The sequence below is a fragment of the Cricetulus griseus genome, chromosome 3 (assembly GCF_003668045.3).
Source record: "Cricetulus griseus strain 17A/GY chromosome 3, alternate assembly CriGri-PICRH-1.0, whole genome shotgun sequence".
Classification (NCBI taxonomy): Eukaryota; Metazoa; Chordata; class Mammalia; order Rodentia; family Cricetidae; genus Cricetulus; species Cricetulus griseus.
In genome coordinates this window covers 59,782,387-59,904,433 of record NC_048596.1, presented here as the reverse complement: position 1 = coordinate 59,904,433, position 122,047 = coordinate 59,782,387, and the positions used below count along the sequence as shown (strand labels likewise).

At 47.6% G+C, this 122,047-nt stretch overlaps 5 protein-coding genes, 1 long non-coding RNA gene and 1 pseudogene across 25 annotated transcripts in view; 5 read left to right on the top strand and 2 right to left on the bottom strand.

Annotated features, from left to right (window-relative positions):
- Positions 1 to 6,853: 6,853 nt before the first annotated feature.
- Drd4 (dopamine receptor D4) lies at positions 6,854 to 10,619 on the top strand. Its single transcript, XM_027408971.2, has 4 exons — positions 6,854 to 7,252; positions 8,729 to 8,841; positions 8,928 to 9,499; positions 9,642 to 10,619. The coding sequence occupies exons 1-4, from the start codon at positions 6,977 to 6,979 to the stop codon at positions 9,842 to 9,844; spliced, it is 1,164 nt and encodes a 387-aa protein (XP_027264772.1). The 5' UTR covers positions 6,854 to 6,976; the 3' UTR covers positions 9,845 to 10,619.
- A 1,923-nt stretch (positions 10,620 to 12,542) lies between these two features.
- Positions 12,543 to 43,122, bottom strand: Deaf1 (DEAF1 transcription factor). Of its 9 annotated transcripts, XM_035442109.1 has the most exons (14): positions 41,019 to 41,199; positions 40,775 to 40,976; positions 37,620 to 37,717; positions 36,965 to 37,114; positions 36,603 to 36,732; positions 36,225 to 36,371; positions 35,587 to 35,726; positions 34,781 to 34,846; positions 30,462 to 30,606; positions 29,915 to 30,043; positions 29,375 to 29,503; positions 24,817 to 25,064; positions 18,166 to 18,255; positions 12,545 to 13,005 (listed from the first exon to the last, which is right to left on the bottom strand). In XM_035442109.1, the coding sequence occupies exons 1-14, from the start codon at positions 41,061 to 41,063 to the stop codon at positions 12,901 to 12,903; spliced, it is 1,824 nt and encodes a 607-aa protein (XP_035298000.1). In that variant the 5' UTR covers positions 41,064 to 41,199; the 3' UTR covers positions 12,545 to 12,900. The 9 variants fall into 9 exon arrangements, with proteins under 9 accessions (XP_035298001.1, XP_027264762.1, XP_027264760.1 ...); XM_035442110.1 differs by lacking the exons at positions 40,775 to 40,976; positions 41,019 to 41,199 and adding an exon at positions 43,104 to 43,122 and having other exon boundaries at positions 12,543 to 13,005; XM_027408961.2 differs by lacking the exons at positions 40,775 to 40,976; positions 41,019 to 41,199 and adding an exon at positions 40,081 to 40,747 and having other exon boundaries at positions 12,543 to 13,005.
- On the top strand, positions 41,557 to 49,295 carry Tmem80 (transmembrane protein 80). Of its 12 annotated transcripts, XR_003484007.2 has the most exons (6): positions 41,633 to 41,758; positions 45,884 to 46,405; positions 46,592 to 46,675; positions 46,759 to 46,851; positions 48,496 to 48,772; positions 49,124 to 49,295. XR_003484007.2 is itself a non-coding variant. In XM_035442112.1 (5 exons), exons 1-5 carry the CDS (start codon positions 41,740 to 41,742, stop codon positions 48,699 to 48,701), a joined length of 408 nt encoding a protein of 135 aa, XP_035298003.1. In that variant the 5' UTR covers positions 41,602 to 41,739; the 3' UTR covers positions 48,702 to 49,295. The 12 variants fall into 12 exon arrangements, 11 of the variants coding, with proteins under 11 accessions (XP_035298002.1, XP_035298003.1, XP_027264767.1 ...); XM_035442112.1 differs by having other exon boundaries at positions 41,602 to 41,758; positions 45,884 to 45,900; positions 46,603 to 46,675; positions 48,496 to 49,295; XM_027408966.2 differs by having other exon boundaries at positions 41,602 to 41,758; positions 45,884 to 45,900; positions 46,582 to 46,675; positions 48,496 to 49,295.
- Positions 49,296 to 51,958: 2,663 nt separating this feature from the next.
- On the top strand, positions 51,959 to 77,787 carry Eps8l2 (EPS8 like 2). Its single transcript, XM_027408953.2, has 21 exons — positions 51,959 to 52,180; positions 55,002 to 55,125; positions 55,214 to 55,269; positions 56,093 to 56,157; positions 69,818 to 69,979; positions 70,525 to 70,674; positions 70,755 to 70,834; positions 70,982 to 71,130; positions 71,207 to 71,277; positions 71,411 to 71,537; positions 71,681 to 71,769; positions 71,870 to 71,944; positions 72,176 to 72,324; positions 72,421 to 72,553; positions 72,852 to 72,964; positions 75,203 to 75,308; positions 75,880 to 75,999; positions 76,250 to 76,322; positions 76,405 to 76,585; positions 76,667 to 76,799; positions 76,929 to 77,787. Exons 2-21 carry the CDS (start codon positions 55,082 to 55,084, stop codon positions 77,001 to 77,003), a joined length of 2,151 nt encoding a protein of 716 aa, XP_027264754.1. The 5' UTR covers positions 51,959 to 52,180; positions 55,002 to 55,081; the 3' UTR covers positions 77,004 to 77,787.
- Positions 77,788 to 81,045: 3,258 nt separating this feature from the next.
- Positions 81,046 to 85,892, top strand: LOC100756766 (annotated as a pseudogene).
- Positions 85,893 to 112,030: 26,138 nt separating this feature from the next.
- Positions 112,031 to 115,925, bottom strand: LOC113834947. The gene is made up of 2 exons (XR_003484006.2): positions 115,788 to 115,925; positions 112,031 to 112,404 (listed from the first exon to the last, which is right to left on the bottom strand). It is a non-coding gene; the product is annotated as an uncharacterized LOC113834947 (long non-coding RNA).
- Positions 115,821 to 122,047, top strand: part of Taldo1 (transaldolase 1) — a 9,392-nt gene continuing 3,165 nt past the window's right edge. The window contains exons 1-3 of the mRNA NM_001246775.1: positions 115,821 to 115,969; positions 119,219 to 119,342; positions 120,606 to 120,713. Coding sequence (NP_001233704.1) covers positions 115,873 to 115,969; positions 119,219 to 119,342; positions 120,606 to 120,713 — 329 coding nt within the window. The 5' untranslated portion in view covers positions 115,821 to 115,872. The remainder of the gene's footprint in view (positions 115,970 to 119,218; positions 119,343 to 120,605; positions 120,714 to 122,047) is intronic.

Genomic DNA, 122,047 nt, shown 5'->3' with positions numbered 1-122,047 from the left:
GAAAGACCCTGACAACCGGGCATGGTGGAATATGCTTCTAATCCCAGCACATAGGAGGCAGAGGCAGGAGGATCTCTGTGAGTTTGAGGCCAGCCTGGTCTATATAGAGAGTTCCAGGACAGCCAGGGCTACAGAAAGAGACCCTGTCTTGAAAATCCAACCAATCAACAAACAAAAACGATGGTGCCGGAGAGATTGCGTTGTCAATGCACATTCGAGACCAGGAGCAAAGCAAAAACTTGTGTGCTTCAGTTGCATGAGAGCCACTAGTGATGGGTCACAATGACTTGGCTTTTATAAAGTTCCTGCCTCCAGGTTCCTGCCTGGGCTTCTTTCAATGATGTACACTGAATAAGCCATTTCTGTCCCAAGCTGGTTTTGGTCAACCATGACCAAATGCTGTAAACACCATTTACAGCAACAAAGAGAAATAAACTAAGGCAGGCCGTCTAGTGAGACCATGTTTCAAAAACAAGCAAACAAACAAACCAAAACAAAAAGGAATCTACCATGGCCTGGCATGGTGGTAAATGCTTTTAATCCCAGCACTCAGGAGACAGGCATGTGAGTCTCTGAGATTAAGGCCAGCCTGCTCTCTATAGGGAGTTCTAGGCCAGCGAGGGCTACATAGAAAGATTGTTTTAAAACGAACAAACAACAAAAACAAAAAAAGGGGAGGGGATGCCCTGGATATTTTCTTCTATGTTCCTGACATAGGAAATAATTACTTTCCCCAAACATTTCTATTTCCAGTGTGCGTTTGGCAGCAGCTGATGACAGAGCAGTCCTCCAAAGGCACTGGAATCTGAGGCCTGCAAGGATGGCGAGTAGAGGTGAGGTCTATGTTCCCAGAAGACCCTTGCCTCAGAAGGCACACAGATGCTCCTAGCAATTAGCCTCCTGGGACAGAATGATGCACCCAAAGCAATGCTCTGTCATCTCAATGCACCCCTCAAGAAGGGCTAGGTGACCAGGTATGGTGACATAATACCTGTAAACTCAGAACCTGAGAGACAGAGGAAAAATATCTCTGCAAGCCCAAGACCAGCTTGGGCTACATATCTGACCTCATCTGAAAAAGTAAAGGACAGGCTAAGTGGTGGGTACCTTGTGGGAGTCTTCCTATGAATGAGCCGCCAAGGCTTTGTGCAGCCAAGGAAGGGAGCCCTTGGCCCTAGCGCTGGTCTTGAATTGGCCCACAGCCTCCTGCAGGTCCTGCTTGAGAATGTCAGTTTCAGGCCACATTGAGCCAGAGTACACTCTGGGCCATGTTGTCGGAGTTATAACAGTTCAGCAGCACTGGGGATGGTCAGTGTCCATAGTCTGAATGGTACAAAACTCTCACACTTGCCAGCAGTCTAGCAATATGCAAGGGCCACACAGCCTTGAAGCAGAAGTCCATAGGTGGCAGTTACAGGAGTTAGGAACTTGCTCATCACCTGAAAACTAGTCATTCAAATGGATTCTCTTACAAAATTAGCTTCCAATCTCTCCTACAAATGAAGATGGCATCTCTCATGTGGGCTTATGAAGCCTCACAGCTCCTACTCACCAGCTCAGTGTCCTCCTGAAGCCAGCAGTCCCAGGGATGACATGCCTTTTGTCTGCAGTTTTGACTCTTGTCCACTTCAAAATAGCTTGGGGCTGGGTGTTGGTGGCACACACCTTTAATCCCAGCACACAAGAGGCAGAGTCAGGCAGATTTCTGTGAATTCTAGGCCAGTCTGGTCTACAGAGCAAGCTCCAGGACAGTCAGGGCTGTTACACACAGAAACCTTGCCTCGGAAAACCAAATAAATAAATAAACCAGCTTGGAGCACAGGGGGAACCAAGCCCTGGTAGATAAAGTCCACTAGTCCTGGGACCACAGAACTAATTCTCCCAGTTGTCAGGAAGGTCACACCTATGTTTTCAACATCCATGCCGTTCCCCAATGCTTACACAGTGTTCATATGCACAAGGATACAAGACGAGGCTAAGTCAGGTGGTGGTGGCACAAAAATACAAAGCCACCAGAGAAAACCTGTTTCGAATAAACAAAACAACAACAAAACAAAGGCAAGGCTGACCAGAACCTGTTTTCCTCCGGTTACCGGTTGTAATGGGTATATTGCTCTTTAGGGACAAGCATGATAACACTGGTATCATCCTTTTTTCTTTTCCTTTTTTTTTGACACAAGTTTTTGTGTAGCCTTGGCTGTCCTGGAACTAGCTCTGTAGATCAGTCTGTCCTCAAACTCAGAGATCTGCCTGTCTCTTCCTCCCGATGTGCTGGGATTAAAAGAATGTTCCACCACTGCTGGGCTGACACTGGTGTCATTCTCAGTCACCATGATGGTGACCAAATAGGGTAGACAGGCAGCTGCATGGCTTTTGTCTTCCTCTACTTCTTACCTTGGACACTGGGACAAAGGTGATGACTGTCGTTTGTTCTCCCTGGTGCTCCAGAGGCAGACAAGTTGAGTCATGTGCCCTGTCCTGTGTGTGTAATGGAGTGGGGCTTGGGTCCCTGTAACAGGGCAGTTTGCTCAGCTGTGTCCTCTTGGGGGTTTCGTTTTTCTGGAAACATTTCACTAAATTGTTGGTTTCAGGCCTGATATGTGAAGGTGACTTCTATGGCTTCCCGTCTGTCACTTTACAAGGTATCTTCTGAATTGTATGTATAATGTCCTTGGTCTTCTGACATGAAATAATGATGGCTGGGACTCACCAGCTTGCTGGCATGGCCTGTGCCAGTCTGGATAAACTACAATTCCAAGAGGTGGTTGCATAATAGACCATATATATGTGCATGTGTATGTGGTGTGCAAATATGTATGCATGTTTTACATGTGTCTGAACACCTGTGTGAGTGTGTATGCATGTGGGTGCCTGTACATATGGAGGCCCGAAGTTGGTGTTAGGAATTAACCTTTATCACGCTTCTGCCTCAGTCACTGAGGCAGGGTCTCTTGGTCAACCCCAGAACTTGCCAATATGACTTTTCTCATGAGCCAGCTTGCTCTGTCTTAGCTTCCCATGACTGGAATTACAGCCACTCACTGTATATTAATGCCATTTCTGGGACTCTGAAGTTAAGTTCTGGTCCTCACGTTTGTGCAGTGGGACTTTCACCACTCTGCCATATCCCAAGCCACCTCCATCCCAGGCCTCTTCCCAGCCCCCACCCATCCCACACCTCCCCACTTATTTCCATCATTTATCTTGTCCTAATGAGTAAGAAAGTGTTTCACATTGTCCTCTCCATCTCCCATGGAGGACGGGGATGGAACCCAGGGCCAGGACACTGGATATGCTAGACAAGAACTCTATCAGTGAGTTACATCTAGTTCTTAGTATTTTGAGACAGGGTCTTCCTGTGCAGCCCAGGCTGCCCTCAAACTTATAATCCCCTTGCCATAGCCTCCTGAATGCTGTACTCACAGGTGTGTGCCATCACACCTGGTTTAGGGTGGTAGATTTTTGCAAAATGCTTTTTCTGATTCAGTTGAGATGATCAAGGGTCAAATCATGTCCATGTTTAATTAATAAAATGGGACATGAGCACCTGTTGGGCTGTTCTTTGTTCTATTAATATTGTGTATTATACTGGTTGTGTTTCATCTCTAGAATTTTTTTTTTTTTTTTTTGAGACTGGCTGTCCTGGAACTCCATTTGTAGACCATACTGGCCTCACAGAGATCCGCCTGCCTCTATCTCCTGAGTGCTGGGATTAAAGGCGTGCACAACTACAATTGCTATCTATACAAGATATGTGGTGAATATATAGCTTGATAGTATTGCCTTCCATCCTGTGGCTAGGAGTTTTTAATTTTGACCAAATTCACCTCACTTTCTTCCTCTTTTGCCTAATATCAGGTCACAAAGATTTTTCTCCCATCTTTTCTTTAAAAGTTTTTAGCTTTAAGTTTTACATTTAAATCTGATTTAGGTCTGAGAATGCAGCTGAGTTAGTAGAATGCTTGCCTAGCGTATGCAAAACCCCAAGTTCAATCTCTAGCACCAGAGACTGATGGTACAGGCATCTCTAATCCGGGACTCTGGAAGTAGTGACAGGAGGATCATCAATTCAAGTCATCCTCAGCTATGGAACAACTTTGAGGTCAGCCTGGTCTGGCAAGATGGCTCAATCAGTAAAGTGCTTGTCACACTGGTACATGAATCTGAGTTCGATCCTAAGAATCCACAGAAAAAAACAAGGATGCTGCAGCTCATATTTGTAATTCCAGGTGGGATGGGGAAATAGGAGGATCCCGGAGCTTGCTGGCCAGCCAGTTTCTCCTATTCAGGAAGCTCCAGGTTCAGTAGAAGACCCTTCCTCAAAAATTACAGTGAAAAGCAATTAGGGAAACATCTGATGCTGACCTCTAGCCTCCACATGCGCGCGCTCACACACACACACACACACACACACACACACACACACACGCACATACATTCACATGTACACACACACAGGCACACACATTCACATGTACACACACACAGGCACACACATTCACATGTATACACACACAGGCACACACATTCACATGTACACACACATAGACACACACAATTCATTTGAATTTTTTTATTTTTGTTTTTGTTTGGATAGGGTCTTCTGGAGCCCAAGTTAGCTTCAAACTAGCTATGTATCCAAGAATGACTTTGAATTCCTAATCCTGCTCTACACCTTCCCCAATTACAAGTATGTGTAGTCAGGAGTTTCTGTCCCGCTTGGTCCTGAAGTCCTTTAGTCCCATATAAACACAAAGAGGCTTATATTAATTATAAACTGTTTGGCCAATGGCTTGGGTTTCTTATTCACTAGCTCTTTCTCTCTCTCTCCTCTTTCCCCCCCTCTCTCTCCCTCTCTCTCTCACCCTCTTTCTCTCTGTCTTCCTCTCGCTCCCTCTCTCTCTCTCTCTCTCTCACCCCCCCTCTTTCCCTCTCGCTCTCCCCCCTCTCTCCCTCTCTCTCACCCCCCTCTTTCCCTCTCTCTCGCTCTCCCTCTCTCTCTTTGGTTTTTTGAGACAGGATTGGTCTGTATTGTTTTGGAGCCTGTCCTGGAACTTGCTCTGTAGACCAGGCTGGCCTCGAACTCACAAAGATCCGCCTGCCTCTGCCTCCCTTGTGCTGGGATTAAAGGCGTGCGCCACCAACGCCTGGCCTCACTATCTCTCTCTTAATAATTAATCTATTTCTATTATTCTATGTATCTCCACATGTTCTTGGGTTACTGATGATGTCCGGACCTCTTGCTCATTCAGCAACTACATGGTGTCTCCCTTGTGACTCACTGTCTAACTTCTTCTTCCCAGAATTCTCCTACTCTGGTAGCCCTGCCTATACTTCCTGCCTGGCTACATCCTGCCTGGCCATTGACCAAAACAGCTTTATTCAGGGTCAGGGAGGAAAGTCTACCTGCTCCTGTGATCAACCTGCCAAGGATGGTTAGGGGGATTTAGGTGCTTTAGGCAGGGGATACTCAAATGTCCAGCTGTATGAGCAATCTGTACGTGTTCTTAGAGGGCTGGCTCAATTCCCCTAAAATAGTTTGAATTCAGTTCCTTTTGTCTTGAGAGAAGCCCCTGCAGCATGCCATGCACCTGGGAACTCTCTGTCTTCCTGACAGAGGGCTGTATATTGGTCAGGAAGAGTTCACATCACATCCACTTGAAGGACAACCCTTGTCACAGGATTCCAGGAAATATCTGTCAGTCTTATTGGGCCCATATACAAAAATTCTTTCATCAGCACAGTCCCCATATACTTTCACTGCATGAACACAGAGTCTTCCAGGGACTGACCTTGCTCCTCTCTCTTCACCTGCCATGATCCTACAGTGTCATCTCTACCTGTGCTGTCCTGTTCCAGCCTAGGTTCCTGAAGTCCAGTGTTGGCACAGGGTGAAGAGTGTGACCTCCAGATGTGGCCTGGGGAAGGAGGGAGACTTAGTGAGAGCCCCAGTGTGACAGCTCTTACAGGTAGCCAGTTGTCCACACAATCTCAAAGGCAAGAAAGCTGAGGACCAAGTGGGTCCTAAAAGGTGGCCAATGGGGCAACCACTCAGCTGCCCACCGAGGATGGCTAAGGATTAAGGTTGAGCTAGGTATGGTGGTCCACCTAATTCTAGCACTCTGGAGGCCGAAGCAGAGACTAGAGGATCTCTGAGTTTGGTGGTAGCCTGGTCTACAAAGCAAGTGCTAGGACAGCCAGGGCTACACAGAGAAACACTGCCTCAAAAATGCGCCCCCACACACACTCACGCAAGAAAAGAAAGAAAAAAGAAAAGGAAAACTTAAGGCTGAGCCTGGGAGGTGGCCACCTGTCATTTTCATCATGGTCCAGTTCAGCAGTGACTGATGGAGATGGCAACACCAGAGACCTGGGAAGAGAGATGGTAAGAAATGTAGGGTTAGCCACGGCCTGGGTGGGAAGCATTGCTGCACGTCTGCCCATGTGTGGGTGTCTGATGGAGAGTGAACTCCACGTGCCAGATTGTTCAGTATTGCTAAGCCTAATGGTTCCGGGCAGTACCAGAACCATGGAGAAAGAGGTGAGGCACCCATAGCCTGTTGCAGAACCCAGAGCTGGTGTCTTCCTACGTGGGGAGGACACTGTCCCAATGCAGGAGTATAGGTTCTGCCAAGTCCTCCAAGACAGGTAGTTTGGTGGCCTGAAAGGTCCTAAATGTCTCCTGGAAGGGTTGGCTGGCTCTGACAAGTCTGGCCCCAACAACCCGCGCCCCCTCTCCCCCTGCGTACGCCCAGATCACGCAAAATCACTAGCTGCTGCTGGGCCTGTTTATGCCAGTCACTTCACTCCTTTCTCATGTTGAAATGTAGCTTTCCTCCCTTTGCCAGTTTCCTAGAGTGCAGAAATCCAAACCGGGGCGGGGCGGGGCTGGGCGTGCTTGGGCGGGACTCCGGGCAGCCCCTGCCTGCAAATCCGGGGCTCAGAGCCTAGCAGGAGGGCGTTCAGCTGTTGCGCCATGGGGAGCAACAACGCGGCCGATGGCGGTGGACTGTTGGCGGGGCGTGGGCCAGAGACCCTGGGGACTGGCGCCGGGCTTGGAGGCGCGGGTGTGGCGGCGCTGGTGGGGGGCGTGCTGCTCATCGTCATGGTGTTGGCTGGGAACTCACTCGTGTGCCTGAGCGTGGCCTCCGAACGCACCCTGCAGACCCCCACCAACTACTTCATCGTGAGCCTGGCGGCTGCAGACCTCCTTCTCGCAATACTAGTGCTGCCACTCTTTGTCTACTCCGAGGTGAGTCTCAGTGCGCTCTTGCCCCATCTCCGCACCTTTGCTCCACTCACCCCCACCCCACCCCCCGCCCGTGCACAGTGGGGCTTCTTGGACCCTCAGCAACCTTGAGCCAGGGCGCTTGTAGGGGATCCAGCTCTCCTCACTCCTGACTGCCCACCATCTCTGCTCTTCAAAATCCATCGCCAATTTTGTCTGTCAGTCACTCGACCATCCTCTGGATCCCTTCCTATTCTCTGACTGTGATCTGCTGACCCAGAGAGGGTTTGTGGCCCTGGAACCAAGGATCGAAGATAGTGTATTTCCCATTTAAGTCCTGGCTTCCACTTCAGAAATACTGCCCCCCTAACCCCTGCCAAAAGCCAGGCAGAATGACAGGCAAGTGTGACAGACACACATCACTGCCAGTGACCACTGCCTTTTTGGGACCACACACACACACACACACACACACACACACACAGAGAGAGAGAGAGAGAGAGAGAGAGAGAGAGAGAGAGAGAGAGAGAGAGAGAGACTGACTGACTGACTTGTGCCTGTGCCAGCTCACCTTGTGGAAGAAGCCCAAAACCTGCAGCCACTCGACTGCCAGGAGCTTGGAGCAGAAGGCCTGGGCAGGATAGTAACCTGGGGGCGGCTAAGGGGAGTGGGTCAGAACCTTTTGGAGACTCCTGGGACAGAGTCACTCCAGACCAGCTCTGGCTCTTAGGTGTGTTTGCTATGGTGCCAACTCTTCTTTCTGCCCCAGGTTTGGCCAGAGAAAAGCTGCTTAGGACAGGAATAGGGACATGGTGGCCTGGACTATGGGGGAGGGGGGATGGGATGCATGGGATTTCTAAGGAAGACACTGTGAGTCCTGGAGCTAGGGCAGAGGCCAACAGCCGCGCTTGACCCCAGGTCCTCCCCAAGGGACAGACGTCACTATGATGATTCCTAAGCTCCTAATCGTCCCAGATTGGTGTGAAGGGATTTGGTGATGGGTGGGTTGAGATGTTTGTATGTGGCTTTGCCCTTGAGGATGAATACTCCATGCAGATTCACGGAGGGCCCTCTGAAGTCTTTGTACTTTTAGGACACATTTGTCCTCAGGACAATTGTCATGTGTAGACCGTAGCAAGTGAAGAGACCCATCCAAAGTCCCACAGCAGTGACAGTTGAAGTAAGCAGGTAACTCTTAGCTGAGTCTTGGAGGTGGGTAGGATTTGCGTTTTGTGGACAGAGGGTCAGACCTCAGCCCCACCCCACCCCACCCCAGCTTCACCAAGCTTCTCACCTGAGTCAAGAGGCAGGTCTGTCTGTCTCCTCTGTCTGCTCTAACGCAAGTGTCCCCAACTGCCTCAGATTCACCTTGGGCTCATATGCCCCCATCCCTTCTAATTAACACAGTCATTGCTTCCCCCCAACAAGAATGGGGGTCAGAAAGTCAGCGGCTGAAAGGTCAGGTCTTGTGTTTCTTTTCGGCAACCTCTTCGTGTCTAGGTCCAAGGTGGCGTGTGGCTGCTCAGCCTCCGCCTCTGTGACACCCTCATGGCCATGGATGTCATGCTATGTACTGCCTCCATCTTCAACCTGTGCGCCATCAGCGTGGACAGGTGGGTACCCGGACGACCCCTCTCCCACCCCCACCTCCCAGTCACCCGCCCAACTCGGCGCCCTCACCACACCTGTGTCACTCTAGGTTCGTGGCCGTGACGGTGCCGCTGAGCTACAACCAGCAGGGCCAGCGCCAGCTGCTGCTCATCGCCGCCACATGGCTGCTGTCCGCTGCGGTGGCTGCGCCGGTGCTGTGCGGCCTCAACGATGTGCCCGGCCGCGATCCAGCGGTGTGCCGCCTGGAGGACCGCGACTACGTGGTCTACTCGTCCGTTTGCTCCTTCTTCCTGCCCTGTCCGCTCATGCTACTGCTTTACTGGGCCACTTTTCGAAGCCTGCGACGCTGGGAGGCAGCCCGGCACACCAAGCTGCACAGCCGCGCACCGCGTAGACCCAGCGGCCCGGGTCCACCCGTGTCGGACCGTGCTCAGGGTCTCTTCTTCCCAGACTGTCTGCCCCCTTCACCCAGCCTCTTGCAGAGCTCCAGCGGCTCCAGCCAGCCTGAGCCAGATCTCTCTCAGAGACCCTGCGGCCCCGAGCGTCTGCTCCCGGATGCAGCGATCCCGCAAGCGCCCGCACCGCCTTCCCGCGGAAGAAGGGGAGCCAAGATCACGGGAAGGGAGCGCAAGGCAATGAGAGTCCTGCCGGTGGTAGTTGGTGGGTTCCTGCCCCGGGGCAAGAGCTGATAGTGGGGAGGGGTCCCGGGCTCTGAGGCGGGAGGTGTGGATTGGAAGGGTAAAAGGTGGCGGGGTGGGGGACCTCAAGGGCAGGAGTACAGGCTCACGCCACCCACCCCCAGGGGCATTCCTGATGTGTTGGACGCCTTTCTTCGTGGTGCACATCACGCGGGCGCTGTGTTCGGCTTGTTTCGTGCCCTCTCGCTTGGTCAGTGCGGTCACCTGGCTAGGCTATGTCAACAGTGCCCTCAACCCCATCATCTACACCGTCTTCAATGCCGAGTTCCGAAGCGTCTTCCGCAAGTCTCTCCGTCTCTGCTGCTGAAAAGGCCACTGGTGTCCTGAGGTCAAAGAGACCCAGGCCTGTGTGCGGAATGCGCTGGCGCGTCTAATTAAACGAATTATTTCCTAACCCATTTTTACGAAGACTGGGGGTTGGGGAGAAGCAAGGAAAAGAGGAAGGTTTTTTGCCTAGATGGTGGGCTTGGCTAACTCCTGCTTTTGAGGATGTCGCAGGATCAGCTTCAGGAGGTTTAAAAGTCTCTTCTGCCCCAGGAAGAGTAGAACTACTTCAGCTGGCTTAGTTTCCCCTCAACATGTAAAGTGACCAAGTGTCTAGCTGGGAGAGGAGCTAGAGGAATTTCCTGAGGCTCCTGGGTCCCCAGGATCCTGTCCAGGCCAGCTTTAGCTCCTTGGAAAGCTAGGTAGGGAGGGCTCTGCTGTCATTGAAGCGGGCAGGGGCATCATTTTGGAAGCTTTCTTGAGTACAGTACACATAGCTTCCTGCCAGTCTGTCTCCAGAAGATACACCAAATTCTCAAAGTCCCACTAAGGTGCCCTCTGAGAGGGAGCCCTAAACTCAGATCCACCCAGCCCATCTTTACCCTACGGATGTCCAGAGGCTGGATTCAAGGTGGTTGCAAGCAGCTCCTGCGCTAGAGCTCTTTGGTCAAGGCCTAGCCCAGCAAGAAGAGATGACTCCCTCCTGGTAGGGGCAGCACACCCTAACATTTTCCCCTCCCCATCCTGTCACGGGAGAGATGTAAGTCAGGACTGCCAAGGAGGTTTTTAGTGGGGTTCCACATCAAAAGCAACAGGCACAAGGCATCACTCTGTTCTCAGTGTGCAAACCCCTTGCATTAAAGAGGTCCTTGTTGGATAAGGGGCAATTCCCCAGGACTGAGGGTACTATGGCCTCATTGGTTTGGATGTTCAATGCCCCCTGGTGGGGTCTCTGTTGACCTTCCAGGACTAGCATACTCCTAGGGGGTCAATGGAGTCATGGGTTCACATCTGTCCACATACCATCTAATGTTAATGGAATTGGGGATCCCTCAAATTTTACCCCTGGAGACCCTAGGATACCAAATGTGCCTGGCCTGTGCTGACTCCCACTGAAAAGTTCTGCAAATACAAATACACTGCTGAGACTCACAGTGAGTGGAGCAGAAGTCACTGGAAGCTTGATACAGCTTGGGGAACTGAGCCCTAAGTGCCTATTTCCTGAGACTCTTTGGGTTTCTTTCTTAGAGGAAATGGAAAGTATAAATTGAATCAATTCTAGGTGGCATGTGGTAGCCACTGCTCTTGGATGGTCACCACCCCAAAAACGATCTTGGTGTTCTGGGCCTTCACATAGAGCCACTCCTTGGGGGTAGACACCCTGGATGCCCCCTGCAGGCTGTCCTGTGGTTAGCAGTGGCTGGCCATTTTCTTGTTTGAGGAACTGTTGGGTACAGATGACTTACTTGCCAAGCACTTTTGTCTTTTTCTTTTTTTTTTTTTTCTTTTTTTTTTTCCTTTGGTTTTTCAAGACAGGGTTTCTCTGTGTAGCTTTGGAGGCACTTTTGTCTTTTTTCTGCTCTCACTGTGCAAACTGAGCTGTGCTGTGTAACTTCTGCCTACTCTTTATGGACTGGGTAGCTAGCTGGTTAGAGCTGAGAGCTACTCAGCTGCCAGAAAAGCATTTCTGGGAATAATGGGAAGGCCCCTACTCAAAGGGTTAAAGAGTCCCCAGGTTTGATTCCAGCAGAAATAAACAGGGTACTCATGAAGACCTTACTCAGTGGGAAGGGCCTCAGCCTTGGAGCCTCCAGGTGCCTGGCTCACTGATAAGCCTTGGGGAAGAGGCAAGGACCCCACAGAATTGGGATCTCCTTACTTACATATGTGCCCCTTCCTCAACTAATGCTATAGTTCACATTGAGGGACCTCAGGGGTCTGCTGGGTGTAGAAGGACCTTCTGGCAGAAGGAGGGATGTTCTTGGCCCAGTGTAGGGTTTTAGAGATGATTTTCTTACACATATCAAGGTGTGAAGCTGGTGTGTATCTCACAGGAATTGTTTTAGAAGTAGGTGTAAGAATTGGTTAAGTCCATAAGTTCATCTTAAACTTGAAGACACTCCCCTAGACCCTGGCTAAGTCCGAATATCCCCTACATAGTTCAGGGGAGCCTCAGGACCCTGACTGAGGCATTTCTGAAATTTAGAAGCTTCCATAATGTGCTTCTCTGGCAGTGTTCTTTGTCAGTAGGAGCATCAGGTCTCATTCCAAGATCAGCCAAGTCTAGTACCTAAGTATGAGTATCCCTCATAGGTCTCTGCCCCCTTAGCTGCTCCCAGAGACAATGTCTAGAATGGTCCTGGGTTATGAGAAGGGAGAGTGAAGAAAAACAAAGACAACCAGGACTTTGCATGCAGAAGCCCTGGTGTCAGACCAAACAGATATTTCAATGTGCATGAAAAAGGATGCCCTGGGAGATTCCTGAAAGTCCTTCAGCTGCTCATGGCATTGCCTGGACACAGCAGAGAGGATATGGAGCTAAGCTGTCTCAGGTTCTCCTGAAACCTTCCGCTAGAGAAAGATAGGTTGGAAACTCCTTGGCCATGAAGGCAATGAAGGTAGACCAACAAGAGGATCGTGGCAGGCCTACATCCCCACAGCGGGACACATGGAGTGCACAGCTCACACTCACACACAGTCAGGACACAGCAGAAACCCTCTGGCCATCTGAATATAAAGTGGGCTTTGTCAGGGTGCCATCCAGGTAGGGGATGGGGGCTTTATTTACAACCTTATTAACAGATAAAACAGATATGTACACGTGGCATAGGGTACTCCCATGGGTAATGGGACACTCATGGATCCAGGGGTGAAAGAGCACCGTGATAGGTCAAGGGCCCTGGGCTGTGGCAGAGTGCCCCATTCTGAAAGTCACCAGTATTCCTTGATCTCTGACAGGAGTTCATTTCCAAGGGCATAGTCTCTTTGTTAACAACTTGTCCGGCAAGTTTCCCATGGCCCCACTTCTCAGCAGCCCCCATAGTCATCAGAGGGCCTAAGTCTATGACAGCTTCACAGTAGAGCAGGGAGTGGCCTGGCTCAAACAGCAACTTTTTCTATTACACTTTCTTCAACATGAACTTCATCAGCCTGGACAGTGACAGATGTTGACTGGCCACAGACATGCTGATGGTCTTTCCAGTCCTGGAAGGAAAGACAGCCATGTTAGCAGGAAGGACCATAGGGACCCACTGTGGTACAGAGCAACACATCACCTGTGGATGGACCATGGACTTCACTATTAGGCAGCTGTTTGTGAACTGTCAGAGTGAAGGAAGGTTCCTGTCAGGGCCTGTGTGTCACCCTCTGGGGCTGCTGGAGATCAGAGAACAAAAGGCATGTGCACATGTGCAGAAGGAGACTGAATATGGTCATGCATCCATGTATTGTTGTCAGTTTTTATTGTTTTGTTTTATTTTTGAGACAGGATCTCGCTATTATGAGGCTCTGGCTGTCCTGGAACTCACTATGTAGAGCAGGCTGCTCTCAAACTCACAGAGATCCTCCTGCCTCTGTCTCCCGGGTCCTGGGATTAAAGGTGTGCACGACCATCCCCTGCTGCTGTTAGAATTTCAATGAGGTTGGGCGCAGTGGTTTACGCCTGTAACCCCAGCATGTGGGAGGCTGAGACATGAGAATAGCCATGAGTGAGACCAGCCTAGGCTAGCAGCATAAACAAAGAAATAAATACATTTATATGTGGTATTGTCATCCATACTGGTGGTATTCATAACTTCGACAATGTGTGTGCATGCGTACAGACAGACAGACAGACAGACAGACAGACAGACAGACAGACAGACACACACACACACACACACACACACACACACACACACACACACACGCGCGCGCCCAGGAAAGCAGAAATAAGCATATCCTAAAGGTGAGGGGTCACCTCAGGAAAGGCCTGTTTTATGTTCGTAATAAAAAAATTGCCCCAAGTGATAAAAATACACATAGCTGTAGAGTGTGGGCCAGCAAACTGTGTGCATCAGACCCTGGCAGTCACCTACACAACTAGACTCTGTCCCTAATAACTGGTATGAACTGGCATGGTGCCTTGGAGCTGTGGATCCTGGCCAGGTCCCCAAGGAATCCTAGATGCTTTCTTCTGTGAGGTGAACAAATGGGTCCCCCATGGATGAGGAAGCCTAAGGCACTGCCAGTGTCCACCCTAAGCAACAAGCAAGCCTCTACTCAGGTCTCTGAGCAAAAATGCAAATATGCAAGACTGATTCTTTGTTGTTGGTGTTTTGAGACATGGTTTCTCTGTGTAACATCTCTGGTTGTTCTTTAGTGCTTTGTAGACCAGACTGGCCTGGAACTCACAGAGATCTGCTTGCCTCTGCCTCCTGAATGCTGAGAATAAGGCGTGTACCACCACCACCCAGCAAGACCGATTCTTGAAACCTCAAATTCTGAATTAAAAACAAAAATAAAAACAAACAAACAAATATAAACTAACTTCATTGTTTAACTTCATTGTTTGAAAAGCCAGGATTGGCCTGGTGGCAGTGGCACATGCCTTTAATCCCAGCACTCGGGAGGCAGAGGCAGGTGGATCTCTGTGAGTTCGAGGCCAGCCTGGTCTCCAGAGTGAGTGCCAGGATAGGCTCCAAAGCTACACAGAGAAACCCTGTCTCAAAAAACAAAACAAAACAAAACAAAACAAAATTCCATTAAGGACTAGTCCCTATCTGACTAAAAACAATCCACGTTCATAGATGAAACTGTGATGTCTTTGGCTTATTTGAAAAGGCTCAGCCATGACCAAGACAGCAGGTGCTGATGCTCGACAAGACTTCCTCAGAGAAGCATTCCTGTATGGACATTTCAGATTCTCCACAGCGTTGAAGCTACAGGCCTGACACTATGGTGGGAAACAGACACACCTACATTCTGGTCCCTGGAGACAGGCCCTGTTACGTGGCTAATGTGCGGAAGTGTGTGCTGAGGCTTAGGTTATTCCTAATCCTCTCAGCTGACAGCTTCAGGTGCATCCTGTGGCTCCTGTAGGCACCTGTATAGCTTCTGTACACAATATGCAAATTTACACATGTTCTTTCCTGTATATGCCAAGCTCAGTATAACTAAAACTTTAAAATTAACATGCTTTCCAAAAGCTAAGATGTTACACTGGGAATGGTGGTGAAAGCCTATAACCTCAGCACTTGGGATGCTGTGGCAAAAAGGATCACAAGTTAAAGGCCAGCCTGGGATACATAGGAAACCCTGTATCAAAAAAGAAAAAAATACAGCCTGGCATAGCGGCACACACCTTTAATCTCAGCACTCAGTTGGCAGAGGCAGGTGGATCTCTGTGAGTTTGAAGCCAGTCTGGTCTACAGAGAGAGTTCCAGGGCAGCCAAAGCTATACAGAGAGACCCTGTCTCATTATTTTTTATTTTATGTGTACGGGTATTTTCCCTGAACATACGTACTGTTTGTGCCTAGTGTTCATGGAGGGCAGAGGAGGGTGTCAGATCCCCTGGTACTCGACTTATGATGTGATGGTTGTAAGCCATCATGTGGGTGCTTGCCATTGAACCCAGGTCTTCTGCAAGAACAGAAGTGCTCTTACCCGATGAGCCATCTCTCCAGTCCCCTACATTCATTTTATATCAATTCAAATGAAGAAGCTGAACACGCCTTTATCCCAGCTCTTGGGAGGCAGAGGCAGGTGGATTTCTAAGTTTGAGGCCAGCCTGGTAGACAGTGAGTTCCAAGATAGCCAGGGCCACACAGAGAAATGCTGTCCCACCCAAAACAAACAAAACAAAAACTAGAAAGAAAGGAAGGAAGGAAGGAAGGAAGGAAGGAAGGAAGGAAGGAAGGAAGGAAGGAAGGAAGAAGCAAGCTGGAGTGTTTGTCTTTATTGATGAAGGACATCAAAAGAGGGCTGAAATCCCAGCATTCGGAAGCCAGAAGCAAGTAGATCTCTGTGGGTTGGAGGCCAGCCTGCTCTACAAAGTAAGTTCCTGGACAGCCTGAGCTGTTACACAGAGAAAGCCTGTGTGTGTGTGGGTGGTGGTTGTGGTGGTGGTGGTGCTGACTTAGCACCATGGAACAACTTGGCTGAACTTTTCTCAGTGCAAAAGCTTGTTAGTAGAGTTCAGAAGACAAACTTCTAATTTTGCTCCCCAAATCTCTGGTACCCCTGAGACAAGTGCAGCTGCAGAGATGACCAGAGAACATGGGTCATACCTTCTCTTTAAACCCCAGAGGCAATGGCTCCTGTGTACTCACCAGGGCCACACAGGACTGCCAGGAGTCCATGAGGGTAAGAACATCACACCTTCCTTGTGCCATGTGAAGCTCTGAGATACCTATGGACCTCAGGGTGGGGGACAATGTCTACTTCAGAAGCTTCCCTTCATGGCCATCTTCCAATATCCACACTTTTGTTAGCCTGCCAGGTTTTAGCAAGCTGCAAAGCCATGGGCCCCTGTGGGAGGTTTTGTCATCAGACCAGCTAGAACCTGCAGTGGTTACTGAGCACATCTGAGATAGTCTGCTTCCCTCTTCACACATCTAGACCCATCCAAGGGTCCAAGGCTACTACTCAGAACCCGTGCCATGGACTCCAGGTGAATGAAACACCCTTCTCATCCCTGAGAACAAGTTGACTCCTTCTGTTTATGTTCCAGGCTAGGAAACTGAGGGCCTCAGGTTCCTGACACTCTGAGCCCTGGGTCAGAGACTACAGGAGTCCTTTGCCCAGCCTGGATGCCAGCATCTTGTCTTCCTCACAGCAGCCCCAGAGTAAAAATGAAACTGAGTCAAAGAGCACAGGCTGCAGCATGGGCATTCCTTAGAAAAATGCATGAGGAACAAGAGCAGTGCTGCAGCTGTGTAGGCGGGGACAGCGTAGGCTCAGGTCCCCCAGCAGGGCCAGGGCCACTCTAACATGCCCAGCCCTCTACTTGGCTGGCACTCTGGAGTATCACTCTGGAGTATCCGCTCCACAGAGGAACTTAAGGTTCCTATATCTTCATAAAGTGCACTACACAAAAAAGTAAGAGTCTAAGTCAGTAGAACACAAAAGACAGAAATCACTACGTGGAAAGTGGAGAGGCCAGAATGGTGGCCAGGGTGCCGCAATGCTCCATGGCACTTCCTAGAATAACCATGGGCTGATGACTGGAAAAAAATAATGAGGTTACTAACTGTTCCAAAGTGCTCTTCGTAAGAAATGTTAGGCATGCCAAGTGGTGGTGGCGCACGCCTTTAATCCCAGAACTTGGGAGGCAAAGGCAGGCTGATCTCTGTGAGTTTGAGACCAGCCTGGTCTACAAGAGCTAGTTTGAGGACAGCATCCAAAGCCACAGAGAAACCCTGTCTCGAAACTGCACCCCCCACAAAAAATGTTAGGCATATGATATTCTAAGTGTTCAACTGACAGTCCATGGGTCGTTAGTGCCCTATGATAACTATGAATGCAGCCTGACACAAACCATAAATTTACTTAAAACATCATGAAATTTTTTTTGCGTCACTCCCCTTTTGGTAACTTGATTATATAGTTCTTGAGTATATACTTTGTAGTTGAAAATGTCATGTCCCAGTATCAAAAAATTAGGTATACAAATTTAATGCTATAAGTGGTATCATACCTGAAATCCAAGCACTAGAGTAAAGGAGGCAACAGGATCAGGAGTTCAAGGGCACCCTAGGCTACAGGAAACCCTGTCTACAAAAGGAGGGACAGGGGTTGGAGATGTGGTTCAAGTGACAGAGTGCCTGCCTAGTTTAAGGTCATTCTTGACTACATATGGTGTTCTAGGCCATCCTGAATACAGGAGACCCTGTCTCAAAGAAAAAGGGAAAAGCCCTCTTTAATGTTCTCAGAGCCAAAACAATATAAACAAAGACACTGTGGACAATTCTTACAATGCTCTCTGAGGCCTGCTGAACTAGAACATGGTGAGAGGCTCCCAGAACATGGAGTTCCTACCAGTGGAGCAGGTCTTACCATGGGTACACAGATACTCATATGCCTGCTCACCTCACAGATCCAGCTGAGAGCCTACAGAAAGAGGAAGGTATAGTCCCAAACCCAACAAGGTGCATGGATGGGTGAGGGAGGGTATTGGGGATTCTGAAGAGACTTTGGCTTCAGAGAATCCAGCAGGTAGCTCCAGGCAGCCACTGCCCTAGACATTCTAGACAGATGACAACCCTGAAGCCAGCATTCTGGCTCATAGGTACTTGGAGTGAGTCCACCTGCCCAGGTGCTTGTACAGGACATTAGACGGGAGGAAGAGGCTGAGGTGATGCAAGGATGTCTAGTAGGCACAGTACCTTGCGCTGGCAGAATGTGGAGCAGTAGTTAACCTTGTGGCATCCGGTACACTCACTCATGGCCTCCCGGCCACAGTTGACACATGACTGCTGCAAGAAGGACAAACCAATATCAGTGTCACAGCAGGTGCTAGTCTCCATTGCAGCGACCAAGACTAAAAGAAACACTAGGCATACCCTCATGGAACATGTCCATCTCCATGTTGTTCAGTTGTACAGAACTGGCCTCCTCCCTTTGTCTGAGTTTGCCCTGTACCATGTACCAGAACATCAGTGTCCAAGCTCCAAGGAGATTCCCCTGCAGCCATGTGGGTATAGAAAGCCTCATTTGGGGAAGTTCTCAACCCTTAGGCACACTTCCTGAGTGCTTGAGGACCAGCCTGCAAACAGGCAGTGGAGCCAACATTGAGCACATCAGGATCTCCCTGGGCCCTCTCGAGTGTATCAACTAAGGTATGGAGTTTGGGTCCTAGCATCCCCAGTGGTGGCCCAGGCTTTCCCTATACTGACATTCATTGACCGTCATTTCATTGAATCAATACTAATTGCCCATTGTTTCATGTATTTTTTTTTTTAATTACATTAGTGCGGGACAGTTACTAAACTGAGGTACTGAACACAACCTTTCAATGACTGATTCTTGTGGAATGACTGGTTATGTACGGCATTTGGTAACTGCAAGCTTGCTATCAACAACATTTTTCAAACCAGGAAACCTGAGACTGGGCTACAGGGTTGGGAAGGGCGTCCGTGTGGGTTCCTGGGTCACACAGGCTGAAGGGACCCAGGCTGGTAGGGCAATGGGCAGCAGCTTGCTGTGACCAACATAGACAACATACAGATGTGACTGTTGTGCTTACAACGCTACTCAGGCCAGCTCAACCACTCTTTTTGTGGGTTTGCTGGAAACACAATGGTTTCTTGTAGGCTCTTTTTGTGAATTTCAGCTTTGTTCCATGATCCTCACTGTGACCACCATCTTCTGACCTGTGAAATATCAGCTACCTCGTTCCCCTTAGAAAGCATGAACTGAAGATCCTGGGTACCGAGTTAGCTGCCTGGCCTCCAGCACTGACCCAAGCCTCCAGACCCTGCCCCTACCTTGAATGACTAAATACTGCAAAGAAGTCCATACCCATGTAGACAGAGTTGGTAGGCCAGAGTCAGGGAAGGCACCATAGGGAAGGGGAGGGAGTCCAGACACACAGAAGCTAACACAGCATTGGCTATAACCAGGGATCTCAAAACATCAACGAGTTCACCCTGTTAGAAATATGTGACCACAAAAATCAGTAGTGTGGGAGCTAAATCGGTCAGAAGAGTCTATAGTTACTCCTGATTCCTGTCCGGGAGAGCCCCAAGTGAACTTGCTCAGTGACCAGGTCTGCAGAGGGAGAAGAGCAAACAATAGCAGACACCCTAGTCCAGGCTGCAAGGACTGCCACTGAATACAGGGATGTGGTAAGATAGAATGTGTTCTTCCTGCTGCAGCGTCCTGTCGGTTCCACTGTGAGAAGAGGTAGCCTGAGCATGTCCAATAGATGACCTGCCATATTCTCCAGAGCTGCAGAGAACAAGAGAATGGCCAGGCCTACTTAGCTGGGGAAGCCACCACTCCCCTCCTTGTGCTGGGGTAGCATGTGTGCCCCAGACAGCCCTGAGCACAAAAATGAAGAACAGCAGTGACAATGAAACTCACTGTGGAGCTGGCAGTTGCGTTCAGAGGCAGGTCAAAGGGGTTATGATTGACACACTCATGGAGGACAGCCTGTGACAGTCACAGGGACTCTCTGTACTAATTCTGCAGCATTTCTGAAATAATGGAAGATGACCCCCAAGATCAGTTTGCTTTCTCAGAAACAACCTCCCACCATGCCAGCAGAAGTGTACATATACCCCAGTGATGCCCATCTATGTTGCCAGAGTGACCTGAAAAAAGACCCTTCTGAGCTTCCCAGAAAACTATGGAAAACCTCTGAACCAGTGAGTGGCTTTCCATGAATGGCCTCAGCAGAAAAGGATCACCACAGTGATCTTCAGGAGAGGCCACAGCACTGCTTCTGGGGCATGTGGTCCAAAGAACAGGCCCAGATATGAGGCTGTAGTCTCTAGGGCATCATGGCCCCAGCAGCATGGATACCAACTGCCAATAGGCAGAGTCTTTGGCCTCTGCCTCGGAAAGAATGGGTACCTAGGCCCCGTGTCCACTGGCACAGCACCCAGGCCAGCTCCAGCATCAACTTACAATAAGGCAGGAACATGAATATTGGGCAGCAATGCCACCAACTGCTCTAGGCACCACTCATTGCTAAGTTATACAGACTGCACATCATAAGTAACTGAGCAATTTCTCATAAAAGATCCAAAGAAGACGAAAAGACTACCTATAAAATACTCACTAATTCTGAATCGCTCAAGGAAGAAGCTCAATAATGTTATTTGCCATTGGTTCTGCAAATTAAGTCTGACTTGAACTTGGGAGCTGCATATGTATGGGGTGGTTCAATGCCTTGTCCCTAAACATCTAGCTGTAGGTAGCCTGGAACTCACTTCATAAACCAGGCTTGCCTCAAACTCAGAAATCCACCTGTCTCTTTGTTCTCGACTTCTTCTTTGAAGGCTTTCGGTTTTTTGTTACATTTACTTTTGTGTGTCTGGGCATACACACATGGTGCACACGTGGAGGTCAGGGCACAGCTCGCAGGAGTTGGTCCTTTCCTTCCACCATGTATGTCCTAGGCATAAACTCAGGTCATCAGACTTGACAGAAAGCATCTGTGTTAATCTCACTGCCTGCTTCATCTCTTTTAAGAAATAAGTAATTACAGTCCATTTTCAGTGTGAGATGCACTGGGCTCAGCCGAGAATCACAGATAACCAGGAGGCACTAGGACCCTGTCCTCCCTAGCTGGCAGCTGTTGCCTGCATGTCTAGGCTCTCAGTTCATCCTAGGGTTGAAAAGTCACAGGTAGTCTGCTATGGGACTGAGTCTGTGGATCATAAAGGAGAGACTCTGGAACCCCAGGACATATACTAGATAAGGCTTTGTGTCCTGAACCAACAGGGGGAGCAACCTTTTTTTTTTTTTTTTTTTTTTTTTCCCTCTGAGACAGGGTTTCCTGTGTAACAGCTGTGGCTGTCCTGGAACTCATCTTGTAGACCTCACTGAGATGCACCTGCCTCTGCCTCCCAAGTGCTAAGACTAAAGGCGTGTGCCACCACCACCTGGCTGGGGAGCAACACTAGACACTAGAAAGAGTGTACCTCCCTGGAGGGCCCAGCTAATGAGAAGTTCAGGGTGCAGCAGTGACCTGCTGGCCTGGCACTACAGTGATAATACCTAGCCTAATCCATCCTTTGACTGACCAATACCTGCTGCCCCACCCACCATGTGAACTTTGCTTAGGAATTTCTCAAGAAGACAAAGGTCTATGAAAAACTTGATTCAGGAAGCCTGGAAAACTATGGTACCTATGATTTGAGTCTTTGCACATGGCACTGTCTTTTTGGAAGCTTCATTCAAGTTGTTCTGATCATCTGGTAATCAACTGGCTAAAGTGTAAATATAGAGAAAAATAAAAAAATGTCCTGGGCATAGGGAAAGGCACTTCAGTTCCTTGAAGCTGAGGGCCCCGGCAATCACAATGGCTAAATTCATTCTTAAAGTGTTTCTGAGTTTTCTTTCCACACACCTGTGTGAACCCACACCGGCACGGAGATATCCACAACATCAGGAGCACAGAAATGCAACCTGGACTATTTTGCAGCAAATCTGCACACCAGCTATTTTTGTCTTTTGTCTAGGCTAAGGCCTGACTTTGCAATGCAAAAAAAAAAAAAAAAAAAAAAAAAAAAAAAAAAAAAGAAAAAAGAAAAAGAAAAAGAAAAAGAAAAGAAAGTTTCACTCTTGCTACTCTGAGTCTCCTGTACTCTTATTATGAAGTAAGGGTTTTTGTTTCTCACACCTTGACCCCAAGGTCTTACAACTAAGATATAGATGATGGCCCAGAGAGCTACTTTGGATCTCTGACCAGCCCTGTTTCTGCTTAGATCCTCAGATACATCTGCTCATGGCACCCCAGTGCAGGTCCACTCCATCTCGTCTCTCCTGCTTCTGAACGACCCCTCTCCACTGGACAAGCTGCAGGTAACATGGTGACTCAGGAGGAGCGCTTCCAATTGTCCTCAGAGGACACAGAAGGAAGAGATGCTGCACCCCTACCCCCAGCACCTGCTTCAGAAGTGCAGTATGGGCCAGACTAGGGTAAAGGACACTCTTCCTTTCAGACACATGCAGGCAGGATGCCAAAGGCTCCTTTTCCAGCACCAAGGCCTGTTCCTTTAAAGCAGCAGCTCTACTTCTGCAGGCTTGGCCTCCACAGGTTACACAGAGGACAAGAGGGAAGCAGTGGCTGGCACCTGTGCATTGGAAGAACCTGCCAGAGACTGGCTTACATGTATGCCTGAAGCTTGAGAACTAAAAGCAGGACAGCTGTGTGCTGGCTGAAACAAAACCAACCAATTATACCACATGGGCCAGGCTAGAGGCTCTAATGGATGAGTGAATGGGCCAGTGGACATTCATCCTGAATGGACAGAATCCTAGAGGTTGTTCCTACAGTGGTTGGTCACTGCAGGTGCTGGCCATGAAAAAGGAGTCTTGAGCATCCTCCCTCAGCACCACTGACAGAGCATGTTCCAAGGAGCTGGGCTCAACAAGTGAAGCACAGAACAGGCAACTAAGACAAGATGACAGTCTCGAATCCACAAGATTCATAAGAAAGCAGGACTGCCAGCAGAAACAGACCAAGAGGTTGGATTAAGAGCATCTAATTGAAGGCAAGAGCAAATGAAACCACCATGGATTTCTCTTCCCAGCTGCCTACTAGACGCTAAATTGAACCCCCTAGAAAAGGCCATGGCTGGCTGAGCTGGCTGTAAGATGGGAACTTGCTATGTAGCCCTGGCTTGCCTTCAACTCATTCCCTGTTGGGATTAAAGGTGTGCACCACCACTACATCTAGCCTTTTGTCTGTGCCTTTCTATCCCCTGGGCAGGTGTAAGCACTAATTGTCTCACAACCTAGTCCCTATGGATAGCTCTTTCCTGAAGCTGAGGCCATCATTTCCAGGCTGTCCCACTGCTATACAGACAAGTCCCATCAGGAGTTTCTTAGGGACTCAGGGATGAACGGTGGCATCTCTGGTCAGCAGCCAGGAAGACAGTAGTGGAGGGCCATGCTCTTGCTCTGGGACTGTCTTACTCAAGTGAATGTTAAGTTTATTCCGGAGAGGGCCAGAACAGCCCTCCCTCATCAGAGTCTGAGCAGTAGGGCCTTCACCAGGCCACTCCTGCACTTATACCTTCGAATTGCTCAGCAAGTGGGCAAGTTGATATAAGACCCTGAAGCTACTCAGCCAGCTTGGTTTCTGTTGGACACAGTGCCCTTGACAGGCAAGGGCATCTGCTTTTCCACCCTGTTTAGTCTCTGCAGACCTAATTACAGAGACACACATGCAAATTTCTCATTGTTAAAACTGGCATACATACACACAAAATCCTGGAATGACTTGCTTCAGCTAGGTTAAATTTGATCTCTTTTAAAATTCCAAATAAAATGTGAAAGCTGGCAGCCTTATAACCCCTGCAGCTGTGTTAACTCTGCACTTTCTCCTGAGAGCCCCTCAGGGAGGCTTCTCAGCTTGTCCTAGTCCATGTGCCCCAGGTGGAAAGGCTTCCAACATGGTATTTCTACTCAAACACAAGCCTTCTTTGCCTTCTGAACCTCTGTTTCCTACCATGTGATCACAAAGGACTACTTGCAAATAAGACTTTGATGGCATGGGAATGTTTTTCAGAGAGTATGGGCTCAGAGAATGCAAACTTATTTTAATGCCAGTTGGTGGGTTTAGGTGTTAGGGTTTCAGCCAATCTCTCAAGAAAATTCACACTTAGCTGGGGGGTGGTAGCCCAAGCACTCGGGAGGCAGAGGTAGGCAGATCTCTGTGAGTTTGAGGCCAGCCTGGTCTCCAGAGCATGGCACCTCACAACTGTCTGTAACTCCAAGATCTGACACCTTCTCACCGACATACATGCAGGATATAGACATTTGAGTGTGGGTTGAATTTTGCCTTGATTTAAAAAAAAAAAAAGTTCAAAGCACACAGAAAATGTTACTCGTCATTTATCTTTGGGAAACCAATGTGTGGGATGCATTGGGCCCTCATGGTAGAGGAAGCTGCAGGAAAACATGGTGACTACATGGTCACACCACCTTCCCTGGCTTACAGGAGACAGACATTGCCAGCAGCAGATGGAAACTGTGTGTGCTTATGCGTCAGAGCCACACCAAATGACACTTTTCCAAAGTAAAATATGAGACATGTCTTACTACTGAATGTAGAAACATCTATGAATACCATGCATTCAAAAATAATGGTTGGCATATAGAAAAATGTCGTCCCTGCTGAAATATGCCAATCTTACACAAACTGTTTTATCAGTGTCTGCCACCTTCATTTTCTGTTATTTTCCAGATTTCTCTTCTCAGGGACAGTGGGGCAGTGAGCTTCGAGAGCCAGCACAGGAGTCATGCTATCCCAGGGCCTGGGGAGGAGAATGGATACAGCCACAGGTCTGAGCTCACATTACCTCTTTCCGCTCTGCATCAACCTGCATTCTGGCCTGTGTCACAGCAGCCTCCCTGCAAGAGCTTGCCTGCTTGGCTTGTTCAAACAGTGTCTTCAGCTGCTGGGCTGTGCTGAGCAAGGAGTTGACCATCTCTTCCAGGTACAGCCAGCTCCGCTGTTCTGACATCTCCAGCCCACTGACCACGGTAGGAGAAACAGCTTTGGTGGGGGTCGAGGGTGGCACAGCCAAGGCAGGAAGGGATGTCAGAACTGGAATACACAATGTGGAACAAACAAGGGGTCAGTGACTTCCAAGTTTCATTACAGCCTGAGGTGTAAGAATAGACAGGTGGTGAGGGGACACACTGGTGATGAAAAAAGTGAAAGGAAAAAGATGAAAAGGTTCTGTCCCTACTCCTTATTTACATTCCAACATGTCTAATGTTGTCAGCCAAAAGCCCTCCCCAAGGGCCAATCACTTCCAATGTGAGACCTAGAGCAGAAGCTCACAGACAAGAGAGATAAATGGCAAGAGAGACACCCAGAGGAGGGGTAGCCATGAAACATGGAAGGAAACAGCCACGGGACAAGCACATGAAAGGCAGGGAATGGAGACTCAACCAGCACTGCACACAGGAAAACCAAGGGCTACCCGGAAAGTCTCTCTGGAGTCGGCAGTCAATATGGGGGGTATTAAGGATAATAGGAGTCATGATTCTCACAACTGGAGAGAAAGCCACCAAGATAGAGAGAAGGGACCAGAACATAATGTGACTTTATACTCACTAGACACTGTGAACTAACTCCCCCTGAAGGTAGGTCTAGAATATAGACTTGTGTATAGATGCAAAGCGTGTTCTACCTTGGTATACCTAATAGACACACTCTAAGAGCCATGAATACCAACATGGCACAGCTTCTGTGGGATGCTGTTTCTACTGCACAAAGCCTCTTTCCAATTCTCACTGTGAACTGTATAAGGCACACAGTCATCACAAAGCCAGCACTCAACAGTTCCAGGCCACTGTGACTCAGGCCAGATACACCATTGTCTTCTGAAAGGCAAGGGGAATGCAAACTTTGGGATGAAGGCTGGTAAGAGTGCTCAGTGAGGAAAGCACTTGCACACATGCACAAAAACCTGAGTTCATCCCAGCACTCAGGAGGCAGAGACAGGCGGATCTCTGTGAGTTTGAGGCCAGCCTGGTCTCCAGAGTGAGTGCCAGAATAGGCTCCAAAGCTACACAGAGAAACCCTGTCTCGAAAACAAAAACAAAAACAAAACCTGAGTTCAAATCCCAGGAACTCTGTAAAGGCTAGATGTGATAGTGAACACCTACAATCCCAGCATGCTGAAGGTGAGATGTGAGGTTAAGGCAGGAGATTCCATTCTGGAGTGTAAGCTATCCTGGCATAGTCAGAGGAAAAACAAGAGCTCTTGAGTCAAATTAGGTGTAGATGAGGACTGATATCCAAGGCTGGTCTCTGACCTCTACACGCACATGTTATAGTGCACCAAGACATCATGTGTCCACACTCACATACATACAAATGTGTGTAAAAACATACACAATAGGTATGGTGGTACATGCCTTTAACTCCAGCACTCAGGAGAGGCAGGTGGATCTGTGAGCAGACCAGGCCAGCCAGAGCTATCCAGACCCTATCTCAAAGTAACAAGAAGAAGGAACACACACACACACACACACACACACACACACACACAAAAAAAAAAAAACAAAGAGAAATGAAAACTTGGGATGATCCTCAAGTGTCTGGTTAAGGCAGAAAGTAAGAAATTCCCTGCAATGAGGGGCAGGTGAACACAGAGGCCACCTATGGGCTCCTGCTGCCTCCTACAGGGTTCCAAGTATGGGTGTATGAGCAGCTATCAGAAAAGCAGCAGTCATGACCCACACATTAAAACAGGAAGCCCCATGTCCAGGCCTGTGCAAAGTGTGATGAGGTACTGTAGACATTTGTGGACTGAGGAACCTCCCATGAGACTTCCCGACGCTCTCAGGTGTCCTGGTTACCCTCAGTAAGAAGCTGTCCCTATCCCAGGTCTGCACCATCACTGACAAAGACACAAAAACCCATGCCATAACAGCCAACGTCATAGTACCAGAGTAAGGGACATTCTACATGACAGCTATTGGTAACCTCCAACAAAGTAGGTGAAAGGCCAAGTGTCAAGGGGACACAGTTCAGTAAGCAAGTCACTGGGGAGTGGTCCCTGGTTCATGGGTGAATAGTAAATGCTTACCTACTTAATTCTTGAGTTTCATACAATCTTTTTTTTTTTTTTCTTTTTTGGTTTTTTGAGACAGGTGCTGCAATTAAGGCATGGGCCACCACAGGTTGGCCATACCATCTTTTCTGTGTATGTGTGTGTGTGTAAGAAACAAAACAAAACAAAACACTGAAGTGTGCTGGGTGATGTCTGCACTACTATTAAATATTTAGGGGATAAAAAATGCTGGGTGAGCAGAACAGTGGTGGTGCACGCCTTTAGTCCAAGTACTCGGGAGGCAGAGGCAGGCAGATCTCTGTGAGTTCGAGGCCAGCCTGATCTACAGAGCGAATTCCAGGACAGGTTCCAAGGCTGCAGAGAAACTGCCTCAAAAAACCATAAAAAAATATTTAGAGGGTAAAGTTCTTTATGTTGTATTTATAACTTTTTTGAATATTTAAGGTTCTTTCTTTCTTTCTTTCTTTCTTTCTTTCTTTCTTTCTTTCTTTCTTTCTTTCTTTTTTGGAGACAGGGTTTTTCTGTGTAGGCTTGGCTGTCCTAGAACTTACTCAGTGGACCAGGCTGATCTCAAACTCATAGAGATCTGCTTGCCTCTGCCTCCTGAGTACCATGATTAAAGGCGTGTGCCATCACCGCCCAGCCAAAACATTATTTTAATGTTATAAAATATCTGTGGTCTCCTGCAAGCTAAGTGCCAAGATGAGCAGTAAAGGACACAATCCACCCAGGGCGGGACAGAGTCCAGCCTTCAGCAGAGACAAGCGAGGAGGCTGAAACCAGTTGTAAGAAGTGGAATATGCCTGAGTCTTTTTTTTTTTTTTAAGATTTTATTTGTTTATTATGTATACAACATTCTGCTTCCATGTATATCTGCACATCAGAAGAGAGCACCAGATCTCATAACGGATGGTTGTGAGCCACCATGTGGTTGCTGGGAATTGAACTCAGGACCTCTAGAAGAGCAGTCAGTGCTCTTAACCTCTGAGCCATCTCTCCAGCCCGGTGCCTGAATCTTAAGGATGGAAGAGCTCAGATAGACAAAAGGGAAGATAATGTGAGCCAGGCACAAGCCTGGTGGCACACTCCTTTAATTCCAGTACTCAGAAGGCAGAGGCAAGTGTATATCTGTGAGTTCAAGGCCAGCCTGGTCTACAAAGCCTACTAGTGTCAGGACAGCCAGGGCTGTTACACAGAAAAAGTGTCTTGGGGGGTGGGGCTCGGAGAAGGAAGATAATGAAGCAAGCAAGAGAGGGGAAGGAATTTTATTTTAGTTTAGTTTCAGCTCTTAGTGGACAAGTTTCTCATGCTGGAGAACATGACAAATATAAAAAACAAATGTTCATCAGCAGGAGACAGTTCAGGTAATATTTTATCCATCAAACGTACCTTTAAAAAGTACACTGACATAAAATTTGCCCAAAATGTGCTGCTAAGTAGAAAACCAAGGTCAAGCTGCCCACACAGAGAGGGTTATCTCTGCTCTCAACTACAAGGACACAGATACTGGCACAATCCCTGTGGTGGTTTGAAAGAACATGGCTCCCAAAGGGAGTGGCACTTTTAGGTGGTGTAGCTTTATTTGAGTGGGTATGGTCTTATTGGAGGAAGTGTGTCACTGTGGAGGCAGGCTTTGAGGTCTCATATATGCTCAAGGCACACCCAAGAGAGACAGTTCACTTCCTGTTGCCTTTGAATCAAGATGAAGGACTCTCAGTTCCAGCACCATGTCTTCCTGCATGCTGCCTTACTTTCTGCCATGACAATAATGGACTAAACCTCTGAACTGTAAGTGAGCCACCTCAATTACATGCTTCCCTTGTAAGGGCCATGGTGTTTCTTCACAAGAATAGAAACCCTAACTAAGACAGTCCCTCACACCAGTCACAGCTTGATCCAATTCCATGGTTTGTCAAGGCAAGGAGATAGCTTGCTCACACATTTCTGCTGGGGTGGACATGACAATAGCAACACCCGGTCATTTCATACTGTATGGAAGTAGCCTGATACAAAAAAAAGAAGCTTTACACATACGTGAACAGCATGGTTGTGTCCAATAAAACTTTATTTACAAACATAGGCAGAAGCCTGGACCTTGCCAGCCCTAACCCAGCACTTCCAAGAGAAAAAATGAATATATCAGCACAAGCCCTATTTCACTCACAGGAAGCAGTTCTGAGGCTGGGGCATGGGTCAGAGGTAGAGTACTTGCCTAGCATTCATGAAACCCTCCCTGGGTTTCATCTGCAGCACTACAAAGAATAAAAAGCAGACAAACCACAATTCTGAGGACAACAGCTTGCATACACATGAATTCTTTTATACTCACCAATTTTGGGATGTGATGTTGGCAATGCAGCTTCTGGAAACGGGGCAATCTGGCAGCTGTCCTGATAACCAGGGTAGTGGGGTTCAGGGTGGCCAACCCTGCAGGGGGGCTGCACACCTGCCTCTTGCACTGTTAGTGAGAGAGAGGCAGATAGCCTCAGCACCTTGCTATTGGCACAGCAGGTTTAATTCCATGTGTCTATAGCTGCATACTCAATGCAGAGATACTGTCCCTGTGCACTTTGAGCTGATGACACATTGTGACTTGGGTGGATGAAACAAAAGATAACATCATGTACTTTGCTAACATGACTCTTTAGAATATTTAAAACTACAGATGACTGGAATTGTTCCTAGTGGCTAGCGTCAGCCTAAAGCAACATCAACAAATGCTACGCCATCTCCAGCTCTGCGTTGGTCACAGTGCTATTTCTCCATTACCCACCAAGCTTCCACCAAGATCTAGCCCTGCTCAAGGCCCGTGCTGAGGAGCCAGGCAACAGACACTGCCATAGGCATGGGGACATATCAGACAACCTACCTGTGGCTCCTGCAAAGACATCACCTTGAGCTGGGCTCTCAGAGATGACAGCAGTGGCCTCTACAGTGGATGCTCGGTCAAAGGTTAGTGCTCCAGAGGTAGTGATCTGTCCTGAGGGTGTCACAGTGACTGGAAAGGTAAAAGGCATTTTACTCATGGCCAGGCCAGGCACTTGGCCTGAAGTATGCACTGTTCCTTGCCAAGGTGCAAGCTTCAGAGAGATCCCAGGAGCTAGGCCAAAGCAGACAGTGACATACCCCACACATGGTATGACACCAGGAAGTCCGTGACCTTGGCACCTAAGAGAGACAGCCAGACATGGCAGGATTCAGGTTTGTATCTACACTGCCAAGTCTGACTGTGGGGCCATGAATCTGCGCTCCAGACATAAAGTAAAATGTAAATTAACTTTAAAACACTTCGCAGTTCGAATCAAAGAAAAAGACTTTGTCAGACTGTCTCAGAAATGAGAATCCCTCTGATGGGTTAAGGTGGAAAAACAGGACCACATCTCAGCAAAGCATTGCTCTGCAGCACTAACACTCACAGGTGGTGGCCGCTGTGGCAGGAAGCAGCGTGATGTTCTTGGGGGAATCCTTCTTGACTGGAGTTGTGGGTAGTTCATTCTCTTTCTTGCGCCTTTTGTAAGGTACGAAGAGCCTGACTGGGCCACTCTGGGGAGAAAAGTAAAGCTGACCAAGGACAACATTTGAGGGTTTACAGTGCCTGCTTCCCACAGCTTATCAAATTAGTGAGTCTATTGGTATTGTAGAGCGCGGAAGCCCCCTGAAGCCCTCAAACTGGCAGAGAAGACATTTTCAGAAGAAATGTATCAACAGCACTGCGGCCAAGCAAGAACACATCCTCCACATCTGGAGCTTCAGATTCTTAGAAGAAAGGAAGTGGGGCCAAGTAAAGGAGAACAAGGAAAACCACGGCCTGAAATAAAAACCGTCCGCAAAGAGGAGTCACTCAGAGCCATCTATAGACACAAGGAGCACTGGCAAGTTGGCATGGTACAGGCCTGTAGTCTCAGCAACCAAGAGACAGAGGCAAGATGATGCCATGAGTTCAAGTCCAGCCTGGGTTACAGTGTGAGACCCTATGTCAAAAATAAAAGGCTCAGGCCGAGCAGAGGTGGTGCACGTCTTTAATCCCAGCACTGGGAGGCAGAGGCAGGCGAATCTCTATGAGTCTGAGGCCAGCCTGGTCTACTGAGTGAGTTTCAGGACAGCCTGCAAAGCTACAGAGAAACCCTGCCTTGAAACAAACAAACAAACAAACAATTCAGGGTAAGGAGTAGTAGCACATGCCATTAATCCCAGCATTCAAGAGGTAGAGGCAGGTGGATCTCTGTGAGTTCAAGACTAGCCTTAACTATATAGTGAGTTCCACGACCATCCAGAGCTACATAGGGAGACCCTGCCCTGAAAAAATAAATAAATAAATAAATGAAAATAAATGCTGGGCAGTGGTGGAGTACACCTTTAATTCCTGCACTTGGGAGACTGAGGCAGGCAGATCTCTATGAGTCTGAGGCCAGCATGGTCTACAGAGAGAGTTCCAGGACAGCCAATGCTACACAGTGCAACTCTGACTCAAAAATAAATAAATAAATAAATAAAATAGACAAAAAGCTCAGTAGTGGATGACAGCACTTGCAACCAAACCTACCAAGACTGGAAACCTGAGTTTGATCCCTAACACCCTACCACATCAATCATTAACTAAGAAAACTAAGAAAACTTTCTGGGCATACAGACATGCCCAGAAAGCAGTCCAGCTGAGGTAATACTTCAACTGAGATTCACTCTTCTAGGTTTGTTAACAAAAATTACCCAGCATATGTCTCCACCTGGTGGGTGCTGCCGTCACAGGTGTGTATAATTTATGTGGTACCAGGGCTCGAACCCAGAGGCTTTGTGCATGCTGGGAGGACATTCTACCAACTGAGCTAAGGCCCCAGCCCTCCCCTCCTCCTTTGTGCTGCACTTCTCCTAGCTACGGCTGCTATTTGCTGTTGTGCTGTGTGGTCTATGTTTCTTGCTCATCTCCATGTCTTAGTTTAGTTGAGAACCAGACCTTACAGGCGACACACTGTGGCAGCAGTGGGTATTGACAGCCACCATCCCTGGCTTTTTGCCTCCTGTTTGTTGGGAGGCCATGCTGTTTGGCTGAAGTGTCACCAGCAGGGTGTTGTGGTCTCTGAGAGTTCAACCTGGGTGTGCAGTTGTCTCAGATAAAAGTAGGCCTCTGACTGACTTCTCTGCTAAGCTGGTGCCTAGAGTAGGGTTCGGGAGTCCCTGACAGATCCTGGCATGTCAGTTATCTGAGAGGTTAATCTATGGGTCTTCGAAGGCAAACCTCGGGCCTGCTCTCAGTCTGAGAAGGCTTTTCCTGGCTGCTGCTTTTCTTGGTTCTCTCTAACTGATGCAAGGCAGCATCTTGCTCTGATGTGGCTACCAGTTTTCCCACTGTTCCCAGAATAGTCTTGGCTTTGGACATCCTTATAGTCTTCTAAAACAAAGTCAGTTCATTAGAGGAGTCATAGTTCATTATCAGCATGGCAGCCCAGCTGTGTGAACAGGGGTTAAGGCAGGACCCATCACAATTTGGAAACTAGCCCTAGAAACAAGCTCAGCTGAAGACATCAAGCAATAGGCTCAGCCAGCCTGATACAGAGGGCTGAGGTAAGCAGTTTTACCCTAGCACTGGTTGGGAAGTCACTATAACCCACAGCTGTTAGGTGAGCAAGGCTATAGCCTACCACTGTGAGGTAACCTATCCCTGGATAGGGAGCTGAGGGAGAAGGATCAATCTTGAGAGGAGCCTCTCACAACTTGAGCTGGGGAGGGTACCTGGCCTGCCTCTTGCCATTGTTTTTCCCTTTGGACTTGGTGGGTCCCTGGGGACAATCTCCAGAGATGTCACTAGTTATCTTCCAGTTTTCACCACTTACTTCTTGGGGTGTGGGGGGGAGTAGACTAGTGGAGCATGTCACATCCCCTAGTGTAGTAGTGGTTCTCAACCTTCCTAATGCAGTTAGGAACTTTCTTTCTTTTCTTCTTTTCTTTCTTTCTTTCTTTCTTTCTTTCTTTCTTTCTTTCTTTCTTTCTTTTTTTTTGGTTTTTCAAGACAGGGTTTCTCTGTGTAGCTTTGGAGCCTATCCTGGCACTCACTCTGGAGACCAGGCTGGCCTCGAACTCACAGAGATCCGCCTGCCTCTGCCTCCCGAGTGCTGGGATTAAAGGTGTGCGCCACCAATGGCTGGCTATACTTAGAAACTTTCTAACACCTCATGTTGTGGTGACACCCAACCATAAGCTTATTTCATTGCTACTTCATGAGTATAATTTTGCTCATAACAGTATGAGTCATAAAGTAAATATCTGATATGTGACCCCCTGTGAAAGGATCATTCAACACCCCCAAAAGGGGTTGTGACCTACAGGTTAAGAACCACTGCCCTAGTGGAAACTGAAGCTTAAAACCCAACAGAGTCCAGTCTGCTGAGTAGTATTTAAAGACTGCAGTTTTGTTCCATGTCTTAGAAACTCTGGGTCTAACCCTATATCACAGAGATAGCCCCATGCATTTCCTTCTAAGATGTCACAGCTTTTGCTCTCATGTGTAGACCTTTGCTACAATCTGAATTCACTTTTATCCTCGGTGTAGCATGGGTCAAAGCTCATTCCTTGCCCAGGGATATCCAATGGCTCAGCATTACATGTTGGAAACTTGGGTTGGCAGCTGGACTCTGTTCAGTTCCCAAGAGGTCCCAGGTCCTGCTGACACACTGTACCGATTACCACAGCAACACAGAGCTCTTACAAGCTCTGTGCTTGTAAGGCAACTTCAGACTTGTGTCCTGAAGCTCTTGAAAGAGTAATACCCTCACCCTGCTCTGTGACCCCACAGGATCTCTGACAGTCTCATCCATTCGTTTTTGTTTTAATGATGTTTACAGTTATATTATTTTCACTAAACTTCTTTATAGTAGAATCATATTGAAATTAAGTAAATTGGGCATGATGCAAAGTCTTTAATCCCAGCACTCAGGAGGCAGAGACTGGCAGATCTCTGAGTTTGAGGCCAGCCTGGTCTACATAGTGAGTTCCAGGACAGCCAAGGCTACATAGAGTCTGTTTTAAAAACAAACAAAAAGTTTAAATATACTTGGTATTTAAAGGCAAGAATATAGAATCTCTCTGTGTGAGTTCAAGGCCAGTCTGGTCTACAGATCGAGTGCCAGGACAGGCTCCAAAGCTACACAGAGAAACCCTGTCTTGAAAAACCAAAACAACAATAAAACTTAGAATGAGGAGCTATTTCAAGGACATTAAAAGATCTATCCATGAGGTAGGGGTTTTTGTTTCCTGGTGTTAGGGACTGAATCTAGGATCCCTCACATGCCAGGTACGTGTTCTATCACTGAGCTATATCCCTACCCTCTTTTAGTTTTGGGGATTAAAAGTGTATGCCACCATGGCCTTGCTTATCTTTTATTTTTATTTGAAGAGTTTCACTAAGTTGCCCAGATTGCCTTTGAACTCAATTTGTAACCCAGTCAGGTCTTGGACTATCAGTCTTCTTGCTTCAGCCACCCCAGTAGCTGGAATTTAAGTTTATGCTGCCAGGCCTGGCTGGTGACTATTAGGACACAATGTTGAAAGCACAGAACAGGGTGTCGCATGCATATTCACTATGCCCACTTTAAAAGGGGGATGCTTTCCCATTTCAGTGTCCTGGACTTCTTACAGCCACCTTCTACCCAGGGAAGGCAGCAGCCTTCACAGAAGAAAGAACCTGAGGAAAGGAGGGGCAGAGCTTCCACAGGCAGGAGACATATAACACCTAGCAACTTACTAGAGTCATGTCATCACAACAGGCAGCACAGGTACAGGAGGCAGCATGGGGGTTCAAAATACCATCCTGAAATATAGAAGGTGCTAGAGATGTTATACAGGTATAAACATAGGATTATATAGATAGAAATTAGGGAGTCACCATACCACCCCCACTACCAAGACAAAAAAATCTGAGCATAAAATTGTCACTTCTGGAAACACACAATGCCCCATTGCCAGTAAGCTTTATTCTCTCTTCCTTGGAATGAGACTCCATAGACATGGATCAGCCATAGCCAGGAGCTGACTTAGAGCAAGAATCAAAAGTCTTCTTCCTTGGGCTGGAGAGAGGGTGTAGTGGTAAAGAGAACTTCAATGCTCTTGTAGAAGACCAAGGTTCAATTCCAAGCACCCAAGGTTCAATTCCAATGGCAGCTCACAACTGATCCAACATCACAAGTTCCACGCATGTGGGACACATACTTAGATGCGGGCAAAACACTCATACACATAAAATAATAAAACTAAAGGAAAAAAATTTCTTCCTTGTAAGGAAAATGGAGCAAAAGGAAGGCAGGTGTGGTCAGGTGCTATCAGTGTGACTTCCTCTACTTTTATTCTCATGTGTCTGATATTTCCCTTTTCTGTGCCTACTGTGGCCCCATAGCAATTCTCTGAGTCAAGGCTAGCACACACCCAAGAACATCAAGAGGGCAGGTAAACTGCTCTGGTCATACAGTGAGTACACATCATCAGACCCTCTCTGGTGCCATGTTCTGGGCACTTCCTACTGCTTACCCGAAGGCTGCTGGTCCCGGCACATACCTGGATGAGGCACTGCAGGGGTCTGCCTGCATAGCGGATGCTTCTCTTCCAGTCCTTACTGCTGGCTCTTCCTGCCATAGCTTCAAACTCAGTTGGGCTGTACCAATTTTCTCCCTGCTTGATACACCGACCCCGCCCACCTGGAATGAAGGGGGCTGGTCTTTAGAATTCATCAAGGCCTGTTGCTGGCTTGTGTCTTGCTGACATCAGTTCCTTCCACTGCTTGTTTTCTTTCTCTGCACTGCCTGGCTTGATCTCACCTACCCTATGGTCACCCAATAGGCTGCCTGGCAAGTCGTATCAAATCGACGGTCCATGGTCACTGCATCAGCCCACTTCAGGAGTTCTCTGTCACCTGAGCTGTCTGAGATGACTGGGGAATATGGTTAAGCTCTGCCTCGTTCCTACTCCCTTCCCCATTTAGGGACAACTATGACCCTGAACTTGTCCATATGTCTGTCCTTGTCTTGTGCCCTCCTTGGCATAGGCTCCAGTGACCAGGGCTGAAAGTCATTCACAGATTCATTTCTTCTAACATATTTACAGATGACAGGCTTCCTTGGCCCCAGTTTACTAAAAGGGTCACACAAAAGAACAAAATCTTAACATGGAATGCTGGTAGCCAAGTGCCGCCTCACCTGAGCCAAGCCTGCTCTTGTAGAGCGTGCCACTGATGTTCCGACAGCGCACTGGCAACTCACTGTCATACACTGAAGGGTCCCAGTTGTACTTGGTGCCACCTTTCTCCTGGCCAGGTGCCAGTGGGGTAGGAGGAGACTGAGGACCTGGGCAAAGAGAGGCACAGAGTGACCAGAACAATCCAGGATGGCCCATCCCCAGCCACAAAGCCCCTCACAGGTATAAAGGAGAGCCCTGAAGGGTAGTGCCACCCCTTATGCTGTGGGCAGCGTTCTGTCTCTGCCTGGAAATTTTTGCCTTTTCTATAAACATCTATTTTGTTTTCAAATTTACCACTAAGGGGGAAAAAAAAGTCTGGGGTCAAGTGCTGCGGGTACCTGGGGTGAGAGGTGCTGTTGGGCCCTTCAGCCCAGTGGTCTCCACAATGCTCCCATCTGTGTGTACAACTATTAGCGTGGCTTTCTCAGTGTTCAGGCTGTCCCCGATCTGCAGGGCTGTCCTACCAGACTAGAAGGAAAGACTTGTGTCAGCTCTAGGATAGCCAGAGGCACATTACTTGACCCAGTGGAATGTGGCCCTACTGCAAGTCTCTCACCACTTATCAGCAAGATAGGATGTTTACCCAAGTCCACACATCCACTCCAGAGACATCCCCAAGGCACACAAGTACAGAACCAGGAAAAGCACAAAGGCTACTAAGTGTCTGCACACCTATCAGAGCTGAAGTATTCATACATACAGTTCCTTTCTGGACTCTGAGGAAGTCTGCTTTGTCTAAGAACATGCCCAGTTTCTGAAGACTTCGCATAGAAAGCAGGGTGGTGTAACAGACCACAAAAAGTCTGGTTAAGGACACAGGTGCTACTGAAAGCATCTTGGATGCTAATGCCTAAAGGAGTAGACACGAAGAAAGGACTAATGGACTGTAAGCCTCAGAGAAAGGGGCAGGGAGGTCCAATATAGTGACTCTTCCTGTGTCTACAGATCTCAACAGAATGCGAGCAAAGCCAGGCACCGAGAAGCTCCATTAGGGCTGAGAGCAGCCTGAGCCCGGTGGAACACAAGCTGCAAGACCAGTTGGCATGGAGGATGGCTCCTCATAGCCCCTGTCTTTCTAGGTTTATACAGCACCTTTCATGTTGGTGACCTAAAGTGAGGATAGTGCCTTAGCTCAAATTAGGTGTCCTGTTTTGCCTAGCCCAACCCTGAGGCTCCTGAGAGCCCAGGGAGGCATCTTAACCCCCACCCCATGGCTCCCAGAGTATCAGGTGCTCACCCACATCTAAATCCTGAGAGGGTCTTGAGAATAAGGACTACCCTTGTGGACTGTGTAGAAGTCAAAGGCTCTGAGGACAGTCGCCAGGCACCCTGAGCTACACCCAAGAAGAACTTACCAGTACATGTCCTGATAGCGAAGCCGCATTTGCCACTGATGTTGTGAAGACGTTATCTGCAGAGGACCCCACATTCGCCACAGTCACTGTGGTCACTTCTACAGCAGAACGGAACAGAACACAACTTCACACATGAGGACGGAAGAGCACAAAAGGCAAAGATCTTGTGAGCTTTGAAGTACCCACATGGTATAGGCACTCCTCCCAGATGTTAATACTTCTATTGATGTTCAGCTGGCACCTCCTCTAGTCCGGTCTAAAGTACTTGCTTCTCCCAGAAAAGGGGGACATCTACCCTTTCCCACCAAAGCTTTTCCCATGCAACAGAGATCTCCACCATAACTTCCCACTCCCACTTCACCACTGGCCTTTCTCCCTTTGCAAAGAAGCTGCAAGTCTCAAAGGCCTGGGACAACACCTTGACCATCGAGACATGGCAAGCTCCAGTCCTGCCTCATCCCTCTCTATTGCCATAGCTCAGGCCATCCTACAGTCTTATGTCCACTGTCTGAGACTTCCAAGCCATCCTTCCCAGAAACTCTTCCTCCTGAAAAACATGTCACCCTGCCACAGCCACTCCTGCAATGTGAACTTGACTCCTTGGGGCAGACAGCTCTATCAGCAGTAACTTCACAGAGCAGCTCCACAAAAATGTGTCATGTCGCTGAGGCTTCCCACCACACATGCCACTAAATTCTTCTGTATCCTGCTGCCTGCAACTATGTATCCTTTGCAGTTGGCATTCCCAATCTCTACAACAAGTTCTGTCTGGTACCCAGCATTCTAAAATGCCCAATACCCAGGGAAGCCTCTGGCATATGAGAAATACTCTAAAACGCCAATTGGAGTCCTGCCAGCCCCATTAACCCAGCCCTGCCCAACCTGCACCCCTGTACCTGTCTAGTTCATATCCATTACCAGTCCATACATGGGCATACCTAATTCATCCTCAACTCTGGAAGCACTGAGCCCAGCCACCTGTACATTGTCTGACTTCAGAAACTTACAACAAAAAAAGTAGAAATGTTCTGATACATAAGTATACAACTAAAATTCTGATTTGTGCACGCACGCGAGTGCACACGCACACATTCGAGCACCACAGATGCAATTCTCTAAATGTCACCATAGACAATATCCTATTTCTTTCCTGAACTCAGAAAAATATATGCATAAAGGACAAAAACTTTAAGGCTCCAAATCCCACTATCAACCCAAAATTCATGGATGCAAAAGGAGCACTAAAAGCTCTAAGAAAAGCTGGTCAGTGGTAGTACCCGTCTTTAATCCCAACATTTGGGAGACATAGACAGGTGGATCTTTGAATTCAAGCCTACCCTGGTCTACAGAATTTCAGGACAGCTAGGGCTACACAGAGAAACCCTGTCTTGTAACAAAAAAAGCTCTAGGGAAGGGACCAGAGACGGCTCAGCAGTTAACAGTACTAGCTGCTTTCCCAAAGGACCTGTGTTCCATTCCCAGCACCCACATGGTGGCTTACAACTGTCTAACTCCAGGCACAGGTACACAGATATACATACAGTCACATACATTAAATGAATTAACTTAATTTATTTGTTTGCTTTTTGAGACAGGGTTTCTTTGTATAGTCCTGGAACTAGCTCTGTAAGCCAGGCTGGTCTTGAACTCACAGAGATCCACTTGCCTCTGCCTCCTGAATCCTGGGATTAAAGGCGTACACCATCACAACCCAACTGAAATTAACTTTAAAAAAAGCAAAGCAACAACAACAAAAACCAGCTCCAGGAAGGGAACAGAGAGAGAGCTCAGAAGTTGAATGCATAATGTACTTGCAAAGGACCCAAGTTCAATTTGCATCACCCATGCTGGGTGATCACAGCCAAGAGTAACGCCATCTCCAGGAAGAATCTGATACCTCTAACTTCCACAGGCACCTGCAAACACATACGCATATCCACATGCGCTCATAAAAATAAAAATATTATCTTAAAAAAAAGAAAAGCTCCAGGAAGCCTCCCACACTTCCTTGACTGGATCCAGACCAGGTAGGCAAGCGGAACCAAGGCTTCTCCTCCACCCCTGTGCTTCAGTCCTAAAGCTCTGAACAAACACCCAGAGTTGATGTGCATCAGCTCTGATGTACCCTGAACAGAATCCCAAAGCACACCTGCAGAGCTTCATACTGGAAAACACCTAACAATACAAAAAGCACTGCAGGGACTGGAGAGATGGCTCAGCCATTAAGAGCACTGACTGCTCTTCTACACCTGTATAGTGTGATGCACCTCAGCTCAAGGCTCCATTTATCACAAAACATGAGAATTAGGGCACTCTATGTATCAAGAAACCAGAAGAAACAAAACAGAAAACGAAGTAATAAGAAGGAGGGAATATCTGCAGGGGAAAGGGCAGACTTAGAAGACCCAGCACAAGGAGACTCTCATGCCACTGTAAAACAAGGCTTGATCTGCATCATTACCTCTGAAAAGCTGCCTGCCTTGGAGGACTCTCCTGGCTCCCTGTGCTCAGGTCACACTTGAACTGGCCTTGGGGCAGACAGGTCTACCAGCAGTAATGCTGCTGACCAAACCTGGAGCCCTGGAGCAGCTTCACACAGAATTCACATCAGACCCATCTGTGCTATCAGCTCCCAGGAAGCAGCAAGGGAGGACAAGGCAGGTAGTTGGTATTGAGAAAGTTCCAAAAGGGTTAAAAAAAAAAAAAAAAAAGCCGCAGAGAGGCACACAAGGGAGCAAATATATATACAGTGCTGAGCCAGGCTAGTGGAGTGTGCAAGATGGGTATGCAGGGCATTGTGAGATTCAGGGCAGGGACAAAGCAAGTGTCCAAGGCATATGAAGCACATGGGCAGGTGCAGAGTAGGTGTTCAGGGCATGGTGAGGTGCATTGGCAGGTGTGAAGCCCATAGGCAGGTGCAGAGCATGAGTATAGGGCAGGTGTGAGGTGCACGGACAGGAGCAGGGCAGGTGTGCAAGACATTGTAAGGTGCACTGGCAGATGTGCAGGACAGGTGCAAGAGAGCCTTTCCTGTGAAACAGATGTGCATGACAGATGATGCATAAAGCATATGGGAAGGGGCCTGTACTTGGTGCATGTGTTCAGGGCTTGTACGCGGGAACCCGGTGAGGCGCGAGGCCGGCGGGCGCACTTGCCTGCGAAGGCGGCGGCGGCGGCGGCCTCATCGGGGCTGGGCAGAGCCTCGGTACCCATATCCATGTGCCCAGATTCAGCCGCCATCACCGCCACAGCCGTGACCCGCCGCGTCTCGCGCTCCGCCTCGGAGTCCGCGTCCTCCTCCGAGTCCTCGTCTCTGCTTAACACCGGCTCCTCCGCCTCACTTTCCGCTGCGGCCGCGGCCGCCGCCGCCACAGCGGCCGCGGCCGCCACCGCTGCCGCCTCGGCCAGGCCCAGCTGTTTTGCCGCCGAGTCCGAGTCCTCCATACGGACTCCGCCGAGTCCGCCCGAAGGCGCCGTCCGGGACCGCCCGAAGCGCCAAGCGCCGAGCCCGAAGCAGGGCCCGAAGAGGCCGCCCGAGTTGGGCCGAGGCCGCCCGAAGCCACCGCCCGAGCAGCGACCGAAGAGGCAGTCTGACGCCCGCCGAGTCGAGCCGAAGCCTCCGTCCGAACAGAGCCGATGTCCCGAGTGTAGAACCGAGAAGCTCCGAAGTCTCCCGAAGTGAAGAGTCGAGTCGGTACGAATGGTTCCGAAGCTTCACGAAAGCTATGAGCGTCTCTTCCTCGCTGCCTAGGAGACTGGTCTGATTATGGTCACCAGCCGATAGGGCTGGTCGGTTCTGGACAGTTTCTTGCCGGCTTCCAACAAAGTTTGGGTTGGCCGACCTACCCTGGCGCCACTGGATTTTTCCAACCCCCTCTGGCGGCGGCGGAAGCCGAGCCCACACGAGGCGTAGCCGAACTCCGCCGAATGTCTCCGAGCAGGGTTCTCCGGAGCCTCAGTGCCCGCCTCCTCCTGTCCGAAAGCTCCCGAGTGTTGCCGGACGGGAGAATCGGGCCTCGGCCGCGGTCGGACGCCCGCAGCACCGCGCGGCGGGAGGAGCGAAGATGGCGGGAGGGTGCGGCCAAGAGGCTGCTGGGATTGTGGCGGACCCAGCGGCAAAATGGCGGCCGTTCGGCCAGGTGAGGCGGGCGGGGCTGTACGGGCGCTGGAATAGTGGGGTTGTGCTGTCGCGATGAGAGGCCATTTGGGCTGGCTCTGCAACTCCTCTAATTGTCACCTCGCAATTTCGGGCCCTGGTGGCTGAAGCCCACTAGTCCGGATTTCTGCGCCGGAGTTGGGGAGGGGCATGTCTTCCGGTTGGGCGTGGGCGTGGGGCACTTTGGGGATCCGGCGGCTTCTCGGAAGCTCGTCTCTGTGTACCAGAGACGTACCTGAGGTACACGCTGGGGGACCCCCGTATGCAACCGTGCAACACCTTCTGTGCACCCGAGACCCCCGCGGCTCCCCCAGCGTACACTACTGTGGCACACCGACGACACAGCCATAGCTCAGCACAGCTGACATACATGGCATACCTACGGCGCATCCTGAGCATACCGGCTACTCACCCCGTGGCCACCCTTGACACACCCGTTTCTCACCATGCGCTACACCCTTGGCACACCAGACTAGCATACCGAGGTTGCCCGGGTCAAAACCATAGCACATTCTCAGCTCACCCCTGGCATAGCTGCGGATCACCTCAGGTGTAAGGATAAGTAAGAATTAAGTTTGTGGGAAGAAACAAAAGATGATGATTTAGACTCCCTCAAACAGCTAAAGCAGGTTTGTGCCAGAGACATGACTTGAGTTCTTCTGGCCACTTGGTTGATCAGGGCAAGGGATCCAATCACTCAATAACCAGAGTTCAAGACAACAGATTACATGCTTTAGGCTGGGTTTTTGTAGCTAGGGTTTGGTAGGGAAGGAGCTCTTATTAAGTGCATGATAGGTAAGTTAGCTATTTTTCCTTAGACAAACTGGTCTGTTATCTTCAGAACTTCAGGGCCTGTTATCTCTTTTTGCAACCATGGAGTATCTAGGGGAGGGGTCAACTGCTTTTCTTCTGAACTCAGTGTCTGGAGTCAGAGTCAGCTGCTTTTCTCTACACTAACTACCCAAATAACTGGCTTCTTGGAACTTTGAGCTAAGTCGTGGGGCCGTGGCTTTTGGTGGGATTCTTTGACCATGTATAAACATGACACACCTGCCGTTTGCCCTGGGATACACCCTGGCACACCTGCAGCTCACCACAGATTTTATTCATAGCATGCCTCTTGCTCTGGGACACACTCAAGATATTTATAGCATACATTCAGCTCACCCCAAGCATACCTATAGTTCTCCCCAGTCATGTGTGGCATACCTGAGGTACACTTCCGGCAAACCTGGTGCACACCAAACACAACCATGGCATAATGTTAACTTACCCTGAGTGAATGCACACCTGTATACACACACACACTCAATGTCCTTGTGACTTACTTGAGTCCTGGGCAGCCAGAAGCTGCTTGTAGCCTACGTTTCACCATGGTAGAGTCCCAGGCCCAATGAGGAGGTCTGGACACAGATGATGTGTGAGCATATAGGGTAGGGCCAGGTGCCAGCAATGTGGGTCAGAAGCTAGTCATAGATAACTCAGACCTATTCGTGTCCATTCATCCATCCACTCTCCCAAGTGTTGCTTAAAGGGAACAAATATCAGAAATGTGATTGTACTACATGTGCAACCTAGGCTGCCTGGCACTTACTACCATACTGCTTTGTTTAATATCTATCACAGACTTGGAAGTGCTATTGTTGTGTGTATGTTTATAGTAAAAAGAAATTTTGGGGTGAGAAAGCCATTTTGGAATTAAGTCACATCAAAGGCCCAGTTCCCAGACTGGGCTGTTGGCCCACTCCACTAGTCTGAGAGGCTGAATCAGGAAGATGGCTATGAGTTCTAGGGCAGACAGGTCAGAGCTAGATAATGAGGCCCTGTCTCAAATTAAAAAAAAAAAAAAAAAAAAAAAAAAAAAAAAAAGAATATAATCTCAACACTTGGGAGACAAATTCAAGGCAGCCTGGGTTACATAGGAGACCTTGTCCCCCCCCAAAAGAAAACAAAGAGCTCCTACCAGAAGAGGGTGTCTGTAGTCTTTGTCACACCCAGAAAACATTTATTTTTTTACTTCCACAGTAAACTTCTGCCTTGTATCTGTTGGTAGCCACACAGTAATTACCAAAAATAATAAGAAAAGTATTAAGTCCCAGAAGTCTGACAGCAGTTCAGCCAAATGAACTCCTGTAGGTTTGAGAATGGTAGAATTATTTTAATTAAGTCAGTTATTTTAAAATGCCATTTAAGCTGGACATAGTGGAGCCTATCTTTAATTCCAGCACTCGGGAGGTAAAGGCAGGCAGATCTCTTGAGTTTGAGGCCAGCCTGGTCTACATAGTGAGTTCTAGGAAAGCCAGGGCTACATAGTGAGACCCTGTTTTGGAAAATAAATAAATAAATAATATGCCATTTGAGGGTTTTATACAATATTTTTAAATTTTTTTATTATGTGTATGTGGAAGGGAGCACTTGAGTGTAAGGTACCCACAGAAGCCAGAAGAAGGCATTAGATTTCCTGGAGCTGAAGTTAAAGGTATTTGTGGCTGCCTGAGTGGGTACTGGGAACCAAACTTGGGTCTTCCACAAGAGCAGTATGTCCTTTTACCAACTGAACCATTTCTCCAGCCCCCTCCCTATACAGTATTTTTTCCCAAGTCTCACAATTTTGATCTTTAACAATAAACATCTGGCCGGGCGTTGGTGGCGCACGCCTTTAACCCCAGCACTCGGGAGGCAGAGGCAGGCGGATCTCTGTGAATTCGAGACCAGCCTGGTCTCCAGAGCGATTGCCAAGATAGGCTTCAAAGCTACACAGAGAAACCTGTGTAGGTTTCTTAAGAGAAACCCTGTCTTGAAAAAACAACAAAAAACCCCCAAACAATAAACATCCAGCAGATACAATTTAAATGTTTTTGCCACCTTTTGGGGTGTGTGTGTGGCAGTGTTGGGGATTGGACCAGTACTTTTGCATGTTACACAAGTGTCGTTTACATATATCCCAACCCGGATACTAGGTGTTATAAAAGGATCCAAAGGGGGGCTAGCGAGAGAGCTCAACTGTTCAGAGCACTGGCTGCTCTTCCAGAGATCTCAGGTTTGATTCCCCGCACCCACATCTGTAGCTCCAGTCCCAGGGGATCTGACACCCTCTTCTGGCCTCTGCTGGCACTTTATACATGAAGTCCACAGGCATACACCCATACACGTAAAACTAAAAGGGTAAACTTTAAATATTAAAAAAGTATTCAAAGCAAAGAAAACGGCAATTAATGTAAAACCAACCCAAATAATGAACAGGTATCTAGGTAGCCTAGTTTAGCTGGGGCCTGGAAAAGAACAGATCGGGTTTACTGGAGCACCCTGTGGAAACATGATGCCTCTCCAGTCACACTCTCTTGGCTTCCTGCTCCCACACGTGTGCCTGCTGGGAGACTGTCCAAAGGCTGTTACTAATGTCCTGTGTTTACCAGTTTATGACTTGCACATGCAAGAGTGCACATCTCCAGAGTAGGCAGCTTCAAGCTGGCCTTCAAAATCGAGTGAATCTCACCAAGGTACCCCTTCCTTTTCTGCTGCAGCCCCACAGGACATGGAACAGAGCGGAAGATGTGCTCAGTTTGGGTTCAGGTGCTGCTCTGTCTCTGCTCAGAAGGCAGCCTCTTTTATAGGAGGTTTTGGCCAAATTCAGAGTTTTTATGTTGTGCGTACACATGTAGAGACATGCACAGCATGAGTGTGCAGCTGGTGTGAGCCTCCAGACAGACAGCCTGACCCAGGTCACATTCCATCTAGGGATGGGCCAGGCAGATTTTCAAGTACAAAACTTCAGAAGCAGAGACACAGGGGAGGCTCTGTTACACCCTAGAGCTGACTCTCACAAGATGAGGGAGAAATAACACCTGCATGGAGCATGAGCTGTTCTAAGAGAATGCCTAACTACACGGGGGAGGGGGGTTTAAAAAGTACTCCCCCCACACACTGTTAGTTTGGGGAAGTGAAGAAAATTCCATCAGAAAGCAATATCCTAGGAGGGATGGATGTAGAAGCGATACCAGAACCTAGCTCTGGCCATGGTTCACTTCCGTTTATGAACATGAAATCAGAGAACTAAGTGACTGTCATGCTGCTGCTGATGTCTTACTGGCAATCCTTTGTCTTCCAGGGAGAGGCTCCTTCAAGGTGGTATCCTGCTGCTGTTCCCCATGGCCTTGGCCAAGCAAAGCCCCTTTAGAGCAGGCACTGCCATGCTATTTGCTGGCCTGGCTCACTTGGCTCTCCACCTTTTTGTGCCTTTCATGCGCCCCCCCTTTTTCTTAAATTTTGATTAGTGACTTGTAAGAGGGAAAGGTGTTCCCTGGTGTGCTGGCTCTGTCACCCACCAGCTCAGCCCTGTTCCCTTCAAAGGGCTAGTACATTATGGGGATGGCCACTTGCCTGCCACCAACCAAACTAACATGGCAGGAGGCAAAAACCGCTGACTTTGAATGGCCAAGCATTGCATTTTTTTCTAAAGAAAATGAAAAGGATCCTCTCTGTAACTCACAACTTCATCAGTATGAAGAACTCGCTCTGTTCTGCCTGCATCTGCATCTGGGGTACTTGGCCACGCCCTACGGGATGGGAGGGATCCAACATCATTTTGTGACACCCCACCCCAGGAGCCCTTTAGCACTAGAAGCCCCAGGTAGGCAGAAGCTAGTGGCTGGGTTCCATGGTCATCTGTAGGTACTCTGTTGGAATTTACCCAGACCTGCTGATTTATGGCTATGGGTGGCAGGGTGGCAGGATAGGCCCCTCTGCTTGGCCACCTGAGTAGGTGTAACCCATTGGTGAGTTTGAGGATCCTTGATTTCTTACCAGCTCTCGTCAGTTCCTCTTCAGATGCTGTTTCACCTCAGTGGGCTGTACTATGCTCTGTACTTCCTAGCTACATTCCTGATGATTGCATATAAAAGTAAGTTATGAGTGCCAGGCCCATCAAAGGAATTGTGCCTCTAATCCGATGATCTGAGTTCTGGCTGTGTGTGTGTTCCCCAGGTCAGGTTTTCAGCTATCCTTGTAACTGTCTGGTCCTGGATCTGGTTCTTTTGCTTCTGATGGGGATTCTCGAAGTAGCTCGGCTATACCTAGGTGAGTTGGCTGTGAAAGCATAAAATGCTTTTGGCCCCAGAGGTGTTCTTTCAAACTTTCTGAACCTTTAAATATTAATCATTTTATAGTGTGGGTCTTGGAGACATCTCCATTCAGGCAGCTTTACCAGGTACTTTGCATCATCACCTTACAGAGTCATTAAGAATTAAGCATTTGTTCAGAAGCTTTACTCCAAGAATAATTGACACTGGTGAGAGCCTCCTGTCTGGACGGAGATATATACTACAGCTGTGCTCAGATCAGAAGCCCAGCCTAAAGCTAGAGCTCCAGAAAGCTTCCCTGAGCTCCCCTCATCCCTATTGGTTTCAGCAGTCAGGGAGAAAGTCTGGTAGAGCAGGGGTCTGGAGTGTTTGCCAGATCCCTGCAAAGACAGGGGACCCTGCTTCCCCAAGCCCACTCATTGTCACATCAGTTCCCACCTTGAGACCACTCTTTGCCAGTTGCCTCTTTTTATCTATTCATTTATTTATTTAGACCATCTTATGTAACTAATGCTGGTCTTGAACTCCTGATCCTTCTTTCTCCTGAGTGTTGAAATTGTAGGCATGCATCATCATGTCCAGTTTTTATGTATTGGTAGGATCAAACCCAGGCCTCATGCATGCTAGGCAAGCACTGTATTCCCATCCCTTCCTTTTTCTCTAAGTCACACAGTTCATTTAGATCAGGATTAGGGTCAGAACAGGTAGGTTCTTGTAATAGACAAGGAGTCAAACGGTAAAGCATGCAAGTCTTCCTCCCAGAGCTGGCTGCAGTGATGATCACATGTCTATGTCTCTAGCTCTGCCCCTGTTCTTTCCTATACTCAGTCACAGACATGTGTAAAGAAGGCACCTCATCCAGGTACATTGTGCTACCAGGCTCTGATCCCTCTCTTCTAATCAGATCTGGTACCTCCTCTCTCCCTCTGCAGGGAGTAACAAGTATCATCTTAGATAGAGCCCCAGTGTCTGCTGCCATGGACTGTGTTGGAGTTTACACAGCTTTCTCAGTAGGCAGTATTGCCTATGGGATGCAGAGACCGTTGTTGCGGTCAGCCCAACCCTTTACAGTTCCCTGTGGAGTTGTCAACATTGGCCCTCTCCAAGCACTTGGCACTCAGCAGGCCCTTAAGCACCACCACCCCCATCCACTAAAGTCGGCATAATCAGATGCCCAGGGCTAGGGCCAGAGGACCTTCAGATTCCTCCAGCAGCTGGGGTCAGCAGACCCTTGGGCACCTCTGGTAGCTGGCCAACTATTGGCAGCTCCAAGTTGGCATTTTCCATGACTGACCCATTTGTTTGTAATGTTTTTCATGAGTATTCATGAAATTTTCCAGAACCAGCCTGCCTTAACCCAGAGTAAAATATTTTTAGATATTTTAAACAAAATCCGTTTGATCCCACTTGGATTTAGAAAAAGGTGGCAAATGCCCACAGTTTTAAAACCACACTGTTTGTGTCTCAAGAGTACAGACTGAGATTTACCCGTTGGTACTCTCAAACGTGGAGTGACCCCAGTGGGCAGTTTTCCCAAAAACCATGAATTCATCGACCCTTAGCAACCACAATACCTGGAGCTGGGCAGTTGGTGGGATGTCCTGTAGCCCCTGTTTCACTCTTATGTTTGCTTTCTTTTCAGGCACAAAAGGCAACCTGACAGAGACTGAAGTGCCACTGGCAGCCAGCCTGGCATTCACGGCAGTCAGTGGTCTCCTTTCTGTTCACTTCTTGCTCTGGCAGACCTTGGTGCTGTGGTTGGACTCAGTCCTCAGCACCATTCTCCTGGTGTTGCATGGGCTGGAGGCTGGATTGCAGGTGGTGGTCATTGCTGACTTCATCAGGTAGACAGACCAGCATAACCTACACAGCAGTGCTCCTCGGCCTCCAGCCATCTCCTTTGCTCCCAGACACAAAGGGTATTTTTTTTTTTTTTTTGGATTGATTGTCTATAGATGGGTTTAGATGGCTTATAAATCTTTTTTAGTTAGGTGGGTACAGGAACCAGGGAGGGAAAAACTGTTAGGAGCCTAGATGTTGAAGATAACCATCATGGACAGTCAGTCCCAGAGATGTCCACTCATCTGGGGTTCTGGCTGTAGCAACAGGACCACCAGTGATGGCCAGGCCAGTGGAAGAAGGCAAAGCCTTTCAGGAAGTCAACAGCTGGGGGCAGCCCAGCAGCTCCACCCTGTCTCAGCCCCAGAAATGCAGCATCCTGGCAGGAGGACGTGGCTGTGTTGGTGTGTCACAAGTGTTTTCTCACACAGGAATTACTGACTTCCGTGCTTCCCACACTGGCCCTGGTTCTTGTTCTGAGAACCTGCTGTACTCTGTTCCCAGGCCTGGAATCCCTCTGGAGCTTCAGGTTGGCTGGCCTTGTGTTCCAGTGTCCCCACAAGTGGACTCCCTGAATAAAACTGTTTGGTTTCCAAAAGGAAACAAAAGCACATGTATGCCAGGTATGGCGGCACACAAACACGTTTAATTCCAGCACCCAGGAGGCAAAGGCAAGCATATCTTTGTAAGTTCAAAGCCAAACTGGTCTACATAGTAAATTGCAGGTCAGCTAGGGTTACATAGTGAGACCTTGTCTTTAAAAACAAAAACAAAAAAAGGCCTGTTGGGGTGGCACACACAGGTAGAATTTACTGAAGGAGGCAGAGGCAGGAGGATCATGAGTTTGAGGCCAGCCTGGGCTACACGTTTTATTAAAAAGGAAAAGAAAAGTAGGGGGCTGGAGAGACGGCTCAGCAGAGCACTGGCTGCTCTTCCAGAGGACCCAGGTTCAATTCCCAGCACCTACAAGGCAGCTCACACTTGTCTATAACTCCAGTTCCAGTGGATCTGACATCCTTACACAGACACACATGAAGGGAAAACACCAATGCACATAAAAGAAAAAGAAGAAGAAGAAGAAAGCAGGTCAGAGAACTGTGTATTGTAATGTTCACTTCAGCCATCGGTGGGGGGAGGGGCAGTAGGGGACAGAATGAAAGAACAGCTTTCTAGGAATCTGTCACAGTCATAGTCCATTAAACTGTGGCTTTTGTCAAGTGCCGAGTAAATTCCAGCTCATCTCTTGCTTTTCTATTCCTAGCCCTTTTTTTCCTAAAAAATATTTAAGCAGGGTTTTTTAAAAAAAAAAACAAAAAAACCAACAGGTTCTTTCGTTTGTTTCTGTTATGTTTTCTGTTTGTGATACTATGTTCAAATGTCTAGTTTCTCTTTATAAAAAATAAATTATGCTGTCATGATCTTGTCTTTTGGTTTTTCGAGACAGGGTTTCTCTACTGCTTTGGAGATTGTCCTGGAACTAACTCTGTAGACCAGGGTGGCCTCGAACTCATAGATCTGCCTGCCTCTGCCTCCCGATTGTTGGGATTAAAGGCGTGCCCCACCAATGCCCAGCTGATTTTGTCTTAATTATAACTACCTACCTTTCCCCCAGGATCCAGTGTAGAGGAGCCCATCCTGATGCTGCTTCTCAGCCCTATCCTGGAACTTGTCCTGTAGCCTCTACCCCAGTAACTATACAGAAGCCTCCCTGTAGAGTGTGTTGAGAATGGTAGGCTGCTGGGGCATCCGTAGCCTTCTCTGGGACCAGGGAACCTATGCCCATTGGTCCTTGGCTGGTTTCCTTTAACCCATATCTCCCAGAGACCACGGTGAATAACAGGATGGCCTGGAGGCATGTTGTCCCTGCCCCACAGGCAGGCTTGGGAAGGACCAGTGATCTAGAAATCCTAGGGGCACTTCCCTCCCCACTGGCCCTGTGGCTTGACCAAGTATAACCTGGGTATGTAGAATGGGCTAAGGATAGTGGGAGGGGGCTCAGCCACTCTCTGCAGATCAAGTCAGGACCTCTGTTGGGAAGGGAGCTTGTCACCTTCACACAGAGTTTCAAGCCTTTAACACCTCTACTCTTACTGGCCACATGGAGGTGGTATTTCAGGTGGCCTAGATTGGACATCAGCTACTGCCACCAGCTTGGGCCACCACACAATGAAGTCAGTGAGCACTGGGAGCCCCACCTGAGCTGCATTACATTCCCCACACTTTACCCTCTCCCAGCTCTGCCCAGGAATGTCAGAGCCGACACAGGTACCTGCCCCTCCCATTACACAGCTGAGCACTTGACCTCTGCTTGCTGTACCAGGGCAAGGTCACAGGCAGAGCAAGATTGGGCCAGTTCTGTGAGATCAGCATAAGGGCTGGGAACAAGGAAGCCTCTCAGGTTCATCAGGAGCTGAGTCTGGAGGACCAAGTCCACTTCTGCCACCACTCTGTCCAGCTTACTTGTGGTGTCCCAGAGTGTGTCAGGTGGGCCAGACAGTGCTGCTGGCCCTATGGGGCAGAGTTCTGTGTCCTGGGAAGTGCTGACTGCCTGCCCGGGACAAACATGCCAGGGCCCTGCCTTCTGGAACTGTAGCCTGGGACCCTGACTTCCTGGCAGCACCCATTTCCTCTGTCCCAACTCCGGGAACAATAGCCGGGGCCTTAGGGTCCCTGTTCACATAAGGGCAGTACCCTTGGCTAGAGGGCCATAACTCCATTTATTTTCTCCTAGCCGGCTAGTTGGCAGCTCTAAATTCACCCAATCCTGGCGAAAGCTGTCAGCAGAGTGGACAGGGTATTCTGGGGTCAACATGGTGGGGACAGGCAGCCTCTCCATAAATAGCCCATCCCTCAGGGGATGCTCGAGCTGGACAGAGACTTGAGGAACTTCTTATGTGAAGGATGGAAAGGCCCCCACCCAATATCCTTGAACCCAATATCCCAACCCCCAGACTGACCAACTGAAGAGCTCTGTCCCAGTGCAACTTGGGGGCGGAGGGCACCTGATAGGTGCTTGGTTGAGAGCTCCGCATGACTGCAACCCTCATAGACTTCTTCCATACTGCTCATGCAAGCCGGTCCAGGTCTCCACCTGCTACTGCAGCTTAGCCAGTAAGAGCAGCTGGGGCCGGCCGCACCCTGCACTTCAGGGCCAGCTGCGAAGGGGCCCCAGGTGCTTTGGGGACCGCTGGGAGGACAGACCGAGGCGAGGGAGGAGGAACTGTGCTGCGCGGGGGTGGGGGGTGGGGGAGTGGTGCCCCAGGCCCGCCCCCTTCCTTCAGCCTCCCTGGTGCCCACTCCCGGGTGACTGGGTAACCTGTCGCTCAGGTTCCTCCTCTCACAGCCCCGCCCCGGCCTATCCGGCCCAGCAGAGGTCCCGCCTGTCCGGGGAGAGGGAGCTCCACAGCCGCTGAGGCTCTGACAGACGGCCGGCAGACAAACTGACCTAGGGGACTAGCCAAGCGCAGGCACTGGCTGCCTGAGAGCAGGTGAGCGCTTCAGCCAGGGAGTTTGCCAATCTGGGCCTCAGTTTCCCAGAGTGGTCATGGGATGTGGGTCTCTGGCCCGGGACTCTGGGTTGGACTCTGGGTTTGGAGGGCAACCAGCACCGGATCTGAGGACATCCGAGTGTGAGATTTGGGATGATCTGCATCACCGGACTCTGGGGATAGCAAAACCGGGGTTTGGGGGCTGCGGGTGGGGCCTGGGGCGTAGGAACTTGGGAGAGAGGCTGGGCCCGAGCCTCCCTTGGACTTTTAGCCCAAGAACCGCTCAGCTGAGGCCCCGTCGGTGCAGCGGGGCGGAGGCCAGTGTTCAGTGATATTTTTAAGCCAGTGGTGTGTGTGTGACTCACTCGCCCCGGTCCCGGCCCCTTCCCAGCCCTGGGGCGGATGAGGGGAACCTGACAGTTGACAAGAGAGGTAGTGAGGAAGGAAGGGCCGTCATTCCATCCAGCAGGCTGGACCTCCTTCAGGGTCTGACTCTGATGTGGGCATACCACCCAGTACCTGAAAGTTGGCCTTTCCTGCCTGTCTGAGCCCAAAAGAAACTAAGAGCCAGGAAAACATCAGGCTGGGTCAGTCTCCAGGTCAAAGTTGGGGTGTGGAGTCTCGGGGGAATGGGGAGAAGCTGGAAGTAGATCCTGTAGTTGAGGGAGATCAGCAAATGGAAGGGCCTACTGACATCCACAGCTTGGTTGACCTAGGTCCCTGGGACTGACAAGTCTGTGCTACTACAAGAAGGTATCCCCGGAGACAGTGAAGGGGAAGGCATGTCCACAGACCCCTCTCTCTACGTCTCCCCTATGCAGCTTTCCTCGGCTGTTGAGGGAGGCAGGACACTGCTGGGGCCCCTCCCACCCTAGACTCTATGTGGTCCTATCTGTGCATAGACCTCTACTAGACCTGTCTGTTACCCAGGACTGGTTGGCCCGTCACTCTCACCCAGCCTGCCTGAGTCTCTTCAGGTGAAGCCATCCCCTCTCACCAACATCTTCTCAGTCCATCTCAACCTCTGTTGCTACCACCTCATGATCCCTGAACTTTGTTCCCAGAGTAGGACCCAGCCAGGACCCAAGGGACTCCCCCATCCCATCCCAGGGCCACACCCAGCTCCCACGAGGACAGCTAAGAGCCCAGGTGATTAAGCTGACCCCTCCCCAAGGTCACTCAGCATGTAGAGCTGGAATTTGAACTTGGAGCCAGTTCCTCCGCCCTCCTTGTCTTGCCAGGGCCTCCTCCCCTTCCACTGCCAAACCTACCAAACACTCTAGCATGCTGGGCCTCCCGTCAACCCGGAAAATGGCTACAGTAAATCACCTACTGAGCCAGGGTGTTCCATCTTCACCAGCAATGAATTCTCTGGATTCCTGCTCCTCACCCCACTTCAGCTGGAGAAGCCTCCTGGGAGTGAGCCTTTTGCAGGCTAGAGGTAGCCCCAGTGTCATCTCTCCTAGCTAGGCCTAAGGTCCTGGCCTAGATTTCCCCAAGGGCAGGGATGCGTGTCCAAGCCTGTTCGAGTCTGTGTGCCTTCAGGCCTGGGTCTCTAGCAGTTTGTTTTGCCCTGCTGTGTGTATTCCTGGCCCCACGTGCCTGGTGCCCTTGGCTGAGCTAGCCAGGAATCCCATTAAGCAAACACCAGGACTCACCTACTGAGGTCATGAGCATTCCGGACATTCTCCATGGATAGGTGGACCTACAAATCTGGCCCAGCCTCTTCTCACAAGCCAGAACCTGGGGTGGGGGCTAGGAGTGCAGCAGGAATGCTGGTCAAGGTAATAGCTAAGGCCTTACCTCCTGGGAGCCCACCCCACAAGACCTGGTCAAACCAGAAAGCACTAGAATATTACAGGCCTATACCTGAGCTTTCATACCAGCACCCTGGCATACTCAAATGCTAAAGTTAGGAGACATGGTGGCCTTGTTAATAACATCAGCCAGAGGTAGACAGTATATAGACCCAAGACCTCAGGGAGAGGTGGCCATAGAGCCCCAGAAGGACAGTCAGGAATGCTGTCTACCTGCCATTCCAGGGGCATGGAGGCAGCCTATCACTGAAGGTCTCTTCAGCCCTCATTTGATGTCAGGCTGGCCCAGGTCACCAGCTTCTGTTATATTCAGAGAAGGGTCCAGGTCTAGGCTATAAGAAAAGTTCGATCATCGATGGCCAGGCCTCAATTTCCATAAGATGTAGCTGGAGGAGGTCAGGGCTGGGAAGTCTATTCATGGAGGGGCCTTGCATATGGTCACCTTGGTTTGTACTGAGAAGGCCTACCACCCCCAAAACTTCTGCCCTACAACCACCCACCCTTTCAGGGTCTCCCAACAGGGAGCTAAGAGTTGGTCTCCTTGCTGAAACTAGAGGAGCTGGACCCTGTGGGCATGTCCCCATGTATATGTTGGGGTCCCTTGGAGTGAAGCCTGGGGGTAGGGAAGGAGTATTAGGGTCCCTCTATACTTTGTGCCCTCTTAGGTCTCCAGCCTTACCCTCTGCTGCTGACCTCTCTCACTGTCTCAGGGCTTTTGAGAGAGCTGTCCTCTCTCCCCAGAGTACTCCTCACCCAGTCCCTCCTTCAAAGCCTCCCTGACAGCTTCTAGAAGCATCCCTGCAGAGAATCAAAGGTCTGAGGCCAGATGGGGTCTCCATGGCCACCAGCAACAGCATGGGGTCTGGAGGACTCTGCTTCCTGGGGATCTCCCGAGGAAACGCTATGCACTGAGGTTCTAGTCCCTGGACCAAGAATAAGAGAGGAGAGAGACCAAGGCGTAGCCTGGCCAGGAGCATGTGTCAGCTAGGCTCCTCTGTTCTTAGGTGGAAGCCAGGCACTGGGCCCTAGACTCCAGCCAGACTGAGGTCTGTCCTCCTTGCCGCTGGCCACCACTGGAGATACCATGAGCCAGTCAGGGGCCATGAGCTGCTGCCCAGGAGCTGCCAAGTAAGTGTTGTCCTATCTCCCCTCAAGTCCCCCCCACCAAGGGTGGGGGGGACTTGAGCCTTGCTCTCACCTGCCTCTCCCCCTCCAGTGGCAGCCTGGGCCGGTCTGACGGTGTGCCCAAGATGAGTGCAAAGGACTTGTTTGGTGAGTAAAGTTTAAGGATGGTATGGACTTAAGAAAGATGAATGGTACCATGGTAGTTTTATCCCTGCTTGTCCCAAGGCTGAGCTCTAGCCTGGGTTAGTTCAAAGTGCCCAGAGGAGGCCTTTGAACCCTAATCCACTGAGAACTTTGGATGTCTATCTGCAAAGCTCCCTGGCCACTGACTGCTCTCTGCTATGCTGTAAGGGGAGAGGCCTTTACGAATAATTCAAGGAGCATTAATATTGATTCTTCTGTGCAGCCCTGCAACCTGATCGAGTAGGTGGGGTCAGATGGGACCCAGCTGCCAGGTATCTGCTCCAGGGGACCAGGCTCCTCCTGCCTAGCCATGCCCCTCCTCTGCACCTCTGGAGGCAGAGTGCTAGATGCTAGAAGCTGGAGGCCTGGGAAGCAAGAGCTCCAGAGACCAGGCGTATTCCGGTGGTAGCTTGAAGGATAGCTTGGCCTGGACTCCTTCCCTAGGGAAGTGGGCAGCCTCCATTACATAAGCCTGAGTTTCCTGCCCCCACCCAAACAAACCGTCAGTGAGGAGCTGCCCCCCCTCAACACACTCTGAATAAGAATCTGTCTTCTGGAGCCACAGGTTGCCAGTTGGGGCTGTCATAGGGCCAAGCCAGAGGGCCTCCTGTGGATCCCTCTTGTCCCCACAGGAGCTACTTTCCAGCCTGCAGTCCTCCCAAATGGCTGTGAGGGGCTTAGAGAGCAGCACCCTCATTTCAGTTCTCCTCTCAACTGTGGCTCCTGGGGGTGAAGTCCCACTAGACTGGGTCCTACTCTTTGACATGACATCTGTCTCTCCCTCCAGAGCAGAGGAAGAAGTACTCTAACTCCAACATCATCATGCATGAGACGTCACAGTACCATGTCCAGGTGAGGACCAGGAAATCCCTCCCTCTTCCCTTTGTTCCAGGGACAGATAGAGAAGCTGAGGCTCGGGAAGACGTGCAAAGGGAGAGCAAAGGACTGCCCTGTGCTGCTCTCGAGCCCAGCCACAGTAGGGAACCCACTTTCCTCAAGGCTGAGGGAGTTCATAGTGGAGCCTCCCTGGAGCCTGTGCTGGAAGTGGGTGCCTGTGGCCCACACCATCCATGTCACTGTGTAGCTCAGAAAAGACCATGGAAGGAAGTTGTCATCTTGGCCCTAAAACAAGGAACTGCACTGGGAGGAACATGTTGGAACAATGACACCCTTTATTGAGAGCTACAGGGAGCTTGGATGGCACTGCTGAGTCTAGACATAACCTGTGCCCTTTGACCAGCTGCCAGCTTGAGTGGCCCTTCTAGTCACTTTTAATTTGCACTGAGAATTCAAGAACTGTCTTTTAAAATGTCCTTCCCAGGCCTGGGAGCTTGCTGGGTTCCTAGCCATAGACTTAGTTGAGCTTGTAAGATAATAGTGAAGAATGACAGAGAAGTAGAAGAGGAGCCCCCGAGTAGCCAGCATTGGCAGTGGGTCCCCTGGTTGATGACTCTCTCCTGTCTCCTCACGGCACACAAGACTCAAACCCCAGAAGTGAGACAGGTTGCTGTCCTCAGAACCTTGCCTCCTCTGTAGAATGGACCACAAGAACCATCAGGAATCCCCATGGCTCCTCAGTCCTGCTATCTTGGGTGGTCAAGGTTCTGATCACCCAACTGGACCAAATGGGCCTTGACATGGTGACCACAGCAACTCCAGTGTCCAAGGACAGGGCATGGAGGCACAGATGGGTCACCTCTGGCCTCTTCCTTTGCAGACAGTGTGCCACCCTTCTCAGAAGTGGAACTTTGTCCTCCTTGGTGAGGAACTACCTGGAGCATCCAGCCTGGCTCCTGGACTTCAGTCTATACTGCTTAACTTTGCCCAGCTGTTGTTGGGACCTTTCTTGTCTGCTCAGAGACAGTGGAGCAGGGCTATCACTAAGGTTTTTCTGCCCCTCTCTGATGAAAATACTGAGGCCCAGAGAGGGGGGGAGAGGGAGAGAGAGGCTGAGAAACAATAGGATGCACTGAAGTTGTGCTTGCTTCTTTTGACTTTTTACACAATAAATTAATGTGGGGTACAGTTCTGTTGCTGTCATAGTGTGACACAGAACAGTTCCATCACTACTAGACTTCTTCCAGATATCCCTGTGTTCAAAGCCACCCCACCCTAGTCCCTAGCAATGCTGATGCAAGTAGTGAATGCTGATCCATCTTGCATCCCCAACACTTGTCTTTTTTAGATTGTTGTCCTATAAGGGAGATGCTGTAGTTTACAGCCACCATTGTTTCTTGCTCCATGAGCTTACTTTAAGAAAACTATGTACAGAAGATGGGAGGACTTTCCAACTATCTCTTCCACAGCCCAATCCAGGCTTTCCCCCACTACCGCCCTGTTTCAGCTATACTGAGGTGCCCTGGCTTTATAGAAGTATTTTGTGCATATGGCTAAACATGTAGATTAGAAATAGCTTCTATGCTGGGCATAGTGGCACATGCCTTTAATCCCAGCACTTGGGAGGCAGAGGCATTGGGATTGTTGTGAGTTCAAGACCAGCCTGATCTAAACAGAGAGTTCCAGGACAGCTAGGCTTACATAGAGAGACCCTGTCTCAAAAACAAAACAAAACAAAACAAAAACTTCCTCTATTAGGTAATTTGTATCATTGTCTTTTGGTGAGCAGACATATTTGATTTGGGAGACATCTAGTCATTTGCCCATTTTTCTTTTCGGGTTATTTTTAAACCTCCAAGGAGTAGTTGCCTAACAATGAAGAATTTTTCCTGTGTTTTCATGGTAGGGTAGCCTTTTACATCTAGGCTCATGATCAGATTTATTTTTTTGAGACCCTGTCTCTCAATAAATAAGCACATTGCTAGCATTTGATTGGCATTGAGTCAAATCTATTGTCAGTTTAGGAAGAATTGGCATCTTTTGTTTGTTTGTTTTTGTTTTTTGAGACACAGTTTCTCTGTGTAGCCCTGGCTGTCCTGCAACTCCCTTTGTAGACTAGGCTGGCCGGGCGTTGGTGGCGCACACCTTTAATCCCAGCACTCAGGAGGCTGAGGCAGGCGGATCTCTGTGAGTTTAAGGCCAGCCTGGTCTCCAGAGCAAGTGCCAGGATAGGCTTCAAAGCTACACAGAGAAACCTTGTCTTGAGAAAAAAAAAAAAAAAAAACACAAACTCACAGAGGTCCGCCTGCCTCTACCTCCCAAGTGCTGGAATTAAAGGTGTGTGCCACTATGGCCCGGTGAGAATTGACATCTTAACAATATTTTGTGTTTCCATCCACAAACATGCGATGTTTCTCCATTTATTAAGGCATCTTTAATTTTATTTTTCATTTTTCAAGACAGAGTTTCTCTATATAACAACCCAGGCTATCCTGGAATTTATTTATTTATTTATTTATTTATTTATTCTATAGACCAGGCAGGCTGGTCTTGAACTCTGAGATTTGCCTACTTCTGTCTTTTGAGTACTGGGATTAAAGGTGTGCTCACGTTTAGTTTTTTAGTTTTTTTCCCTTTTTTTAAATTAATTTATTTTTTACATTCCAATCCCAGTTCCCCCTCCCTCCTTCCCTCCCACTCCCTCCACTTCCTGCTCCTCCCATCTGCTCCTAGGAGAGGGTAAGGCCTCCCCTAGGAAGTCTACTAAGTCTGTTCCATCATCTAGTTGAGGCAGGACCAAGGCGCCTCTCCACCCCCACACTCCTGTGTCTAGGCTAAGCCTATATGGAATGGGCTCCACTAAGTCAGTTTGTGCATTAGTGTTAGTTCTTGGACCCACTGCCAGTGGCCTCATATATTGTCCCAGTCACACCATTGTCACCTATATTAAGGGAGTCTAATTCGGTCTTATGCAGGTTCCCCATTTGTCAGACCTGAGTCAGTGATCTCTCACTAGTTCTGGTCCACTGATTCTGTGGGTTTCCTCATCATGGTCTTGACTCCTTTGTTCATATTTTTGCTCCTCCCTCACTTTGATTGTACTCCAGGTGCTTGGCCGATTGGTTAGTTGTGGATTTCTGCATCTGCTTCCATGTGTTTCTGGAAGAGGGTTCAAGCTTCTCTGGGGTTATGGATTGTAGGCTGGGTATCTTTTGCTTTATGTCTGGTATCCACTTAATGAGTGAGTACATACTATATTTGTCTTTCTGGTTCTGGGTTACCTCACTTAGGAAGGTTTTTTCCTACTTCTGTCCATTTGTCTGCAAATTTTAGGATGTCATTGTTTTCTTACGGCTCCATTGTGTAAAATGATTAGTTTTTTTTTTTTTAATAATGCTTTCTGACTTTCATTGTGGATGTTATATTTATTTTTAAATTATTCTTTGGGTTACAAATGGTATTGTGAAAGGCTTCCCTAGTGCAATGGTTTTCATATCATGTCCCCCCCATAAATCATCATGTGGGGTTTTATTGTTGCTTTGGTTTGGTTTGGGACAGGCTTTCACTATCTATCCCTGATCTAGAGCTTACTATTCGGACTGGGGTGGTTTTTATAGAGATCCACCTACCTCAGGTCTCCTAATGCTGGGATTGAAGGCATGTTCCACCACATCTGGCACAAACGGTATTATTTTTGTTTTGTTTTTTACTTTGGTTATTGTTTTAATTTTTTAAATTTATTTATGAGTGTTTTGCCTGTATGTATGTATATACAGTACGTGAATGTCTGGTACCCATTGGAGGGCATCAAATTCCCTGGAACTATAGTGTCAGACAGTTGTGAGCTGCCCTGGGTGCTGGGAACTGAACCAGGGTCCTCTGCAAGAACAAAAAGTACTCTCAACAACTGAGCAATGGCGCCAGCCTCTTTTATTTTTTGAAATTACAATATAATTACATCATTTCTCCCTTCCCCTTCCTTCCTCCAAACTCTCTCATATACCCCTTCTAGCTCTCTTTCAAATTCAGGATCACTTTTTTCATTAGTTTTTCTTACATATATACATGTACATGTATATACATATATGTTCCTAAATATACAACCTGCTTGGTCTGTACAATATTACTTGAATGTATGTTTTCAGGGCTGGCCGTTTGGTATTGGGTAACCAGTTGGTGTGCTCTTCCCTAGGGAAAACTGTTTCTCCTATTCTCAGCAGTCCTCAGTTCCCTGCAGTTCTTTGTGTAGGATTGAGGTTGAGGTCTCATGGGCTTTCCACCATCTACTTTGACATGTCTGTTGTTGTCATCCTTGTTCAGCTCATGCTTAGGCAGTCATGGTGGTGAGACTTTATGAGGCTAGCTTCTGACATTCCTAGGAGACATAATCTCACAGCAAACTCCCTGATGCCGCAGCTCTTACACAATCTTTCTTCCCCGTCTTCTGCAATGGTCCCTGAGCTGTAGGTGTGGGAGTTGTTCTGTAGATTTATCACTGGGACTGAGCTCCACAGCTCTACACTTTGATTGGTTGTGGTTTTCTGTAATTGTCTCCTTTTGTTGCAATGAGAACTTTCCTTGTTGAAGGGTGAGGACTACACTTATCTGTGGGCATAAGGACAAATATTTAGAATGTAATTAGGGATTATGCTGATGTAATATAAAGTGGCAGCTGTAGTTTCTCCGCCAAGAGCTGTAGTTTCTCCTCCATGGCTTACTAGTCCTGGGTAAATGGCTACGTTTTTACTACTCATGCTAATAGGATCTTAAGCCCAAGTAGACAGCTGTGGTGACAACCAAGAAATGTACACAACACATGGAAAATGTGTCTTCCAATCATCTGCTGCTTATATATAGCTAGACAATGGAATTTTAGTATGGTTGTCAAGTGTCCTGAGACTTTGATGAATTTAGAGATTTCCTTGTAAACAAGACTTTCTTTTTCTCCTTCCTTCCTTCCTTCCTTCCTTCCTTCCTTCCTTCCTTCCTTCCCCCTTTCTTTATTTCCTTTCTTTCTTTCCTTCTTTCTTGTTTTTGCTTTTCAAGATAGGGTTTCTCTGTGTAACAGTCCTGGCTGTCCTAGAACTCACTCTGTAGACCAGGCTGGCTTCAAACTCAGAGATCTGCCTGCCTCTGCCTCTCAAGTGCTGGGATTAAAGGCGTGCAACACACACACACACACACACACACACACACACACACACACACACACACACGTAAATGGATGTTTCCTGTCCCAACCACCTGTTCCCAAACACCCAGCAGCCACTTCCCACATAACCACACAGAGGCTCCTGTGAATTGCAAATTCTTGGCAGATAGCTCAGGCTTGTTACTAGCTAACTCTCACATTTAAATTGACCCATTTCTATTAATCGATGTATTGCCATGTGACTTGTGGCTTTACCCTGTCCTCTAACATGTATTGCTTCCTGAGCAGCTGGCTGCCACCTCCTCTCACTCCTCCCTCAGTTAGGCTTTCCTGATTACTTCCTGCTCAGCTACCGGCCTGTCAGCTTTTTATTAACAATGAGAGTAATACCATTCACAGTGTAGAAAGGGATTGTTCCACAGCACACAAATTAAAAAAAAAAAATCCAGCTGAGGTGGCACACGCCTTTAATCCTAGAACTCAGGAGGCAGAGGCAGGTGGATCTCTGTGGTCTACAGAGCTAGTTCCAGAACAGCCAAAGCTACACAAAGAAACTCTGTCTTGAGAAAAACAAATAAGTCAAGAAGCAACTAAATCAAGAAATACATTCATGAATAAATGGATAATAAAATGAATGAAAGCCCATTCTTTATTTCTTATTTTTATGTCATTTATTTTTCTTGTCTCCATTCTCTGGTTAAGACAACCAGTACAATGTTTAATGAAGAGAGGACATGTCCCTGCCTTACACCCAATTAAAGAAAAGGTATTCCATATTTTATCATATGCTTTTGGAGACATTCCCTTTATCACAAAGGGATTCTGTCAAATGTTTTTTCTAAAGCTATTTTGATTTGTTTACTGCTGGTAATGTAAAGAACCACACTCATTTTTTTAAATGCTGAATAAACTTTGATATCTGGGATACATTCGTTTATTTGAAATGTCTTCCAGGTGTATTGACACACAATCATTACCCATCACTCAGAGGCTGACCCAGAAGGATCACCACAAATGCAAGACTGGCTATCTACATAGCAAGTTCCAGGTCAGCCTAGATTAGAGAGTAAGACCCTGTCTCAAAAAACGAAGCAAATTTGCCAGAAGGTGGTAGCACACACCTTTAATCCCAGCACTCGGGAAGCAGAGGCAGTCAGATCTCTGCAAGTTCCAGGCCAGCTTGGTCTACATAGAGAAATCCTGTCTCGAAAGCCAGACAAATAAATAAATGGGCCAACAGCTGGGCATGGTAGCACACTCCTTTGTTCCCAGCACTTAGGAAGCAGAGGTAGGAGGATCTCTGCAAGTTCAAGGCCAGCCTGGCCCACATAGTGAGTTCCAGGACAGCCAGGACTGTACAGAGAGACTGTGTCTCTTTAAATAAAAAAAGAAGAAGAAGAAGAAGAAGAAGCAAACAAAATATTTACTACTGGATATGGTGGCACAAGCCTATAATCTCAGCCTTTAGCACTTAGCAGGTAGAAACAGGCAGATTAGGAGTCCAAGGCCAGCTAACTTTAATTCCAGCCTCCACAGGCACCTGTACTCATGCACACAGACACACATGCAGGCACTCACACCTACACATAATTAAATTTTTTTTTAATCCTTAAAAATGGGCTGAGAGTGATGGCTTGGTGGTTAAGAGCACAGGTACTCTTGTAGAGGACCTGGCTTCAATTCCCAGCACCCACATAACAGCTCACAAGCACTAGCAGCTTCAGTTCCAAGAGACCTAGGGCTTTCTTCTGTCCTCCATGGGCTTCGGCATGCATTCGGCACATAGGAACTGAAAACACACACACACACACACACATACACACACAGGAAAACACACAAATAAACAGGCACACACACATGCATAGAAAAATACATAAACAAATAGTTGGACAGGTGGATGAATTAAAATATAAATATTTGCTTTTTCAGATAGGCACAGGTTGTCTTGGACTTGCTGTGTAGGCAAGACTGGTCTCAAGCTTAGAGATCTGCCTACCTCTGCCTGCTGAGTCCTGAGATTAAAAGAGTGCACCACCATGCCCAGCCCTGAAATAAATAGTATTTTTTTTTTTTTTTGGTTCTTTGAGACAGGGTTTCTCTGTGGCTTTGGAGCCTATCCTGGTACTCACTCTGAAGACCAGGCTGGTCTCTAACTCACAGAGATCCACCTGCCTCTGCCTCCCGAGTGCTGGGATTAAAGGCATGAGCCACCAATGCCAGGTGACTGCTATAATTTTTATTATTTATGTGTAAACAGATTTTTCTTTGGGCCACCAGCTCACAAAAAAAAAAAGGCACAAAGACGTATTATTAATTATGAATGCTCAGCCTTAGCTTAGGCTTGTTCCTGGCTAGTTTTTATAACTTAAATTAACCCATTTTTTTATCTACGTTCTTTTATATGGTTCTGTTACCTTTACTCTGTACTGTCCATGCTGCTTCCTCTCTAGCTGGTGATTGAATCTTCTTCCCAGAGTTTTCTTTCTGCCTATACCTCTTGCCTAGCTATTGCCGTTCAGCTCTTTATTAGACCATATTACAGCAACACATTTTCACACAGTGTGCAGAATATTCCACAACATTTATGTGTATGTACGTGTGTCTGTGTACGTGCCCAGGGCAGTCAGAGAGGCATTGGCTCCCTGAAGCTAGAGTTCCAGGCAGTTGTGAGATACCTGATGTGGGTGCTGGGAATTAGACTCAGCTCCTCTGCAAGAACAGTAAGTGCTCATAACCACTGAGCTATTTTTCAAGTCCTAAAGACTTTAAAAAAAAAAAATGTCCCTTAGAGATCTTTTCAACTTTCTATATGATGACTACAGTAGGTTTAGGTTTGGATATCAGGGTTGTGCTGACCTAAGATAGTGGGGAGTCATCCTTTCCCTTTATTTTCTGAAGGACTGTCTGTGCAGCATACCATTTCTTACTTATATATTTATTAGGATTTACCACTGAGGCTTCTGGGTGTAAGGTTTCCTTTGTTTTGGGTTTTTAAAATTTGTTTTTCCGTTTTGTTTTGTTTTTTATCTTTTTGGGAGACAGGGTTTCTCTGTGTAGCCTTGTCTGTTCTGGAACTGTAGACCAAGCCTCAAGAGATCCACCTTCCTATACCCCCTGAGTGCTGGGATGAAAGGCATGCGCCACTGATTTTCTTTGTATAGGGGTTTCATTCTCATGTCTGTACGATTTGCAGTAAATGTCTCTTCTTTTCTTTTGGTTTTTGAAAATCATTGCAGTATCTTTGTTTGCTCATTTGTTTTTTTGTTTGTTTTGTTTTGTTTTTGTTTCTGTTTTGTTATTTAATTATTGTTGTAGTTGTTTCTTTCTTTGTGGTATTTTGTGTGGGCGGAAGGGGGGCGTTGTTGTTGTTGTTGTTGTTTGTAGCAGGGTCTTTCAAGTTATCCCTAGATAGCCTAGAATTTGCTTCATAGACCAGGCTGGCTTTGAATTTGCAGTTACCTTCCTGCTTCTGCTCCCATAGTGCTGTGATTATAGGAATACACCCCCACCATATCCCGCTTAGACATCAGTATAGTCTTTAATAACCCTTGCTGAGGAGTTAACTTTGGGTTTTATTAAATTTTAAACTTTGTGTTGATTGCTTACTAGTTTGTGGATTTTGCCCTTCATTTCCTTCCTTCTATATACTTTGGGTCTTGTTTTATTGTGTTTTGCTAGCTTTGTTTGTTTAGTTTCAGTGCTAGTGATGGAAACCAGGGCCTTGTACATGCTAGACAAGATTCTGAACCACACACCCAGCAGGTTTTTCTAGCTTATTAAGGTAAAAATTTAGATAATTGATCTTAAGTGCTTTAAAAAAAACTAATATATTCATTGAAAGCTAAAAGTTTTGCTGAAATATTAGTTTATCTTAGAAATTGCGATATGTAAATTTTTTATTCAACTCCAAATATTTTTTTAATCTTTTTACATTTTCTCTGTGACTTCAATTTTGGTTTTGTTTGCTTTTCTCTTTTCTTTCTTCCTTGTTTTTCTTTTCTATTTTTAAGACAAGGTCATACTTTGTATCCCTGGCTGAGCTGCAACTCATAGACCAAGCTGGCCTGGAATTTATAGAGAGCCACTTCCCTCTGCCTTCTGAGAACTAGGATTGAGCCACTGCCATTTGCCTGGTCGTGACTTCATTTTTGACCCATAAATTATTTTATTACAGGTCATTCATGCATTTATTCATTCATATGTTTTGAGGCAGGGTTTTACTCAGTAGTCCGGGCTGGCCTGGAACTCCTGATTCCCCTGCTTCCACGTCCCAAGTGCTGGGATTACTAGAATCTATCACCATGTCCAGCTGAGTTTTATTTATTTGATTGTTTTGAGACCAGCTACCCTTGAAGACTATGTAGATGAAGTGGACCTTGACCCCTGGTTCTCCTGTTCTGTACTTCCCAAGGGTTGAGATTACAGCATGGTGCCACCACACCCTGCCGAAGTTTCTGTCCTGATTTCTACTGTCATTCCCCTAAGGTCAATGGACTCTGTGATTTCAGTCTTCTGGTGTTTCCTGAGTCTTGCTTCATCACCTAGCAGCATGATTTTGTTTGGTTAGTTGTGTGGCATTTTGTTTGGTGTTTACCCTGCTTCACAGAAATGGAAGACTTGTCTCCTATGCACTGTTTCTGGTTACTCATTGTTGAGCCTGTCTGCAGCCATCAACCAGAACTGAATCTTGCATCTGTACAGGTTACCTGCAATAAACTTGGGAGGGGAAGATGCAAATATATGCTTTTCAAGGTGTCACCACCAATTTGTCAGTAGAGAGACTTGGCAGGATGGGAGCACCTCTTCTCTGTGTCTAAACACACAAGTGTAGCTCACAGGGACTTTCAGTGTTGGCCAGTAAAAGAGGTGAAAAGTCAATAGTCATCACATTCCTGAAATAATACTCTTTAAGAGTGTCAATTTGAAAAAAGCAAAAACAAAAACAAAAGTGTCAATTTGCAGCCGGGTAGTGGTGGCCCACTTTAGTCCCAGCACTCAGGAGGCAGAGGCAAGCATATCTCTGAGTTCGAGACTAGCCCTGTCTACAAGAGCTAGTTCCAGGACAGCCTCCAAAGCCACAGAGAAACACTGCCTTGAATCCCCCCCCCCAAAAAAAAGTGTTTCAATTTGCTGGCCAGGCATTTGTAGCACGTGCCTTAAATCCCAGCATTTGGAAGGCAGAGGCAGGAGGATCTCTATGAGTTTAAGGCCATCCTGGTTTATAGAGGGAGTTCCAGAACAGGCTCCAAAGCAATACAGAGAAACCCTGTCAGGAAAAAAAAAAGTGTCGATTTGCATTTTAAAAAATATAGTCAGACTTCATCTAGTTCACTTTGTTAAAAAGTTACATTGGGTTCGGCAGTGGTGGCATATTCTTTTAATCCTAGCACTAGGGGGTCAGGGGCAAAGGGGAGTGTTATCTCTGAGAGTTCAAGGCCAGCCTGGTCTACAGAGCAAGCTCCTGGACAGCTGGGTTATACAGAGAAACCCTGTCTCGAAAAACAAAACAACAACAAAGTTATATTGAGGGGCTGGAGAACCAGTTCATTAGTTAAGAGCTCTGGCTACTCTTGAAAAGACTCAAGTTTAGCCAGGAAGTGGTGGTGCACACATTTAATCCCAGCAGTACTCAGAAAGCAGAGGCAGTCAGATCTTTGTGAGTTCGAGGCCAGCCTGGTCTACAGAGCAAGTTCCAGAAAGCTACAGAGAAACTCTGTCTTGAAAAAATAAATAAATGAAAGGACTCAGGTTTGATTCCGAGCACCCACACTGTGAACCAGTTCTGGAGAATCAGATGCCCCTTCTCTAAACTCTGCAGGCACACAGTGCACATACATATGTGCAGAAAAACACACACATAAATAACTTTTTATAGTTACAGCAGGGACTGGAGAGATGGCTTAGAGTTAAGAGCCTTTGCTCTTATAGAGGACCTGGGTTTGATTCCCAGTATTCACACGGTGGTTTGCAACTATCCGTAGTTCTACTTCCAGAAGATCTGATGCCCTCCTCTGAAATCCATACGCAACAGGCACTGGTGCAAATTCATCACACAGGCACACTCATAAATATATATATATATATATATATATATATATATAGTTGTATCACATGTCTGTAATACTATATATGTGTATATATGTATATACAGTGTGTATGTGTTGTGTCTCAGGCCTGTAATTCCAGCAGCACTTGGAAGATAACGGTTAAGAGTTAAGCCAGCCTGGACTACAAGCAATACCCTGTCAAAACAAACAGCCGGGCAGTGGTGGTTCATGCCTTTAATCCCAGCACTCAGGAGGCAGAAGCAGGCAGATCTTTGTGAGTTCGAGACCAGCCTGGTCTACAAGAGCTAGTTCCAGGACAGCCTCCAAAGCCACAGAGAAACCCTGTCTTGAAAAACAAAAAACAAACAAACAAAAACAACAAAAAAGAGATTATTTCTTCTTTAGAACCAGGATTTTCTTTTCTCACTTTCTCTTAATAAAGCTCCATTCATTCTGTTGAAAAAAAATAAAAAATAAGGCCTGGCATGGTGGTGCATACCTTTAATCCCAGAGCTCCATAGGCAGAGGCACGCAGGTCTCTGAGTTCAAGGCCAGCCTGGTCTATATAATGGATTCCAGGAAAACCAGAGCTACATAGTGACACCCTGTCTCTAAAACTAAATAAAATAAAATAAAATAGTTGGGTATGGTATTACACACCTTTCATTCCAGCACTTGGAAAGCAGAGGCAGGTGGATCTCTGTGAGTTACAGGCTAATCAGGGCAAAAAAAAAATGAGACCCTGCCTCAGAATAAGCAAATGAAATAATAAAAAAATAAAAATATAAAAAGTTTTTTTATAACCCAGTGTGGTGGCACATACCTGTAATCTCAGCAGTGAGACAGTGTCTCAAAAGCTTATAACAAAACTAAAAAGTTGTTTATTTTTCCATAGATTTTGTGCTCCTGTCCTTCCCTGGTTGTTTGGTTGGGTGTTATCTTTTTTGTTTTTTAGAGGGTTTTTTTTTGGGGGGGTGGGGATAGGGTTTCTCTGTGTAGCCCTGGATGTCCTGAAACTTGAACTGTAGATCAGGCTGGCCTCAAACTCACAGAGATCCGCCTGCTTCTGCCTCCCAAGAGCTGGGACTAAAGGCGTGCGCCACCACTCCTTACATATATAAAGAAAACTAAGCAGGGGCTGGAGAAATGACTTTTACAAAGGACCCAAGTTTGGTTCCCAAAACTCCCATCAGGCAGCTGACAACTCCCTGTAACTCCAGCTCCAGGGGCTCTGCCACCCTCTTTTGGTCTCCTCTGACACTGGGTACATGTATGGTACACATACATACATACATACATACATACATACATACATACATACAGGCAAAACACTCATATACATAAAAGAAAAGAAAAGAAAAGAAAACTAGCCAAAGGCAAGAAGTGGCACAGGCTTGTAATCCCAGCATTCAGGAAGCTGAGTAATTCAGGATTACTGGAAATTTGAGGACATCCTGTGCTACACAGTGAGTTACAAGCCAACCTGGGCTACATAGTGGAACCTTCTCTTTAAAAAGGGGGGGGTGAGGGGCTTGTGGGTGTGGCTCAGTGTGTTAAGCACAAAGCCTTGGACTTGATCCTTGACACCACAGATTCATACAGATACAGTGGCACAAACCTACAATCACAGTACTTTCGAGATCGGGGTAGGAGAATCAGGAGTTCAATGTCATCCTAAACTACATACCAAGTTTCAGTTTGAGACCAGCCTGGGACAAATTACACCCTGTCTCAAAAAGATAGAAGAAATAAAAACAAAAGCAGCAGGGAAGGTGACATCTGTCAAAGAAGGGAGGCTGGCCAGGACAGTGGAGTAAAGACTGAGGCTCCTAAATGCCACTGTCCCTGTACCACGGTGTCAAAAATGGGGAGACACAAAAGGAGTGGTGCAAGGCTATGCAATGGTCTGGCCATTTGTTTGTTTGCTTACTTACGTATATTTTTGGAGACAGAGTCTCACTGTGAGTAGCCTGAAACTTGTTATGTAGACCAGTCTGGCCTCAACCTCACAGAGATCTATCTGCCTGCCTCTGCCTCCTGAGTGCTGGGATTAAAAGCATTTCTTCATGTGTACGGTATTTTGCCTGCATGTATGTGTCTGTATACCACATGTGTGACTCATGGCTGTCGAGGTCAGAAGAGGATATCAGAGCATCTAGAACTGGAGTTACAGAGTGTTGTAAGCAACCATGTGGGTGCTGAGAACTGAACCCCGGTCTTCTGGAAGAGCAGCTATTGGTCTAACCCCTGAACCATCTCTCTCCTGCCCCAGTCTGAAAGTTTTTGAGAACTTTAGTCAGCAATCGTGACATCAGCCAGCAACAAGGACATACACCAGAGCAGAAGGGCAATTACTCCTACCTGAGGTGTAGGTGTGACCCCTCAGGATCCCTAGTTGGCTGAGGCCTTCCCTTGTGCCCAGGGTTTAAGTAGTAGAAGAGCTGTGCCCAGCAGTGACCTCTGACCGTCCCCTTAGCACCTGGCCACATTCATCATGGACAAGAGCGAGGCTATCTCCACAGTGGACGATGCCATCCGGAAGCTGGTGCAGCTGAGCTCCAAGGAGAAGGTCTGGGCCCAGGAAGTGCTGCTGCAGGTGAACGACAAGTCACTGAGACTGCTGGACGTGGAGTCTCAGGTACCAGCTGGCAACAGCAGGTGCAGGGAATTCATGGGCATTGGCAGGACCGGATGCCCAACTCACCTAGATGTGCGTGTCCATGCTGGTCTGTGGAAGGGAATGGAGCTGAGGGTGGGTAGGGGAGAAAATGGATCCAGTGGAGAGTCTGGGATACTTTTGGCAACCTAGGCTGGCTTCGATCTGCACCTGCTAGGTTGCTGAGCAACCAGGGCAGCACTGTTCTCTGCAAGAGCCTGGCTGTCTATATCAAGCCAGACATGGCTGTGCCCCAGGGGCTCTGGGGCATCCTCATTAGTGTCTATGTCCCTGCCTTTGGGCCCAAGTCAGGACTGTGTTCCTGTTTTGCACCTGTGAGTTACGCAAGTGTTCCTATCTGTGGAGCATATTCCACATACCATGGCCAGAACTATCTATCCATGGCTGGGTGTCATCCATGGTGTTTCTCAGCTGCATACATGATGTTATCTATGCTCATGGTGGCAGCCTACATCCATGCCCATAGCCTGTCAGGCATTGCTGACCCATCTTATACCCTCCCACAGGAGGAGCTGGAAAACTTCCCACTGCCCACTGTGCAGCACAGCCAGACAGTGCTAAACCAGCTTCGCTACCCCTCTGTGTTGCTGCTGGTGTGCCAGGACTCAGACCAGAGCAAGCCTGACATTCACTTCTTCCACTGCGATGAGGTGGAGGTAAGGCAGGCAGACAGCCGGGGGGATGGGGGGAGAAGATGCCAAATTGCCAAGCTGGCTTGACACCCCTGTGTCCCCAGGCGGAGCTGATACATGAGGACATTGAGAGTGCCCTGGCTGACCACCGGCTGGGGAAAAAGATGCGGCCACAGACCTTAAAGTAGGGCCCTGCCCTGGGGGTGTGGAAAGTGAGGGATCTCGCCCTTTTGTTTGGGGTACAGTAGCCTGAATAGTGAGGGCTGCAAGGTGGCAGCACCTAGCAGGAGAACCATGGCCAGGCTGAGCTGTGCCTTCCTCTCCCCTCTAGGGGACACCAGGAAAAGATCCGTCAGCGGCAATCTATCCTGCCTCCTCCTCAGAGCCCAGCCCCCATTCCCTTCCAGCGACAGGCTGGAGATTCCCCTCAGGCCAAGAACCGAGTAGGCCTGCCATTGCCGGTGCCATTCAGTGAGCCAGGTAGGCTGAGGGGTAGGTGGGGCCTCCCCTTGGAGTTTATGGAGAACCCTTCAGTGGCTGCTATGTCCCCCAACAGGTTATCGCCGTCGGGAATCCCTGGATGAGGAGCCACGGGCCGTGCTGGCTCAGAGAATAGAAAAGGAAACGGTGGGTGGCCAACTTTCCAAGACTTTCCATCCTTGCCCGCTTCTTGTTGGCACTGGCCTTGGCTGTTGCCAAAGTGTCCCCACAGCAGGTGGGAATGACAATGGCTGATCCCTGGTCCCCCTTCTAACCACAGCAAATCCTCAACTGTGCCCTGGATGACATTGAATTGTTTGTGGCCCGGCTGCAGAAGGCAGCTGAGGCCTTCAAGCAATTGAACCAGCGGAAGAAGGGGAAGAAGAAGAGCAAGAAGGCGCCGGCAGGTACTGACAGGAATAAGAGGGATGGACAGCCCTGGGGCAAGATGTGGCAAGTCAAGTCTGGATGGCGACAGTATCCAACAACAGGCAGGACCCAACAGCCACTCAGTGGGCTCCAAGGCTCACAGCTTTCCACCTTTTGCCAGAGGGTGTCCTCACACTTCGAGCACGGCCCCCCCCAGAAGGAGAATTTGTTGACTGTTTCCAGAAAACCAAGCTAGCCATCAACCTGCTGGTGAGTCAGCCCCGCCCTATGCTGGTAGTAAGGGTGGGGTGTCACACAGGCTCACACATGCACACGCCATCTGTCACCTGCTTGTTCTTCCCACCCCCAGGCAAAGCTGCAGAAGCATATCCAAAACCCCAGTGCGGCTGAGCTGGTGCACTTTCTCTTCGGGCCTCTGGATCTGGTGACTAGGGCTGGGGCAGGGTGGGATCAAGAATAACGGAATGACACACCATGGGTTTGGGATGGAGGAAACAAGTGCCCACCTTAGCATATTCAGGCTGTGTCTAGGTTCCCAGGAGGCCACAATCCCTCCCTGAGGGCCAGCCTGTAGAGCTGTGGTGGGTGGGTGATAGGCTGGGTCTGGTGGGTTTGGTGGGCTGGCCCTCTCACTGAAATTCACTGTGGTGTCCAGATTGTCAACACCTGTGGCGGCCCAGACATTGCACGCTCTGTCTCTAGCCCTTTGCTGTCCACTGAAGCTGTGGGCTTCCTGCGTGGTCACCTGGTCCCCAAAGAGATGGCACTGTGGGAATCACTGGGGGAGACCTGGATGAGGCCTCGGTATGGAGAAGGGACAAGATATGAACTAAGATGGAGGTCCCTGGTGGGTTGGTCCCAGTAGGGTGTATGACTGACCTTCTGGACTGCTAACTACAGCTCTGAGTGGCCCCGGGAGCCACAGGTGCCACTTTATGTACCCAAGTTCCGAAACGGCTGGGAACCACCCCTGGATGTCCTACAGGAAGCTCCCTGGGAAGTAGAGGGACTAGCATCTGTGCCCAGTGACCAGGTCAGAACTCCAGCCCCAGCCCAGCCCATGTCCACCCCTCCTCAAGCTCACCTCTCCATCCCACCTGGGCTACCACCTTCAAGGCCCCTAAAGCAACAGTACAGTCTACCCCAACCCCTAAAATGCCAGGCCACCTTGGCTCACCTAGGCGTTTGACCCTTTTTCCTAGGTCACAGTTAGGTCACAACACATTTATCCTATAGCTTCTTCCCTATGTCCCTTGTCCTGAGACTCATCATGGTCCCTCTAGCCCAGTCTGCACCCCACATCAAGCCCAGCCTCCCTGCTTTCCCCACAGCTGGCCCCCAAGAGTGGACTATCCATACGAAACTCCCCAAAGCACAGCCTCTCCTCTGAGTCCTCAGCCCCAGAAGACATTGTACCACCAGGCAGCTCCCCACATAGTAACAGGTAAGTCCCTACAGAGTGAGAGCCACATGCTGTGGCATGTGTGCTTGTCACCACCTGTGTGGCAATGGCTTGTTCTCATGTAAAATAGCTATTTTCCAAATAAGAGCCCAATTTTATTATGTATATATATTTTTTAATATATTCTGATGGAGGTTTTGCCTCCCCGAACTCCTCTCAGATCCTCCCCATACACCCAAATCCACACCCTTTATTTCTCTCACTCATAACAACAACAAACACAAACAAACCAGAATAGGACAAAGCAAACAGGCAGGAAAAAAAGAAAAGGCACAAGAGCCGGGCATTGGTGGGGCATGCCTTTAATACCAGCACCCAGGAGGCAGAGGCAATCAGATCTCTGAGTTCGAGGCCAGCCTAGTCTGCAGAGTGAGTGCCAGGCCGGGCTCCAAAGCTACAGAGAAATCCTGTCTCAAAAAACCAAAAAAAAAAAAAAAAAAAAAGAAAGAAAGAAAAGAAAAGGCACAATAAGAAACATACAAACACAGAAATGCACATGCTCACACACCCAGAAATCCCATAAAAACACAAAATCAGAAACCATAATACATAAGCAAAAGACCTATAAGGTTAAAAAACAAACAAACAAACAAAAAAAAACAGGCAAAGCATTATATAACAAAACCTCTTCAGAACTACCACTGAGTTTGTTTTGTGTTAGCCACCAATTTTCTTCTTTGTAACATACAACTGAAGAAAACTTTTTAAGTTAAATATACTTTCACAACCTTAATTCACATCGGTTCTTTCTGTACTTTCTTGTTTTGTTTTGTTTTTTAAGGTTTATTTATTATGTATACAATGTTCTGCCTGCACACCAGAAGGGGGCACCAGATCTCATTATAGATGGTTGAGAGTCACCATGTGGTTACTGGGAATTGAACTCAGGACCTCTGGAAAAGCAGCCAGTGCTCTTAACCTCTGAACCATATCTCCAGCCCTCTATACTTTCTTGTTTTACAGTCAAGGATAGAAAGGGATAGAGGCTGAGTATGTTGGTGTATGCCTTTAGCCCCAGCACTCAGGAAGCAGAAGCAGGCAGATTTCTGAGTCGACAGACATAGTGAGCTCTTGGCCCGCCAAGGCTACTTCATGACACCCTGTCTCAAAAAAACAAACAAATAGCAAAAAAAAATCCAGGTGTAATGGCTTTTTTTCCTAGCACTTGGGGGACTGAAGCAAGAGAATTACTCAGTCCTTTCCTCCTCTAAATAAGGCCAGGCATAATGGTGATCACCTTTAATCCCAGCACCCAGAGGCAGAGGCAGGTAGTGGGACTCTCTGTGAGCCCCAGGCAATGACTGCATAGTGTGACTCTGTGTCTCAAAAAAATTAATTAAAATCAAGGTTAGAAACTTACTGAACCAGAAAAGTGAAGAAAGAAACAAATGTATGACTACCAGCAGCTCTACTAGGCACTGGCTACTGTGGTGTTGCTGGAACGATATAGGGGGTCCCAGGTTGCCCCCTCCCTGCTTTGCATCCTACATCTCACAGCAAATAAAACACAAGCCCAAGAAATGGGGGTGCCCCTTCTGACTCTCCCTCCTCTGCTTCTTAATCCTATCCAGGGTCTCCCTGGTGATCCTAGGGCTCCCTTTCAAGGGTTAGACACAAGAATTTCCAGCAAGTGAGCCCCTTCTCTTGGCCTTCTTTAGCTCGGTAACCAGTGTCCCTACTAGGACCACATTTAAGGATCATTCTCAGCCTGTCAGTACACAGGGCACACACCCAAACCCCATTCCTCCTCCCTCTCTGGTGCTCCTGAATAGGGCATTGCCGTGTATCAGGGTCACACTAACCAGGAGTGTGACCTGGCTCCGGGGTAAACCAATAGCCAGAGCTCACCTCTGCTCCAGGAATGCCGGGGGACTTCCAGAGGACACATAGTTGCCTCTAAGGGGCTGTGACTCTGAAAATATCCTTTAGCCTTATGGTCAACTGGGAAAGTATGACCCTGTCACTCCCCAGGCACATCTCTGGCTCTAGTCCCTCTGAAGAGCAAAGCAACAGACTCCCTGAGACAGTTTGGGCAGGGCCAGCCTCTTGGAGTCTGTTCTGCCCCCTCCTGCCTGCTAGGGTGTCACAGTTTCCATTCCCAGCTGATGAACACAGCCTCTCTCCTCTGCAACCTGGGCAGCAGAGCGAGAGGCAGCTGCAGCTGGGAAGTAGGAAGAGACCCCAGTCCAGCCCTGGGCTTCAACCCTTCTGGTCCTGCAGGGGCTACCAGCCGACGCCACCCATGGCCAAGTATGTGAAGATCCTCTATGACTTCACAGCACACAACGCCAATGAGCTGTCCGTGCTCAAGGATGAGGTCCTGGAGGTGAGGACTTGGGCTACTCTCCAGGGGAAATGGGGTGTGCTGTGGGGCCAGGTTGTATAATTGACCCATCTTCCCAGGGTGCTTGGCCAGGGCCTGCAGGGGCGCCTCTGAGCCCCACCACAGTGGGGCTGAGGCACAGGACTGCCTTCTGATGTCTGGGGGAATCCCTGAAGGTCTACAATGGTGGGTGGCCTTACAATAGAAGCCAGCAGGGTCTTGTCACTCCTGCCCACCCAGGACCACTACCCTAGACCAGCTTTCTTTGTGCCAAACCTGAATCCAGGCCATCCACTGAGGGACAGAAAGTGGAGCAGGATGAGGGAAGATCTACATTCAGAATCAGGTTAAGAGGCACCCTATCCCCAGGACTGGGGAGGTCAGACAGGCACCAGGTAGCCCACTAGGCCAAGATGGTGCCCAGATGATGGAGAGCTGGGTTTGAGGAGACACCTGGAGGACTCTGCCCCTCTGTAAAGGGTTTGGTCAGTGGTCCCATCCTCTGACTCTGATAGTTCTGGAGGTCTGTGCAAGGGTATTGGTGGGTGTCACAGACATTTTGATACCTTGGCAGGTGCTGGAGGATGGCCGGCAATGGTGGAAGCTTCGAAATCGCAGTGGCCAATCTGGCTACGTGCCCTGCAACATCCTGACTGAGGCTCGGCTGGAGGACATGGGTGCCCCCTTGGAACAGGTGATCACCTGCCATGGCTCCATTCTGTCTACAATACAGTCAGAGCCCCTAAGGTCAGGGGTGCAGTTGGTCTCAATGTGACATTTGAACCTGAGCCCTGGAAACCTGCTGCCCCCAAGCTGGGCCCAGGGCTGGTGTGGGTTCCTGGGTCTGACTCAAGGGAAGGAAGGGCTGGTCCACACACCAGGGGTCTTGGGTAAGCCATAATAGCCCCTCACCTTACCCCTCACTTCTTCCCCACCCTTTGCAGTCTGGCCAGAAATACTGGGGTCCTACCAGCCCCACCCACAAAGTGCCCCCAATTTTCGCAGGGAACAAAGAAGGTAAGTAGAACCATTTTGGGGTCAGTGCAAGGGGTTGTGGAGAGGTGAAGAACTGGAGGGGCTGAGAGCGTGTGCCCCACAGAACTAATCCAACAAATGGATGAGGTCAATGAGGAGCTCATAAAAAAGATCACCCACAACAAGGGACAGCCACAGCGCCACTTCCGCGTGGAGCGCAGCCAGCCAGTGCACCTGCCGCTTACCTACCAGTCAGGGCCCGAGGAAGTCCGTGCCTGGCTGGAAGCCAAGGCCTTCAGCAGCAGGTGAGCCCTGTGTGCACAGTCGGCGGGGCGGGGCCAGGATACCACCACACCCACCCTGCCCTCACACCCACCTGCCCCTAGGATCGTGGAGAACCTGGGAATCTTGACTGGGCCCCAGCTCTTCTCCCTCAACAAGGATGAGCTGAAGAAGGTGTGCGGGGAAGAGGGCAGTCGCGTGTACAGCCAGCTCATGGTTCAGAAGGCCTTCCTGGAGGTGAGCAGCTCTTGCCTCTTCTGAGTCTGTTCTTCTGTACATACACCTGCTCCTGGGGTCACAGCCCTGACCTATACACCCTATCCCCCCACCTCCGGCTGAGGTCCAAAATCTCTTTCCTAAAAACAGCAAAGTGGGTCGGAACTGGAGGAGCTTATGAACAAGATTCATCCCAAGAACCAGAAGAGGGCAGAGGACAGCTAGACGAACCAGCACACGTCACCAGAGGCAGAGGGGAGGCTGCATCTGAGCAGGCCCAACCCTAATGCATGGAGTATTATTTTTATATGTGTATTATTTTATACCAAGGACAGATGGGCTGGGCGTAGCTGGCTCACCTGCCTCCAGGCAGGGTCCAGCTACACCTATGGATGGCTCCTTTGCTACCACATCTCCAGCCCCAACCCATACTCTCCTCTCCAAACCAAGGCCAGCCTCCGCCAAACCTATATCTGGCAGTGCCAGTGCCCCCTCAACCTGCTGCCAAGGCCCCAGGACTCTCCAGGTGGGCAAAGCCTCTTTCCAGGCCTTCCCTGTGCACATTGGGGCTCCTGTCCCATCTGACTCTGGGCCCAACTCCACACCTCTCCCTGGTGTTACTTCCTTCTACATTCTCCTGCCCCAGCATCTACTGTGCACTACCTGAAGGATAGGCCTGAACTCCCAGCGGCCAGCTTGATGACCTCGCCCACTCCCTTCACACTGCTGGCACCCCAAGAACCACCTGGTCGGGGATCCAGGACAGGAGGCCTTGGATGCCCTGCTGGTGTAGAGTATGCTGTATTCTTTATTCTTTCAAGATCTAAGAATGGACTAGACATAAGTACTGACTTCAGATGAACCATCCCACCTAAAGAGCCGGGGTCAACAGCTGTCTCTGGCTATGGTGGCTGATGAGTTTCCCAGCACTGGATGAAGCCTCAGACCCAGAGATGAGAATGGGGACTCCACAGCTATATCAATAAACCAGTTGTCTTCTAGCAACTCACATGTCTGTCTCTTGGGGTAGCAGTGCTCTGTCCCCAGTCTCACCCTGCCTCCTCTTCCTCCTCCTTTTCTTCTGAGATAGTACATTGCCTTGAACTCTGAGTCACCCCGCCACAACCTCCTGTGCTGGGATTCCATGTGTGTATCATCAAGCCTGGCATGGCCCTTCTAAGACCTGTCTAGCAGAGAGCAGCCCACCCACAGGTAGTGCTGTGGCCATGCCAGGGGACACCTCTCACCTCCACACCCACCAAAAATGGCCCTAGGATATTTCTGAGAGAGACTCCAGAGGGCATGGCACAAAGCCTTCCAATCAGCTAGCTTTCAAGGAGCCGGTTCTGAATAGAAACAACATCCAACACATCCAACAGACCCGGAAGCATGAGCCAGAGGGGAGGTAGAGGCACAATTTGGAGAACTTTGCTCCAGGATGAGGGAGGTGTCAAAAAGAAAGACCCACTGGCAATTTAGAGGGGGCACCAAGCTACTCAGGTGTCTGCTTTTTAAGGGCACCTGCCTGAGTAGCCAGGGACCAGCCTTTGAAGCAGGCTTTTGGTGCCATCTGCTGGCAGCTAATTATGCATCTTTGGGTGACCGCTAGATACCTTGTACCTGGTGTGGGGACAGTCATGTGTTCCAATGCTACAGGTGAACCAAACCCTGCCCAGGGTCATCTGAGTCCTCAGTGCACTGTGCAGAGACTGAGCTGCAGAGACTATTCTTCAGCTAGTCCACCAGCCAGCTAGGCTTGGCCCCAGGTCTCACAGGCTCCAGGCTCCAGCCTCTCAGCTCAGACAAGCCCACAACCAGGCTTTCCAACAGTCTTGCCTTCAAGATGGTTGGTGTCACCCTTGGGGGGGGTCTTCAAATCCTGTATCTACTTCCTCAGATAGCCCTATTTCCCCATACCTAAGGTACCTCTCCTCCAACACTTTCTCTCTCTCTCTCTCTCTCTCTCTCTCTCTCTCTCTCTTTTTTGAGACAGGGTTTCTCTGTGTGGCTTTGGAGGCTGTCCTGGAACTCGCTCTTGTCGATCAGGTTGGTCCTTAGCTCACAGAGATCCGCCAGGTGCTGGGACTAAAGGCATGCTCCACCACTACCCGGCTCTTCTCCAACACTTAATGCTGCTTCCAGACCTCTAAAGCAGCCCTCCTGCCCCAGGAGCCGCCAGCTCCTCACTCCCATGTGATCTGGCCCCAACTAGACAGCCTGCTCAGGGCTCTGGGTTCTCAGAAGTTGTCCCTGCTTCTCTCAAGGACCTTCCACCACTGCTAGAATCTTTACAAAAGTAGAGAGCTGCTGGACGGTGGTGATGCACACCTTTAATCCCAGCACTCAGGAAGCAGAAGCAGGCAGATCTCTTTGAGTTCAAGGCCAGCCTGGTCTACAAAGTGAGTTCCAGGACAGCCAAGGCTGTTACACTGAGAAACCCTGTCTCAATGCCCCCTCCTAAAAAAAAAGTAGAGAGCTAGGTGTGGCGACACACACCATTAACCCCAGCAATTAGGAAGCAGAGGCAGGAGGATCTCTGGCCTACACAGCAAGTTCCAGGCCAGACAGAGCTAAACAGTAAGACTTTGTCTCAAAAAAAAAGTAAAAATAATTACTTTTAAATATGTTTTAGATTTTGTTTTTAAATGTGTCTGAGGGTTTGCCTGTACATGTATGTATGTATGTACACCCATATGTGCCTGATGCCCACAAAGGCCAGAGAGGATATCAGATCCTCTGGAACTAGAATTATAGATAGCTGTGGGTACTGGAAAGCAAACCCTGGTCCCCTGCAGCAGGTAGTGTTCCTAAAGGCTGAGGCAGCTCTCCTTTTTAATTCTTTTAAGGAACAGTCTCATGTAGCACAGGCTGACCTCAAACTTTTGATGTGGCTGAGGATGACCTTGAATTCCTAATGCCTCTGCCTCTCAAGTGCTGGGATTATAGGCATGTACCCAGTTTGCTGTGGTACTGGAGACAGAGGCAAAGACCCTGCCAACAGAGTTACATCCTGAAGTCGGCTCTCCCTTCCTTAACCATTTGCTCTTCTCTCAGTTCTAAAGGTGTCACTGCTAATGAGGAATAACAAATTATAACCATGCACCAAGCACTATTCTCAGCATCGGGTGTCCTAGTCATAACTCAAGAAGCAGGCCTGGACCAAGAATGAGACACAAAGAGGCCAGGTCACCTGGGCTGGGGTTCAAGTACAACTTTCCTAATTGTAACACATCTCACCCCCTGATCCCTACCCAACAAGTCAGCAGGGGAGCGGAAGGGTGGCACTCCCTGTGGGATCCCAGAAGAAGAGGATCTGGCCATAGATTGGGGGAATGAACTTAAGACTCCCAAACCCAGGTGGAGGAGCAGACCTTTGATCCCAGCACTCAGGAGGCAGAGGCAGAAGGATCTCTGTGAGTTTGAGGCCAGCCTAGTCTACAGAGCCAGTTCCAGGACAGGCTCCAAAGCTACAAAGAGAAAACCTGTCTCAAAAAACAAACAAAAACAAAAAAAGACCCCAAGCCCAGGGACAGTTTCCGAGCTGTTCAGCCAATAGGCTCTCTGTGTATGGGGCTGCTGGTAGCTACTGCTCTGTGCCTAGCTCCACCACCAGCAAATATTTCCAAAAACAAGGCCGGTCTCTGTCCAGGGACAAGCATGTCTTTGTGATCTGCCAACCCCCAACCACCCACAGCAGTCCATGGACGCCTGTGGTCACTCAAGCCATTCAAGACACAGGGCTTCCCACACCGCTCAGAAAGGGTTTTCCCTTCTTTCTTAGAAAATGAACTATAAAATAGTTTTCTCCTCTCCAGGGCTGTTACACAGAGAAACCCTGTCGAGAGAGAGAGAGAGAGAGAGAGAGAGAGAGAGAGAGAGAAGAGAGATAACAACCAAAAAAGTTGCTTTCTCAAGATATTTGGGGAAATGACACAGATGATGAGATAGCCCTCATGAGACAGCACACGATGTATATGTCATCTGGAGACAGTGATGCCTAGCCAAAGTGACCCTACAAGTCGGCTGTACAGCTCTGAACATGCCAGAGATAGAGGGTCCTTTACCAGGCATGGTGATGCACACCTGTAATTTTAGCGCTTGGCATGCTGAAGCAAAAGCTTTACCGTGAGTTTGAGACCAGCAAGGGCTTATAGTGATAGCCTGCCTCAAAAAACAACCTTAAGCCAGGGACTGGAGAGATGGCTCAGAGAGGTTAAGAGCACTGGCTGCTCTTCCAGAAGACCCAGGTTCCATTTCCAGCACCCACATGGCAGCCCACAGCTGTCTGTTACTCCTGTCCCAGGGGTTCCGGCACACTCACACAGATGTGCATGCAGGTAAAACACCAACACACACGAAATAAAATAGAAATCTTAAAAAAATAACCAAAACCCAAACTTCTTTTGTTAATCACCACTCCTCAAAGTGCTACCAAGAGACAGGTTACACACTGAGTGGTCTTGAATGCACACCTCACTGTGGCTGGTATTTTGGGAACATACCTGCTTAAAGAATTTTTTTCAAGGTTTGAGGTAAAGGGATGTAGTGGAGGTGGAAGAAGGTTGAGTCTAGTTCAAGGAAGACCTTTGGATGCTTGGTTAGGACTAAGCATATAGGAAACGTAATTCATTCGTGTACAATGGGCACATAACTAAAGTGAGTTTCAAAACTCAGAGAGCCCTGCTCAGCTGTCCACCTACAGGTCCTGAACAAGAACTTTCTGAGGGATTGGAGAGATGACTCAGTGGGTTAAGAGCACTAGCTGCTCTTCCAGAGGACCCAGGTTCAGTTCCCAGCACCCACATGGCAGCTCACAACTGTCTCAAAAACAAAAATGAACAACTTCCTAAACAAAGAGTTTGAAACTGTCTTCCTGCTATGAGTGCAACATAGATGTGTGTGCGCGCACGCACTCACACGTAAAAGCTCACATGTGGAAGCAGAGGTCATTGATTTCTTCTATCTTTACATCTGGGGAGATGGCACTGGAAATTGAACCTAGGCCCTTGTGCATGCTAAATGGCCTACTTGGCCTTTTTTTGTCACGTTGACCACAGCTAGAGTCATTTGGGAAGAGAAACCCTCAACTGTGAAAGGGCTCCATCAGATTGGCCTGTGGGCAAGCTTGTGGGACATTTTCCTTCCTTTCTTTTTTCTTTTTTTAAAAATTTCTTTGGGGAGGTTTTTCAAGACAGGGTTTCTCTGTGTAACAGCCCTGGCTGTCCTGGAACTATAGACCAGGCTGGTCTCAAACTCATAGATATCTGCTGGCCTCTGCCTCCCTAGTACGGCTTAAAAATGTGTGCCACCACCACTTGGCAGGACATTTTTTTTTCTTTTTTATATTTAACTTCTTTATTGCATCTTTGGGAGTTTCACATTATATAAGCCAATTCTGTTCACCTCCTGATCCCCCCATATCCTACCCTCATCCTGCCTCCCCAAAGGAAACAAGTCAAAGCAAGCAAGCAAGCAAACAAACAAAAGCAAAAACAACAATGAAAAACCCAAAGCCAAAGCAAAACAAAAAACCACAACAGAAAAATCTCTTTGCTTCTTCTTTCCTGCCTCTCCAACACCTTTTCATTCATCCTGGTGGCAATGGAGGCTTCAATATGCCATATAATATACCTCTTTGTCCCATCAGTTTTACAGGCAAATGTTCATTGCAATGAGTCAGAGTTCTGGTTCAAGGCCTCTGGTTACTGGTACACCACCATTACTGGATCCTCATCTGAACTTCTCTGGGATATCCGGTGGCCTGTGCTGCCACCTGGGGCCATGGTGTCATCTGGGCCACAGGCCACTGGTTATATCAGCCAAGATATGGATTGACATATGTGGCTCCTGTTGCCACCGTGGGCCATGAGGATGCCAGCTGAGTTCAGGTTGGTGTCTGAGAATCAGAATGCATGCAGATCTGAGTGGCCTGCACTACAACTCAATGCCATGGTGACATCTGGGCCAGAGCTTCAGCTGAGGGCCATGTCAGGGTCCATGGCCCTACTGCACCAGGGTCTGTGCTGATGTCCGATACTCCTGCTACCATCGAAGGCCATGCAGACACATGAGATGAAGGCCAGGTTGGTGTTTCAGGGTCACACCGCTGCTGGGGCAGTGGTGACATTCAGACTCAGTTGCTGCCAAAGACCGTGCTTCTCGCCATGATGCTAATGGACTGAACTCCTGAAACTATAAGCCAACCCCAGTTACATTTTTTCCTTTATGTGAGTTGTTGTGGCAGGGTATGTTGGTGCACGCCTTTAACAGCAGCACTTAGGAGGCAGAGGCAGTTGTGTTTCTGTGAATTCGAGGCCAGCCTGGACTACAGAGCTAGTTCCAGGAAAGCCAGAGCTGTTACACAGAGAAACCCTGTCTGGAAAAACTAAAAACAGCAACAAAAACAAAAAGACACAGCTACCCTGACCATGGATCATAACCTGGAAGCCAACTGAGCCCTTTCCTACTGAAGTTGCTCTTGGTCATGATGTTTTATCACAGCAGTTAGGAACCTAAGGCATGGGTTGGAGAGACTATTCAGCAGTTAAGAGCTTTGGCTGCTCTTCCTAGATGTCCTGAGTTCAATTCCCAGCAAACACATGGTGGCTCACAACCATCTGTAATGAGATCTGGCATCCTCTTCTGGCCTACAGGCAAATATGCAAACAGAATACTGTATGCATAACAAATAAAAATATTAAAAAAGAAAAAGAACGGGGTGGGGGGTAGGTTGGGGGGGGGTGAGGGGAGGGAGAGGGAGAAGGGACTTACATGTGAAATAAGCTTGCTCCCTAACTTGAACTAATAAAAAAAAAAAAAGAAAGAAAGAAAAGAAAAGAAAAGAAAAAGAAACCTAAGACACTAATCCAGAACTCTCCCCAGACCTGTCCACCATGGGTTTTTGTTGTTGTTGTTTTTGTTTGTTTGTTTTGTTTTTTTTAGTTTGTATCTCTCACTAAAACTGGAACTCATTTTGTTGGCTATTTATTGGCTGGGCAGTGAGCCCTTGGGGTCCACCTACTTGGGATCTCTTCCTCCCTGTCCTGGAGTTACAGGTAAGTCCTGATTACAGATACTTCATCTGTTCTTTTTTGGTTTGGTGTTTTGAGACAGGGTTTCTCTGTGTAGCTCTGACTGTCCTGGAACTCACTTTGTAGACCAGGCTGGTCTCAAACTCACAGAGATCTGCATGCTTCTGCCTCCAGAGTGTTAAAGGCATGTGCCACCATGCCTGGCTGCTGCCTTGACAGGTTTTTACATGGATGCCGAGGATCTGAACTCAGGTCCTCACGGATTTTGTGAATTCTGAAGCTCAAACCCAAGGCATCCTGCATACTGAGCAAGCACTCTACCAACTGAGCTAACATCTTCAGCCCAGTCAGACCTCTTGTCAGGATGGAGACCCCTGTGCATTCCTGAAGATAGACAACATCTTGGGCTCTTGAAGCTGGATAACCCTCCCTCTGACAGCCCACCTACCCGCTAGGACAGCCCGCCTCAGTCACTGAAGCTGCTTTCTCCCATGTGACCTCCCAACTGATCTATATGATAAGGTTCCAGCTACTCAACTAACTAGCAGCCAGGGTTCAAGTTTAAGGTGCCCTGGAGGAGACAGTAAATACACAGGCTGAGTAGGGCATATTGCAGCATCTGTGATCAAGGACACAGGTCAGGCAGGCAAGTCCTTGGTTCTACCTTCCTCCTTCTTCCTCAACATAGCTCCCTGCTTCCTACAGTCCCAGACTTTAATGATCCCTCTTCCACCTGGTAAACACAAGGAAGAAGAGGGCAGTGATGGGGAAAAACTCCTATACTGGGCTGCAAGAAACCAAGCTAAATATTCAAATGGGCCCACTAAGCAAAAGTTCACATTGGGTCTGTGGGGAACCAGAATCAGAGAAAGTTGGTTGCACTACCAGTCAGGCCAGCTCTGTGGCAGAAAGAGGAAGATGGTTCTTACACAAAAGTAACCAGAAGCCTCCAGTTTCTCTCTATATGCTTGCAAGGAATGTAACTTCAAAACAACTATTTAACTCTGTTTTGCTTCCTTGTTACTGGGATGTTTAGGGTCAAAGCCCAAGCCTTGGCCCCAACAAGCTGGGCCTGGACACTGGCCTAAATATACCAATTAAAGAGACAGTACTAGTTAAAAAGCAGACAAAGGAGATTTAATTCAGTATGGCTACATTAAGAATCATAAGTAAAGCAGACCAGTGACCTTCAAATCCATCTTCAGCTTTAGGGAACTGACTGGAGGTTTAGGTTCAAACTAAGGTCTGAGAAATTGTCAGAACTGTAGAAATCTCTCCAGTTGAAAGACAAAGAACCTCCTCCCCTCTGATTAACACCAGGACTTCAGAGGGTCCCTTAGGTTCTATAGGCCATGTTCTGGCTAGTCTTATGTCAACTTGATACAAGGCATAGTTGTCTGAGAGGAGGGAGCCTCCATTGAGAAAATACCCCCATAATATGGGGCTGTAGGCAAACCTGCAGAGAGCATTTTCTATATTAGTGATTGATGGGAGAGGATGTGAGACCAAAACAGGAACAATATGTCTTGCAGGTTTAGGGTTCTGTTTGCAGCTGAGACAGTTAATACAAAAAGGAAAACTACAACTAACATAAGAAAATCTATATACAGTTTCTCTTCAACACGGCAGCTAAGCAGACCCTAACATGCAGATCTTTGTGAGACCCCGATGAGCAAGACCATCACTCTTGAGGTCCAGCCCAGTGACACCATCAAGAATGTCAAAGCCAAGATCCAAGATAAGGAAGGCATTACACCTGACCAGCAGAGACTGATATTTCTCGGCAAGCAGCTGAAGAGTGGCAGCACCCTGTCAGACTACACCATCCAGAAAGAGTCCACCTTGCACCCGGTGCTTTGCCTTTGTGGTGGCATCATCGAGCCATCCCTTCGTTAGCTTGACCAGAAGTACAACTGTGACAAGATGATTTGCTGCAAGTGCTATGCACACCTGCACCCCAGTGCAGTCAACTGTCTCAAGAAGTGTAGCCACACCAACAACCTGCGCCCCAAGAAGAAGGTCAAATAAAGCCTTGGCCATACCAGGCCCATGACCCAGGGACCAAATAAAGTCCCCTTCCATCTCCTAGAGCAGAAAAAAAGCTATATACAATAAGTACAATGAGTATATACAATATATACAGGCAATAATTACATCAACAATGTCTAGTCTATTTGCATTTGACAAATTCAGAGAAAATACTCCATTATCTAGTCTATCTAGGTGAGTCCAAGTCTTGTACCTAATTTATTTTCTATTAATTTGCATTATCAAATTATCTTTTTATGTCTTTCAACTTTATATACTTTAATTTTTCTATTTTTTTATTTTTTGGTTTTTCAAGACAGGGTTTCTCTGTGTAGCTTTGGAGCTTATCCTGGCACTCGCTCTGGAGACCAGGCTGGTCTCAAACTCACAGAGATCTGCCTGCCTCTGCCCCCCCCCCCCGAGTGTTGGGATTAAAGGTGTGCACCACCAATGCCCGGCTACTTTATATTTCTATAGTGAGTTTCCCTTCTGAGTCTGGTAAGCAATAAAAAGTATTAACTATACTACCTAGTTTTCAACTCCCTCAGAGACCCGAGAAGGAAATAATATTAGCTGAGGAAGAAGGAAGTACAAGCAAGCAAATTCCAAAAAATGTGAGAAATGACAAAAACATCTGGCTGTCTGGACAGTCACGCAATATACCTCTGCCATGTTGGGGCATCAGTCTTTGGCCCATAAACCTAGCATCTCTGACAGACACTATTGTGGAGCAGTATATTCTGAAGGATTGTCCCACCTTGTCTTGGCAAGGTTTGCAGCCACTCTCTTTTGTGTCCTGTTTGTCCAATTTGGACAGCATACTGTCAACAGTCGAGCCTAGGGAACTTTCTTGCCCAGCGACTTCTTTTGCCACAAAGAAAGTACACTCCTTGTGGAGTCTCTTTGATGCCCATCATCTTCTCTGAAGTAGATTGATGCTGCCAGGAGCAGATGTGTCTCATTGTGATAAAGAAGAACCTACATGCCGGGCCGTGGTGGCACACACATTTAATCCCAGCACCCAGGAGGCAGAGCCAGGCGGATCTCTGTGAATTTGAGACCAGCCTGGTCTATAAGCCACAGAGAAACCCTGTCTCGAAAAAGCCAAAAAAAAAAAAAAAAAGAACCTACGTTATTTAAACATTTTAAATGCCATATTCTGTAGATCTATGAAGTGTTTGAAGACGACCTGTTTTTCTTTTTTGTTGTTGTTGTTGTTTGTTTGTTTGTTTTTATACAGGGTTTCCCTTTGTAGCTTTGGATCCTGTCCTGGAACTAGCTCTTGTAGACCAGGCTGGTTTCAAACACTCAGAGATCCCCCTGCCTCTGCCTCCCGAGTGCTAGGATTAAAGGCGTGTGACACCACTGCCCAGCAGACATTGCCTTTCTAAAGTTACATAATTTTCTTCTCCAAGAATTTGATCTTGGGAGATATCCGTACCTCTTGCTTTAGCTAGCAGGATCTTTTGGGGAGTACCATCCCCTCCCCTTGGGGATCCCTTACAGGGTCCAGTTAAGACTCTATAGCTAGTGAAGGAAAAATAATAATGGGGTCTGAGGGAATGAATTGACTCACACACAATTGCCTCTCTGCATGTTTTGTTCTTCTTTCTCTTATTCTCTCCCCAGTTCTTGGGGGTAAGGGTTTATATACATTTGCAACAATAATTCTTTTTTTGCAATACAAAGTGAGGCTTGAGTTTCTCAGGGTCCACAAGGCAGATAAGATTTCCCCATAGAGCAATAAACTAAAACTGCTAGGAGAAGCTTTTAGCATCAGTTGCTTAGGGCTGTAAGTCAAAAAGAGGGTCTAAGTTTAATTTGTACAAGAAACAGAACCTGGTGTCTTCCAGTACTCTGGCCTCAGTGGTGGCACAGGACTTCAGGAAAGTTTACTTTCTCCTGGGGATAAGTAAATGGGCTAATCACCTTTGTCATTATCTTCTCAGGGAAAAAAGGAGGGAGCAGTAAATCTCTGAGCTAAGATCTTTTGTTAATAAACTGGGATGAAGGTAAATGCAAGAAGTTTAAGAATCTTTTCCTGTGTGGTTAGTTTAGATTATCACTTCTTTATCTGCCAGCGAGGTAAAACCAGGGCATGCTTATTTTTTCTATCCATCTAGGCAGCTATGAACCAACAGCTTTGGGTGTGTAGTAATTCCATGTCCTTGGATATCTGGGAATGTCTTAGAGGGAATGCTTTTGTCTGGGCCCTAAACACTGACCAAATGCCTGTCAATAAGGATAACTGCAGAAAGGCAGATCTCTGTAATTACATAGGAGAGGGGAACAAGGTCCTCGTACATAGATAGCTAAGGGATGTAATCAGTAAACTAAGACCTGGTAATGGAGAACAGGAGTCACACATAGCTAGGGAGTGTAATCAGTAAACTCCAAACGCTTGGGAGAAATTGTGCCCAGTAAATGATCAGATAGTGCTTGAATTGTGGGAAGTAAATCCCAAGTTTATTTCAGAAAAGAATAAGCTGCAGGAAGAATCTACAGCAAGAAACAGTCACTTATATTCATAAGGCTATAATGCCAAACATGACGTTCATATTGGTTTAACCCACCAGAAGAATTCTTAATTTTCATGGGTTGTCTCATGAGATGATGGCTGTATAATTACTGTGTGATCTAGCAGCTTGTAGCACTTTAGCCTTTTGTTCAATATTCTTAGCCTCTTCTCTGAACCAGGAAGCCCATTGTAACTGTGGTCCGGGCTCTAGGACAGCTTTAATCAAATATATCCAATCTATAGGGGTAACCCTATTACAAACTGACCACACATTTATCATCTGCTTCACAAATGGTGAAATGATGTCATATGCAACTACAGCTCCCTTGAATTTCCCTAAATCTAACATTGTCACAGGCTTCCAAGTAGCTCTTATAGAACCTCTTTCATTTGGCACTTCCTGCAAGGTTACTGGCTATATTAAAGGTGGCTCTCTTAAGATCTTGGAGTGTTGGGATGGAGAGATGGCTCAGAGGTTAAGAGCACTGACTGTTCTCCCAGAGGTCCTAAGTTCAATTCCCAGCAACCACATGGTGGCTCACAACCATCTGTTATGAGATCTGGTGCCCTTTTCTGGTTTGCAGATATACACGGAAGCAGAATGTTGCATGCATAACAAAATAAGTAAAATCTTTTAAAAGAGAGAGAGATCTTAGAGTGTTAATTTTTAACCTTAAAATGTAATGCTGAATTTGGTTCTCCATGTTATTCCTTGGTCTGGGTTTGAATATCTTTATAGACTGTTTTAATAAGTTTTTCTAAGTCCTGCATCTTAGCACTCATATCAACCAACTTTTTTAGAGATAAACCAAGAATTATTAAAATGACAACAAAGATTATCAAAATGATAATGAATAGTATGTCAATCCTGGTTAAGTTGATTATCCCATCATTTAATTGTTCCATTTTTTAAAAAACCATCCATTATGTAATCATATGCAGACCTAATTCTCTCCATTTTAATAGTGTTTCTCATTTATTAGTGTGAAAAAAACTTTTTTTTAACTAATCCCTTCCTTTAAGAATTTCCAATTAGCTCGGCAGTGGTGGCTCATGCCTTTGATCCCAGCACTCCGGAGGCAGAGGCAGGTGGATCTCTGAGTTCAAAGCCAGCCTGGTCTACAGAGAGAGTTCTAGGACAGCGAGGGCTACACGGAGAAACCCTGTCTTGAAAAATGAAGGAAGGAAGGAAGGAAGGAAGGAAGGAAGGAAGGAAGGAAGGCAGATGTCACTCTCAATCAAGAGGGTGTGCTTGGAAAAGCTGACGCTGAATGCATTTGTTTTTATTCTAACTTGGGCGGTGACTTTGTCTTCTCCCTGAAGGGACCAGGCCCTCACTCAGCCCCCTGCTTTAGCAGCCATGACAGTCTGCAGAAAAGACCCAGCAAGATGTAAGCCTCTGACTCAGCAACAAGTGCTGAGCTTCCTGACTTTGCCTGACCAGTCACTAAGAAGCCAGATACCTCCATATGGCAAGGAACCAATCAGAAGTTAGCTGGTAGGATCTGGATGTGCTTTTTGGTAACAGTGGCATACAGAGCATAGCAACCACCCTGGGAGGGCCTGTATAGCAACCAGTTGACCAATCAACACAGGTCAGGTCACCCAAGCCGGGAAGTACACCAATCCTGAGATTGTTGCTGACCCCAGAAGCTCCCCTTGCTCCACCCCAATAAATTTCGTACCCTTAGGTTCCTCCAGGTCCTTGTTGCTCCACTCAACGTGCTGAATGGACCGAGGACCTGAATTAATACAGTTAACTCATTAAAGACTGTGCTTTTGCATTGGATTGGGTCTCTTGGTGATTTGGGGGTTCAGAATTTGGGCACAATACTCCACCACACAGTCTTATTTGATTGGCTAGTCTAAAAAGAGTTTGAAGACAGGAATGGGAAAGGGGTTACTGCTTCAAACCATCAAATCCCTGGAATGGGCTGGGGCTTTGTGTAAACAAAGGTTTTACAGGGTGGTGGGATTCAAACATTTGCCTAAAAGTCTTACAAGGTGGTAGGGTAGGGAATAAAAGATTTGAATTCCTTGTCCTAAACATAAGTTTTACAATATTTGAAACAAAAGATTCATATTTAAGGGGCTAGAAAGATTGCTCAGTGGTTAACTGCACTGGCTGCTCTTCCAGAGGACTCAGGATCAATTCCTTTTTTCCTCTTGTTTTCTTTCTTTCTTTCTTTCTTTCTTTCTTCTCTCTCTCTCTCTCTCTTGTGAGCATTGATGTTTTTGTCTGCATTTATGTCCTTGTGAGGGTGTCAGATACCCTGAAACCGAGGTTACAGACAGCTGTGAGCTGCCATGTGAGTGCTGAATGTGAGCAGCCAGTGCTCTTAACTGCTGAGCCATCTCTCCAGTCCCTCAGGTTCAATTCCTAGCACCCACATGGTGGCTTACAACTGTCTGTAACACAGTTACAGACACCCTTTTTTGACTTCCCTGGCCACCCGACTTGCATGTGGTATACAGACATACATGCAGGCTAAACACCCATTCATAAAATAAAAATAAATCTTGTTGCCGGGCATTGGTGGTGCACACCTTTAATCCCATCACTTGGGAGGCAGAGGCGGGTGGCCAAACTCTGTGAGTTTGAGGCCAGCCTGGTCTCCAGAGCAAGTGCCAAGATAGGCTCCAAAGCTACACAGAGAAACCCTGTCTCGAAAAACAAAAAAAAAAAAAAAAAAAAGGTCAGGCACCACCACTGCCCAGTGAAAATTAAATACATTTTTAAAAAAGACTTTTTATATTTAATATTTCTTACAACTCCTGGAAAGAAATTTCATATCACTTGTCAAACTATAAGACCCCCGGAAAGCTCAGGCTTCCAGAATCTTAGCCCAGGACCGTGGCCACCCCAATCACAGAATGGAGGCGGAAAGCTTGATGCAAACTGCATGAGGCTTTATTGTAGTTTAACCAGCTAACCCCATGTTAGCTCGGATCTTTGATCCACCCGCCATGTCGGATGGCTAGCAAAGACAGTTGGAAGCCGCTGTGTACAGATCTTTATAGGGCAGCATAAGGGGAGTATCTAGGGGTATGCGCAGGTTCAGGATTGGTGTGCCTCCAGGCTTGGAGGGTTTGCCCTGTGTTGATTGGTCAACTGGTTGTTATGGCCCATAGGCCCTCCCAGGGTGGTTGCTATGCTCTCTGAGTAATTGCTGAGCGCTTGTCCGTAAAAAGCACACCCAGAGCCATAAAGCATAACACCACCAGCTAACTTCTGATTGGTTCCTTGCCACGAGGCAGGCATCTGACCTCTAAGTGACCAAGGCAAGGTTATGGCAAGCACGTGTTCGGCTGTTATGGCTGCCGAAATGGGGAGCTGGCCCCTTCAAAACTACCTTACAAAAGAGACTGGAACCAAAGCAATAATGGGTAGGATCACTTGAACAGAACTGCTTAGTTATTTACGAATCCCTGGGGGCCGCTATTTAAACCTACACCTCAAGTCAGGACCCAGAAGGTAGATTTGGGAGGCCACTTTGTTCCTCTTGCCCACATGACCACACTGAACCAATCTCTTTTTTCAGCCTTTTTACTATTTCTTTGTCTCTTTAATTGACTGTTGAGGATTGGTTGTTGAGTTTAGCTTGTTAGAGTTGCCATGGCCCAGGCTCTGAGCCTATCAATTTAGACACAAGTGAATGCCTCTACTGTTCTCCCTAATGTGACCACATATATGAAATCTCTTTCTGCTTTACACAATATTCCTTGTGTCCTTTTTTTATCGTTTATGTATTTATTTATTAGTTTCTTGAGACAGAGTTTCCATTTCTCTGTGTAGCTTTGGAGCCTATCCTGGAAGTCCCTCTGTAGACCAGGCTGGCCTTGAACTCAGATATCTGCCTGCCTCTTCTCCTGAGTGTTAATACTAAAGACCAGTGCCACCACCGCCTGGACCTTGTCTTTAATGGCACTAAGATAGGTGGCCAAGCCTCGCCTGTTGAGACCCACTACTTCTGTCCTAAAACTCCAGTTCCAGGTTGAAACAGGAAACCGTGAATAAACTGTCTGCTCTGCTGGTCTTCATCCAGGGTCAGAGGTCACCCACTCGTCGGTTCATTCCTGCCCATCTTGCCACACACCTCACCTCTGGCACAGGGGACAGGATGGTAACTGGTGCCTTTTCACTGGCTGTCCACATTGTTTCGAGAAGCTGGAGGCCACTTTTGTCTATCTCAAATAGAATGAAAACAACCCCCCTTTACAGGAGACTTGGTGACCTTTGGTAACAGAGTGACAAACTCCACACTGGAAGGCCTTTAACCTGATGCAAGAGAAACTTGAAGTAGTAAAATGGATGCTATAGAGAGAGGGTTTACTACTATCTCACTTAGGAAATACAAAGTTACACAAAGTAGAATTTATCTAAAGGAGCGATGCCTCCAATACAACTGGTAGCTAAAACTGGTAGTGAAAGACCCCGAAGGGATACTTTCGTAGAGGGAGACCCACACACCCAGGAATCAGCGAGGCCACGAACTGGATGTAAAAAACAAGAGGCTTTATTGGAGACGCGGGTACCCGGGGCGACTTAGCCTTTGTGTGGCTAAGCGCCCCGAGCCAAGGGAAAGGGGTCCTTATATAGGGAAAAAGGCGCAAGCTAGGAGCAGGGATTCTATTGGATAATTCTAATGAGGCATTATACAGAGCTATTCCCATTGGTCAATGTATATGAGGCGCTATACAGGGTTATTCAAATGAGGCAAAGTACAGAGTTATTCAAATGAGGTGAAACACAGAGTCTTTCAAATGAGGCGAAATACAGAATCATTTCCATTGGATGGTTCAAATGAGACACAGAGCCATTCCAGATCAGCATATTCTCAAGGTCTGGTGTCTGGTACAGCAGACTCAATTCCCCCCCCCTTCCTGATGGCTGACCTTGGGGGCGGAGACCTTGGGACGGAGTGTTTCTCTTCGGGCGGGGCGGGGGCTCAGGGGCAGGGCTCCAGGCCGGCTCACTCGGTGTTTGTTCTCGTGCCGACCCACCTGGTGCTCGCCCTCGTGCCGGCCCACCTGGTGCTCGTTCTCGTGCCGGCCCACCCGGTGCTCGTTCTCGGGCCTGCCCACCTGGTGCTCGTTGCTCGGCCCCAGCCCCGAGGCGCGGTGCCAGGCGGGGCGGGCCGGGGGCGCGAGCCCTGCCGGGGTGAAGGCTTGGGAGGCCCCGGCAGCTTCGGGGCAGGGGGCTCAGGGGCATTTCGAGCGGGTCTTTCAGTAGCTAACCAGGCTCGTTAGAAACTGTAGGAAAGAACACTTGTGTCATAACTGAAGTTTAGGGTTGCTGAGAAAGTTTTTGCTAATGTTCCAAGACTGGCCTCTGTTATGCCAGGGTCTGGAGAACCCTGTAGCCTTCCAGACAAAAGACTCTCCCGAACTGCAATAAGCAAAGTTCCTTTTTATTACAAGCCAAGGCAGGGACCTCAACTGGCAAACTGATCCAGCAGCTACCACAAGTATCCCAAAGCATTTAGTCAAGCTTTTGGTTTTTTGGTTGTTTTTTTTTCGGGGGAGGGGGGTGTTTTGAGACAGGGTTTCTCTGTGGCTTTGGAAGCTGTCCTGGAACTAAGCTCTTGTAGACCAGGCTGGTCTTGAACTCACAGAGATCCACCTGCCTCTGCCTCCCGAATGCTGGGATTAAAGGAGTGTGCCAGCACGGCTTGGCTAGCCAAGCTTTTTAAAGGAAAATAACCACAAAACTTAGGCAGTGGGTGAGGAAAGTACAAGTTCATTTTTAATTGGTTGATATTTACTCGGGGTTAGAGGGGTCTCACATTTTTGGCAGTAGTTTGTTAGTTGTGTTTGTTGGCTCAGGTTTGGACATTCCATAGCTTCTCAGGGACATATTATGGTTACTGTGACCTTATCCTTATCTATCTTTCCTGGAGGTGGTTTATTTTCTTGAAGTTGCTGTGCCTGGTAAGTTTAAAGGAGGAGGTTTGTCCTTGGTGTGTCTGATTCAGCCAAAGCTGTTGAGGCCTGCTTGAAGTTTTTAATTTTAACCCTTACAGCCTCCAATTAAGCCCCATCTGTTGGAACTCAACACTGTGCTGACCCCGCCTCCTGACAATGGGCGGGGCACGCACAGTGGCGTGGCCATGTCATGGATATGTCACTCATTGAGGGGCTTGCTTGCAGGCTTCCCCTTTTAAGTGAGCATCCCCATGTGGTTGCACCTTCTCTCCCTTCTCTCTTATCTTCTACATCTCTCTCTCTCTCTCACTGTTCTGCTCTTACCCTCTTCGTCTTGTCTCTCCCACTCTCGCTCTCCCCCTCCTCCACTTTACTAAACTCTGTGGTTAATGTATCTTGTATTTCATATTCCATCTCTAGTGTTCCATAACTCGTGTTTCTTTATTTAAACAAAAGAACACCACCATTCCCATAAGAAAGGAGACAGCCCTGACTTACCACCAGCCATTAGGCCCATCCACTTAATCTAAGAACGTGCCTCCAAGGGGCAGCTCGAGGGGGCAGGCAGGGTCACAACCACCACTAAGTCCTGTCTGCCATTAAGTCCCCTGAGCTATTATCAGGAACTCATAATTCTGCCAGGTGGGCAAGATGGACCTGGGTGATAACTACTTGAAAAGGACAACACAGGTGTACTTAGGAAATAATCCCACAGTATCTTTGCTGTGTAAATCTTCCATCTGCCCAAGTGTCTAGACTTGCAGTCTCCTGTTGAAATTGTTCAGTGTATGACCTGGAGGCAGGACACAAGAGATTTAAGGATGACAGCTTATGTGGTGAGCATACACCTAAAGCCTATATACATTGTTAAAGCTTTCTGTCCCAGAGACTGGGTGTGATGGCACATAACTTTAATCCCAGCACTTGGTAGGCAGAGGTAGGTGGATTCCTGTGAGTTTGAGGCCAGTCTGGTCTACAAAGTGAGTTCAGGACAGCCAAAGCTACACAGTGAGACCTTGTTTTAAAAACTAAGCCAAACCAAAAAACCTTTCTGTTCCAGGATTGTTCTCTTTTGTGCATCAGCCAAAACCAGTTGTGTGCTATTATTAAAGAGCTCTTTCCTTGGTGGTGGTGGTGGTGGTGGTGGTGCACACCTTTAATCCCAGCATTGGGGAAGCAGAAGCAGGCAGATCTCTGTGAGTTTGAGGCCAGCCTGGTCTACAAAGTTTGTTCCAGGACAGCCAGGGCTGTTACACAGAGAAACCCTGTCTCAAAAAAACAAAACATAAAAACAAACAAACAAAAAAGAGCTCTTTCCTGGGGCCTGGAGAGATGGCTGAGAGGTTGATCTTCCAGAAGTCCTAAGTTCAATTCCCAGCAACCACATGGTGGCTCACAACCATCTATAATGAGATCTGATGACCTAGTGTGCAGGCAAAAATGCAGACAGATAACTGTGTATATAATAAATCTTTTTTGTTGTTTTTTGTTTTTCGAGACAGGGTTTCTTTGTCTAGCTTTGGAGCCTATCCTGGTACTCACTCTGTAGACCAGGCTGGCCTCGAACTCACAGAGATCTGCCTGCCTCTGCCTCCCGAGTGCTGGGATTAAAGGCATGCGCCACCAATGCCCGGCTAAATAAATCTTTTTTTAGAGAGCTCTTTATTAATCTCTGTGTGGAGTGATGTCTCACTGGGAAGGCATATTAATTGTATAACAACTATCTTCAGAACACATTAGTAACTGAAGTTTTTAGGCTTAAGGCTCCTTTTCTGACAACCCCAATAGGCTATGTTCTTCTAGCACCCAATATGCCAACGAAAGAAAGAATAATGGTGAAAAGCTGGGTGTCGGTGGCGCACACCTTTAATCCCAACGCTTGGGAGGCAGAGGCAGTGGAATCTCTGTTCGAGGTCTACAGGCTCTCCTGGAGAGTCTCCAAAACACTACAGAGAAACCCTGTCTCAAAAAAAACAAAACAAAAAGAATAATGGTGAAAAAGAGGGTCATATGTTCAGTGTGATCACATAGGAAAAGGAACACACAAAGGGGACAGTGACCCCAAGTCTATCAGGCACTGAAGAATTGTAGGTTTCAGTAGAAGAGAAAAAATGGGGCAAGAAGCATTCATAATTAGTCAGTTTTGGTCTGTGTGTGGTCCTTCCTCTCACTCGAAGCTCTGACTTAGTCTGAACAAGTCCTATTTAAGGGATACAGTGGTTCTCCATCACTTCAGCTCTAGGGTACAGCCTGGGTTTCAGGGATGATTGCTCTCAACTGGTTCCTGTCTTGGCAGGTTTCACTCTTCCTGGAATTCAAGGTGAATGCAATAGTCAATGAGGAATGAAGAAACAACACACACACACACACACACACACACACACACACACACACGCGCGCGCGTGCGCTGCGATCAGGTAGGCTGTATGCTTTCATGGAGATACACCACCAGCTGCCTGGAAACTCAACACATTTATTGTATACAGCCACAGGAGGAAGCAGGTTAGCTAATAGCTCTGTAGAGGTCATCTGTAAGGCAACAGTCTCAGGCCCCAGTCATCAGGGAAAAGGAAGCTGTGGTTAACACTTTCTGCCCACACTGTCAACATCTTTCTCAGACCAGAGGAAGGCCTTGCATCTGAAGTCTGAGGCTTTAGTACCCTTGACACGACTATGCTCATGTCAACAATACTCATTCACACAGGGTACACTCACTCCTCACACTGTGGGTTTAGCAATGACTTATCTCTGTGCCTTCTGTCTTGAAGAGGATGAGATGGGTTAGATGCAGACTCCTGAGTGATTACAGGGTGACAGCAGAGGTGACTCATGGTAAAGGAGACAAACATAAAATGAAGGGAGAGGTGCCATTATTTACTCTTCATTCTGCATTTACTACTATCATAAAACATAGCTCTCACCACAAAGGGAATAAAAGAGAATTTACTCTCAGCCAAGCATGACTGTTTCAAGATTTCTTGATATAGTCCAAGGTAGAAGTGGTTATAGGAATCTTTGTAGTCAGACGACAAAAATCACTGGAGATATGGCTCAGCAATTAAGAGTACTTCCTGCTCTTCCAGAAGATCCGACTTTGACTCCTAACACCATAAGAGGTGCCTCTAACGGCTCCAGGGGGATCTGACATGCTGTTCTGAAATCCACAGATGAATAAACACACACACACACACACACACACACACACACACACACACACACACACACACACACAAATAAAATTAAATCTAAAAAGAAGAAAGGATAGATTCCAAGGCTGGAGTTGTAGCTCAGTTATAGTGTTTGCCTAGCATTCTCAAAGCCCTGTGTTTATCTCCCCATAACTTAAACTGGGTGTGGTAGCACAGGCCTGGAATCCCATCCCTCCAGAAGTAGAAGGAGGATCAAAAGTTCAAGTTCATCCATCCTCAGCTACATAGCAAGGTCTAGGCCAGACTGAGATACAAGACACTGTTCCCCAAAAAGAACAGAGCTAGGGAGATGGCAATGGGTGAAGTGCTTGCTACTAAAGGATGGAGACCCAAGTTCAGGTCCCCAGAAGCACACATGGAAAAAGTCAATAGGACAGTTTATACCTGTAACCCTACCTGGGAGGTAGGACAAGGAAGAAAACTCCAGGTTCAGTGAAAGACCTTATTTCAAAAAATAAGGTACAGGCCAGGCGTTGGTGGCACACACCTTTAATCTCAGCACTCGGGAGGCAGAGGCAGGCAGATCTCTGTGAGTTTGAGGCCAGCCTAGTCTACAGAGTGAGTGCCCAGGATAGGCTCCAAAGCTACACAGAGAAACCTGTCTCGAAAAACAACAACAACCCCCCCCCACAAAAAACAATATGGCAGAGAAGCCATTGAGGAAGACATCCTAATGTCAACCTCTTCCTTCGTATGTAACTAAGCAGGCAGTCACATACATGCACACACACATACTCCAAAGGTTTAACCTGATAAAATGATGTTAGGTCAAACCTACATTCAGACAATGAATTCAGGGATCTAAAGAAAGATCCAGGTAATTCTGCTCTGGAACTGAAACAATTCTAGCTCTCCACACACCATAAAGATCTACCAGTACAGGCACAGTGGTCGTTCAAGCATTTAATCCCAGCATTCAGGAGTCAGAGGCAGGTATCTCTGAGTTCAAGGCCAGCCTGATCTACAGAATGAGTTCCAAAACAGCCAGGGCTACACAGAGAAACTCTGTCTTGAAAAACCAAAAAAGAAAAGATCAGCCAGGTGTGGTGGCACATACCTTTAATCCCAGTACTTGGGAGGCAGATGTGGGGAGAATCTCTGTGAGTTCAGGGCTATCCTGGCCCTACATAGGAATTCCAGGATAGCCTGTTTCAAATGCCATCATAACATCCCAAAACAAACAAATAAACAAAGATCTAACTAGTTTATCAGCTTTGCAGAATTTTCAACAGAAGCATGGAATTTTTTTTAACCCTCTGGGAACTTGAGTTCATAGTTTCCTCTATTAACCAAGCATCACTTTTTGTTTGTTTGTTTTATTTTTCAAACTCTGAGATCCTTTGTTTCTACTTCCTTAGTGCTAGGATTAAAGGCATTTGTCACTACCAACTGACCAGGCCCGTTATCTCATTTAAATACACAAAAGCTAAAGTTCTATGTCTCACAGCACTAGCAAGGCTCACTCATTCCTGGGATCGCAAAGATGAAGCTGAGAAGGCAGGAGAACAGTCTTCAAGAGAGAGAGAGAGAACTGTTAAAGCCATTAAGGAAGAAGCCCTGGAAGGTAGTAACATTATCAGCTGTCATGAACTATCCCAGCTTGGTTCTCCCCCACCATCTGTTTCTGATGTAACATTTATATGGACATATAACAGGAGTATCTCATACCTACAATTAAAATAACCAAGAAAACAGTTTAGCTGTCTTCGTTTCACTTTTTTTGGAGGGGAGGTATTTGTTTGTTTGTTTTGTCTGTGTGACAAAAACAATTTAGGGGAAAAAGTATTTCAGTGCATAATTCCAGGTTACAGTCCAGGATAGCAGGGAAGTCACCGTGGAAAGATCTACAAATGGCAAGAATGTAATATCCACACCAAGAGCAAAGATATATAGGCACATGCAGGCCTTCTTGATTGGGCTCTGTTGTGTCCAAATTCTGAACTCCCAAAATCACCAAGAGACCCATTCCGATGGGTCTTTTATTGTTTAATGAGGTGAACACATTAACTTGGGCCCTTCATCTGTTCAACACAGCAGCTGGTGTGAGAAGGATCCAGAGAAACCTCGAGACAGGAGATGCATTCCCTGCCCCCCACACACACTTATTGGGCAGCACAAGGGGAGTGTCTAGGGGTAGGCAACAATCTCAGGATTGGTGTACTTTTGGGCTTGGGCGACCTGTCCTGTGTTGATTGGTCAAATGGTTGTTATGGCCTATAGGCCCTCCCAGGGCGATTGCTATGCTCTGCATATCACTGTTATGCCACTTTTACTGTAATCCAATCCCAGAGCCAGAAAGCACATCTAGAGTCCCACCGGCTAACTTCTGATTGGTTCCTGGCCATGAGGAGGGTATCTGACCTCCTAGTGACTAGGGTGGGCCCAGTGAGGTCAGACATGTGTTGAGTCAGAGGCCTACATGTCTTCTCTGCATCCTGTCATGGCTGCTAAAGCAGGGGGATGGGTGAGGGTCTGGTCCCTTCAGGCTCAATTCTATTTCTCCACAGTTCAGAACTCCTGCCTAAGGAATGGTGCTGCCCACAGAGGGATCTGCCCATCTCCACATCCTCTGTTGTGGGATTTTTACATGGATGCTGGAGATCCCAACTCAGATCCATACACTTGTGTATCAAGCACTTTGTCAACTGAGACACCTCCCTAGCCCCAACACACTATCATTTAAAATTCTTCCCCAGGCCATCGTGTGGCACATGCCTTTAATCATAGCATGCCCAGAGACAGATCTCTGAGTCAGTCCAAGGTCAGCCTGGCCTACATAGTGGCCTTGAAGACACACAGGGTTATGTAGAGAGACCTTGTCTCAAAAATAATAAAACAAAATTTCTTCCTAACAACATTGTCCTTTATGAATGAAATAAAAGAAGGAGGACATGGCCTCTCCTAAAGTATGGAGAAGATTTTATTAAAGATATAAGGAAAAAAGCAGGGAGATGGAAGAGTCCAAGCTGAACATGGCTGGTCAACTAAACAGGACCATGAGAAGAGAGAAGGGAGGGAGAGCAGGAGAGGAGGCCGGGGCCAAGAGACCAAGAGATCAGTGTAACCAAAATGGCTGAGTTATATAGGGATCAGTCTGGGGGAAGGAAATAGAAAGCCCATTCAGGGAGAGGGAGAGGTTTAGGGGTAGGGGGTGGAGTGAGAAGAGCTGGGAGGAGCCACAATACTGGATGATGCCTCAAGACCAGACCAGTGTCTGCTTTAATATGCTAATAGTCACCTGAATTAGTCATTTAATCGAGGTTTCTGTGACCTAACACTTTTCCTCATGTTACCAAAGTTATTAATGACATAAATAGAGTCTAATAAGAAATAAGACTGGTCGTTGGTTGCACATGCCTTTAATCCCAGCACTCGGGAGGCAGAGGCAGGCGGATCTCTATGAGTTCGAGACCAGCCTGGTCTACAAGAGCTAGTTCCAGGACAGCCTCCAAAGCCACAGAGAAACCCTGTCTCGAAAAAAAAAAAACAAATAAATAAATAAATGAGAGAGAGAGAGAGAGAGAGAGAGAGAGAGAGAGAGGACTGCTCTTCCAGAGGTCCTGAGTTTAATTCCCAGCATCCACACAGCGGTTCACAACCATCTATCATGGGATCAATTGCCCTCTCCTGTCATGCAGGCACACATGCAGATAGAGCACTCAAACATAAAATAAATATTTTTGTTTGTTTGTTTTTTGAGACAGGGTTTCTCTGTGTAGCTTTGGAGCCTGTCCTGGGTCTCACTTTGTAGATCAGGTTGGCCTCGAACTCACAGAGATCTGCCTGCCTCTGGCTCCGAATGCTGGGATTAAAGCCCAGCAAATATAAGTTTTAAAGAGAAATGGAAGTCCAACAGGAGTCATTTTGTACTATTGTCCATCTACCTCCCATTGGCAATTTAAGTAGGGTTTAGTATTTTTCAGTCCAGCTACATTGTATTACAGATACCCTGAAGACTCAGTTTATTATTTTTAAACTTTTTTACAATTACTTTTTAAAGGTTTATATTATTATTATTATTATTATTATTATTATTATTATTATTATTATTATGGTTTTTAGAGACAGGGATTTTCTGTGTAGACCTGGCTGTCCTAGAACTCACTATGTAGACCAGGCTGGCCTCAAACTCAGAAATCCTGCCTCTGCTTCCTGAGTGCTGCTGGGATTAAAGAAATGCATCACTATGCCTGGCTTTGTGTGTGTGTGGGGGGTTTGCCATGGGTGTTTAGTCCCCTAGAACTGGAGTTACAGACAGTTGTAAGCTGCCTTTGAACCTGAGTCCTCTGGAAAAGCAGTCAGTGCTCTTAAACTCTGAGCCATCTCACCAACCCCCAATGCCTGGCTTCTTTATTTTGCAAGTGTACATGATGAGAGGTTATCGGAGCCACAGCACACATGTTTAGGCCAGGGGACAATTTAAAGAAGTTAATTCTTTCCTTCGACCATGTGCATCTGAAAGACCCCGAAGAGGCACTTTCGTAGAGGGAGACCCACACACCCAGGAACCAGCGAGGCCACGAACTGGATGTAAAAAAACAAGAGGCTTTATTGGAGACGCAGGTACCTGGGGCGACTTAGCTTCTGTGTGGCTAAGCGCGCCCGCCCCAAGGGAAAGGCGTCCTTATATAGGGAAAAAGGCGCAAGCTAGGAGCAGGGATTCTATTTGATGGTTCAAATGAGGCACAGAGCCATTCCAGATCAGCATATTCTCAAGGTCTGGTGTCTGGTATAACAGATTTGATTCCTCCCTCCGCGCCCAGGTGGCTGACCTTGGGGGCGGAGACCTTGGGACGGAGCGGTCCGGCGGGGGCCGGGGCCGGCCTTGCGCGGCGGCGGGGAAGTGCCGGCAGCTGTGGGTATCAAGGGTCAGGGGGTGCAGGAGAGGATGTATTCGCCAGCTGCATGCGGGAAAACTTAAAAGAGAAAGCTAAGGGCGGGGGTCTTTCATTCCCCCATTTCTCTTGTAACTGAATGGAATCTTTCATTCAGAGGTCTCTGGTTAAGTCTTTCTCTAAGCTTGGCCATGCTGTCTCTAACTATTAAAAATAATAAATCTAACCCTCGTCTGTTCTGCAGGACTACCTCAGAGAGTGATGTTAAGGATTTTTCGAGTGCACTGACTGACTCTTCTAGGACCTGGATATCCGTGTGCATGGCTTGTTGTAGAAGCTTAAAATGATTAATTCCCTGTAAGGCAATGGTTCCGGTCCCTATGCCGGCTGCTATGGCCCCCCACTGTTATCCCTCCTAATAATAGGGCCACGGTAAAGGATATTGGCTCCCTCTTATGTCGGGTTGACTTCTCTAGTACCCTATAAATATATTCAGGTTGGTGATATGTGACCCTGGGCCAAAGTTCTGTCAATATACAAAAGTCAATAGTGGCATTGAGAACGGTAGTAGAGACGCAGGGGGTCAAACCAGTACTGCCTATGCATAGCCCCTTTCCTGAGACCTCAGACAATGTGAGCTTGTGCTGCATGGCAGTTTCACAACTGGTAGGCGCTGAGGTCTAGTGACGCCGGACCCAGACAGTGTCCCCGATCTGGTAGGAATGGGGAATGGTAGGATGGTCCCTCTGGTCTTTATAAGTTTTTTTTTTTTTTTTTTAAAGGTGTGAGCCCATATGGCCTAGGGGTATGCTAGGGGGAGTAGGAGGACCCAGTCTCTAGTGTCCCCATCAGGGAGTGATAGGTACTGGCATCCCCTCGCAAGGAAGTTCCCTTTGACTTAGCATTTCAACCAGGGAGAATGGACGGCGAAATTCTTTTCTAAACTGCTTCCTGCTGACTTTGGGACGAAGTTAAGGACCCCAGAAGGTTGAAATGCTAGTCAAAAACAAAAAGGAATTTAGGCAACGGGGAATCCATCAGGGGCTTCTGGTTAGCAGACACTGTTGCAGAGATAGGGGGTGTCCATATCAGCAGACTAGTTCACATCCATAGCAAGTCTAGGGTTCGCAGTCTACTTAGAACAGTCTGAAGTCAGCAACTGGTACTCAGATGTCTGTCAGAAGCAGAAACCTGTTTAAGACATATTTAAACTAGGAACAGAGGTTAAAACTTATTTATAGAAGCCCACAGTGCAGAAAAAGCAGATATCTGGATATCTGTTCAAACAGCAAGAACACATTTATAACTTTGAGTCCTAGCAAAAACTACAGATTTGGGCTATAAGCATGTACATTTTTCTTCTGTCCAGAGAGCTAGGTATGGATTGGACAGAGGTGCCTTTGGCCTGATGAAAAGCCCTTTAAGTTTGTACTTAGATGACAACCAAAATAAACTTAAAAACCTTGAGCTTGTGCCTGAACAGTAGATAGTCATTATTTTATCAGCTAACATACTGACTAGTCTATAGTGGATCTAACTGTCTGATGCTGTCAAGCTGACAACCAGTAATATTTCAGAGATCTGAGAAGGGTATATTTTATCCGAATCTACTAAAAAGGACAGAAGCCAGTCAGAAGCAAGTCCATATACAGTTAGCCAAACCCAAGTTTCTCCATTACCGTTGGAGGCAGCTGTCTCAAAGAACAACAATCTTCGCCAGGCCTATCTGTGAGAGGTTTTATTTTCTCTCTGTGGAAGAGGGACATGGAAAAGACTGACCTTGTTTTGTCTAGGCAAAGGGGTACAATCAATTTTCCAGCGTCCAGCAGCTTTGTCCACAGTCTCGGCCAGGTTCTGGCAGGCGGCAGGTTTCATATCTGAGCATCTGCTCATTGGTCCAGGTGCAGGAACTGAGGTGCCTGTAATCTTCGGGTCATTGTCAGGATCTGGCAGTCTGTCTGACATTATAAACTTTAAAGATAACAATTTAAATGCCATATTCTGAAGATCTCTGAAGCATTAGAGGTCTGTTTGTCTGTTTTAATTACTTGCCTTAAGCACACATTAAGTATACAGGTGGCTAGGTAAGGTCTTATTTCTGTAAATAATTTTTAGTCTGACTGTAACTGGTTTTAACTTAGTAAGATGTTTGAAACAGCACAGCTGAACTTAAAACTGCATAGAGCTACCTTATATTCCTTAAACAGTAGCTTAACTTCTTTCTTAGGCAGGGTTTTTCTGTGACTTTGGAGCCTGTCCTGGAATTCGATCTGCCGGACCTGGCAGACCTTGAACTCATAAAGATCTATCTGCCTCTTATTCCCGAGTGGTGGGATTAAAGGCATGTGTCACCAATGTTCTAAACTTAAGGCGTGTGTTACCAACATCCTGAGCTTAAAGGTGTGTGTTATCAACATCCTAAATTTATTTCTAAAATATAAACTGTAATATCATATAATAGATCAGCATCTTTCATAAAACAAAAACTTTACATTGTCAGGCTTTGCTCAAAAATAATTTTAAATTGAAGCTCTTTAAGTACAAACATTAATAAAAACAAACATAAAAAAAACTGGTTTTAAAAAGAAATTTAAATTCCCTTAAGGTCTTTCTGTAATATATAGAAGCATTAACATTGTAAATCTCAATTGAAAAACTTGTTTCTAAGATGGTACCTCTAATTTCCATGCGGTCATCTTTAGTCAAGATGGCGGTTTAAGTATTCCTTTTTTAATTTTAGCAAAATGGCGACCAGTCAAGTCATATGAACATTTTAAAACAAGTATATATAAAACAGAATTAGCTTAATATGGTTAAAATTTTAGACATGAGAAACCATAGCACAGTTTACATTTTTCTCTGACTTATAATAACCTTTTTTCTGATTTTTAACAACTTTCCTCTGACCTTTTATAACTTGCTTTGACCCTCCATAACTTTCTGTAACAATCTTCTCTGCTATGACTTGCTTGCTTTAATTTTCTATAACCTTTTAGTTCATTTCTCTGACTCTCTTAGACATTCTTAGACAAGTTTTCTTTTTTTTTTCTTTCCCTCTTTATTATTTAAGTCTCCTACATTTTTTTTTTTCCTCAGTTAACATCAAAATTTTATCAAAGTCCTTTTTACAGTTCTTAATAACTTTAAGGCCGTTTAGATGTCCGGATCAGGCCAGATAAGTTTATACGCTCGAGCTGAGGAACAAAGAGTAATTCATTTGCGTTTATGCACATCAATTATAAAACAAAGGCCAAACAACACAGAACACAGAACAGGTTTTCGCAGCGCAGTTTTCAAAGTACAAATCCCTCACATTGAGGGCTTCCCAAGTCCAAAATACAAATCTCTCACACAGAGGGCTTCAAACGCTACCAGGACGTCTCCTGGAGCCGCGGTCGGGAGTTCGGACCCGTCAGTCCCTCCTCGGATCCGCCTACAAATGTACACAGCTGTATACTACAAACGCAAGCACAATTCACAAGACAGACTCAGACCAGACAAGACAAAACAGCGGATCCGCACAACACTTACCTCCCAGACGTGGGTCGGTGGTCCCTGGGCGGGTCTCAATCCCGGACCGAGCCCCCAAATGAAAGACCCCAAAGAGGCACTTTCGTAGAGGGAGACCCACACACCCAGGAACCAGCGAGGCCACGAACTGGATGTAAAAAAACAAGAGGCTTTATTGGAGACGCAGGTACCTGGGGCGACTTAGCTTCTGTGTGGCTAAGCGCGCCCGCCCCAAGGGAAAGGCGTCCTTATATAGGGAAAAAGGCGCAAGCTAGGAGCAGGGATTCTATTTGATGGTTCAAATGAGGCACAGAGCCATTCCAGATCAGCATATTCTCAAGGTCTGGTGTCTGGTACAACAGACTTGATTCCTCCCTCCGCGCCCAGGTGGCTGACCTTGGGGGCGGAGACCTTGGGACGGAGCGGTCCGGCGGGGGCCGGGGCCGGCCTTGCGCGGCGGCGGGGAAGTGCCGGCAGCTGTGGGTATCAAGGGTCAGGGGGTGCAGGAGAGGATGTATTCGCCAGCTGCATGCGGGAAAACTTAAAAGAGAAAGCTAAGGGCGGGGGTCTTTCACATCCAGGGAATTGATCTCAGGTCATCAGACTTTGTGGTAAGTGGCATTACCCACTGAGCCATCTTGCCAGTTAATCCATTTTCAAGGCAAGGGCTAGTGTGTGTGTGTGTGTGTGTGTGTGTGTGTGTGTGTGTGTGTGTGTGTGAGTGTGTGTGTGTGTGTGTGTGTGTGTGTGTGTGCTCACACTTGTGCCATGATGAAAATATGGAGGTCAAAAGCAAGCATGCAGCTGGGTGGGGATGGTACACGCCTTTAAACCCAGTGTGTAGGAGGCAGAGCCAGGCAGGTCTCTGCATTTGAGGTCTGCCTGCCCTACAGGGTGAGTTCCAGCACAGCCAGGGATACACGGACAGAACCTGTCTCGAGAAAACAAAAGAGACAACATGCAGAACTCTAACAACTAGCTCTCCCAGCTCCACACAGACTGCCTGTGAGTAAACTCTTTCTTCTCTACAATCAACTTTTTCGTGGCTGGCACTGTGTAGCAGGCAGTGTGGACTGCCAAGGGACAGGATCTGTGCTAAGTACCTACAAAGCCTCCCTTCGTTGTTTTAGGCACAGGCCAGAAATGTCACCTCTGTAAACCCAGATGTGTCACCTGGTCCAGCAACTTCTAGAATTCTAGGGAGTGTCAAGGTTCCTTCGCAGTAGGCTGCACATGAAAGCAATGACTGGTTCCTTGAGTAAGCAAAGGGGTCAGGTACAAAGTCCCAAGGCACTTCTCTCCTCTATCCAGTCCAACCCTGACCTGGCAAGTTTCTGAGTGACAGGCTGACTTACCCAGCAAGAGCCCTCTTTCCCTTTCTGACACAGCACCTCAGCCTACTTCTGCAAAAGTGAACCAAGGGCCAGTGTGGTAACACAAATTTATCCAAGCACTTTGGAGGAGGAGGAGGCACTGTCATGAGTTCAAGGTCATCCTCAGCTACACAGCAAGATTGAGGCTAGCCTGGATACCTGTGATCCTGTCTCAAAAAATGGGGGGGGGGTGAGTGGGAACTGTGCTGGACACACCTACTTGTTAGCTCAGCTTGTCCCAAACTGATGGGAGAGCAAGGTCCAATGAAGCACAAAAGATCCTTTCTTTTCTCCTATCAATTGCTGTAAAGTGTGTGGGTGGTGGTGGGTGGGGGATGAGACGCTACTTATTTAGCTCTTACAATACACAGTTGTTCCCTGACAGCCATCCTGCATCCTCCTGCTGGAGCCCTGTGCATCTTTGAGGGATCTGGCAGCCAGGATTATTGCTACTCTATCTGGGGTTATGCTCTGGCCTACTGTAACCACTCGGATTCCCTGGCTTTGACAAGCACACTGTGAGCCACACAAGGCTACTGAAAAGACCCCAACAATCTCCAAGCCTGGGGGCACAGAGGAACAAAGGATACTCTGGGGACAAATTCAATTCTTTTCACCTGCTTCCATCTCCTTCTCTGTCTACCTTCCCTCTTGGCCAGATACATCTGGAGGCTGCTAGGAACCAAACCACTCCAAAACGCCTCAGCATTCACCCAAATCTAAATAATTTGTATATTAATATGGAACCAGAAAGTCTTTACCTTGACATATGGCCTCTGGATATCCTGCATGGATGGTCCTCACCTGCAGGTCACTTTAGCCACCCTCTTAGGAAAGCTGCTGGGACAGACCTACCCCACAAAGTCTTCCTCCATAGCAGCAGGCACAGCAGGAATCACCAGCACCTCTTTGGTGAAAGGTTACAAGCATAGCATTTGACTTCTGTCAACTTTTCCTCAAGTCTAGCTCAACACAAATCTCCACACTTTTGCTTTCACGGGACCTACACAGTATTACTTTTCCTGCTTTTCTTTATTTCCGTTTGAGTTCTTTAGTACCTTACAAAGCTGACTTACATGCTAGTCTAAGTCATTCACATCCAACAGAGCCTTTCCTACCTGTAAAGATCATGTCCCACAAATAGGGCTCTGCAGAGCCACTAAATCCCCAGACCAGTCCCAAGGTCCTGCTGAGTCAACTTCTGGCCCAGTGGATGGGGCATTGCACATCAGTTCTGGCCTGGTGCCCTACCCATTGCGTGCTACCCCTCCCATGCCCGATTTCCTCAGTGACATCCTCTATTGTCCTCCGATCTGCAGTATTCATGGAGACCTCAGTCAGTGATGATCAAGTATCCCTAATGTTATGATAAAGTTCGAGGGGAACCTAGGTAGGCGGCAAACATGCCAGGCAGACAGAGCTTAAGTGAGAAGTTATATTAGAAAGGTGCCAGGCGTTGGTGGCATATGCCTTTAATCCCAGCACTCGGGAGGCAGAGGCAGGTGGATCTCTGTGAGTTCGAGGCCAGCCTGGTCTCCAGAGGGAGTGCCAGGATAGGCTCCAAAGCTACACAGAGAAACCCTGTCTCGAAAAACCAGAAAGAAAGAAAGAAAGAAAGAAAGAAAGAAAGAAAGAAAGAAAGAAAGAAAGGAAGGAAGGAAGGAAGAAAGGAAGGAAGAAAGAGGGAAGTGGGGGGGTTGAGGAAACAGAAAAGAGATAAAGAGACACAGAGATAGAGGACAGAAGAGAAGAGGGAGACAGGAAAAGTCCTCTTTGCCCCAGAGGAACAGCAGGAAAGAGAGAGGGTCAAGAGAGCGTAAGTGGGTCGGGGTCATTCTTTTAAAGGGGTCCTTTGCACCTGCATGCTGACTGGGGTACTGCCTGAGTGTATTCTGCCAGGTGACAGGGGCAGGCCAGCATAATGCCTGAATCCTTACGCCTAATGACTTCTATAAGCTAGTCCTTCACAAACTGATTATTTTCAGGTTATGCAGCCTTTGTCTCAAGGAGGGAGGAGTAGGACTATTACTCAGTCTCTGCTTTGTGACATTCAGACTGATGCCACCCCCACACCCAATACCCACAACCTCACAAGCCAAGCAGTGGGAGTCTCTCTCACTGCCTTTTTTTTTTTTTTTTTTTTTTTTTTTGGTTTTTCGAGATAGGGTTTCTCTGTGGCTTTGGAGGCTGTCCTGGAACTAGCTCTTGTAGACCAGGCTGGTCTCGAACTCACAGAGATCCACCTGCCTCTGCCTCCCGAGTGCTGGGATTAAAGGCATGCGCCACCAATGCCCAGCTCTTTCACTGCCTTTTAAAATTGTTTTATTTTTTGTTTTTCTCTCTCTTTTAATAATTTACTTAAATTTATTTTATTTCAGTGAAGGTGTCAGATCCCCTGGAACTGGAGTTACAGACGGTTGAGAGCTGCCATGTGGGTGCTGGGAATTGAACCCTGGTCCTTTGGAAGAGCAGCCAGTGTTCTTAACCGCTGAGCCATCTCTCCAGCCCCCTTGTTAATTTATTTTATTAATATTTAAATGCTTAATTAATATTTAAATGTTTATTTTTATTTTAAACATATGTTTTGGCAGCATGTTTGTATGTGCACCATATGTGTGCCTGGAGCCTGCAGAGGTCAGAAGAGGGCAGTGGATCTCCTGGTCCTGGAGTTACAGCTGTGAACCACCATGTAGGTGCTGGTAACCAAACCCAGGTCCTCTGCAAGAGCAACAAGTGCTCTTCCCTGCTGAGCCATCTCTTCAGTCCATCATTACTTATTTAAAAGTCTTTCCTCAATTTAGGCATTTCAGATGTAGAATGTTCCCTGATTATAGGTTTCCTGTATTGAGCATAATTAAGGACCCCCATCGAAATGCTGGGTCATGGATTTCCTCTGGGCCTGAGGGGTGTCTTCCATGACTTCTAACTTGCTCTCCCCCTGTCCCACTAATTCTTCCCAGGAAGAGCACGTTAGCAGAGTTATTTCGTACTGCCTTTTCATTGCGCCACCCCCAGCCATATGAAGCAGAGCCAATGCCTTCAGCTCATTTTATGTCCCCTCCTCCCCACTTTCAGACCAAATTCAGAGGCTAGTGTGGAAGATAGCACCCATAGATCTTTTCCCCATAATTTCTGTCTTTATACAATCAAATTCTTTCTGCACAGACAGCTGAGTCTCAGTTTCATGTCTTTGTTTTGTTTTCGAGACAGGGTTTCACTGTGTAGCCCTGGCTGTCCTGGAACTCCCTCTGTAGACCAGGCTGGCCCAGAACTCACAGAGATCCTCCGGCCTCTGCCTTCTCAATGCTGGGATTAAAGGTGCACACCACCACTGCCTGACTCAATTTCGTATCTTAGTTCTAAAGCAAAGGTCACACAGGCAATAGCACAGCTTGCTCATCATTCTGTCCCTTACTGTCTTAGGGTTACCATTGCTGTTATGAAATACCATAACCGAAAGCAACTTGGGGAAGAAAGGGTTTATTTCACTTTTAATGTCCACAGTTCATCATCAAAATCAGTAAGGTAAGGAGCTCAATTAAGTAGGGCAGGAACCTGGAGGTAGGAGCTGATGCAGAAGCCATGGGGGGGGCACTATTTACTGGCTTGTTCCCTTTGGTTTTCTCAGCCTGCTGTCTTAATAGTATCCAGGACCACCAGCCCCAAGGGTAGCACCCACAATGGACTGGGCCTTCCTACATCAATCACTAAGAAAATGTTCTACAGGCTTGCTTACAGCCCAGTATTATGGAGGCAATTTCTCAATTGAGGCTTCCTTCTCTCAGATGACTCTAGCTTGTGTCAAGTTGACTTAAAGTAGCCAGCACTCTTACATACTACTTTAGAGACTAATATATCTTCTATTCCATCAGCAGTTTGGCAGCACCCTCACATTGATGTAGTGGACCCCATCCATTAAGAAGCGTAAGACTGCTAGCTGTCCTTACATTGAAGGGGCCAGAATGTGACTCCATCTTAGACATGAACAACTCCAATGTATATAATAACCTAAGCCCCAGTCCAGGAAGTCCCCCAGCCAAGTCTAGCCAATCAGCTAAACAGTTTCAAAGCCGGCCTAAAGGCTGAGAGGCCCAGAGTCACAGAGTAAGGCTATTACTGACCATATATGACTAAAAAGTCCACAATGGGTGGAACTGTTACTAGCCCTGTCCAATTACCATGCACCCCATGCAACTGTTCCCTGACTGCCCAGTGACAACAGAGATTAGCTCACCATGCTTAGAATTCCCCAGGTTCCCTTAAAAAGGGCCTGAGCCCCTTGATCCTGGGTTGTCACCACCATTTTGTGTGGATGATCGATCCTGCATGCTGGCTGTTTCTGCAGAATAAATGCTCTTTGTGTTTGCATACAGTTTGAGTATGGGGTCTTTCTTCAGTGATTCTCAGACTCTTACAATGTTACAGCTTAGGCTGTCCTGGAATCCATATATAGCACAAACTGGCCTTAAACTTGTCATAATACTCCTGCCTTACTCTCTTACTCTTTTAAGTACTGAGATTACAGGTGTCAGCCACCATGTTAGCTTGTCTTTTTTTTTCTAGTTCAGTGTTTTATCATCCATAGCAGAGCTAAAGCAACTGTCACCACAGCACAGAGGCATGCTGCCCCATACTACAGAGAGTAAAATGGCCCCATCAGGATTGCTCCCCATTTTCCACAGACAGTTCACTCTCAGATGGCTTAGGTTCGGTTATATGTCTCAGTCCCTCTTCCCCCTGCTGTGAGACTATTCTTAGGGAGATGTAAACAAAGGTCTACTCACCCCAGATTTGGAAATGACAACAGATTTAAAAAGCACAGATAACGCCAAAGTCCAACTCAGCTTTATTGTAGTTACTTAGAGAAGCAGGAATGGCTCAAAGACGGCTGTATCTGTAAAGGTCACTCCAGAGTGGGTGACAAAACACAAAAGCTGGGGATCTGGAGGATGATGCACAGCCTACAAGGAGCTCAACAGGCTGGAGAGTGTCCTTTCCAAGTGACTTGGTTGGTCTGAGCCCTTCCAGGAAGCTCTGTGGTCTTTGTGTCTTCTAGGTCTCTGCTTCTTCCAGGCAGCTGGGATTGTGAGATAGAGACAGTCTTCACTGCTTATAAACTGCTCCTCCCTAGTGCAACTTCTCCATTTCTGGGACTTCCTGAAGCTGTTCTGAGTTGTTTACTTCTTAATTAGCTTCCCTGGAGGATGGAATGATAACACCCCATTGCAAAAACAGCTTCTTTTCCTCCCAAACTTATTGTTCTGCCTATTTGGATAGTGTTGTGTGGCTTCTCTTTGACAGCACTGTCCTCTGAGCCAAACTGCCACCATCTTTACCCGTTCTAGTTATGCTTGTTAACTGCTGATGCTCCTTTAGAAGGTGAGGGTAGAGAGGGTCATGAGATACTCACCTGAATATCCAGCTACTCTTCCTTGTATGCAGTTCTCTGACTACATGGGCTTCAGGACTGGGGTCTCAAAAGGGGTTAGGGTATATAGGCTGGGAAGGACTCGGGAGAGAACTCCATCTGTGCAAGCCATAGGAAAACCATAGGGGGTGCAGGCTTTCCAGTGTGGCCTCTTTTGGTTCAACTCATGTTCTTGTCAGTAATCTCTTAGCCAGGCTCTGTAAGAAAGCCCCAAAATGACAGGCAGCGATGGTGCACACCTTTAATCCCAGGACTTCGGAGGCAGAGGCAGGTGGATCTTTGTGAGCTTGAGGCCAGCCTGGTCTATGGATCGAGTTCTAGGACAGCCAAGACACTGCTGCTACCTGGAAGTCCTGGGAAGGGACATTTAACAAGTTTCCAGGGGGTGATGCTGCAAGCCAGGGCCCATGCTTCAAAGTCTGGATTCTGAACATTATCTTCCCAAATTCTTTAGGCCCCCTTTTTTTAGAGGGACTCTAGAACAGGGTGGCTAGTGACCCCCCCCCTTTTTTTTTTTGGTTTTTCGAGACAGAGTTTCTCTGTGGCTTTGGAGGCTGTCCTAGAACTAGCTCTTGTAGACCAGGCTGGTCTCGAACTAACAGAGATCCCCCCGCCTCTGGTGACCCATTTCCTAAAGCTGATTAAGTCTTTCTGTGCTTTTCACCACTACTTACCTCTTTTAATTGGTATGCTGAAATAGGTAATGGAGCAGAGCCAGCTGGGGCTGCTACAGCCAAGGCTCTACCTCTAAAACTCTGAATATAGCACAAGCAGAGGATCACAGTAGTATTCACAAGGAAACTGGGTTAGGTTGCTTCAAGCCCACTGGTCCATTCAAAGGTAGCTATCCTGAGGAAGCAACTGGTACCCAGACTGCAAAGTGAAGGCATGTCTTGAAGCTCCTCTTGGCCAACAGCTGGCGCCCTGGCTATGATCCCATCCATACCTGGCCAGTCAGGCCGTTGTTCTCAATCTTTCTAATGCTGTGAACCTTCAATACAGTTCTTTTTTTTTGGGGGGGGGGTTTCAAGACAGGGTTTCTCTGTGTAGCTTTGGAGGCTGTCCTGGAACTAGCTCTTGTAGACCAGGCTGGTCTCAAACTCACAGAGATCTGCCTGCCTCTGCCTCCCAAGTGCTGGGATTAAAGGCGTGAGCCACCGACCCCCTGCAAGTACAGTTCTTTATGTTGTTGTAGTGACCCTCCAACCATAAAATTATTTTCACGGCTACATCACAACTCTAATTTTGCTACTGTTATGAATCAGGTTTTTGTTTTGTTTTATTTTCGAGTCAGCGTTTCTTTGTGTAACAGCCCTGGCTATCCTGGAACTCTCTTTGTAGACCAGGCTGGCCTCAAACTCACTGAGACCCACCTGCCTCTGCCTCCGAGTGCTGGGATTAAAGGTGTGCACCATCACCACCCAGCTACTGTTATGAATCATAATATAAATATCTGATACAAGGGATATGTGAAATTCGACCCCTGTGAAAGGATCATTTGTCCCCTAAAAGGGGCCATGATCCACAGGTTGAGAACCATAAAGGCAGCCCCCATGGTCCCTAGTATATTAAAGTCTATCTTCCATGAACTGAAATGGAGTCAGCTGAAGCCGAGTATGGTGGCGCTTGCCTGCAATCATAGTACTTGGGAGGCAGGGGCCGGAAGATCAGGAGTTCAAGGCCAGTCTCCTCACCTGGTCTCACCCCCACCCTCTTTTTTTGTTTTGTTTTTTAAGGCTACTGAGATTAGTGGATAGTGTGCTGGTTACTTTGTCAACTTAACACAAGCTAGAGTTATCTAGGAAGAGGGAACCTCAAATGGGAAAATGCCTCCCCCATTTGATTAATCTGGAGAATTCTGTGAGGCATTTTCCCTTTGGCATGTCTGGAACTCCCTATGTAGATCAGGCTAGCCTTGAACTCACAGAGATCCACCCTGACTGTTGGGATTAGAAGTGTGTGCCACCATCAAGCTCATTTTCTTAATTAATCATTGACATGGGAGGGCCCAGACAATTTGGGGGGTGCCAACCCTGAGCAGGTGGTTCTGGGTTATACATGAAAGGAGGCTGAGGACTGGAGAGTTGGCTCAAGCTCACAACCAAAACAAGAAAGTAGTCCGAGCAAACCAAGGAAAGCAAGCCAGTAAGCAGTCTTCCTCCAGGTTCCTCTCTTGAGTTCCTACCTTGACTCTGAGTGATAGACTGTTACCTGGAAGTGTAAGATGAAATCAACCTCACCAAGTTGCTTTTATTCATGGTGCTTATCACATCAACAGAAAGCAAACCAGGACAGATGGTAAACAAAATATTGAGAGAGAATATCTGACATACGTACGTGTGTGTGTGTGTGTGTGTGTGTGTGTGTTATAACTTGAACCAGCATATTTAAAGAACTGCAAATCAATAATGAGTGAGAACACCGTTAGAAAACTGTCCTTACAATTACTATTGACTGAAGAGACAGCTTCCATCTCTACCTTCTCAACCTGCTATTTATTAATTCGGGACAGATTTCCAGGAGATATGCAATCAAGAGCAAGGGAGGAATCACCCGGCAGCCTAATACAACACCAGGAACACTCCATCTGGGAAGCGTAACTGGTGGCTTTACCAGAAGCGGCTGAACACCTGTAGGAGTCTCAGACTGCAAATCAGCTTGTCTGCTTGTAGACGGCGGCTGCCTGGAGCTGGCCTTACCACCATCAGGTGGGAGCACGGAGGGGCTCACCTCCCAGTCCCTAAACTGGGAGTAATAGAGCGCTTCCAGGTCCCACAGCTGGAGAGGGATGCACCTCGAGGTTCCACCGCTGGGGGAGGGGGGCGCACGTGTAAAGGATGCACAGCTGGAAGCAAGAGCGCGCTCAGGGATTAGCATGGCTCTGGAGCGTGGAGGACTGCAAGGTCTCATCCATCCACGAGCTGCTAGGGTCTGACCCTTAGAGCGCGCGTCTCAGTAAAGCAGGCTGTCCGTTCATTCTACTCATCCGGCATCGACAGTGCGACCGCACCTGCGCCCCACCCTCCCAGGACCGGTGGAAAACAACCAAGTAGGACTGAGGAAGAGACCAAGGACCGCAACACGGGCGTGGCCTACAGCATCCGCCTCCAAGTACAAGGGCGGGGCTCGCCTCCAGGGGGGTGGGGCCTCACCTAGCTTTGCTCCGATTGGTCAGGACGCGCGGGGCATTGTGGGTCGCCGCGCTCCTGCTGCCGCCTCAGCTCTACGCGCCTCGCCATGTCTGGGTCCCCTGTAAAACGCCAGAGGATGGAGTCCGCTCTGGACCAGCTCAAGCAGTTCACCACCGTGGTGGCCGACACGGGTGACTTCAATGGTGAGAGGACGCGGCGCATGCGCCCTGAATGAGCTGCGGCGCCCCCAATTTTGGGATCAGGACTGCTATGGGTGCCTGGGGCGGGGCCTCGCGGGCGCTGGAGACGGGATTGGCTAGTCTGCCGAACTCTCAAGGTCCTACCCGGCCTCCGGGCTATCTGGTGACCCTGGGAGCCCCTTGCGAAGCTTCGGTGAGTCGAGGCGACGGTCCAAGGAAGAATCCCGCTGACCCTGGGTGTCCAGCCTACGGTAACACAGGCTCAGCTTTGGAGCCGGTGCGGTCTGCAGGGCCGGGACGGCCTCTGTGGAGGACACCTGCTTTTGCAGCCTGTTGCACTGGCCTTCCAGCTGGTTACCGTCTGGGTACCCAGTGTGGCTGGACTCATACAAGATGCACATACTAAATCAAATGGTTATTCTATTGCCAAACCTCCTTCCCTTCTGAGACAGGGTTTCACAGTGTAGTCCAAGCTGGCCTGGAACTCCTGGTAATCCTCTGTTTTAGCCTCTTAGTACTGGATCAGGCAGTGCCACCATTCCCAGCTCCAGTACTCAGATTTTCCTGGACTTGGAGAGAACTTGGAAGATATAGGTAGTAAGGCTTGCCCTGCTGATCTAGCTCTCAGCCTTGTGGAGTCGTATAGTTGAACTTGTTTCACATCTGCTGTGAAAATGAGACTTTGAGGAAATGCTCCATGAGAGCCCAGTACAAAAGCACCTTCTGCCCTTTTCTGCTTTCTCACGGTGACTTGAGAAACAGGCTTTAATTCCTCATGAGTAAGTGCATTGTTTATCTCTCAGAGAGAGTGATTAGGCATATTTGGGCTGCTTAAATATAAGGAAGGACAGACCTGTCTAGTAGCAAACCTGTCTGGCAGAAGCTGTGGGTTTGTCGGGGAGGTTCCAGAAATCCATTGGGAATCCTGAGGTTTTTCCACTATGTGTGTAGTGCATATCTTTTTAGGGGGTGGGTGTGGGGAGCGGTTCAAGACAGGATTTCTCCATAGCTTTGGAGCCTGTCCTGGAACTAGCTCTTGTAGACCAGGCTGGTCTGGAACTCAGAGATCCACCTGCCTCTGCCTACTGAGTGCTGGGATTAAAGGCATGCACCACCACTGCCTGGCTGTAATGCAGATTTTACCTGCTAATGTTTATGATCACAGAGTGCAAGAGCCAGGCATAGCGGCACATGCCTGCACTTGGGAAACAGAGGCAGGCCAATCAGTTTGGTGTCCACATAGTTCAGGCGGGCCAGGGTTACATAGTGAGACCCTGTCTCAAGCAAAAATAACAAAAGTACATTCATTGACAGTGTAGCTTAATATATATACAAGTTAAATAATTATAAACACTGCATTCAATTTGAGGTCTGTATTGTGTAGGTCCTTAACTCCTTGGGTGTCACAGGCCCCCGAAAATAGAATCTGGACTCTAATAGCCGAAACATTTGCCCCCTTCATTTTCCACTAAACCTAAGGGTCTTTGTGCCTTAAAGCTCATCTGTAGAGGTGGGATAGGGATCAAGCCCAGAGCATCACACCTACTAAAACAGGTACTCTATTCCTGAGCCGTGTCTCCAGCCTTTGGGTCTATGTGCCCTTCAATAGATTCACACTTGAGCCAGCACCATTCCAGAGCACATTTTCCCCTACTTTTTTATTTTGAAATAATTGCAGACTCCCAAGATGTTGCAAAAGTAGCCCAAGCACCCTTTGCCCAGTTTCCCTAATGATGTCCAAATCAGGAAGCAGACACCAGTGAGCCATGCATTGTGCTGCCTGCAGACCAGGCCTGCTGTGGTTATCTTTGCAGTGGTTTCATACTGTGTGGACTTATATTAGCACTACAAGGATGCAGAGTTATCTCCTTATCCTCAAAAGACGTATGGGCATAGTGGCATAGACTTGTAATGTAGTCCCAACATTGGGGAGGTTAAGGCAGGAGGATTACAAGTTTTAGAAAAAGAGTTAAGCAAGCTCAATGCCCTCTTGGCAACTGGGCATTGCTGGCTCTGCATCTGCTGTTCCTATGCCCATTCACTTGGATAGCTGAGCTGACAGGGGCTCATTGGCTTTTCTGAATTCCTGAGTCAGGGTGTAAACCCTAATATGTTAAAAGAGCTAATACAGCTTGGCATAATATGTGCTCCCCCCTAAAAACAACAACCAAAAAAGTCATGAGAAGAGCTGAAGCTAGTGTTAGTGTCAGCAAGCCTGCCAGTGGTTTGGGACTAGTGCACCACCTGCTGGCGCTCTGGGGCAATAGGACAAATTGTGGAGTGTATTCTTCCAGCATCCTCATATTTCCCTTCCAAGTCATTAAAAATCAGCTTTTATTGGGGGGGGGGGATTGTTCTGGGGTTACCTAGTTTTGTTGTTGTTTATTATGTTTTTGTTTCAGATAAGGTCTCAGTGTGTAGGCCTGGCTAGCCTAGAACTTGCTATGTAGAGCAGGCTGGCCTCAAACTCTAGCTTATTTGTTTCATTTTAAGCTTTACTATAAAAAATATTGCAAATTTAAAAAAGAAATCACACACCAATATGGTTTGGTGGTCTGTTTTGTTTTGAGACAGTCTCAATATATAATCCTGGTCTGGAACTCACTAAGTAGCCCAAGCTGGCCTTGAACACCTGTGTCTGCTTCCAGGGTGCTGGGATTAAAGGTGTGTGCCACCACACCTAGCTCATGCTGTGGTCTTTTGAGACAGGGACTTGCTCTGAAACCCAGGCTGGCCTTTGACTCTCAGTCATCTGAGCTAGGATCATAGGCTGTGCTGCTATACCCAGCTCAAGTGTGTGCGTTGATTACTGTCTTCACATGGAAGCCAGCCTCTTTGGATCTGCTGTGAGCACTGCCACTGAGATCCACTTGGGCACTCTTCCTCATCTCAGGTCAAAGTTGCTTCTGGTCACTGACAAAATACCTGAGAGAAAACTTGAGGGAGGGCTGATTTATTTGGATGATTTCTAAGGTCTATTGTGTGGGAGAGGTCACAGGTAAAGCAGAGCAGCTCCTCTTAGGCAAACAAGAAACAGGGAGACAATGCCTGTGCTAGCAGACTGTCTCCTCTTATTCCATGGGGCCTCTAGTCTTATCTATGGGTTATGATGTCCAAATTCTGAGCAGGTCTCTTCCTTAGTTAATCCTCCTGGAAGCACAGACAAGCCCAGAGGTAGTTTAGATCTACTTGGTCCAATCCAGCTGACAACAAGATTAACCATCCACCTGCTTTTGAAATATATTTACCTAGCCATTGATGAGTACAAGCCCCAGGATGCCACCACCAACCCATCCTTGATCCTGGCTGCAGCCCAGATGCCTGCCTACCAAGAGCTGGTGGAAGAGGCCATTGCCTATGGCAAGAAGCTGGGTGGGTGAGTATGGATGATGAGAGCTCTGCAGGTCCCACTCCTCAGATTGGCCATATTTCCCTCCCAGTCCAACACTGTCTTTTGTTCATTGAGAAGTGATTGTATGGAGTAAATCACACTCACTGGCTATATGGCTCTGAGGCTTGCCAGCGTCTAGACCCCCAGCTGAGATATAGAACACTGCCAGCCTTCCAGGTTCCTGTCTTTGACAGACTCTGTAGCTCTGACAGCTATGCTTTGCCTTCTGGTTGTCATTACTTTCTTTCTTTGGTTTTTTTGTTTGTTTTGTTTTGTTTTTATTTATTTTTTTGGATACAGAGTCTCTACATAGCTGTGGCTGTCCTGGAACACACTATGTAGACCAGGTTGGCCACACCTGCCTCTGCCTCCTGAGTGCTGAGATTAAAGGAATGCACCACCTTGCCCAGCTGTCGTTACTTTTTAATAACAGGCTAATGGATTTTAGTAAATTGTGTGTTGCTACAACTGTCACCATAATCTCTGATCCTCCTCCTTCTACCTCCTTGTCCGTGTCCTCAGCTTCTTTCTTGTTTATATGAGACAAGGTGTCCCTGTGTAGCCAGGCTGCTCTTAAGTATGCTTGCCCAGTGCTAAGATAACACTGTGTGGTGCCACTGTGCTGGCTTCCAATCTTTTTCTTGTTCCTGTAGTTTTACCTCTTCCACCTTATCACAGATAATAAATGTATAGTCCCTTTTTATATAGTAATTGTAGTATTTATGAGGTATGGTATGCTGATGTTATACATTATACAATGTGTCATCAAATCAAGGTGATAGGCATCTTACTCTCCTTTCTTGGGGGTATCATTTCTTGGGGTTGTATAAAAATATAATTTTATAATGGGGGTGGTAGTGCAGGCCTTTGATTTCACCACTTGGGAGGCAGAGTTCGAGGCCAGCCTGGTCTACACAGTGAGTTCTAGAACAGCCAGGGTTACATAGAGAAATGCTGTCACAAAAAACCAAAAAAGGAAAAAGTTTTGAAGATGATGGTGGTGTGATTCCCAACAATATAAGTTAATGCTGTTGAACTATAAACTTAAATGGTCAAGATGGCATGTTTTATGGGTGTTTCACTATTATATAAAGACCCTGTCTCAAAGCAAAAATAAGTAGCATGTGCTCTCATGCCCATGGTGGGGAGGCTGAAGGGAAAGAAATTTGGCAAAAGAGTCAGAGTTGGTCTTATAGGTTCCCCCAAAGCCTTCAAAGTTTCTAACACAACTTTCCCTCTGAATTTCAGGCCACAAGAGGAACAGATTAAAAATGCTATTGATAAACTTTTTGTGCTGTTTGGAGCAGAAATACTAAAGAAGATTCCAGGCCGTGTGTCCACAGAAGTGGATGCAAGGTAGGTGGGGATAGGGTAGGAAGGCAGCAGGTATCCTGGTGGCATCAGTGGCTGAAGAGGTAGTTTGTTCTTGATATTCTCCACACTCATTCAGTGGTATAATATGTATTATATTGGAAGACTATACAGAACTGATAGCCTAGACACTGATCAATGGCTAATCTTGAGTCTTGTGTCTTTTGTGAAAATATACTTTCATTAAGAGGTCCTGGCCGGGCGGTGGTGGCTCATGCCTTTAATCCCAGCACTCGGGAGGCAGAGGCAGGCGGATCTCTGTGAGTTCAAGGCCAGCCTGGGCTCCAGAGCGAGTGCCAAGATAGGCTCCAAAGCTACACAGAGAAACCCTGTCTCGGAAAAAAAAAAAAGAGAAGCCCAGAAATTGGGGCTGGAGAGATGGCTCAGAGGTTAAGGACTGCTCTTCCAGAGGTCCTGAGTTCAATTCCCAGCAACCACATGGTGGCTCACAACCATCTATAATGAGATCTGATGCCCTCTGACGTCCTCTTCTGGCCTGCAGGCATACATGCAGGCAGAACATATATATATATATATATTATATATATATATATATATATATATATATATCCATCCATCCATCCATCCATCCATCCATCCAGAAATTTGGTGATTTTTGTTGTTTGGTTTTTTGTGTTTTCAAGCCGGGGTCTCACTGTGTAGCTCTTGCTATCCTGGAATTCACTATGTAGACCACCAGGCTGGCTTCCTTTAAACTCACAGAGATCTGCCTACCTTTGTCTCCCAAGTACTGGGAATCAAAGCCAGGTCCTCTGGAAGAACAGCCAGTGTTCTTAAGCACTTGGCCATTTCTCCAGCCTCTGAGTGTTTTGTTGTCTTTTTTAATCTCATGGAGCCCCAGCTGACCTCAAACTTACTATGTAGCTGAGAATGACCTTGACCTTATATGATCCTGCCCTTTCCTCAGTGCTGGGATTATGAGTCCACCACCTTATTTATGTGCATGATAAGCAAGTGCTCTACCAACTCAGCACAACTCTGACCCCCTTTTTTTCTGTTTGGTTTGGTTTTTTGTTTATTTTTCAGACCACAGTCTCTTTTAAAGACTTATTTATTTTTATTTTATATGTATGAGTGTTGCTTGGATGTATGTACACTACATATGTGCCTGGTGCCTGTGGAGGCCAGAAGAGGGCATCAGATCCTCTGGAACTGGAGTTAAACAAGGTTGTGAACTGCTATATTGGTGTTAGGAACCAAACCTGGGTCCTCTGAAAGAGCAGCAAGTGCTCTTAGCCACTGAGCTTCTCTTTCCAACCTGAAGGCAGCGTCACTTGTAGCACAGGCTGACCTTGAAC

Bases quoted from the DNA above. Each gene is read 5' to 3' on its own strand.
- Drd4 (XM_027408971.2), top strand. From the start codon at position 6,977: ATGGGGAGCAACAACGCGGCCGATGGCGGTGGACTGTTGGCGGGGCGT. The intron at 7,253-8,728 runs GTGAGTCTCAGT...CTTCGTGTCTAG, and splicing joins CACTCTTTGTCTACTCCGAG to GTCCAAGGTGGCGTGTGGCT. The intron at 8,842-8,927 runs GTGGGTACCCGG...GTGTCACTCTAG, and splicing joins TGCGCCATCAGCGTGGACAG to GTTCGTGGCCGTGACGGTGC.
- Deaf1 (XM_027408955.2), bottom strand. From the start codon at position 41,063: ATGGAGGACTCGGACTCGGCGGCAAAACAGCTGGGCCTGGCCGAGGCG. The intron at 25,065-29,374 runs GTGAGTATAAAA...TGTGTATTCCAG, and splicing joins AACATCACATCCCAAAATTG to TTCTGACATCCCTTCCTGCC. The intron at 18,256-24,816 runs GTAATGTGAGCT...TCCTTCTTGCAG, and splicing joins TTGATGCAGAGCGGAAAGAG to CAGTCATGTGTCAACTGTGG.
- Tmem80 (XM_027408962.2), top strand. From the start codon at position 46,138: ATGGGGATGGCCACTTGCCTGCCACCAACCAAACTAACATGGCAGGAG. The intron at 46,406-46,591 runs GTAGGCAGAAGC...AGCTCTCGTCAG, and splicing joins TTTAGCACTAGAAGCCCCAG to TTCCTCTTCAGATGCTGTTT. The intron at 46,676-46,758 runs GTAAGTTATGAG...TGTGTTCCCCAG, and splicing joins CCTGATGATTGCATATAAAA to GTCAGGTTTTCAGCTATCCT.
- Eps8l2 (XM_027408953.2), top strand. From the start codon at position 55,082: ATGAGCCAGTCAGGGGCCATGAGCTGCTGCCCAGGAGCTGCCAA. The intron at 71,278-71,410 runs GTGGGTGGCCAA...TTCTAACCACAG, and splicing joins AGAGAATAGAAAAGGAAACG to CAAATCCTCAACTGTGCCCT. The intron at 76,000-76,249 runs GTGATCACCTGC...CACCCTTTGCAG, and splicing joins TGGGTGCCCCCTTGGAACAG to TCTGGCCAGAAATACTGGGG.